This window comes from Tachypleus tridentatus, chromosome 9 (assembly GCF_004210375.1).
Source record: "Tachypleus tridentatus isolate NWPU-2018 chromosome 9, ASM421037v1, whole genome shotgun sequence".
Taxonomy (NCBI): domain Eukaryota; kingdom Metazoa; phylum Arthropoda; class Merostomata; order Xiphosura; family Limulidae; genus Tachypleus; species Tachypleus tridentatus.
The window spans coordinates 85,032,570-85,176,748 of NC_134833.1; the positions used below are offsets into that span (position 1 = coordinate 85,032,570).

Genomic DNA, 144,179 nt, shown 5'->3' on the forward strand with positions numbered 1-144,179 from the left:
ATTTGTCTTGCTTAATAATATTAAAATACTTTATTATTTGACTGTTGCTTCACCATTTTTTATGCCTACTGCTTCAAATAAGTTTTGGGCAAGGTGTAGCTATTATGTTTGTTATTTGTAAATATTTACATGCCACTGAGTATAGTTATATGTTTCTGTCATTGCTTCGAGAGGAGCGTAATTTAATCTTAAAGAATTCTTTTCTAGAGGACGCTTAACGATAATATCGACTGTCAACTTTCTATAGTGTGTATGTGTGTATTTTCACCCATAATTGTCAAAGTAGTGGATTAAGAAGTTTCGTTCTACGAAGAAAAGTCTTTATATATCTGTATTAATGAGGACTGTATTGTTCTAATCCCGTGGCCTGTAACGTTAAGTAGAATTTCCTATTTAATTGTTTGAGTTCAGATTTCTTGATACTAAAATCTTACTTCGTTTCATCGTGGGTAGTGTATCCAGTTACAAAATTTATCTTGATGTTGACGTGAGGCAGAATTGTATGAATGAAGTATCGCGAAGAGTCTAGTGTGTTATCCACTCTAAACTAACACTGTTTCCTGAATGGTTTAGTTTCGTGTTAGTTGGAGTTTGTTTTAGATAGATTTTTCTGTGTATTGGATGTTCGATAGTGATATTGTAATAGTAAACGGATGAAGTAGTTTACTGCTACTGTTGGTTAGAAATATTTATATAACGTATTTACATAATTGTACTAAGAAAGCTTATGGATAAATATATACTCGTGATAAGTCTTGGATTATGAGTAATTGGGTGTGATCGTATAATCAGTGAATATTTTAAAGTCTGAAATTCATGTCATAGTCCATGTAAATATAAAAGTTATCTTTGTTTTTCAGATAATTTCTGAGCAACTGACTGCATAATGAGGAATGAAAAACTGCATTTACTTTGACATTGACCAGATATTTATGTTACATATGACTGACTGATAAAATGTCTGTTGAAAGTTCTAGCATAATATATGAAAATGTTTTGCCCATGAAATTAGATGTGAAATCCATTAGCAGTTATGATGGATATGATTTTTCAGTTGAGCAGCCAGTGTATTTAATAAGGTAATGATAAGCTAATTATAGATTATATTCTAAAATGATTTGAATAAATAAGAACAAAGTGAAAACAAAAGAAAAAGATAATGGCTAGTGACATTCGAAGTGAATCAAGTGGAAGTGATTCTGGTTCCACTCCAGAAGAAGAACGAATACGACGTTTGTTTCAGACATGTGATGGAAATGGAGATGGTTTTATTGACAGGTAATGTTTGAAAAGTTTGAAGCTAACCTGTTTATATTTTATTTCTTGGCTTATGGAACAGAGATCTTCAAGATAATTTGAGTCAGCAAAAGAAATTAGAGGTAAAAATAAGTTAAACAAAACAACTTTTTCAAATTAATTATTTTCATTGTATGGAAATGTGACTTAAAAAAAAGATGTATTGTTAATTATCATCTATTGTACTCCTCATCATGAATAATAACATGAGTTTCTTAGCTGGTTTTTTTGCTTGTTCATAACTGAAAAACATTGTGAAGACATTTGTACATTTAAAAATTGTATTCTTTGTAGATATTCTAATGAATTTGAGGTTCGTTGCGTAGTTAACAAAGCCTCTGGCTCAGAAAATTTGTATTAGTCAGTGGAGTTCTCTGCTGCATCAATAAGTCTATACTTGTGCACTGTAACACATCATATCTAAATGTCCATGACTTATGATCAAAATAAGTTTTTGAGAATAGAGTAGATGTATGTACAGAATGTGCCTATTTTTTTCCAGGCAGAAAATGTATACTACTTACTTCACATGTTAAGGTAAAAGGAATAAATATTGAAAAGTTTATTTGCAAATAAAATTTTTCAATTTTCATATGACCATAAGCCAAAAACTTAGAAAATGAAACTTGTAATACTAAAATTGGAGGATTAGATATCAGTAGTATAAGATAAAAATTTAAAAGTAATGTTTTTATGGACAGATTATGTCATTGTTAAGTGTAAGGAAATAGTTTTGTCTCTGTAATTTGTTGGACATGTAAGAAATCTGAGATTACTTAATTTTGCCTAAACAAACAAAGGAATGTGTGAAGTACTGTTCTTTGGAAAATTTAAGAAGGAATCACATTTTGAATTAACAGAACATGGCTAATGTATGAAATAGTAATAATGATATCTGTATTACATCCGAAATATAAAAAGGCAGATTTTTAATGTTGCACATGTAGGAAACCTTGATACTGCCTCTTTTGTAATTCGTAATTTTAGCCTTTACTACTGTGGTTTTTTGTGTAAAAGGATACAATTTAAAAGTTTCATACTGTCAAGCATCTATAGGCTGCTTAACTTTTCTCATTTCTGCAGAGAATTTTCCATTCTTTTATTCCACCCATTTGCCAAACTTCATAAGACTTTTTACTTGGTGCTCAAGTCAGATAATTTTGCTTTTGCTTTTAACTTCACATAAATAAATTGTGACTGAATCAGACTTGTAGTTCTTGTTCCATTGATGGAACTTACTTCTCGAATGTTTCTGTGGATGAATATTCTTTGTGTAAATATGTTGTGAAGCTAACGTAGGAATGAATGTGTTGACTCTGATACTGGTTCATCTCTTTTGATTGAAATGTCCATTTTTATAGTTGTAAGTTATGAGCCATTGCAAGTTGGTGGCTGCTTTTATATTCTCACAATGAATCATTCACTCAGTTATACTGTGTGAATGTGCAAAAACACATTTTTCTTATGGTTCCTTATTATCAGATTAACATTTTTGTGATCAGTAGTGAGTCATGCAAACTTTTTTTGGGGGTGGTGACAAGGGTGTGTTAGAAAGTTCCCTGTGTGTCACACATATTTGGAATGTTTCTTTCCACACAACCATATTAGTTTTCATTTATGATCTGTTTAATCATTACTTTAATTGATAAGCCACATACCTCCTTGTTTTTGTTTTTTATGTGTGAATTGTAACTGTATTTAACTATAGTAGAAATAATATTAAAATATTTATATGCAAAAACGGCTCGTTTGGGCTGAGAAAACACTTTTACATAGAAGAGCGAACAACGTTTCGACCTTCTTTGGTCATCGTCAGGTTCACAAAGAAAGAGGTAACTGACCGGAAGCTGACCACATGTTTGAAAGGGGTTGTGTAACTGTGTGTTGAAATGTAGAGGGCGGTATTAGATGTTTGAATATATAATTCAACATTTCGACACACAGTTACAGTGAGGACGGGCGTTGTCATGTTGAAAACGTCATTGACGTTGACTATGATGGGTTGCACATGGGGCCTAAGAATCTCGTAGACGGTTGCGTATGGTCTGATTGGAAATCCTACACAGCCCTGGTATGGTTGAGGCAGTAGACATCGCAGTGGTGGTCCTATCCCAAAGGTGACTTAACTGGATGTAGCGATCTCGTGCAGGCGTGGTTACACGAGGTCTGCCAGATCGTGGACGGTCATAAGTTGATCCATGTTGTTGGTGACGATTCCATAGCGTTGTGATGGTGCTTGGGTGGACATTCACAGCTCTGGCAACATCTGATCGAGATTCGCTTGCTTTCAAGCAACCAATGGCATTGTGCTTCAGTCAGTCTTGGCGTAACTGTATTGCGTGTCGGTGGCTTAACACTGAGCTATGGAAACTGAGAATTCGTCACTTTTATAGGGATTTTGCACATGTTGCACTTGCAGAACATGTAGATCTCTCAAACAAATTTATTGGACACGAATGCGTTTTGGCGAAAAATCCATTGTTTTCCTCCGTTTTCGAAGTGCACAACTTTTATTGTCATTTTGGTCTGACAATCAATGCCCTAACACGTGTAACATCACATACTCTGAGCTTGTAACGTTATTACATATATTTCTTTTTAAAATAAAAAAATATCCCTTTTGCATTTCTTGTTTTGAAGAGTATATATTTTAGAATCAAACTGTATTTATTATCTACGTACATCAACATTATTAGGCAAATCATTCCAAAAATGTTTTACTAACATAGAAATAACTTTACCAAAAACAAGTCCAGATTGTCATTTGCACTTTGAAAGATTCTACTTGTTACTTTAATTTTTTAGTTTGCATTTCATTCCAACTCTGCCATTTCATTTTTCAAATGGAGCACCATTAGAAAGATTGCTGTATATTCTTAACAGTAAAAGAAGAGTGTCTGAACTTGTTTATCTTGCCATAGTAAAGAAACCTGCTCTCTTTTTTATTTACTGTTCTGAATTAATTTCGTTTTAATAGAATTCTTGTATGCTTATTTGAACAGTTTCTATATATGTATATATTAGAAAACAATAAACACAGTGATAAGACAAAGTTTTGTATAACTCATATGAAATTAGCTACAAAATACATGAACTTGTATGCTAAGTGCTACTGTGTAATGCTTTGATATCAGGTGCACATGCATGTGCATACTTTTTTTGTTTTTTTCATTCTGAGTCTCTTATTCACTGAGCATTGATGATTTTAATTTGGCATTCAGGTAATGTTACAGGATATCTAGTAAATAAAGACAGAATTATTTTTAAGTTGTAAATTTGTTACACAAGCTGTACATTCATTTATATGAGTACAGTATCAGTTCTCAAGATATTTGGATAAATCTTGTCAAATTTTGTCAAACTGTAGTAAAGGTGTGTGTTTAACATGTTTATTTTGAAGCTGTATACACACACACACATACAATGAATTACTGTAAGTTATTTAAGTATTTATGGAGAACACATGTGAAAAAGTGTTTGATCTATATTCTGTATTAAATTTATGCTATTATTTACTACAAGATTAGAATTAAGCTAAATGTAGATTTTTTTCATGTAGTATATACAGTCATTACATATGATGCTGTAATTAAATTAGACATTTTTTCACTGTTGTTCTCTGTTGGATGTTATCTGCAGTGAAATCTCTAATCTTCAAGTTGTTTAATTTCTACATGTATTTAATTATTTTGTTTCTTAACTTTTAGCTTGTTTCTGCTTATGCTTTTCAATAAATTCAACAGTATTACTGAAAGAAGTATTTGTTCATCTGAAAAAAATATAGGTGTCTCAGTGATTATTTGAATAATAATAAAACAAATAGGATCATAGAATTATATTTTACATGAAACTAAGCCTGAAAAAGTACACTGCAGTTGTTTTTTCATGGAAACCTTAGCTTCATGAACAAGAACACCCAAAATCCAGTAAAAATACCTTCTCAAAATGAGTATGCCGTATTATTGTATACTTACTATAAGTTATTTGCTTTGGAATTGAGAAAGCTATGAATATGAACTTTGTAACTCTCAAGTATGTGATACTGGTATGCAGGTACAAGTAGTGGTTGAATTTACATATAGAGTAAGACTACAAATTCCAGTCTTTTTATTAATCTTTCAGTGCCAGTTGTATTTATATATATACATGTATATATTAGATTGAACTATCAGGACAGTGCATTTGGCACTTGTGCTTGTCCCATTACTGCAAAGAAAAACAACAAATTGTGATCTCAACTATGGTGCCATGGGTCATTATAAAACTAGGTGTTAAAGACTTAGTATTCAATTCTAATAGCTCCTGAAGTGGCAAGGGGTGATTATTTACATTCCTTATAGTATGTCACTTCAAAATTAGGGTCAGCTAGTTCAGTTATCATCAAGTAGCATTGTGCAAATTTTGAGAAGAACAATTGAATGTTTATAAAAAAAAAAGAAAGAAAAACTAAGAGGTCTGTGGTTTTATTAATTTATTGCACATCCATGACCACAGATTTTTGATCAATACTGTTTCTGTAACCAGTGTTATAAACATGTCTGAGAATGTGCTATAAACAAAGTTTCTTAGTTTTAATGAGAAAGCATGCTTTGCTGAAAATGTTGTTTTTAATACATGTAGAAAATAATAATACGATTGTACACTGGTATAACCTGCCTAGGATCCTTTGAAAGGTATGGTTTTCTGTATCATTCTTTATATAGGATGAATACGATCATGTTCTGTAGTTATTGATTATTAAATTTTTAATGATCTTATTTAGGAGGAAGTTGAGAAAGCCCTTGAAGCACAGAAATAGAGGTATAAGAAAATAACAGTTAGCGATAAGAAACAAGATGATGTGACAATATCACTAAAGCAATTATAAATCATCTTTAACGTTTTGTCATTTGGTAATTTATCAATATGCATCATCCATCAGAATTTCAGTCACAAAGGTGTAGGTAGTAAAAAGTGAAACATGTTAAACCAAAAATTACCAAATTTGCTCTTAACAAACAATGGATATCAATATATCCTTTTGATCCACATACATGGGGTTGTGGTACAGAAAATCAAAGCCAGTCATCCAGTGGAGTAGTCAAAAATGATTTGTCCTCCCCCATAAAAAGTAACTGGGTTCCTTACATTTAATCCTCTTGTCAGCATTTCTTATGATTAATTATCAAGCCCTTTTTGGCTCTGGCATCACTGCAATTGTAGGAGCATTCTTTGACCATTATTATCATTGTACCTTTGAAAGGCTCAAAAGGTTAAACATTGTAAATGTAAAAATCTCCATACAAGTTAGTATGCAGGTATTGGCTTCAGCTGATTCCAGATCATTTAAATAATGGTGTGGTATTGAGATGAGGAAAGTGTTCAACGTGATCCTACTGTATAGAAAGTGTCACCAAAATGCTGTAACTGCTGCCAGATTATATACTGTAACGTTGCATGGTGAATTTCATCCTTCACACTAGAGGATATGAAATGTGTGCTAACTCATTTACTCATAAAAGCTGTGCAAGAAAACCATGAATGCTAACTAGTTGTTATTGTTTACATTTATGTTATTGACATATTTGTATTGTGTGGTGCATATTAATGAAAATTTCCAAGGACATGATCTGAGTATTTTGTTACAAGTAGGCTCACAACACCATACTTCATATCACTAACAGTTATTTTTTTATACCTGTCAGTGTCTTAAGCATTTGACTATTAATGAACTTTTAAATCATTTCAGGGATTGAACTTTTTTATTATTTTGATTGTAAAAACAGTCAGTCATGTATTTCATGTACATTTACAAGGTTGTAAATAAACAATATGATTTTACACTGTTATAACCTAATTAGGATTCTTTGAAAGTGAGGTTTTCTGCATTGTTTCTAAATTGGAGGAACACAAGCATGTCCTGTAGTTGATGATTACTTCAATTTAAATGATCTTATATTTACTTCTATGCAGAAGGTGGCTCAAAAAGTTCTTTGAAAGGTAAAAATATTAATAATCAAAATAACTGATGAGAACATATCATCATCATTATCATATGTAAGTGGACAAAACTCATCATCATCTATAAAACGATGAAGTGAAAATATCTCAAATATAATCCAAAACCACACAAAGATAAAACAGACTGAACAAAGTGTCAAAAGACCTATTTAGTTATGAATGGTGTGTAACTGCATATGAGCATTTTAATAATATTTAATGTACTTTACATCTTCAGTTATATGCTAACACAGGTAAGAATCTACTGTACAACAACATATGAATACATCTGAAATTATGAGAGGACATGATTTGGGTGCTTGAACATATCCTGAACTAAACAACACATTTACTGATTGCAGTCAATTGTGGGAGGTAACTATTCATTAATAAAATCTAATAAGGAACAAAAACCCAACTACAGTAAACTTAATCAGAAAACTGACTAAAAATATACTGAGTTACAGAGCTTCAATACTGTAACTTGTAACACTGTACATCATTTTATTTTAAGTGTTTTTTTTATCACCCGTTGAATCGTGTCTAACTGATATTCTCTCCATGCAAGTTGCAAATCACTAGGCAAATGCACAGCCCATTACCCCATCTAATTACATAATGCAGAAGCTGCTTGTGAGTAAACCTCATGAAGAATTTTTATTATTTTTCATTATCCTACCTAATATAATCTAATAAGTTTATGTGTTCATATTTTAGCTACTTTTATAACAATAAATAAAGAACACATATAAAAAAACAAGAATTATAATGCTCAGCTACTAAAAATTTCCCCAGGCACTGTATAAGAACAGAAGTTTAAAAACTTTTGTATGCAAATACCACATACCTTGCTCTTCTGTGGTATATGTTTCGTATTTATTAACTAATTTATCGTATTCCAAAATTCTAATTTGGAACATACTGAATCATTAGGTGCAAGTCAGTTCAGTTGCAACTCTTACTTCTTGTAGCAGTGATAATTTTAGAATCTTATAATGCTAAAATTAGGGTTTGATTCACTACAGTAGATAAAGTGCTTAAATCATTACATATATGCCTAATTAAGACTAAATACTCACTCTTTGATTGCAGATCAAGCAATTTTAGCAGATGCCTATTCAATGTTAACTTTCCTGAAAGTGGTGATGAATAAATATAAGATATGCAGCTAATCCAGTTTTTTGGATTGGAGTGTATATGCAATAACCATATTTTGTTCTTCCACTTATTCTATTAAGGGAATTTGCCTTACATTTATTTTTAGGCAGAAAAGACTGAATACAATAAATTGTTGACAGAAATGTTTGGTTTTCAATGCAACAAGTGTATCTGTGGCTAGATTAAAAATTCTCCTGAGACCTGTGCATTGACAAGAATGCAGAATCAATGTTGCATATTGTATACCTTTTCCATATGGTTTGAAAGTAAATAGCACATTACATTTAATTTCAAATTTTAACTGAGGCCTGAACCTTGGTCACTACATATCTAACTGCAGTCATAGGTGCAACCATCACATTAGAACACTCAGATTTGTTAAAGAGCCACTTGATGTTTTTATGCTGGTTACCACCATTCTTTATTTTACTGAGTACATGAAAAGACTGTTATTGAAGCAAGAACTTCTCGACAGTTGTCATTTCTGTAAGAAGTGTCAAAAGGAAGATGTACAGTTCAGATAAATATATTCAACATGGTACAATAAAATCATGTCTGTAAATATTACTGACATGAGAAAAAATATACATGCAGATATATAAACTGAAAAACAAGAAATGTAGACTCAAATAAGTTCCTTTCTCTATTCAATTTTTTCCATGTTCATGTCGTCAAAATATTTTTCAATCAGTTGATAGAGTGGGTTTCATTTTCTTTTTCTTAAATTCCCTTGCAAAAAGAAACTTTTGTTATTAAATGAGGAATGAATATGAAATTTTAGGAACTGCAAAAAATAATTTTCCTGCAATTCCCCTTTCGGAAAGAATATGTGTTTGTAATGTTTTCAACGAATAATTGTTTATGACACATAGAGTGTGAATGGCTGACAAACATTTGACTATTATGTGTTTAGATAACAACTGCTTCATGGAATACTCACATTGTACTATGAGGATGTTGCTCTGCATTTTCACATGCAGTAAAGATGCTTCTGATTATTTATGATCCACTTTTGGGATTGAAAACAAGTAAAAGTAACCCATCTCCAGTGACAGGAAAGTTTAATGGTTTTTCAAACGAGACCCGAAATTCGAGAGTAAGAAGAGGTAGCTAACCTTCAGTAAACCTGTGTCTGTAAGTTGAATATAAATTCTGGTCAAGGAAAAGTTCAAGTTAATCTAGTAAAAGTACCTGACCCCAGTGACAGGAAAGTTTAACTTAATCTATTTATTTTAATTTTTTCATGGACTTTAAAAAGGATAATTGTGTTACAATTTTGGTTTCACTGATAACCATAGCTCTAAGCAACTTATATCTCCCATGGTGAAAAGTAATAGTTGAGTATTTCAGTCATTCTAAGAGCTTTTCAACAATAACATATATTTTCATTCTTTAAATTACGTTATATTTTGAAATGTGAATAATAGTGTGATTAATATCTAGCAATTTAGTGTAGAATATCATGCTTGCAACATATAATTGGACATCAACATTATTCGTGTTTGTTCTACAGTCATTTCAAAAGAGAATGTTGAGAACTGCCTGCGTGTGCACCTTTTCAAATGGTAGACAGACAAACGTTCAAACAGACACCACGGTTCGCAGTAGAAGCAATGGAATGTAGAGCAGTTTGCGCATTTTAAGCCAGGTTCATTTCTGAGATTGAAAAAACCCTTTATCCGGTCTTGTCACCCATCACCTGCTGTTGGGCTACTTTTTTGCCAACGAATAGTGAGATTGACCGAACCTTATAATGCCCCCATGACTGAAAGGGCGAACATGTGTGATGTGACGGTGATCTTTTTGTAGTAGTTTATTATTAGTGAGGTAATATCATTCTGAAACTTTGTTGCAATTTAGTGGTTTCAAAAAACAGGATACAGAAATTTGATGTATGCAAAGATAGTGTAGTAGGTTTTTGATTTGCATGCAAGTTTATTTATTGTTAATAGTTTATCATACGGAAGTTGAACATCGATCGATTTATGCTGTACTGAATAATATTAAGTGGAGAAAATAACAAAAAAAACCGCCATTACTTTCTGTGCAATATATAAGGTCTCCGCTAATTATGTATGGTTAGCTCTTTGATTTTATTCCATGTATTGTTACAGTAGATTTTCTGCACGAGACTATTAAACACTGATGAAAAGTTACGGGAATCGATAGCGAGAGCACGTCATTTAAAAGTTGCCCCTCACTAGTATTACGCAAGGGAAGCCATGTGTGGACAACGCAATTAACACTAAAATATCGATTGAATGCCGTCTACTGTCGAAGTGGAGAAAGAAGCGGGTATTGTGTTTTGGCATGCACATATAACATTTTGTATATTGTAATTAGGTGGTGACGGTCGCCTCCTTGAGGCATCTGTTGATGGCATATTAAAAGTTTGAAGTCAACAGACCATACAACCCAGTTAATATATTTAATTAGATGCAATTCAGTAATAAAAAAATTATTGTATGCATGTTTTGTAGACAAAAGTAATCAAAATAATTTTATAAACTTGTCATGAAATAACATCACATGATTATAAATTTAATTATTTGTGAATGCTTGTGGTTCTCAAACGTCTTTATTCAATTGTTCACGTAACAGTTTAGAACTTTAAAGTAAACCTTAATTTTTTTTTTGAATAACGTAACTGATTAAATGTAACAATAACGTTATTAGCTGTGCATTAAACTGTTGCGTCAAGTTAGTCCAGCGTCTTGGCTTCCCAAGGATGGAAGTTAATTGCGGAATGATATAATTTGATAGTAAAGGACAAATCTCAAACGCTTGTGTTACATTTAGTGCATTGCCCGTATGGCCAGGTGGTTAGGGCACTCAACCCGTATTCTGAGCGTCGTGGGATCGAAAACTCGTCACGCTAAACATGGTCGACATTTCAGCCGTCGGGGCATTATAATGTTACGGTCAATCCCATTATTATTTGGCAAAAGTGTAGCCCAAGATTTGTTGGTGGGTGGTGATGACTAGCTGTCTCCCCTCTAGTCTTACACTTCTAAATTCGGGATGACCAGTGCAAATAGCCCTCGTGTAGCATTGCGTGAACTTTAAAAACAATCTCCAATGAAAACATAATATGTGATGAACGTTTACATGGACAGTCGATTTAAAAAAAAAACAACAGCTTTATACTGTCTTTCTGTCTCTCTCTCATAAAGTTAGCCTCTGAAAACTTACTGTGAAACATTTTTTTTCATATTCTCTGGTATATGTTTTTTTAAAAATAAATTGAAGATGAAGGCAATAAAAGATGAGCCTGTTCAGTAGAAGAAAAAACATTTCTGTTTACATCACAAAAGATACACTTAGACTAAACATATAACTATAAATATTGCATTTTATACTTTGTTAAAAGACATAATTTCAAAATAATATTGTTCTGAGAGTGTGGATTGTTCAGTTTAACTGATATTGAGCAAAAATTTAGTTCTGAGTTATAAATATTATTTTTTTTGGAAGATATAAATAGAAAGCATTCATTTTATTGTTTTCACCTATGGTAGAGTTATCAAATGGTACTGAACTCACCACAACAAATCTCTCTGTTGGACAAAAGTCAGTTATCTTAATTATAATAGAGCTTGTGGTGAATACATCTAAAACTTGATTCTCATGGATTTACCACACCAGTCATAAGTGAGTAATATTTTTGTAGCTGAGCAATAAATAAAACTTTTGGAATTTCCACAAAAATTATATGTTTTAGACTTAACCAATAAGAATAACAAACAAAAAGGAGTACTTTTCAAATATAAAAACAACAAAAAACAAATTAAAAAAAATTGTTTTTCTGTAGTGAAAGTCTCATGAGTGTTGCAACAGAAAAGCAGTGCATTTTCATTGATAACTGCATCCACAAAGAAATACTTCAAAAAAATTTACTTTGTGATGATAGCTCAATTTCAAACAAAATTTCAATAAAATCTTTTTTCCATAGTTGATGAACATATTGGAATGTGAAGTATGAGTACATTGTTGTAGAGCTGTCAGGCATTTTCAGAAAAGGCCAAAGGCCTAATAGCCTTCAACAGGAACTAGCATTTATACCTGCTGGAGTTTTATTTTTTTTTGTTAAATGTCATGTGACAGACAAATACCATTAATGTGAATATTCCTTTTATTTGCCACTTAGAAAACAGTTAACAAAGATTAGTGGCAATGAGACTTTTGAGTGTTGGATAGTGATGAAAAATAATACTTGTATGTTGCCAAAGTATGATTGTTATTTTTTTTCCAGCAGTTACATTTTCAGCATATCACAGTAATCTAGCAGTTTTCAACCTAAGGTGCACAAAGACCTTTCTGAGGGTGGGGGGATATACAAGTACCTTTGCAAAGCATTAAAATTAAAATGAATTTTACACTTCAGAACTGGAGGGCAGTTTTAGTGAGTTTCCAGTGTACTGCTCATGACACTACTCAACATTCAAATTATGTGTGGAAGGATTATGCTGCTAGCTTAAGGCCTAGCTGGAATACATTGCATTAAAACCTATGCATTAATCTTTAAGCTAACTTATCTAATATTTAGTGTTGTTTTTTTCTTTACAGTAGTTTCAGTATGCATCATATTAAGAAGCCTCAGCTAAACACATGCTGGGGTAATGACTTGTCACTATTACATAGTGAATCTGAATTATAGTCCAATTATTTATTTTAAAAAAATATAGTAATTACAATTATTAGCAGTGAAGTTTAAAGCTTCAATAATTCTTTTTTACCTTAGAAGGATTAGTGTTGTTGTGGATAAGTGAAAAAGGTTAATTGAAATAATTGCACATTCAGATTTTGTACAAATATAACTTATACATTTAAATACACTTAAAAATTGATAACTCAAACACATTTCATGTTACTATAAATGCATGTAAGTATAGCTTACACAGAAAAAAAATCAAAGGAAAAGGTAAGGGAGTGGGTGAAATCATAACAATTTTAATTAGACATGTAGGATTATGGCTGTTTAAACTCTCTAGCTCTAATATGTTATTTTAAATGGCAGAAACTGAATAAAATTCATTGTTGTAATGTGGTAAATATGCAATAAATTATTTGTCAAAGATAGTAGATTAAGATAACTCCAACCTTGAATGTGCATATTGATACATGTGGAGGTTGCTGATTGATGGAGGAAGCCTTTTGTGAACTGTGTGTTATTTTATGATGATGCCACAAGTTACTACATGAAGGAAAGTAAATAATTTGGTATATTATATTTTCAGTGTTTACTTCATGCATTTTTTAAAATCTTTTTTAATAATTTCTAGTGAGACTGTTATGTTTTAATGTTTTAACATTTTGCATTTATTTTTACTGACATTTTTTACTTTTTAATTTTTCACTAGCCAAGATCTTCTAGCTGTATGCCAACAGTTAAACCTGGAACATTGTGTTGAAGAGATTATGGAACAGCTAGGAGCTGATGAACATGGTAGAATCTCTTACAGTGAATTTCTTCGTAGACGAATGCAGTTAATGAATGAAATAAATGCCTTGACCTTACAGGAGCAAGAACATGAACATGTTGCTCATGTTGGTGATGTGAATCTACGTCGTCGGCCAAGTTCCCAACAAGTCTCTCCAGCCCCAGGTAGCAGTAGTACAGGCAACTGGCCTACGAGTAGTGATACCAGTCAGGGTAATTGGTTTTATCGTTTCATTCACTGATTCATTTAATTTTTTATTATGCTGTTGTTTATGTATACTTAGCATTTCTCATCAAACATAATTTAGTTTAACATATTCAGTCTGTCAGGGTGGTAAAAAATAACTCACTAATGATTGGTTATTTAATTTTTTTTTTCATAAGGAGCAGCCTCTGGAAAACATGACAGTTGGGAATTTGATTCTGGAGCACGTGACTTGAGTCCTGAGCCAAACACTCTTCAGAAACTGATTGTGGAATCAAGTGGTTCAGTGCCTGGGAACAGTAGTGACTTGTTGGAACTGGCAAACAAGGTTGATTAACTCTTTGTGAATAAATAATAATAAGATTGGTTTCTGGTATTTGTTAGGGAGAACTTGTTTTATTAGATATTCACAGCATTTATGATTTGTATGTTCCAAATAAGTTCAGTTCTTCCAAAATATTTGCATTCATGTAGTTTCTTCTTGAAGGTAAACTGTAAAACTTAATTTAGGTTTGACTTATAAATAGTTTACTCTGAGCGCAAATAAATATCAGTGTAGTAAGATACGTACTGTACAAAATATGTTTATTCAAAAAACTTAATGTTAAATGCACTATTATGGTAAATTCTAACTGTGTTTAAATCTGTGATGACTTAAGTACTGGGTTATGTTAAGGTTTATTGATGGCTTAGAGATTTATTAGAAAACTAGAACTTGATAAGTTATTTCAGATATAAAAATACTTAAATTGTAATGACTTGCTTCATGCAGGCTTCGTGTACCAAGAGAAATATTCTCTGAAATTTCACGTAACATCTTGAAGTAACCATGATTCCAACAACATCTCTTTTAATTCTTATTCATATATGTAATTTAATGGAGATAAAATTGATCTTTTAGTATTTTTGACTTAGTGACTCATGTTCATGCATTCTTGACTTATAGATTATGCTTAATATTTCTATCAACATTTTAAGAATACTTTTAATACACACAGTTATATGCTAGCTATTCTTGGAATTCTACAACATTCTCAATCAAGCTAGAATTATCTTTGCTTTCATGAAAAATCATAACTTAAGCAAATACTTGTGACCTTAAATAACTACAAGGATACATATCAGCTATACTTGAACACAAGTATAAAACTAAGATATTCATTTTATTTATGTCTATCTCTCTATCTACATATATATATATATAAGGCTCAAAAATCTGTGTGTATATCTGTTTGTTTATTATCTAACTACTACTAGGTCACTTGGCCAATCTTAATCAAACTTTGTGATATGATAGCTTGAACAAGGGGCATGTTAATAGAGGTTTACCTTCACCTCATAATATTTCTGTTATTGAGCATTTATTATCTTTGATATAAGTTAGCATTAACTACATTCACAAATGGTACTATGTCCTCACACAAAGAACAAAATAACTTTATTAAATTTTCTATAAAACAGTACACACACAGTGAGAGGAAGAGCACACAAATGTCTTGTATTTCTTAGAGAGTGCACTAATGCTACCTTTGGGAATGCGGGAAAGAGTGGTTGCTGCTATTGCAATATTAAATAAACTCGTGTGAAATTTCTATTCCAACAGCCACCATAAGGCTGTTATGAAGAATTATTTCTTGAGTTATACCTACTTCTTACTTTGACCCATGACCTTTCAACTTTGGTCCTTAAGACACTTGTGCATCTAATGATTTTCAATTAATTAATAAGGACATTAAGAGCTGGAAGTTGAAAATGGGTAACAAAAATCACCCATAATGCTATTACTTTGGCTGCTACCTTTTCCTATAAAGTCATCCTGAACATTGTACAGTGTAAAACATGTTTCAAATACATACGTATTGCCTTATTAAAGTTTATGCAAAACATTTTGGGAGGTATTAATGAATTCTATAATAATATGTTATGTTATAAATAAAGTGTTTGAAAGTTAGGATTTTTCTGTTATTTATCAGAGCAGCCACACCCTCATGCTTTTTTTGAAGTTCATAACCTGGACAAAGGACAGGTTTGTCAGCTTGTTAAACACAAAACTAAGTTACAGAATTATAACACCATTTTACTGTAGAATACTGCCCTTCCCTCAAATAGCTTTTTTTTTTGTGAAAGAAACAAACTTGTAAGATAATTTTATTTTGAATTGTCTGTAATAATTTGATGCAGAGCCTTTTTATTGTTTAGAGTAATTTCATATACTGTCAGAGGTCTTTCTAAGGGTTTCAGTGGGTTTTCTATGTGAACCTTTCTCTTTGTTTGCTTGTCATTGTGCCTGTGTTTAATACATAAAGTCAGTAGATATTCAGCAGACAGTTCCAAACCTGCCAACCTTTAACGGAACTTTGCTTCACTTTGACATACTCATCATCATTATCAATTACCATTATTCTCTCAAACATTTGCAGATGCAAGGTTCAGAGATGCTCAGTTTGCAACCTGTGCAGCTGCTATGAATGTGATCACAATGAACTTTATGGCATCCCTTGTTGAGGTATTGTCTCAAACACTTGCAGATGCAAGGTTCAGATATGCTCAGTTTGCAACCTGTGCAGCTGCTATGAATGTGATCACAATGGACTTTATGGCATCCCTTATTAAGGTATTCTCTCAATCACTTGCAGGTGCAAGGTTCAGAGATGCTCAGTTTGCATCCTGTGCAGCTGCTATGAATGTGATCACAATGAACTTTATGGCATCCCTTGTTGAGGTATTGTCTCAAACACTTGCAGATGCAAGGTTCAGATATGCTCAGTTTGCAACCTGTGCAATTGCTATGAATGTGATCACAATGGACTTTATGTCATCCCTTGTTGAGGTATTCTCTCAATCACTTGCAGGTGCAAGGTTCAGAGATGCTCAGTTTGCAACCTGTGCAGCTGCTATGAATGTGATCACAATGGACTTTATGGCATCCCTTATTAAGGTATTCTCTCAATCACTTGCAGGTGCAAGGTTCAGAGATGCTCAGTTTGCATCCTGTGCAGCTGCTATGAATGTGATCACAATGGACTTTATGGCATCCCTTGTTGAGGTATTGTGTCAAACACTTGCAGATGCAAGATTCAGAGATGTTCAATTTGCAACCTGTGCAGCTGCTATGAATGTGATCACAACGGACTTTATGGCATCCCTTGTTAAGGCAAATTCATGTACTCAGCCAAAAGATGCTTTTGTGGTATTCAAAAATAGGTTTGGCAGTGACATTAAGAGTGGTGATTGTATGGTAGTAGTAGTAGTAGTAGTAGGTTTTTCACCAGACCAGAAGGTCAAGAAAGAGGTCATTAATTTCAAAGAGACAATGAAAATAAAAGATTGGATAAATTTATTTGAGATTGTAAAAGAGATAATCAGTTTCTACGTGTGAAGCAGCTGGTGTTGCCATTCCAAAACCATGTGTCTGTTTAACTGTTCATAACTGTCAACTGAAATATTCTACCATTATATGGATTTCTTATTTCGATGTAGGAGATAGTTTTCAAATATGTATTCCAAGTAACAGTTACTGGGTTTTCTTGTTTAATGTTCTGCCACCTCAAACCACTACTTATATTCAAAACATCTTTACCATTGACAGATTTTACTATTAAGGTCTTTTTTTACTGAAATATGGAGCTAAAAGTCTAGTGGAACTGTTTTTGATATCTTAAAAGTTTATTTTATTTCAAGAGATGACAGTTAAATGTTAGATAATGGTTTGAAAACATTTACTAGGATGAATGTGTTGTAACAGTTATTAGTGTACTTACAAGTATTTTTTAGTGAAATATGCTGTGCCATGCTACCAAAAGCGACACAATAAATAAGTGCATGTTGTGCAACTTCTAACACCTCAACAGCTTTACAGGAACGTTATTTGTGTTATATGTGATGTTTGTCACTTGAAAGGTATTGTTAATGAACTACATCTGTCTAGAAAGCTTTGGATGTGTTTGGAGCTACTATTGCATATCTTAAACAAATGATCTATTTGTATTAACAGATTGGAACGTTTTCCCAAACATTTTAGAGAGATGCAGTTCATTAACAATGCCTTTTGGCCCGGCATGGCCAGGAAGTTAAGGCACTTGACTCGTAATCTGACGGTTGCTGGTTTGAATCCCCGTCATACCAAACATGCTTGCCCTTTCAGCCGTGGTGGCATTATAATGTCACAGTCAATCCCACTATTCATTGGTAAAAGAGTAGCCCAAGAGTTGGCGGTGGGTGGTTATGGCTAGGTACCTTCCCTCTAGTCTTGCACTGCTAAATTAGGGACAGCTAGCGTTCAGATATCCCTCGTGTAGCTTTGCGCAAAATTAAAAAACAAACAAACAACGCCTTTCAACTATGCAGCATCCTGTCTGAATCTTATCTGAAGTAAGAATTGATGTTTATTGATGGATTAATGAACCAAAGAAGACGTTATTAAAAATACTCACTTTCCTGGAGTACATGATGTGTTGATATTACAATTAAAATATTCGTTTCAAATGGCGTTATGTAATGTTCATTTAAACAATACGCCTAAGATTTGGCCGTTTGGGCGGTGAGTGATTATAACTAGCTGTCTTCCGTCTGGTTTATAATTTCATAGTTAAGGACGACTGTGCATATATATAACTACATTGTTTAACAATATTTTAGAAACTATTTTTAACATTTAGCTACAAATTATTCGTGGTCGCACAGCAGTGTCGAGTGATTGGGAATTCGCCATTTAACCGTAAATTTATAACATCCAAATTTCTTTCTTTTACACCTTTCATTCTCAGAAACTTCGTGATATACTGGGATATGCAAATTATTTATAGGCTGCAATTAACTCTATACGTGTTTCAATTTCTAACCCAATAATGTAGAAGAAATGTGTAATGATTTTCTTTAGCATATCGTTTTAAATTTTTTTAAAAATATTATTCTGATTATACTTAATTACAACATCTACATGTCGGGGCTCGGCATAGCCAGGTAGGTTAAGGCGTTCGACTTGTAATCTGAGGGTCGCGGTTTCGAATCCCCGTCGTACCAAACATGCTCGCTTTTTCAGCCGTAGGGGCGTTATAATTCCCAAAAGTTGGCCGTGGGTGGTGATGACTGACTACTTTCCACCTAATCTTACACTGCAAAATGAGGGGAGGTGCAGATAGCCCTCGTGTAGCTTTGCGCGAAATTGAAAAAACAAACCACGTCGGTAATAACGTTACGTATGAAAGCTAAATCTAACGTATTGTTTAACAATCCCTAGTGCGTCCGTATGTATTGTGGATATTATATGAATGCTTCGCAGAAATTATTATTTTATGATAGGAACTTGTATTCTGTATAAAAGCGTTTTAAATTTTCTCATTTAGTAATTTGGAAGAAAACACGTTTATGATTATTTTAAGATAGTATTACGGTAATCTGATTGACTCTTGGATGAAGAAAACGGGATATTTTTGATATTGTAAAAAATTATAAAAACACTTGCAGATGAAAGAAAGGATCATTAAACTGAACCAAAATATTATGCCGAGTATGGCTCAGTGGCTAGCTTACAGGACTGTGGATCTGACGATTCCTGGTTCGCGTCCCCATACCGCAAAAAGCGTTTCACCCTTTGTATAGTAAGAATGACCATTGAATTTCACTATTAGGTTAGAATAGCCTAAGAGTTGGCGGTGTGTTGTGTTTAAATTAGGAATACTTAGCGAAGGTAGCCTTCAGACGAATAAATCCAACATATTGTCTGCTCTGATTGAAAAAAAAAAAAAACAACGAAGTAACAACACTGTTAGATTGCAGCACACTGGCGATCGGTCATGTGAGCTGAATGTGGCAGCGCCCATTATATCCCTAGGGGAAGAAGCTTTGACAATAAGTCACATCCTGTGTTGATTCTTCCCAGCTTTACTATGATATCGGAATGTCTGTATACTCTGCTATCGATAAGTGGATGTTATTGAAAACGCAGGATTTAGGTTTGTCATTGTTAGAGAGGTACTGAGTGCAAGAGTGCATTTTTTCAAACAAGAAAAATGACAACAGTTAAAGTAGAAAATGTTTTGAGGTGTTTAGCGATGTTACTTTTGAACAGAAGCATACCGGAGGGTTAACTGTAAATACAATGTTCTACAACATTAATGACAATTTCAGCTAATGAGTCTGTGTAATCGAATCGTTTAATTATTGCTTCTCTTTAAATTGTTAAATAGTTTTAATTAGTAAATTACATAATCCATCGACAATTAAAATTGTTACCAGTACAGACTAATAACCGTCAAAATAACAATAGCTTCACGTCTTACAATAGTATTATTCGATGTTGTCAATATAATATCCAGTTATTTATTCTTAGTGTTACCCTATCTTTTTCTCACAGTTTTACATCAAGCCTGAGTACGTATATACAGTTACGACAGAAAGTGTTCGTACCTCTGCGTCCCGAGTAGCTTTTTGCTCATAACTTAAGTACCACGATTAGGCTAATAGAAGTATGGTATATTGTAAAAAAAATTATAACACACATCTACATAATTTTTTATGTAAATTAAGCGACAAATAAACTGTTTATAAACAAATAACCAAAAAATAGGAGGAGCAGAAAGTGTTCGTACAGTTCAGAACGTGCGAAAAAACATATTCCCGTAAAAATTCTGTTTAATTTGGCGAATAAACTACATTATACCATTCCAGAACTAGACACTGGGTGCATAATTATTGGAATTTAGCCAGCAAAATATGTACTTTCGGCATTTTAGCGCCGTCTCCGTCATTATCTGCTTGGTCATCATGCCGAACAGGAAACAACTGTCCAGTGATTTAAAAAAACGAATTATTGTAAAATACAAGTCTCGTGTGTCTCTTTCCTGTATTGCTACACAACTTAATCTGTCGAAATCTACTGTTCAAAGCATAATTGCCAAGTTTAAGCTTACATGATCGACTGCTAACCTCCCTCGCTCCGGACGCACCACCAAAATTCCAAAGAGAACCAAGAGGAAGGTTCTCAGAGAAGTTAGTAGGAACCCTCGTTTAACACGTAATGACATAGAGAAACTGGTATAAGCGAAACTGGGGTTGAAGTAAGTACCTCTACAGTTACGAACATGTTTCGCTCTTCAGGGTTCAAAGCATGCCGTCCTCGTAGAACTCCGTATTTAAAACTGTTCATTTAGAAGCACGATTGAGGTATGCAAGAAAGCATGTAGATAAACCCTTTACCTATTGGAAGAGTATTCTTTGGTCAGACGAGACTAAAATCGAGCTTTTTGGCCACAATGATGTTCGCAATATTTTCCGTAAGAAGGGGAATGAAATCTTCCAAAGAACACCGTCCCTACAGTTAAACACGGAGGTGGCTCGATCATGCTATGGGGTTCCTTCAGCTCTTCTTTTTTCATGATTCCGTTGATATATTAGGCACTTATATCAAGAATGATGCTCGGAACTTGCGGCTTGAGCGTCGATGGATCTTCCAGCACGACAATGACCCTAATCACACATCGAAATATGTGCAATTCTGGTTGCAGAGGAACCATATATGCGTTTTGAAATGGCCATCGCAGTTACCCGATCTCAACCAAATTGAAAATGTTTGGGATGAGTTGAAGACCAGGGTTCATCAGCGTCATCCGAAAAAGTTGCAAGAGTTGGAGGCCTTCTGTAAAGAAGAATGGAAGAAAATACCAGTCGAGTACTGTCAAACGATCATGGAGGGCTATGCGGAAAGATTTCGCCAAGTAATTCACCTGAAAGGCTACACAATTGACCATTAAAGTAGACGCATGAACACATTCTGCCCCTTCTATGTTTGGTTTTTCCAAAACCTACTTAGTTATGTACACGTCCTGGTTACTCTCATTTTGTACGAAGGTTTTATCATTGGCTATTTGTGATTGTTTTCTCAGTTTTGCGAGAGTTTTCTTATGTTTGTTTAAAAATACGTTGTACAATCCGTTAGAGGATTTAGACGGAATCATCAGAGAAACTTAAAGTACAGATAACTAATTTTGAATTATTCAAGTTTGTAGTGAAAAGATTATGGACACTATTTAAAACAGTCGTTTTTCGTACTAGAAAGCCTGAATTAAGTTTTAGGATGTTAACTTTACGTTATGTTATGAGGACCCAACATGGTTGTTATAATTCGTTCACTGCTTATTGATTCTTCGTGGTCACTATCAACATCTAAACAGTAATTAACACACCTCATGAGTTCGGCCTAAGTCTTTCAGTCCTCCAGTTGACCACAAAACCCATTTTGACTTTGTGAGATTACTAGAATTAGCAGCAATACTCTTCACTGTGAACGGCTTCATTATTTAGGAAATAATCGGGCATGGCATGGCATGGTGGTTAGAGCGTTCGAGTCGAAATCTGCGGGTCGCTGGTTTGAATCCCCGTCACCAAATATGCTCGCCCTTTTAGTCGTTTGGGCGTTACAACGTAATGGTTAATCCCATTATTCGTTAGCAAACAAGCAACACAACAGTTGGTGGTGGGTGGAGTTAACTAGCTGCCTTCCCTTTAAGCTATCACTGCTAAACCAAGGACAGTTAGCGCACATACAGCCTTCGTGAAGCTTCACCCTAAATTCACACCAAACCAGACCAAAGAATAGGGGAAGTTAAACGTGTGTGGTATGTTTAGAACACCATTGTGTAATATCTAGTGCCTGTTTTTGGTTAACCTGTGTGATAATGAGGCATCACTGTGAATGTACGCAGAAGGGTTATTGGGTCCGGCATGGCCAAGCGCGTAAGGCGTGCGACTCGTAATCTGAGGGTCGCGGGTTCGAATCCCCGTCGCGCCAAACATGCTCGCCCTCCCAGCCGTGGGGGCGTTATAATGTGACGGTCAATCCCACTTTTCGTTGGTAAAAGAGTAGCCCAAGAGTTGGCGGTGGGTGGTGATGACTAGCTGCCTTCCCTCTAGTCTTACGCTGCTAAATTATGGACGGCTAGCACAGATAGCCCTCGAGTAGCTTTGTGCGAAATTCCAAAACAAACAGAAGGGTTATTGTGCTTTCAAGACTCATACTTGTTAATTGTTAATATACTGACTTGGTATTACATTCTGCATGAAGATGTAAGAGCTGTCGCGAGTGCAATGGGACTATCCTATGTCCTGATGCAGGATAATGCCTCCCCGTAATGCAAGTTATTTAATTTACCGTATTTTTTTTAAACAAAATTTAGGGATTAGTTAGCAAGAAGCCTTGACATGATTTCCAAAGGAATCCTTTGCACATTAATTTGTTTTAACAAATGCACCATGCAAATAGACTTCAGAGAACTCGATGAAAATTTTGGATAATAAGGAAGAATATTTGAGTAGTAAATTATTAACTAGAATTTTACATTTTTAAATTAGTTAGTGTTTAAATGATTGTCAGTTTTAAGCCTGAACTCACAGATACGTTTGCCTTGTTCAACTAATATCAAAGTTTGATGAAACTAACAGTTACTGTTTTATTACATTTCACGTAAAGAAGCTAAAAGAAAAAAAAACAACGTAATGCACATCGAAGCTTCCATTTAAAAGATTTGTTCAAATCAAATGTACAGACAAACATGAATGCCCTTTAACGTTATAATGTCACAGTCAATCTAACTCTTGATGACGTGAAACGCTCTTGAAATAAAAATGTATCTCAGAACAGCTGGTATAGGTATTAACACTTTTACTGAGAAGCAGAGAACAACGTTTCGACTTTCCTAGGTCATCTTCAGGGTAACAAAAAGAGTTTGCAACTGACTGTTACCCGACACGTGTCTTAGGGACGAGAATACAAACGGCTACGGGACTGTAGGGGCGTTGCAGTTAGATGTTAGGTTATTAATTAGTACAGGTATAAAGGTGTTCATTTATATTAGTTTAATTTTGGTTTTAATAGCTGTATAATTAGGGCATTTTAATATTTCGTTTCTTTATATTTGTTTCCCGACTTAGTATCTGGGTGTGTTATATGGTTGTGGTGTGTTTATTTTATTTGCAGTATTTAAAACGTGTGAAGGTGTTTTTTTTTTTGTTCTTTGAATCCGGTTTCCATTTTTCTGTTGGTTTCTCCAATATAGAAGTCGTGGCAGTTGTTTCATTGTATTTTATAAATTATGTTCATATTGCGTTTGTCAGTGTAGTTTTTACATAGTATGGGCTTCAGTTTTGTACCTGGTTTTTGAATAAAGTTGGTGTTTACTGGAATGTTGTGTTTTGTTACGAGTTTTTTCCAGATCTTGGTTATTTTTTCGCTGATGTCTGGAACATGTGATATGCACCAGTATAAGATTTTGTAGTTTGTTGTATCTTGGGATTTGGTCTAGGTGTGTGCGTATACTTTTTCTACGGTTTTTTTGAGGAAATTTGTTAATGTTGATGAAGTGTTGTTTTATTTTGTTGATTTCATTGTTAATTTTATAGGGTGAACATAGTTTTGTGGCTGTGGTTATCTAGTTTCTTAATATGTTGAGTTTTTTTTTTTGTTTCATGTGCTGAGTCTCAGGGAATGTATAGTCCAGTATGGATTATTTTTCTGTGGACTTTTGTTTTGAATTGTGTATCAGTTCTTGTGATTTTGAGGTTAAGATATGGTTAGTTTTTTTCTGTTCACAGGCGAACTTAATGTTGGGGTGTATGAGTTAACGTGACTGAAAAAAACTAAGTGTGTGTTCTGTAGCTGTGCAAACAGCAATTGTATCATCAACATACTTGTACCAGCATAGTGGTGTGTGTAAGGCTGAATTGATCGCTTGAGATTCAATTTGTGCCATAAAAATGTTGGCTAGAACTGGTGATACGGGATTCCTCATACTTGGGCCATTTATTTGTAGGTAGTTTTGGTTATTGTACATAAAGTTAGTTTTGGTGGTGGTGAATTCTATAAGGGTTGGTAATTGGTTGCTGGGGATGTGTATCAGTGGGTTGGGGTCTTGGATATATAGTTCTAAAGCTATCTTGCAGGCTTCAGTGGTTGGGACTTCTGTGAAAAGGGAGATTACATCAAAACTGGCCATTAAGGCTATATGATTTAGTTGATCAAGAATATATATAAAGTTAAAATAGTCTTTGAAAAAGGAGCCGGCTGATGTCACATATTTAGAAAATGGCCACGCTATATACTTACTGCCCCCTGCAACCCCGTACCTGTTTATACTTTCGTTACTAACACGTGGCCGGCAACGGTCAGTTGCAAACTCTCTCTGTTAACCTAAAAATGACCTAGGAAGATCCAAACGTTGTTCTCTACTTATCAATAAATTTGTTAATACCCACACTAGCCGTTCTGAGACACAGTCAGTCGAACTATTCGTTGGTAAAAGTACAGCGCAAGAGTTGGCGGTGGGTGGTAATGACTAACTGCTACCTGTCTTATCTTCCACTACTATGGTCCGGCATGGCCAGATGGTTTGTGCGCTTGACTCGCAATTTGAAGTTCATGGGTCCAAATCGCTTGTCACACTATTCATTAGTAGCCCAAAAGATGGCAGTGGGTGGTGTTGGCTGATTGTTTTCCCTCTAGTCTTTCACTGCTAAATTACGGACGGCTAGAGCAGATAGCCCTTGTGAAAAGACGCATTCAAACTCTTACCGATTATAACAAATATGTACTTGGATAAATTGTAACTTCTGTGCAGTTTTTATAAATTTTTTTTTTTAATTGAACATCTTGTATAGCTTGCTTTTAACCACTTATTGCGCCCTCTACTTCATTAAAAGAAAATCATTAAAATAGCATTTTAATCAGTTTCAGTCATGAAATGATATCTACATATTATACATATTATTTACTGTGAGTCAAATATTCTGTTTATTTTACATATCTGTTGTACTCTCTATTCCATAAAATTTCCGTAAATGCACTGAACGTAATGGTATATCTAAACTATATGGTTGCTACATCTCATTCGCTCTATCTGTCTCCATCTTACTGTGAAAGTACGTAACCGGTACATTGATTGGTAACTCTATTGAGACTCTAATAAAACTGAAACAGAAACCCTTATAACTTGAGCACTTTCGAAAGGTGGACCTTTCTTCTATAAGGGATATCTGGGAATTTGGGTTCTCAGATTGCCTCTGAAGAAGAAAGGTCCACCTTTCGAAAGCGCTCGAGTTGTAAGGGTTTCTGTTTCAGTTTTATCGATACTTCTTGGATTTACGTGTTTTTTAGCACATCATGAAGAGACTCCAAACAACAACTTGTTCAGTTATAACTCATTCGTTAAAAGACTGCGTATGTTATGTAAATGGTTCACAAATATTAGCAGGGGATCAAAGTGGCACATTTAATTTTAAATTTATTCTAAAATCAAGTTTAATCAAATAGACATCCGATAACACAAGCAGTTATCATCCTACCTGAACCGATTACGGACAATATGAGCCCAGGTACTTGTTTTATTATTCCTTTGGGCGAGTCATTGTTCAGGGCGAAAACAGAGTATTCTGTGGAGGGCTCAGGTACATTCTGAGTATTATTCATCCTTTAAAAGAACCAAAGAATACAGCCCCTACAGTGTGAATTATCCCCATGCCGTTACTTTAGCAGATTCCAGTATCGCAATAACACAAAGAGGGTTCAGTCCGTCTTGCGATGTCCTGACTCTTTTTTACTGTACCCTCAGCACCAAAAAGAGTGAAATGATAAAACTCATCATATTGCATTACCAGTTCGCTTCTATGTATTCATTCACCCTTCATTTAGCTGTATACTAAGCCATTCTTTTCTTTTTGTATTCGATATAGGTCATTCCTGGACTATTTTTTCGTCTCTATGTTATTGTTTTTGCAGTTTTTCAAATGGTACAATTAAAGGTTGTTTAATACTGATCGTTTTGGAAGGATTGGTAGAAACTTGTTTAATAACCCTTTACCCCGTAAATTCTTTAACAAATATATTTTAATGTAACATATAACAAACGTATTTTCTTTGTAGGCCTAGCATGACCAGGTAGTTTGAGCTCTAAACTTGTAATCTAAGAGTCGTGGGTTCGAATCCCCGTTACACCAAACATGCCCACCCTTTTAGCTCTGGGGACGCTATAATGTTTCGATCAATTCCACTGTCATTGGTAAAAGAGCAGTCCAAGAGTTGGCGGTGGGTGGTGATGACTAGCTGCCTTCCCTGTAGTCTTACGCTGCTACACTAGAGACAGCTAGCGCAGATAGCCCTCGTGCAGCTGTGCGCGAAATTATAAACATACGAACAAACATTCTCTGATGTCATTATTGTTAGACTGATGTTACGTCCCTTTGAAAATTTGAGAGACCTGTATTCTTATCTTCCCTGTTTTTTTTTGGTTTTTTTCCAAACTAAGCATAGCATAGTAACATTTCCGTATTTATGATCAAACATGTGATACCTCACCTTAGTCATTTTCCATACAGGAAAATAAATGTTGTGTCCGTTAGTTTTGTCTCAGTTAGATGGTTTGGCAATTTTTAATGCAGTATCTTTTTTTATAAAATTGCATAAATATTTTTTAAATGTATGCTAATATATATGTGTATATGTAAATGGCTATCGTCCAGTTCATTATATATACGTGGTATGATTCTGAATGTGGCGTCATAAAAGACTACAAGCGTATTGTGACAGACAGTACAAATACGACTGCATCTGTAGCTGAAATTTATAGAACATCGCTTTTATCATGGGATTCTGTGTGGAAACACAATATAAATTTTGTTTAGTGCAGCACCGACAGCTTGAAACCATGCATATTTCCATATTTCATGACTCATTTCACTGGAGAGATCTCCAGTGAAGGGGGAGTGTAAGCCAATCCAGAAGACTTTTTTTGCTAAAACAAATTTCATTTTACTTTATACAAATATTATTTTTTATCCTCCGTTTGAAAAATATTTCATATTGCGTGCTTCACTATTCAGTATGTCTTAGTATAATGCTACCAGTGCCTGTGATATAAGTGGGGTCGTTTAAAATCCAGACATACACAATAATAAATGGTAGACAGTATACACTAGAAATACGCAGGAATGTTATAACACATGGTTCGTTTTTATGGAAAGAGTGGACTAAATTTAATAAATTGCAGGGTTATTTTGCTAATATACACTGTATGGCAGAGCGGTTGTACAAGATCTTTACAATAACAAACAAAAAGGGGGGACACGTTTTCATTATAATAAAGTAAGGACTTTTTTCAAGTCATCATGATGTGGCTTATTTAGCTAGAAAGGAATCATGGACCAGAATCTCAGAATAATAATAATAAAGAAAAGGAACCCAAAGTTCCTGTCTGCACATTTCTTTTTCTAGAACATTCCAAAAAAAGAACAACTTACTGAAGAAAATCTGACAAGAAATCTTCTGAATGTTGATGGATAAAGTTTGTAAATGATATTCGTATGTACGTAGGATCAACAGAAACAACAAAAACCTTTCAGAAAGGGATAAATGAAGGTGAAAAACTTCTGTGCAAGTCGATGTTGAGTAACCTTACACTGAAATAATTTAATTTTATATAGTAGTATATACCGATTTGATATTGTAACTGTAAAGCCTTTTGCATGCAAATGTGATATATTTTTATAGACCTAATTTGTACAGTAAAGTTATTTATCTGAAAATTAGTAGTTTTACAACAATGAAATTTTAATATACCAAGATAAGTAGTTCTCCTGTCATTGGCTAAGCGATAAGCTTGATGGCTTATAACGCTAAAATTGCAGTGGGCACACACCAGTTTTGTTATACCAACTATACAAACGTGCAGCGGAAACAGAGCATTTTCTTCATAGACGTAACTGAATTTCACAAGTTTAATTTATTTCTCTATAGCTAATATGTTTTCATAAATTATCTTTTCTCAGCAGTAAGCCTAATACTGGGCAGAACACGGACTGCCCATTCTGTAGTTTGGCACATGTCAAAAGCAATTCACCGCTGGGACAGTGGTAACTCTTCAGAGCTATAACGTTAAAATCAGGGTTTCGATTCCTCTCGGTAGACACTGCAGATATCCCGTTGTGGCTTTGTTATGAGAAAACACTTATCAAAAACAAACAAACGTATATTTATCTCTCGGGTTTTTGGGTTCCATTTTTTGACGATAAAAATTGTTATAACCTAGGCGAAGTTTGAATACACTAATTTTAATGCAGTAGAGTTCAAAGAATTTGCTACTGTTATTTTTAGTGGGAAAATAAGTTTAAAAAATTGTACTGATGAGAACAAACTTCACGGTTTGCAATCTTACTGCCCCTCGCTCGTACAGCGGTAATTCTACGGATTTACAACGCTAAAATTAGGGGTACGATTCTCCTCGGTGGACACAGCAAATAGCCCGATGTTGCTTTACTGTAAGAAAAACGCACACACGCGCAATCTTACTGTTTAATGGGTAAAGTGTTGCACTCTCTTTATTCTTACGCTGCTGAATTAGGGACGGCTAACACAGATACCCCTTGTGTAGCTTTGCGCGAAATTCCAAACCAACAGACCATAATCTTGGAAATAAGTATGCGCCATTATTAGTTTTTAGCTTTGTAGAGTTTACGAGTTTCGAAATTAACATTTCTCTGTGCCTTTTAAATGGCAAGTTTACTTGGGAAACATGTAAATTTCCTGCGAAAAATGTAGGGGAAACCACTATTATGCAAATACAAACAACAACCAAAAAGTGTTTCAACGACAATGTATACGTTTTTGTCATATATTAATTAAATCGACACAGCCAACCTTAAGATTCTCATATCAGCTTAATCTCTCATTATTGGTCCAATTATGAACATTTTGAAAACCTGAACAGTAATACGTGATTTGAATTTTAGTTGTTGTTTTTGGATATTCACGCCCAGCTTATTATAAGCTGTCTGTCTTAGTCTTTCATGATTTTGAAGCGATAGAGGGAAGGTACCTAGCCCACAGCAACAACTTTAAACCCTTGAACTACTACTCTCTGACCAACTATAATGTGGTTTGTTTTGAATTTCGCACAAAGCAATACGAGGGCTAGCTGCCTTCCCTCTGATCTTGCACGGCTAAATTAGGAATGGCTATCGCAGATAACGCTCGTGTAGCTTTGTGCGAAATTAAAAAACAAACAAAACAATCATTGAATCACGAGTCTTGAGCAACTCTTACTTGCCCATACCAATTTTCACGTGAGTCAGTGGATCATTTTCTGTATTTGAACATTTTAAAAAATAAATCTGCTCCATTGCCGCAGAAACTCGCATTACATATTAAGATCATGGTGCGCTATAAGAGTCACAGTCCATTCTCATTAAATTTGTGGCAAGAGTTGGCGATGGGTCACGTAAGCTAACTGCTTTCCTTCTATTCTGTAAGATTGAAAGTTAGAAACGACATGTAGTATATGAAGATAACGTATTTTGCTTTGAAACAGTAACTTAACATTTAAAGTATGTATTATATAATTACAAATTAAATCCATACCATAATCGACCTTTTAAATACTTTTCCAGAATTCTGTGTGCTCAAGACGTTTTCGATTCCATATCCCTAATAACACGATCCATTCAAAAACACAAAACAAAAAACAAAAACATAGGTAATGCAAAACGGCTCGTTTTGGGTTGAGAAAATATTTTAAGGTTCTAACGGTCATCGTCAATGTTGCAGTTAAGAGCACAAATTACCGCTTTTTTCCTTATGTATTTTGCACATAGCAAGTCACTGATTTTGTCAAACTATTGTGGCCACTTGTTTAGACTGGATGTTGCACTAAACAAAAAAACGTAACTTTCTCTATACGGTAAAGTATATGAACAAGTTCGTAAGTTGAAAGTAGCTCGTATCTTATTATCCATTGTGGTGGTGTCTTAATCCAAATGCTTATTATTGAAACTTAATGCTCATGAGTGAATTAATTCAAAATAACTTTTGTAACAAATTTACATTATAAATTTGAGAGACGTGTTTGTAAGATACTGGGAACACTTATTTTGCCTCACGTATTTCTTATAAATCCAGTAAGTGCACAGAATTAAAGTGTTATAAAAAACATTATATAGATATGATTGGGCATGATAAAGGGAGCCCTCTCTCGAGTTTGTTATGACGATGATTGCTATTTTATCTTCGATTATCCATTTTTCCGACATACTTTGAAGAATAGGAAGTACATTGTTACTAAATGCAAAACGTGTCAATTTTATAGGATTTTCTAAAACTACGAACCATTACTTGCATACCGTAGTTCCATTTTTGTTTTCGTTGACTTCTCGGTTGTATTGTAGATTATAAGTGTTTTATAAGTACTAGTCAGAGTAAAAATTCATTTGTAACATAGAATAGAACATTGTGTTTCTGTTTTTATTTTCAAAACATAATTAACACTAAAAGTACAATAAAAATGCATAAAAGTACCAATATTGAAAATAAAGACTACCCGCTTTTAAGAATTATATCAGTATGAAACTTGATGTGGGTCAAACTACCTTCACGACCTTCCCCATGCCATCCTATATGACTGTGTCAAGTTTGGTGCTGATGTATCTAAGTATTTAAATTTATTGGTATAGATTAAACGCTGAACATAGTTGGCTAGTGATACAGCCGTGGTTTTTTGTGTGAGCTCAAGTGGTCCATTCGTTGAGGGATGTGTGTGAAACACAAGCTATATGCTGTCAAGACATGAGAAGGAAAACTTGGATAAAGTATAATATAGAATAAGTTGATACGTCTGACTTAAAACGTTACCTAGTTTTATTATATAGCAGATGACCTACATTTGGCAGTAACATTATAACACGTCTGCTTGAAATATTGCACAAAATAAAACTGGATAAAATTTTAATTTAGGCGTGTCAGTTTATTGTTCAAGTGACAAAACTGCTCCAGTAGTTTAGAAAGTGGGGGGAGGACCTCACATTTCCATTTATCTCATTAAAAAAAATTAAAATGAGTAAAATTACTACCGAGAAAAGCAAGGGAATGCAAAAAGCTTAATCCAAAACTTAAGAGCTTCTAGGGTTCTGGGGCGACATTCAAATCCTGGTCTTAATGGGTATACCTGTAGCGTAAATTTTCTACTTTGCTCTGTGAAATTAACCTTGGGGGTCAGGTCTCCACACACATTTTTAATTTACATCTTGCATTTCTGTATTCGATGTTTATCTCGTCTTGAAGAGTTTGATTCATAATAATAAGATAAAGAAAGTGGCGAAACAAAGTTCTGGTTCTAATTGTGGACTGTCGATCGAAAAACTTTTTATCTTCCACATGAAGTTAAAGTATATCTCTCGTTATTCTAAAACTGACAGTATTTTACTTCTTCGCAATTCCATTCTTCTGATAATTCATCACGTCCCCTTTGGGATTTCACTGTCATACATAGTCTGGTATACACGATTATCTCCTCTGAGAGCTTGAAATGGCCGTGTTTAAGTATTTTGTTCTCTTCATGTAAATAAGAAATTATCAATAACGTAAATTCCTTGCGGTAATTTTTATAAAGACATATTTAATTTAAATAATATACTATGTCTCGCACCATATACATCTGGCTACAGTCAACCGTGTACTCACTTAAGACAAAGTGTAATACGAGTATTGACATTTATTCTATGAATAACGTTCACTTTTATTTTTATTTTTTTATTTTTTTGCTAAATAAAGCACGCAAATGACTACGAGGTTTCAGGGGTAAATAAACTGAAGTTATCGTTTCATTTTACAGCTTATTAAAAGTTACCATTTCATTTTATGACATGGTAATATGTACAGGGTGCTCCAATAAAACTGTAAAGCGAAACAGTAGACAACGTTAAAATTTAAAAATTTATCCTTAAATCAGATGGACGTATTTATATTGTTCATTATGTCATCAATAATCTACTTTACAACACGTGAATTAGTTTTGCTTTTGTTCTGTTTTCTTCGAAAGTTGAGCCACAATCATAGACGTATAGGCTTAATTCGCATAATCGTATAGAGCGTGTATATTTGTTTTAGTTAACCATGTATTACAGTATTATGTTATGTGGTTAATATTACTCGAAAACCAGTGCTAGTTCATTACAAAAGAAAAAATCGTCAGTAATGGTTCGTAAGTGTCACAATTTTTCATGTCTTTGTCTCAAACCCATTTCTGTAAAGGTATAGTAATAAACTTACAGACATTGAACCTACAACGTCTTAATTGTTTATTCTACATTGGCAGTATGATAAACGCCTTCTCGAATGCATGATTGAACGGAAATATATACTTGTAATCAGTCACGTGTAATTGTTACGTCTCTCTTTCTTTTGTTTAAATTTTGTGACTCTTTCGCTACAGTAGCACACGTGATCAGAACAACTGACGTAGCTATTAGTATGTAACTACTGCAAAGGTGCAGAAATCCATATACGACAGTTTAATGTTGTCTTATTCGTTAGCCGTGAAATTGTCATCAAGAACATCTGGTTTTTCTCTAGTTACGATGTAACAAAATACCATGCATGAAGATTTAAATCTTATAGCGTTACAGAACTCTAAAGGAGACCTACTTTAGGAAGCTACCTTAACCTTTAATTGTGGATGTTTATACTTTGTGGAATGTAATGATAAAACACAATTGAAATTGGTTGTGTCCCCATAAGGTAAGATGGTGTCCGATTATTTAGCAAACGTAATAATTATTCCTCGTAAACTATTATTTCAAGAGTTTGGAGTTGAAAATGATCTATTTGGATTTTACAAGGTGATCTTAAAACAGTATGAATTATAGCTAGTGTATTTTATCTGACAGACAGTCTTTGTACCAAGTCTACTCTCCCAAAGTAGGACAGCGGTACGTTTACGGACTTCAAACTCTAAATTTTGTTGTTTGATTTTCCTCAGTGGAAACAGCAGATAGCCTAGTGTGCCTATGTTCTGAAACAAAAACAAAACACGAATATCATTCGATATCTGTGAATATTATACCTATAAGTTTAAACAATCATTTAATTTCGTAAAAGGTGTTGTGTGTAATCCAGAACGTCCTTGTACAAGTTAAGTAGAGTTGGTTTAAATATAACGTTTATATGATTTGGTCTCCCCAGAATAGAAATTTGTAAATATCTTTTGTAAATTTCTTTAATAATTTATGAATAATTATTGTTTATCTGTTTTTATGATTACATGCCAGGTACTTGTTATCAGTTAAACAATATGTACTGCAGGCATGAAAACGTATGAAGTGTAAAAGCCTGGCATGACCAAATGGTTAAGGTGCTCTACTCGCAATCTGAGGGTCGCGGACTCGAATCCCCCTCCCACCAAACATGCTAGCCTTTTCAGCCGTGAGAACATTATAATGTAACGTTTAATCCCACTATTCGTTGGTAAGAGTAGCCCAAGATTTGGTGGTAGATGGTGATGACTAGTTGCCTTCCCCTTAAGTCTTACACTGCGAAATTAGAGACGGTTAGTGCAGATAGTCCTCGTGTAATTTTGCGCGAAATTCAAAACAAAAATTAAATGTAAATGACAGCATAATTAACATTCTACATATTTATGGTTTATTTTGTGATATGCTGCAAATTTTTGCGTTATTGCTGGGCATGTACATTATATATTTCAAAATGAATTTAATACACACAATTGTTAAGAATCCTGTTATTACGAATAAAATGATGAGTAATAACATACTTGATTTTTTGTCTATTTGAAAATAGGTTATATTAATACTTCGTGTACATTTTGTATTTAAAGACAGAATTGTAACACTGCTGCATTCGTCTGTTTTCATCCATTAATATATAATTATTAAATACTTTCATCATGTGCCATACATATTATTGTAATCTCTATTTTCAAAGTTATAATTTAGTTGTTTGCTAGAGGGAGCTGATAATCACAATGACGTAATAATCAAAGTTAAGTTAGGGTTCTATTGTTTATGAATACTTGTTATCAGATCGTGAAGTTAATGATTATTCAGTGAATTTATGAATTCAGTCTAAGAAAAGTTGAACACAGTCCAGTGTTAAAAGTGAGATTAATCGTGTCTGTTCAATTACTCGGACGATTAGCAAGAAATTTCCGTAAGTTTATTTGTGAGTTAGATGTTCTTACTTATTAGTCTTGGAATGTATTAAAATGCTGTTATGTTTACCAGCTAATCCGAAAGAACTCTCCCAACGAAGGAACATGTTGCAACTGTATATTTATATATGTAACATATGTGCAACTAGGAAAAAAAATATTGAAGTAGTATATTTAAGAATCTGAAGTATATTGATTCATGAGATATAGTCGACAATCGTGCATTCTCGTCATATGCATGCGTTGTTAGGCCTGGCATGGCCAGGTGGGTTAAGGCGTTCGACTCGTAATATGAAGGTCGCGGGTTCGAATCCCGGTCGCACTAAACATGCTCGCCCTTTCAGCCGTGGGAGCGTTATAATGTGACGGTCAGTCCCACTATTCGTTGGTAAAACAGTAGCCCAAGAGTTGGCGGTATGTGGTGATTACTAGCTGCATTCCCTCTAGTCTTACACTGCTAAATTAGGGACGGCTAACGCAGATAGCCCTCGTGCAGCTTTGCGCGAAAATAAAAAACAAACAAACAAGCGTTGTAATTTTGCTATTCATTTACTTCCGTTCGTTTATACGTGCTATGAGCAAGGGCTTTTAATACTGAGAGCGTAAAAGGTAAAATGTTCTTTCTTAAATCTGAATATTGCTGTTTTGCTAATCATGTAGAACAACTAATGTATAATAAAGTTTATTCTTCGCCAGTATTTTGTTTGTAGGAATAAGTTGTCTTTTATCATTTGTTTGAATTATATACATATTTCGTTCAGTTGTTGTCAAATTTTGCACTTATTGTCAGTAACTTGAAAAAAAAACTAACATGTTTAAGGAAAACATTAGCTTCAAATGATGTTTTGTAGTTAGTGAAAGAATGTCACATTTATTCATTTTTTTCTGCGGCTTGTTCTTTTCTGATTGGCATCCTTATGTTGAAACTGTCAGAAGAGAATTATAGTAAGTATTTATTTAACTGAAAGGAACCTAATAGCTCCATCACAATTTGTGCCACTGTTTAATATATAATTCATCTCGATGCCTGTTACGAGTTTTTTATCTATGTTACTTTATCCATACAAATACAATTATTAAGAAAATTAAGTGTTTTAATCTCTGTTATGCTTATAAACTTGAACTTTTAGTTGACTGTGTGAAAGTTGAAAAGTTTATCAGTCGTCTTTATTCAATGACTTATTCTGTGCATATACATCTAGTATTTTTCCTATCGTGACCATTCATGACCATATAATTCCAATTAAAAATCGTTAGAAACGGGATTTTAATACTCGTGATGTGCACAGCACAGATAGCCCATTGTATAACTTTGTGTTTAAATACAAACAAACGTTAGCACAGTTATTAGAAATCTCTTGGTTGAATGGTACGGACTTACAACGCTAAAATTCGGGATTCAGTTTTCCACGGTGGACACAGGAGATATTCTATTGTAGCTTTGCTCCACCAAAACCAACAATGATAACATTGAAAATAACGTAAAATTGATTCATAAATTACTTAATTGAATCCGGATTGAGATTGATTATTAGCAAACTTTTATAGACTCAAAGTTAACGATTGTGAAATTGTTTAAGAAATTCCAACGCTATGAAATAACATTTTAAGACTAATGCGGAATAAACGCAATTTTTATACCTGCATTCTAACGTATCCACGAGCCTATCTCTTGTGTGTAACCAAGAAATGTTTTCAAACAAGATATATATTTCTTTGATGTAAACATGTGGACAAAACTTTGTGACGTACGTCACAAAACAATGGAGAAAATAAATATAACATTTTCCTGCTCTTTGTATATACATTGTGCTTTGGTGGTGGGTTATGGCGCAAAGCAACTAGGCTATTTGCGTTATACATTGTGTCCAAGCAAAATGTTATTATATACCTATATATAGCCCCCCTCCTCCTCAGTGGGACAGTACTGTGTCTGCGGAAATCGCTAGAAATAGGATTTCGATACCTTTGGTGGGCAGAGCACAGAGAGTCCATTGTGTAGTGCTTAAATGCAAACAAAGAAACAAAAGCTGTATATATACTTAAGACTTTAATTCATCTCTAGTAAAGATATATCTATGTAATTAAAAGAGAATTCGTGTGTATATTGGAAGCTTTTTAAATTTCTTTAAACAATGCAAAAAATTAAATTACGAGAAGGGAAATAACCACAACGTTACCATATCCGTAAGGTAGGGGAAGGTGTAGATGGTAATATGTATTGCAAAAGTAAAGGGTATCTGTCGACCCTCAGAGCCTTATCTCAGAAAGCAGTGTTTATGTATTATGTGTGAATTTCTCAATTTGTTTATTGACTTTTAGAGTTTTTTCACTCTAATTTCAATTTCAATAGTTGTCCCGCATACCCAGGATTAGGTGTTTCTTACTTTATAGGTCGATCAGTTTAATTTTTTATATTTTTTTAAGCATACCATTCGGATTAAAGTTTCTTTTGTACTAGATGTGTTTGGTGGTTTCACATGTTGTAGCTTTTACCGACTCTATATTTAACTTCGCAGCCATCATTTTGTCCTACACAGCTATTGGATTCTTTCAGAACTCTACGTACTTAATATTTTAACTGAGTAGTATTGGCATTTAACTGTTTTAATTACTACCTTTACATTTTATAAACATTGTGCATTCAGATATAAAACATCACAACCAAGGAAAATTTCGTACTCAAAGCACGAATTTGCTATTCATCGTGTATACATTCATACAGCATGGTTGAACCATTTTCATTGATATCTGGAAGAACAACTCGTATAAGCCCTCTTACCCGCCTCAAAGATCTAGTTCAAATGGATAAGTAGACAAAGAGGTTGGTAGCAAAATACATGAAGCCGGCTGGAAAAGAAAGTAAAGTTTAAAGCTATTTGGAGTTTAAAAAAATTCCGGACGAATGTTCGTGTGCTACGTTTCAAAATAGTTTATTTGTTTGTTTTTGAATTTCTCGCAAAGCTACACGAGGGCTATCTGTGCTAGCCGTCCATAATTTAGCAGTGTAAGAGAGCTAGAGGAAAGGCAGCTAGTCATCATCACCCATCGCCAACTTTTGGTATACTCTTTTACCAACGAATAGTGGAATTGGCCGTTACTTATAACGCCCTCATGGTTGAAAGGGCGAGCACGTTTGGTGCGATGGGGATTGGAACCCGCGACCCTCAGATTACGAGTCGAGCGTTTTTATCACCTGGTCATGCTGGGCCGCCAAGATAGTTGACGAGGTCAGCTGACGCCCTTCATTTATAGTAGTACTTTCAAAGCTCATAATTGCCGGGCACATTTGCTATTACCATGCATAGACACCTAACTAACTAAGTGATGGATGTATTGGTATGTTGTTTCGCTGTAATTAAATATTTTGCTTTAGTGGTAGTAGGCACCTTTCAGTCTTATAAGACAATAGCTATTTGCTTCTGTAAAAAGAGTTTCATACGTGTTCACTTCTAGTTGTGACTGAATGATCCAGTTCGAGAAGAACATGTTCGTTGACATCTTTTACATGTACAGCTTGTGTGTTTTAAAGTTAATCGCTCAGTTTTTAAATGTTTTCGATGCTTTCTCTTCTGCTTCTTCCTACATCCTCTTCTCTTTCTTCTGAGGCCCAGCTTATCTGCTTGCTTCCAGTTACTCCTATTTTAAGTATTGTTTTTCCACGTGTCTGAATCGATGACATTAGACTTTGTGTCTTTGTTGCAGGCTTTTATGGAATGTTCTATTGGTCATTATCTTGTAGTAATCTCACCTTATAAAAGATATTTGGGAATACGTCCATTGTTCATCCTTTGTACGTGATAAAGTCACCTGAGTCTGTGATGACTGAGAAGGAGATACGTGCTGGGGATAACCTGTGTTTGTTACTTTATCCTGCCACATGATGAAGATATGACAGAGGCATCTCATATCGCAATTGTTCAGGTTTCAATCTTGAGAGGTGTACGTTGTCCATGCTTCTCTTCCATACAGTATAATACTGACCACTCAAGCTTGATATACCATAATATTCGTTCTAGTTATCAATTTTTGTTTTCTCAAACAAGTTTTGTCAAGCTTTGTTGTGGTATTTGCTGCTTTTCTAATTCTAATGTTGAGCTCAGCATCTAATGATAAGTTTTTACTAGTAGTGGATCCCAAGTATTTGAACGAATTGACTACTTTTAGCTCTTCTCCAATTCTGATGTGTGATGATGGGCCTACGTCCTTTACAAAGACCTTATTATCTTCTTAATGCTGATTGTAAGAGCAACCTCTGTACATGCTCGAGAGATGCGACTGATGAGATTTATGTAACAGCTGCGTCATGAGTAAAGAGTACCTTCAGTATGAGAACTTAATGTCTTTGCCACAGGACACGAGAGGTTGTAAAGCTTGCCATCGGATCGGATGTGCATGTACACTTCTTCAAGGGATCAGTCAAAAGCAAACCCTAGAAGGAGGGAAAAAATGTTCCAAATTAACCTCCCGGGCATAAAAAAACCAGAGTTTTGTTGTAGAAGTACTTGGTTATTCCTGGGCCAATAATTCTCTTTCAGCTTAACTGTTTTACTCTAATAAAATGAAATGTCCAATACGTTTGCAACTAGGCTAGACGCAGGAGCAACTGGAATATATCCATCTGCCCACCTGCCAGTGTTCCTCTGTTATGGCCCGGCATGGCCAAGCGTGTTAAGGCGTGCGACTCGTAATCTGAGGGTCGCGGGTTTGCATCCCCGTCGCGCTAAACATGCTTGCCCTTTCAGCCGTGGGGGCGTTATAATGTTACGGTCAATCCCACTATTCGTTGGTAAAAGAGTAGCCCAAGAGTTGGCGGTGGGTGGTGATGACTAGCTGTTTTCCCTCTAGGCTTACACTGCTAAATTAGGGACGGCTAGCACAGATAGCCGTCGAGTAGCTTTGTGCAAAATTCAAAAAACAAACAAACATACTATTTGAAGATCGCCATAGGTAAGACTGGCGGGCATATGTCAAGACTTGATGGCGTTGACTAACTTCTTTCCTCCCAGCCTACAGGCCCGGGCATTTTTAAATGGTTAAGGCACGCGACTCGTAATCCGAGGGTCGCGGGTTCGAACCCCCGTCGCACCAAACATGCTCGCTCTTTCAGCCGTGGGGGCGTTATAATGTTACCGTCAATCCCACTATTCGTTGGTAAGACAGTAGCTCAAGAGTTGGCGGTGGGTGGTGATTACTAGCTGCATTCCCTCTAGTCTTACAGTGCTAAATTAGGGACGGCTAGCGCATATAGTTCTCGTGCAGCTTTGCACGAAATTCAAAACAAACAAACAAACCCAGCCTGTAAATCTAAAATTAGGGTTGGCTGTGATTTTTGAACCTTTTGATTTGCGCAAAAGTTTATAAACATAAATGCGAACTATCATTCGACAGGTAATGTTTGAAAATTTTATATTTATCTAGATTTAATATTTCTGTCATTTATTTTAAGATTTAAGATCCCGAGACCTTGATTAATCCTGGTGTTAAAGAAGTACAGCAGATCTTGAACACTTACACATTACTGTATGTGGTAGCTTAATTAATACACATATAAAACGTCATTAGTGTTTTTTCTTGCTCAGTTAATGTATGGGTCTTGTATGTCGTGATGGCTAAGGTGTTCGACTAGCAATCTGAAGATCTCGAATTCGAATCCCCGTCACCAAAAATGTTCGTCCCATATTGTTTGCTGACTGAGCAAGTCACTCGGGTGTCAAATGGATATTGGTTTACAGTATTTAACTTTATTTGTTTGGAATTCCAAAGCTACAAATTTGGCTGCCTGTGCTTTGCCTACCACGAGTATCGAAATCCGATTTCTAGCGGTTTAAATCCGCAGACATACTGCTGTGTTACTGGGGGGGGGACAGTAGTTAACGTTCAACATGTTATTTGTTTGGACTAAGGTCGAAATAAATAAATACATTAATGAATGTTATGTTTATTAAGTACATTTTAAAGAAAACAAATGCTCAATAGTGTCTGATCAAAGCAAACTGCGTACATGAATCAAATTAAAAAATAATCCAGTAACAGATATGACTAATTTAATGTACTCTACCTACACGTAGCAGTAAATATTTATTGATTTAGCGTTTTGTGTTTTATTACACGTTATACTGCGTGCGTGCACTTTTAAGGCAATATAAACAAGAAAGATTAACTAAGTTTGTTCTGTAGACTCCTCTAATTGATGCACCGCTTGAGAGCTGCGTAACGAACTATTCTAATTATTTGATTTTAAATGCCGAGTGTGGGATTATTATGTCTTGATTGGCTTTGATGAAAACGTCTCCCCCCACGTAGATCGAAGTCACTGATATATATTTATCATTTGTTATTAATTTAGTAAATCAGACTCAACGTATTAAACGATATCATTAGATGAAATTAATAATTTCGATAATAAAAGAAACGATTAATCATTTTTTTTTAAATCTATAGTAGTGTCTGTTGTATGTCCCTCTAACTACTTTGCAGAGTGTGGATGGATCTTTACCAAACTTTGTATGGAAGTTCCTTTGGTCCATAGGGAGATGCATACAAATTTTCAGTTTTGCATTTTGCGGGTTTTTTATTGGCGTTTTTGCATTTTTTTTATTATTACCTCATCTTTGGATGGATCTTCACCAAATTGCGCGTGGAGGCTTGTTAGATCCTTGCGGATAAACTTGTCAACTTACGGTTTTGCATTTTGTGTCTTGCAGGTTTTTTTTATGTATTCCAGCTATTAATTGTATAATTTCATAACTAATTGTAAATAATAATTTGGAGCATTGAAGCAATCGCTAAAGGTTTGCAGTGTATATATAGCTATTGTTTGTTTTTGTTTAATTTGTGTCAGGAATATTATTTATAAAAGTAGATTTAAGGTTAACGAGTTTTCAATGTGCTGTTAGTTTTTAAAAACAAAACTAAATTACAATGTAACGGTTAGAGACAGATAAGGCGATGTATCGTTTAACGCACCATACGGTTTTTAGATTAAAACACTCGATGTCGAACATATAAACTTAGTAGAAATATATTTAATCTATTTTCTTATGTACTGTATATTTATATTTTTGGGGGCATTTTCATATAACTTCAGGTTGGGTGTTTCTGCATATACTTATTACAGTAATTGGTACTTAGTTTAAAACAAATGAAAATACTGCGTTGTTTATCAGGTGAAGCATTGAAAGAAAATTCATTGCCACATGTGTATTTAAAACTGTTAATAACAGGAAGGAAATAACTACTAGTTCGAGGGTTAGAAAAACATGATTGTAAGTCACGTTTGCTTATTTTGGGGTTTTAACAAAATGGTTTTAGGAGATATATTTTGTGTTTTTATCGGCGCTAAGTTTTACGTCAAGTGTACAAGTTAGTGAAAGTGCAAGAAAAAGAAATCGATATTTCTAGGTTTTGTAAGGCCATCATTTAAATATGTATAATGACTGTTATAGTTTACACACACAGTGTCTTTTTGGTTATTGTATCTTGTACATCGCTTCCATTGTTAGTTGAGTTTAGTGTGATTATAAGTGGAAGGTCAGGATTTAGAGGGCGCTAGTGATGCATAAGAGCTAGTAATGTAGAGGAAGTGAGAAGCATACGATAGTGATGCGGCAGCGAGGCCACCAGACGAATTAATTCGCAACAAGACTTCATGGTTCGTATATACTAACAAACATTTTGTTATAGTCAGTAGACACGTGATTCAGCTTGATGGACTAACGTTACGTACTCGGTTTGTGATGGACACTGATGTCGAAGAGTGACGGCATGTATTCACTGTCAGTGAAAGTAATTTGTAGTCGGACGCGATTCGATTTTTTAGTTTATTTCTGATGTGACTGTTAAGTAATAAACAAACTAATTTTAAATTTCAACTTTAAGAAATAGTAAGTTATGATAACCGATTCTCGTTAACGTTAAAAATGCACGTTCGTTATTAATATGTAGCTCTCGTGCTTCGAGCCAACCTCACTATATTATAGCATTTTTATGAGGGCTTTGAGCCTTTATGTGCGATTGCTATGGAAAACGCACGTGATGATGATGATGTCTCTGATGGTCGGGGTTTTGCCCTTTACCATGTGAACGCGGAAATGGCTTCTGGTGAAACGCGAAGACAACGTGACCGGTCCAAGGATAGTTCAGAGGTGATGTAAATAACCGTTATTGAATATTTTCCAAAGTGAGGTTTTCATAGAATAAAACTGGTGATTTTGATATTTTTTTACCCAAACCTATTTGCAGCTTTGTAAACCAAATAGCTGTGCATTTAATTATGAACCTGTAGTACAATTGTTTATTAAGATCCGAATATAAAATTCACACCATAGACCTTTATAACAGGTGCTAATATTTTCTTTATTTTTTTTGTAAGTCTGTGGATTTGCAACTCTAAAATCAGAGTTTCGACTCCCCGTGGTGGACACATCAGATAGCCCGATGTGGCTTTGCTGTAATAAAAACACGCAGATACACTTTTTGTAAACTCTGTCAATTGACACTACACCTCGTGGCTCAGTGATAAGTCTGAAGACTTATAAAACCCGAAAATCGGGTTTCAATTTTCGCGGTTGGCAGAACACATAGCCCATTGTATAGCTGTATAAAATATATATATAAAATATATATATATATATTTAGGTTCCTATTGAATCTGAAGTTTGCTCTTTCGACTATATAAACCGAAATAACCAAGAATTACATCAGCATTTATGTTTTAATGGTTTGTAATGGCATTTCTCAAGCATGAAATAATGTTTCCATTAACTGTCAGTGTACTTTATAAAAGATGGTTGAATGAATAATGCAAAATGAAACGATATAATACGAAAAAATTGAAAAAAAAATCTAATTACACCCGGCTCCTTTTTCTGTTTGAGATTTTAAAATATTATGAAAATAATTAATGAATTAAAATGTGGTTATAAACATCAGTTGAGAAATATCTGTACATATATAAATAGGCGTGGTTAACATTAAACAGATCAAAATAAATAAATAAAAAAAATCAACCTAAATCGTACTTTACAGCGTGACCAAACATCATATTTCCTCCGATTTTGTTGAATTACCAACTTTTAACCACAGCTATTTAATTAATATTCGCATGGTTGATAACAGTTTTAGAAACTGTTACTTTCTGTGCTATAATGGTTCGACCCTTTAGAAGTTTAAGCAAGTCGTTGATGAAGTGTGGTGTTGTGGATTCGGGAGCTATAACAGTTTGAGGGTTAAGGCATTACAGAACAAATATGTGTATTAAAACACCTCTTGCAAGTTTAAACCAGTAGTGCTATTTTATGATGAAATCATTTTCTAGGAATGTCAGAAATTGTTATTTACTGGGATTTTATAATGTGTTTTTCTTAGTACTGTAAGTAACAATATATGTATTGTTTTGTTCTTTTTTGCCACGCTATTTTTAGTTTGTGCAAAGTGATTTTGATATAAATTGATGCCCTTAGCAACATCTATATCAGGGATTCTCAAATTGTGATTCGCTTGTTACTGGTGGTACGTCGAACTAATGTCAGGGTACACAACACGGTTAACGTACAAAAAAACAACAACCACAAAATTTACAACAAGGCCCATCTGATCTTCCCACCTACATGTACATACTACTATCTTCACTTATAAACCCACCCTCTATCTGCACAGAATTGCCAGTAATTTCTTATAAAATTGGCAAAAGCGGTGCCACATATTCTTCAGTAGTTCCAGGCAAACATCACATCCTTCGCATAAATGCTTAAATGTTAAAAGTATGAATTTGTTATTACGAAGTTTACATTTATATTTAAATTAGGCCTGGTTTTGTAATTTAAATAAAGTGAACAAAAAGTGGTACGTGAGCTCGAAACGTTTGATAATCACTGATTTATATATATTTAAATATATATAACTACAAGATCGATGGTTGGAGACACACGAAATCAAATTCCAAGACTGAGGCTATTTTGAAATCATTGTGGTTGCATCCGGGGGTTCAAAGTTTTTTATTGTCTTAGACAGTTTGCCAATGATGTGTGGGGAAAGTAACCTAATAATTATATTACAAATACGTAATAGTGTGCATGAAGTCTTTCTAACGTTTATTTGGCATTGTGAAAAAAGGCTTTGAATATCACATTTTTCACGTTATTAAACACTTATAAAAATGTTAGAGGATCAGAATCTTTTTTTTTTTTTCTGTGCGAATATTTGTGTTGATAGGAAATAATTTGTACCATTTAACTAATGTTAACATCTCCAGCTTACTTTTTCAGCGATATGTTATCCACGGAAATTCCATGTGATTAACCACCGACTTGAAATAAATATAATTAAAGCTTGATATAAACCAGGCAAACTCGACTTCTCAAGTTGAGCACTGACCAGAAATGTGGAGTAATTTGATCCTTACATTCCAGCATGGTGATACAAAACGGGATCATGTTGGTTGCCGTGTCTCCCATCCACAAATGTAAGAGAGAGCTAGCTGTAAGCTTTGTTACTCAACCCTCTTTACGACCACTGTGGCACTGAAAATATTAAGTATATAATTAATAGTGTACGCACACACACACACACACCCGTGTATATATATATATATATATATTGGAGAATTAATAAAGTGTTGAACTTGAAATATCTGTTGTGGACCATTTATCTAGTTCCATTTAGATGACGTTCACGCTATTTGCTTCGAAACGTCGTCATCTCAACAAAAATTCAGACGGGATGCGATCCATAAAAAAGTGTATCATAACAAACATACAAAAAATCACCCTCTTTTTATTTGTTCGTTACAGAAAGTTAGAAAAAACATGATTAGAAAGACACAGTACACACTATTATGATTTTTTGTTTTATCTCTTTTATCCTGTTTATTCTCTTATTTTTCTTTAGAGAACATGAAAGCGCTCACGGTTTAATTCTTTTGAGATTGGGTATATACAGTTTGGTAATTGATACGACGCTGATTTCGTGACGGTAGGAGTTTGTTACATGTGTTTTAATAATCAATAAAAACCTTAACCTGAAATTCTATGAAATGTGAGGTTTGTACATGTATAGATGGTGTGTAGGCAGCAGATACAAACAGTGTATCGCAGTTTCAAATCAACACCTAGGCACTTAGAAGCAATGCAAGTTTTTGTAAAATGCTATCAAAAAAGATACGGTCACTTGGCATCATACAGCCATGCGCCATTTCTAATATTATTTTTATGTTTTTTTTGTTTTGTTTTTTTCGAATTTCTTACTCTGAACAGTTTCTCCAAAAGTTTAATATTTATCGGATATTTCTACGTGTGTCATACGTAAGCCTAACTGTAGTTTTAATATCATATTTGGAGACGTGTGCTGTGCTTTAATTAAATATTTTGTCAATACTGCAGTAAGGTAAGATCAATAAAACTGCTGAGTTAGAGGTTTTTCTTCTTTTGGGGCGATCAACCAAATTGTTTACTCTTTATATTGAGTCGCACTGGAGATTACAGGAAAAGCAGTGAAAGTGCTGCTTTTGTTTGTTTTATTTTTTGTTACGTATCTTGTAAAGTGTAATTCAGTAGAATTACTTTAAGTCCGTCTGTGGATGTCTATGATGGAAAGAGTACAGATAGATCATTGTGTTGCACTGTGCTTAACTACAAATGAACAAACAAAACTGTAAATCTTATATTTCTTTGCAAGTTAAACAAAAATAAAATTTTGGAAGAAGAAACACATTCACACACACAGTTTTAATAAATATGTGTTTATATTTTTTAAGAAGTGATAGCATGTATGGTATAGCATCACTGGAGTATGAAATAATGTCCACACTGCTAGAATAATTATTTACATTTATCTATAATTTGTTGTTAGGAAACAAAATGTAGTTTAAATACATGGAATTGTTTTGTGCAATAATTTCACTATGGGATTCTTTAGAAATAAAAGCACTAGCAGTACTTTTCAAAGTTCATACTTAGTATTATTTTGTGAATGAGAAAGACTGATTTTTGAGTGTTATTAAGGCTGTGTTATTGAGCATAACTTTTTGTATCTATATTTTTAGTAATTTAACTTAATGTTTATTTGATAGAGAGAGCAACTTGTAAATGTCTGGAACTTTCATGAAAGTTAGGGTTTATTTGGAATCTAAGCATTTTATTTAGTATGTAGAAATAAGAGTACAATGTAAATACCAGACTTGGTGAATTATTGAGTTAATGAGCAATAAATAAGTGAATCAGTGCAGTGCCAGTCAATGGGGTATCAGTTTTGTGATTCACTTAACAAGTTAAATAGTAAGTTAATTAGCATATTTTTTATCGGTTGATTAGCAAAGAAATTCTGCAAGTAATCTAGTTAGTTAATTAGTGAGTTCAGGCATGCATTAGTTTTGAAGCTTCTGTTGAAGTATTTGTGGAATTACTACAAGTGAACTTAGCCTGTAGCAAATGTTATTATGTGGGCTGCACTTTCCATTATTGCTGCCAAATAAAAAAAACAAATTGCACAGTGATAGAATATATTACAACACTAATACATCCTTAAATAACTAAGAACACTGTGTTGAATTTGCATTATTGTTGTGTGAACTGTTATATTCTTAAAAACTATTAATTTACTTATTTCTCATAATGAAATAAGACACACAAACAATGTGGGGAAAGTATTTTAATGTATAATAATTATCTCCAGATTTTTATGCTTTGTTAAACTTTCTGACTGTTGTGGTTATTTATATGGAGCTATGACTATCTAATGATTAACAAGAAAAAAAAACACCTCAAGAAGTTAAAAATCATATAGTAAAAAAGTTAAATCTGTTGATAGTATAAACATAGACCAAGAAATACCATATTCTCAGATGAACAATAAAACACTGCCTTGTCAAATGTACTGGGACACCTCTCAAACTTGTGGTATATGGCTCGTCTAGTAAGCTCTAAAAGATAACTCAGTAATTATAATATACAATGGTAGATTATAATTCCAAAGAGTGTTTAAATTAACAAGATGTTACAAATTATTTGCATTTTAAAGGCAAAATATTATAGGTTTCTGTAAGTGTAGATGATTGATGTACAAATAAAACAAAGTGCTTGGTCATTTTATCAAATTACTGTGCATTGTATCATTGAAGTTAATATATAAATTTGATTAGGTAAACCAAAAGTCCTTTTGGATTGTAAACAAGCACTTTCTTGCAAAGATTGTCAAAAAAAAAAGCAAAGAATTACTATTTCAAAGAATTGTTTGTGAATTTACACCTTTTAATGTTGCTACATGTGAAGAACACCATTCATGAGGTCTTTTCAACATGCTTTCTTTGAAGAGATGAGGAATTGGAACTGTATACTACATATGAGAATGTTCATTAGAGTTTCACTTGATGTAAAGCCCCTAAGAACTGAAATATTGATGATAGTTCTAAAATTTTTGAAACAACTGAGAAGGACATTGTCAGTCATGATTATCCTGTGCTAATTGTGAAGGACTGTGTTAAGGTGTGGGCTGTATTTTGTAGTTAGGGTAATGTTATTACTGTGAAGTGTCTGCAAATGTAATTGTATGTGGATCTCATATAGATCTTAAATTAATATGTTTGGAAAAGCCATGATAGAGAATTCTACTAATCTTCTCAAGTGTACTTTTCCACAAGGTTACTGCTACTTGCCACAAATTATAAATGATTCATGAGTAGTTTTAAAGTAAAAAAAAAAAAAAGCTCATTTGAATGGTTTATTTTAAGCCCAGATATAAATCCTATACAAGATCTTTGTGACAATCTGAAAAAAAGTGAGGAAAATTATATCACAGCCTTCTGGCCATCATCTCATCAGCTAGTCCAGCTTTTGAAACAACAGTGGAAAAAAGTTGCACCAAACAGTACTTATGCCTTTTGGATTCATGTTAAAATGTCCCACATGGTAACAGCAGCTGATTAAGAAAGCAGTCACTAGGATCTTGTTTGCAACTATATGTGGACATTTGTGTGTGCATGTGGTTAGGCTTAGTTTGAAACAGTCATGTAAAGTATGGTGTGATGTGTGTATGATATTGTTGGATTTTTATTTTTAGCTTCTATGTTTATGGAATTTAATTTATCTTGTTATTGATAATCAGAATTGAATATTGGTGTTCTTGAAAAAGGACTACTTTTTATCTAACAGTTAAGTCCTTCTATAGATGTTTGAAAAAATAGACTGTTATAGTGTAACTTTAATATCTTGTCAAAAACAAAACAATAAAGAGTAGTCAGTCACACCTATAGTTTTAGCAATGAACCAGGTAAAGGTTACCTATATGTAATTTGTTGATGGTTCCATAAGTTAATAAATAATTACGCTGTGGTCATATCCAATGGTAGGATTTTAAAATTAATTCTAAAAACTGATAAGTGAAAGGAAGGGAAATTATAATATGCAAGTAATGGGACTTGAAAACAAAGTATTTTTTTATATTATTATTAATTTTATGAGGTTGAGGGGTACATTTTATGCTTGCAATCTAATTGGTATAAGAACTGTAACATTATACAAGGAATCAAATATTGAAAATTATCAAATATGCTCTGCAAGAGTTGTATTTGTGTTCTCTATTCCTTCTTACCCTTCTCATTTTTAAATATGAAAAAAGATGATTATCAGTGTTATCAAATCTCTTAATATGAGATCCTCTTTAATTCCTTCTTTTCATTCAAAAGAAAACCTGTTTTTGTATGACAAGTTTTTCATTTCAGGTGTCTGTTCTCTTAGCTCTCTTTTTAACACCTTCCAATAGATTTATGTTTTTGATCACTATTCATCTATTGCTTAAAAATCCAAGTTTGTATTAAACATATCTATACTTGTTTTAAGTAACTTTGGTTGGTTGGGAGAGATGTAGAAGATGTAGTTAATTAGTTATAGTACTAGATTCTAAAGGATTAAACTGGTTGCTATAGCAACATTATAAATGTTCTAAATTCTGATTGAAGGGCAGGCAATTTGTTTCTACTGTAAAAATGCCCAGCTCTTAAGTAGAGGAGAAGCTATCCTTGTGTTTTTGATAGGTTAACTTGAGTAATTATAACATATATTAAGCAGTTTTATTAATATAGCTATTAAAAACATTTGTGTATGAGAACGTTCAAGTATTGCAGGTAATATTTTTCAGTTATATAGAAGTGTTTATTAGCACTAGTATGACTGTGTATAAAGATATTTGTTTACAATTTTGTTTTAATACATGATAAAATTTAATTTATTTTGTAAAGTAGCATATGTTTCTGTTGTTTTGTTTTGTGAATTTCTTTTACCTGATGTTAATTTTTATTTAAGCTGAACATTTGTGTTTTGGATATGTAAAGTAAGAAAAGCATGTTCGTGTAGAATGTGTGAGAAAAGTAGAAAATTCAATAACATGTTATTAACATATGAGAGCATATAGTGTATATAAAAATGTTATTATCTAGCTTGATTCATTTGAGGTATGTAAACGTTTTATAATTTATATTTGTAACGTACTGTTCTTTCTTGAGCAAGTACAATATTCAGTCACTGTGGTAGCACTTTTTGAAGGATGCAGGAGTCTTTAGTAGAGAGTTGAAAAAGTTATTCCATTCAAGTAACAAGGCAGAAACAGGCTATTACAGATTTAAATCCAACAATGTTTGCACTGTATGAAATATCAATGAAACAGAAAATTTGTTACATAATGTATGCATATTTCAATTAACGTTTGGAACATAATTTAGTTCACAAAATTATTTTACTGCATCTAACAAATCAAGCATGTATAATTCTTTATTTAAAAAAAATATAAAATACTCCTCATTAATTTGGTGAGGTATGGTATACAAATTGATGTTCTTTTAGTGTATGTCAAGAATATCCACATTCTAAGAGAAATAATTATTCACACTATGAATTGTGGAGTAAAAATATATTTTTAAGATTACACCTTAAATTTTTTTATATTTTCTGCAATAATAGAAAATATGGGAAAATTAATTTAATGAATAACAAATAAATATTGTGTGTAAATATTTGACTTTTGTATGAATTGACTATTTTTGAAAGTTAATGACAGTTCCAGAAAAAATGAATTTTTGAGTTGATAAATAGATAAAATTAATGTAGTATTTTCATCATTCACAAAAAAACCTTTCATTAGACTGAATCTTTCTTTCTTTAGTGTGAACTGTTTCCATTAGTCTGAGGTATCAAAATAAACTTTTATTATGTGTTTAATCACACAGCTCCACTTAGCAGCTTTGGCTTCATTGAAAAGAGAGATTTTGGATCTAAATCAGAGAGTTCAGCATGTTAGTCAGGAAAGAGATATGTTAGAAAGACAAGTCAACAGAGCTCAGGTATAATGTTGAATGTTTATGTTGTGGTAGTTTAAAAATATATATATATATTTTACATTATTAAGGAGAATCTTTAATTAAATCTGTATTTTTTACCAACATAGAAAGTCAAAGTTTATTGTTTAATAGTAATGCCCTATTTGTAAAGAACAAAATATTTTAAAATTTATTCCATATTAGTGAGAAAACACATTAACAAATATTATCTTTATATAACATGTTAAGAAGGAAAAGCAGGACAAATGTTTTTTTAGTAGAAATATATTAAGAGAATCTTTTATGTCATTTTTATAGCAAAGGAAAAATATTAACAGAATTTTTGCTGAATAACTCATGTTAATGGCAGTAACTAAGTTATGGTTTAAAGAGAAGAAAAATATTACAACACATTCTTTAAAGAAAGTTAGAGAAAGACATCAAATGAAAGTACTTTGAATTAGTAAATACAAAAAGTAAATGAATTTTTGAGATTTATAAAAATTTAAAACATTTGTTCTGTAAATTAAGGAAATACAATACAGAATTTACTTGTTTATGCTGTTATTAAGGAAAGATGCTAAACATTCATATTCTATTAGGAAAAAAAAAGATAAATGTTTACATGTGATATATTACCAGTACATGTATTTAACACAGAGGAAGAACTAGGTCTACTAATTGGAGGTGTGACAGGTATCATGTAACAGAATATGTTCATTAGTCTGTGAACTTCATTTTAAAGAAAAAGTTTAGAGCCAAAACTGTAAAACTACAGTCTTTAATAGCAAAGAACAGACAAATATAAACACAATACACTAAATAAGAGAAGGACAAGTTTGTTTGTAATGATTTCATGGGATTGATGAAAAACAGAGATGAAGTGAAATGTTAGTGACCTGTCTTCCACCAGTCTGTTGGAACAGTCTTGTAAGGTAAAGTAAAAGAAAGTGAAACTCCAGATTGAAAACAAACCTAAAGTTTAACCAGTATGACAAATTCACACTTTGAAAGTTGAAATGAAAACCTAAAACAGAAGCAAATCTGAAGTTATAATAAAATCTACAAAGTCTAGATATTTCAACAGAATCTCTATGGATTTATAGTGCTAAAATCAGGGGTTTGATTCCTTTTGGTGGACTCAGCAGGTAGCCTAATGTGGCTTTGCTATAAGAAAAAAAACACACACACACACACACACACACACACACACACACACACACCTTCAACAGAATCTGCTTAACAGGGTAGAATCTGGTTTTACCTGCTGACATTAATTTTATGCAGCCATGTTACTTACCAGTTGCTTCTTATATACATGACCTTCATTCACTGCTATTTAAAGGTAGGGCAGCCCTTAGGTATTAAATGATTTACTCATAAGAGCTGAATGCTTGTTCACAATCAGTAGTTCAATAAAACTTCATATTTTTTTGCAATTACTTTGTGCAGAAGAGAAGTTAGGTCAGAGAACCATTTTAAAGAATGACAATAGTAACAGTATTGTCAAAAAATCCTGTTACATCACACAATATCTGTGATATTGACCAGTTTCAAACATATTTAATCTTATATGGGGCTATAAATAATCTCTATCCACTGAATATGTTACCAGGAACTCAGCTGCTTACTGAACAGTTTATACTTTATATTCAGTGTCAGCTTCTCTTTCCTTAGCCCTGTCACAAGCATCATTAAAACTCTTATGTGAGATTATGTCATATAAATGGATGATAGTGATGTTTCAGGGTATTTGAGAGTGAAAACACTCCATCAGTTATTGAAATGGAGCATACAAACAACTGCTACAATGTAATTCTTGCAATAAAGATTATATTTTCTACACTTCCTTCTGATGACTTAGGCTTGTCAGTACCCACTTTTCAGATCTAAAGTTGAAAACCATTTTGATACAGATGAGTATCAATAGAGTTCTTTTTCAGCAATGGCATTTTTTGTAATTCCATTTTTTTTCTTCACAAGTACAATAGGTGATGCCAGAGTACTAGTATACCTCATTCTATTACTCCTCGTTGTGTTGTGGCTTTTATCTTTTAAAGAGCATCAGACTGTTTTGTAACTGGGATTTGTCTGACTAAGTGATGTGTTGGATGTATTAACTTTAAGAAATATTTTATCTGTCTATTCTAGATCTTCAAAAAAAAAAAGAACTAAATACTTTCATTTGTTTTCTCTCATATCTATAACACAGCTCAAAACTGGCTGCCAATACACCAATAATTGATCAATAATACAGTAACAGAATCACCAACTGACTAACTAACTAACTCACTGCCTGACTCACTTCACTAACTGGCTTGTCACATATATGTATATAAACACAAACATAAACGTGTGTTACTTAGATGTATTTAATTCAATAATATTTTCCCACCAAACTTTCCAAAAATTTGAGATCTCACACCAGTTTTAAACATTCAGGAAAATTTGTAGATGCCATCATTATGTCATGTTAAATCTTTGTCTTACAAACAGAATATCTAATTTCAAATATTGAAATCATAGATTACAACACATACAAATGTTATAGTGCCTTTATTGTTTAGCTTATTTTTTCTTATTCTCTCTCAGCCAGAAACGTTTACACCACCTTTCTCACAAGTAACAATAGTATAACTGAAATCATCAGCATAATGTACAAATTATTTCATATTTTTCATTTAACTCCTTTATTCAACTTGTTCATTTTAGTTTGCTCATGATGTCATTTGACATGTACATGCACATACACTTCTGGCCAAAATCTTAAGGCCAATGAACATAAAGAAAAAAATATGCATTTTGCATTGTTAAATTCTACTACTTATTTGAGTACAGCTTCAAAAGATGAAAGTAAGAAAAGGGAAGATAAAAATAAAAAACCTTTTAGCATTTAATTAGGGAAAATGTGAACACTATGAAATTAGCCTAAATACTAGCTGGTAAAAAGTTTAAGACCATACCAAAAAGAAGTCCTAAACAGAGTAGCAAATGCCCAACAAAAGGTCTCAGTAGTGAGTTGCATGACTGTCATTGCAAATAACTTCAAACATTTGCTTTTGCATGGTTGATATAAGCATTTGCAGAAGGCTGGCTGGAATGGTATTCCAAGTGGTGAAGATGGCTTCATGAAGATCATGCACTGTTTGGAATTGACATCCATTTCTATAGACTTCCCTTGCCATCCATCCCCAAACATTTTCAATGGGGTTCAGTTAGGGAGAACACGCTGGATGGTCTAAAAGAATCACATTATTTGCCATGAAAAAGTCCTTTGTCCTGTGAGCATTGTGGATTGCAGGATTGTCCAGCTTAAAAATCCAGTCATTTCCACATAAGCGAGGGTCTTCAGTCAATAAGGATGCTCTCTCCAACATGCCAATGTAGCCAGCTGCTGTTTGATGCCCTTGTATAACGTGAAGCTCCATTGTTCCATGGTAGGAGAAAGCACCCCAGATCATGATGGAACCTCTTCCACTGTGTCGTGTAGAAAATGTCTCTGGTGGGATATCCTTATTGTGCCAGTAACGTTGGAAGCCATCTGGACCATCCAGGTTAAATTTTTTCTCATCATAGAACAAAACATTTTTCCACTTTTCTACGTCCCATGTTTGGTGCTTCTTAGCAAAGTTTAACCGAGCTGTTTCGTGGTGTGGAAGGAGGCATGGCTTTTGAAGACGTTTATGGTTTTTAAAGCCTTTCTCTCGTAGATGGCATCTTATTGTTCTTGAGCCCATTCTGTATCCGTAAGGGCCTTAATCTGGTTCAACGATCGGCTGGTGTCTTGCCGGACAACCTGTCGAATCCTCCTGCTCAATGCCAGCAAAATTTTTTTGGACCAACCACTTGAAATTCTCATTCCGTATCCCTCATGGTCTTTTAAGAAATTTGCAACAGCAGTTTTACTATGCCCAATATCACCAGCGATGGCAGGTTGAGAGAGACCCTGCTTTTGCAGCTCAACAATTCTGCCATGTTCAAACTCTGTCAACCTTTTAGTTTTTGCCATGTTTTTACCCAATGTAACACAGGAGATGTCAGTGTGAAATGTTGACGACGCTAATGCTTGAACACAAATGACTAAATTTTGTTACGTGTTTACCGATTAATGATTCGTTTCAGTATGGTTTTAAACTTTTGACCAGCTAGTATTTAGGCTACTTTCATAGTGTTCACATTTTCCATATTAAGTGCTAAACAAGTTTTTTATTTTTATTTCCTCTTTTCTTATTTTCATCTTTTAAATCTCTACTCCAATAAGTGGTTGAGTCTAACAATACAAAATGCATATTTTTTCTTTATGTCCATTGGCCTTAACATTTTGGCCAACAGTGTATATGGATAAAATCTCAGAGAGAGAGAGAGAGAGATCTCTGTAGGTCTGTATAATAGTACTTATTTGAATATTTACTCTAAATAAACAAATGGCTTAGCAATTGAGGCAAATTCATATAGAGTAGTAGAAATCATCATTAGGGTTTCTCCCTTCATTTTTTTGTATTGTTTTTCTACTTGCTTTTGCCAAATTTTGAGCTTACTTGCTTTCATAATTCTAAAGAGAAAGCTCTCAGTAGTAGTAAAATATAATTGTTTTCTTTCAATTGCTTAGGTTTGATCAGTATTTTATTAATAGTGCATAAATAAAGGAATCCAGTCAGTGTTGTTAAACTATGTTTTAAACAAAGACCCCTATTTTTGAAATAGTTTTCATTGATTTATCTTTATGAGTTTAACACATTGAATACCGTATGCAGAATTTGTAAAGTTTATGAAACAGGTGGTACTCAAACAGTAAAACATATTTGTGTAGAAAATATGGCAAAAAGCTTTACCTTCCTTTTGCTATTAATGTACATCACTACATTGTATAAGGCTTAATTACTGTTTATTACAGCTTCAAAGATGGGCACACCTACAAGAAATAAACACTAAAAGTGAAAAACATGAGCCATTGAGTGGCTAGTTTCCAGAAGAAGAATCTGAAACAAGTCATATACTAACAAAAACAAGAATTTAAGAAATATGTTTTCTGATATCTTACCTTCTTACGAAAAGCTTTTTGACTAGTGCTGCCCTCTATCAGTGCATATTTTTAGATCATTACTATCCTTGTAACTCTCACTTCTTTCTGCATGTCTATGTGTAAATGATCATGCAGTAATTTTCCACCAATAGGACTGCCATGATACTCCTTTTATAATTAGCACCCTCTGTCGTAATGCACCTGTTGTCACTTCGAGATTAACCAGGACTAAAGTAACTAATACACTGGAAGTAGAGAGAATGAGTGGGAAATATGAGAGGAGGTAAGAATTTATTTAGAAATACATTTTCAGTTCAGGAAAATGTTAACTTCCAAAACAGTATCTTACCTATCCTCACAAAAAGCTAGAATCATGCATTAGAAAGGTGGAGGGAATGAGAAGATGATCCTCTTTTAGAAAGTGCCCAGAAAAAAGACACAAGGCATGCAGAAAGTATTAGAAACATGACACCAGTAGAAGACTACACCACTCCTGAGCCAGATATACAAGTTGCCCTTTAGTAAATTGTTGCCAAAATGAAAGAAAGGTTAACAATAATCAAGTGAGAAAAGCAATTATTTTAGGCAGTAATATAAGAGAAGTGTTATGTGTTAAGAAGGTAATAATAACTTAGTAAGTTGTATAAATAACTATTACATAGAATGTTCTTTATATAAAAAATATTAGGGCATGCACTTTAAAGTGTGAGTTATAATTTCATGATCTTATGAGTCAAAGTGAGGTAGAATACATAACAGTATGCCAACACTTATATTTACTACTGATACAAAATTTTATGCAATACCAGAGCTTTTCAGGTCGGTTGGGATACCACAGATGGAGCAGTGGCTGAAACGCTATTTATATTATCAATTACAAACGTTATGGTGTGGACTAGATTAAGTTGTTGAAGTGTAAATCTTGTCATTTTTATATGAGTCACATATTGGAATTATGGTAAGTATTAATATTGCAGCATTATTCATGATATATATGTACATAATAGGATTGCATAATACCGTGTTTCTCCGAAAATAAGACAGGGCTTATATTAATTTTCACTCCAAAATATGACACTAGGGCTTATTTTCGGGGGATGTCTTATTTTGATATATTAAAAAAATGAAGTTACAAAGTAAAACTATTAAACTAACCATTTAAAATAAACTATTATTAAACTATTAAACTAACTGATTAATACTTAACCAAACTAATTAACTAACTATTAAACTAATTAATAAATTAATTTTTTTATTTCTTTCCTCTTCCTGCCACTCTTAACTAGGGCTTATTTTAAGGGTAGGGCTTATATTAAAACTATCCCCAAAAATCACACTAGGTCTTATTTTATGGGTAGGTCTTATTTTATGGGTAGGTCTTATTATCGGAGAAACACAGTATAAACATAACCATATTCTTGAATATTGAAAATTAGTTGAAATATACCAACAAAACAAAAAATATGTAATTATACAATATCAAATCTTTAATTTTGAAAATTGACCATTAACTAAATTGGTAATTAAGGAAAAGCTGAAGAAAAGCTTTAAGCTTACTGGTTGATAGTTAATTTAGGTGCAAGATTTGGCCCAAAGTATAAATGAAAAATGTTTTAAATGAACCATTGCTAAGGTGTGGAATTACCTGATAGAACATGATATTTAGTAGCGATATATGTGTGATACAGTATGATAGTGAGGCTGATTAATTCACATTATGTATAGGTTTACAGTAAGAAAAGTGTGTAATTATATACTAACTGTATTTGTTGTATACTTTTGCCAATGAGTCCTGTTTCTCAATACAAGAGCTCTTCATAGCAATATAAAATCATGTGATTTGAATTGTTATTAGATTTATTTTGATATTATAACACAGATGTAATTGCTGAACCACTTGACATATTAGTTAATTGGTAATCAAAAGTTGTTGTCATTAGTAATTTAAAATTAACTAGTTTTAAGTTTCATTTCTGAATGATAATTGAACACTGCTGTGGTAGCTGTTATGGAAACAGCTCATGGAGACTTGGTGAGCTGGAAAAATAAACTATTATTCACATTTGGACATTTAAATTAGCTACACATGTTACATTTTAGGAAGTTGGTGTAGTTCCTGACGTTTGTTTTTCAGCTTGACAGAATGAGGCTGGCTAGGGACCATGAAGAACGGCTTGATCAGCAAGCTCAGAGATACGAGGAACGGTTAACAGAGCTTCACAGCATCATTGCTGAACTCTCTAAAAAGTTGGATATCCAACGAGCTACTGTCATTAAGTTAGTGGAAGATGAGTATATTATAGTTAGAAGATTAATATGCTATGTGAATTTGAGAGAAACTAAGTTTTCTTTTCATTTTCAACTGTATTACATCTGTCAGTTTCCCTTTAAATAATTGTAATACTAATTTAGTAATAATTTAGGTAAACAGAAGTATTATTCTTAAATGTTAGGAAAAGAAAAGGGCAGGTTTTGGCAGGATTATAGTAAATTAACCTATTAGACCTTTTTTTTTTTCTTCTTTTCATTAGCTATATTTTTGTGTTCCAGTGATATCAGGTTTGAGGTGCATGTGTACTCAGTCTGATGTTATCAGTCATCAGGAGCTCTGTTTTCCTACTCTGAAACTGAAGTTCCTTTAAGCACGATTAAAGTGAATGAGTGTGGTCAGTTACGACTGTTGAAAGGGTTTGATCTTTTGAGTCCAAAACTATAATTAGATCTCAAATCAATCAAGAGGTGATGGAACTATGAGCTAAAACATTGTACTTAGAATGGCTCTGATGTTTTTTGGTTTTTTTTATGAGCCAACTGTGCTACAGCTAATAACACAGAAGTATATTGTATAAAGTAACTGTTCGATTTAAGGTTACATTGTTAGGAAAATAAAAAAGTATTGTTGTTATTTTTGTAAGAAGCAGTACACAGAAGAATTCAAAATTAATATTTATTGATAAGACTCAATTAATTGATTTATCTAGACAAGAAGTGTTAATCTAGTTCATGGGGTAAATTGTTCAATCAGAAAACCAGTGGCATGTTCTGCATAACATACACACAATATTAATTTGCTTGGCATTGTTATCTTTGTGAATTTTGTACATCATGAGTGTCATTTTTGGTTTTAAAGTTTGAGTTTTTTTATTATGAAATTAAGTCATATATATTAATTAATAGGTAGCAACCACTTGTAATTTTCTTGCATGTACTGCAGGGGTGGTTTCAGCCGGTCCAGACCTCCTTTTTTTGGGAGAACTTTTTCCAAAAGTTCAGAAATTTTAATAAAATATGGCAAAGCCCACTTGTATTCCTTTTCTAACCAGATAACTTTTTTTTCCTAAAAATCCTGTATTTCTGCCTGCATTGCACTATTCGTGTAAAAAAAGTAAAATGAATTTACATAAAGTGTAATAATCAGCAGTTCTTTGGTATGATTGTTTTAGAATCAGGAAAATAATTTAGTGTAAATTCATGAATATTAAGAAAGAATAATCTTGAATTGTATTTACCTGTAATTTGGCTTCTGTGATTGGAATTTAAATTTAATGTGATAGTTTTTGAAACAAGGCAATTCACCCAATCTAAAGTTGCAAGAAGGACTTTTTAAGTGTGAATACTGGCTTTACCCATGATGTTTAGTGATGTTCAATAGTGGTATATGGTAGTAATATACAATTAGCAGAAAAACTCAAGCTAAATTCTACAGAACCAGAAATTAAAATTTACATCAAGATTGGGATGATTTTTATTCATCTTACTCACCCTGAGGCTGTCTTGGGATAAACACTTTATTTTTATATTTTCTTGAATTTATTGAAAATTTTATTATTCTAAAGTGTTTATTTTCGATTAACTTAACATCTTCATATTTTTACATTTCAAGCTCAAAATTCCGTATACCAATTGGTACTGTATGCACTTTTTTTATTTTTTAATAGCTAAAGAGCAAAACGTTGATTGAAATATTTATTAACCCCAAAAATTGGAAGCTTTTTGTTGAAATAGGTAATGTTTTGTTTCTCACTATATACTTTTAAATGATAAAAACCACTAAAATTTCCTTTTAATGATAATTTAGTATTTGAACTTTGAATAATACAAGTTTTGTGCTCACCAGTTCACCTCACACAGAAAAAATTCATTTGAAAGTCGTATTATCTCAAGGAAGTATAAGGTTGAAATGTGAAGAACAAAATACACATAACAACTGGAAATATCCAAAAGTGCTTTAGAAAAGGTTGCTAAACACAAAAAAAGAGAAAGATGAGGAAGTATGATAGGGCAGGAGACAATTCTGGCAAGTTGCTTGATTAAGTGCTTGACTTTGACAGTATTTAGCTTTTCACTTATATAGCCTTCAACTCTTCATACAGCAACAGAATGCTTGGCATATTGCACTGCACCCCATTCTTGTTACTTATGTTTTTCTGGATTTGGGGGAACTACCAAAACTTTCTTTGGTTAAGTTGGAGGTTGCTTATTACAAATAATAACAATAAAAAGGATTTTGTCATAAAATTCCAAATATTTTTCAGCTTCAACCAGCTTATGGATATAACAATAAAAAAATATATATAAATGTGTGTGTGATAATATTGTAATTTTTGTCTAGAAATGTTTATATCAAGTTTTCCAAGAAAGATGGAACACTGTACTAATGAATTTTATAGTGTTGAAAGGCTGGGAATGTTTTTCCAACTTTAGAAAAAATGGAGAAATAAATTTTTTTTTTTTGTTATAAAAGTATATCTAACAACCAGATGAATATTTACATTCTTAATGTTTCAAATCATATTGCTCTTTTATGAAATAAATTTAATAAACTGTATTATAGAAAAATCATAGATGACCATGTTACATTTATTCCAAAACTAATCGAAGACCAAATTTGTATGTGTGTAATGCTGTTTTAGGGAGGAAGATGAACTCAGTCAGCAATCAGAAGATGAATCTAAACACAGTGAAACACAAAGCCAAAGTACAAGTAATGCAGAAGTGTATAGTGAGAAAGGTGATTGTTTAAATTATAATTATTAAATTTTATAAAATATGTGAAACACTGTAACATTGAACATGTGAGCTAAATTTGTTTGGAGAACAGGTGATGATTATAATTATGTAAAGAATTAGTTGCATATTGTAAATGTTTGTATTGATAAGTATTTAGTGTGTAGCAAGTAAATACTAAAAATAATTAACAATGAAAAACGAATTATAATTTGAAATATGTAGCTGTAGTATTGATTATCATGCAACTAGAAAGAGCTTTATGCCTTTGAAGTAAATTTTTTATTAAATTTTTTTACATTACAGAAAATGAATCAAGTGCTGAACAGATGAGGTTTCCTGAAGAAGAAGATTCTGTTAAGGTCAACAAAGTTCATTATCATGCAAAAGGAGAAGCCGTTGGTGGACTGGTAGACAATGAACACTTTGAAGATAAAACATTCCAAGTAAATGTTTCATTCTTACAATAACAATTGACAGTAAAATATGTAATCTTCTAAATACATATATATATATATATATATATACATATACATATGTTTGTGTGTGTGTGTACACATACGAAGTACAAAAAGGTGTGTCTGTCTGATCATTATTTAACTACTCTTAGGTTACTGGACCAATATAAACCAAACTTTCTGTGATGATAGTTTGGTACAAGGGGCATGTTACTGTGGGGATTCACAATCCACTTTGTCCCCCATTATTCCTGTTATTAAGCATTTATTATCTTTGACGTAAGTTAACATTAACTACATTTATAGATGGTACTATATCCTTACACAAGAAAAAAGAACTTTATTAAATTTTTATAACACAATGCACACAGTGTGGGGAGGATGCAGAAAAATGTTTCACATATTTCATAGTGTGCTATCACTCTCTATGGAGCAATTTAATGAAAAAAATGGCTGCCCCTGTTGCAGTAATGCATGAACTCAGCTAAGGTTTCTACTCCAACAACTGCAGTAAAGCTGAAATAAAGAGCCATTTTTGAGCTGTATACCCAGCTCCTATTCTAATCAGTGACCTTTGAATTTCAGCTTGTAAGACACTTTTGCAGCCAATCATAAATTAATTAATCATGTAATATACTTTGGAAGGATATTATGCTACTTCATCATACAAAATTATCCTGCCCTCATACAGTGTATACCATGTTTTAAATATAGACACATTGCATCTTAAAACTTATACAGAACCTTTGGTGAGGTAATAATGAATACTGTAATGATATTTTAGCTAATATTTTTTGTTTGGTTTTGTTTTTTGAATTTCAAGCAAAGCTACTCGAGGGCTATCTGCGCTAGCTGTCCCTAATTTATCAGTGTAAGACTAAAGGGAAGGCAGCTAGTCATCACCACCCATTGCCAACTCTTGGGCTACTCTTTTACCAACAAATAGTGGGATTGACAGTCACATTATAATGCCCCCACAGCTGAAAGGGCAGGCATGTTTGGTGTGACCGGGATTTGAACCCGTAACCCTCGGATTACAAGTCAAACGTCTTAACACATTTGGCCATGCCGGGCCGAAGTAAATAGTTAGGACACAGGAATATATACAAAAGTTGTAATATTTTTAGATGAGACGCAAAACTTGAGCACTTTCAAATAGTTGACTATTTTTCTTCAGGAGGATAAAGGGTTATTTTTAATGAGTGTAATGAAATGTATAGGCACATATGTTGATGTCATGTAAACAAGATGTTTAATATGATTTGGCCTTGAGAACTAATTGCTTAAAAGTCTATATATTTATATGGTTTTGTATATTTTGTGTCATATTATTATTTTCCCTATTTCTTGCTACCTTTTGCCATAATTTGTTTTTACTATTCATTTTACCTTTATAGGAATTAGTTAACTATTCTAATAACTATCCTGTTTAAGTCCTTTGGCACAAAATAAACTTGATACAAACAACTTTAGATTATGATTGGCTAGTTCTCAAGGTCAAATTATATTAAACATCTGGTTTATGAGATGTCGACATCAGTCCTTGCATATTCTATTACACATATTAAAAATAACACTTTATTATCATGATGAACAATAGTCAACTATTTCAGTTTTGGTCTTGTTTGTAAACAATACTGTGATAATATGTTTTAAAAAATTTGTGAAAGTCAAAATTTTTATGTTACTTATCATAGCACCTACCTACCCTCACATGTTTTTAGTTCATAAAAGAATTTTGGGGAGTATATGTACATTTAACAAAAAGTATAACTTTTCATAAAAGTATTAAGTGTTTCCTTGAAATATGTGGGTGGGCATGATTTTTGCTGGTTATTGTGTGTATACTGAGGGTTAATAATTTGATTTTGCCCCTAGTGGCACAATGCTATGTCTGCAGACTTACAATGCTAGAAACTGGGTTTTAATACCCATGGTAGGCAGAGAACAGATAGCCCATTATGTAACTTTGTGTTTAACTTCAAAAAAACAATAATTGGATTTCCTTTGCCACAGAAATGTATTTTATGCAATGGGACTGTGGGTGTTCTAAAAGATGATGGACAAACTCCATTTTGAAATGAACAAATTATTATATTAACTTCAAGTCTCAATGTAGTGTTTAAATATTAATGAATGCAAATGTTTTATCAGAAATTCTGTGTAGATAATATACTGTATTTGCAAACAAAACTTGAAACAGTAGTTGAATTTTTCTTACCAATTGCAACATTTAATATGCTTTGAAAATTTGACAATACCTATGAATCATTTAGATTGCTCTTTTGATAACTGTATCATTTATCTTTGTCGTTCAAGCTTCTTTACTTCTTATAAGAACATGTCTATCATTTTGTGTTATTTCTGGGATCTTTGTTATGTGTAATTGTGATTAGCAAATTAAACAACTGTAATGTGTCTGTCAAAAACTACACATTAAAAGTGACAACATTCTTGTGTAAAACTGTAATAGCTAAAATTAAAAGCTTGTGATCTTAATTTAACTAACATTGTTATTTTTTAAAACTGATTTTTCTCTAAGGTAGCCATTTCACATTTCTAGCAGAGGAAGTTTGGATTAAAAAGTAAATGGATGCTAGAATTATTAACCATCAACAAAATAGCCGTAAATTTATGATGGGTATTTTTCAAAACCTGCAGCCTGTGATATTGTAACTGATTATCTAGTCTGCTATGGATCATTTGTATATTTTAAGGAGAATGTTCTTTTGTCAGCATTCTCTCTGTATTTTTCTAAGGTTTATGGAGATGTTACAAGACTAACAGAAACTAGAGCCACCTCATGTCACAGTCTTCAGATTTCACAGCTACAAGAGGAAGTGGTAGGACTTCGAGCAGAAAATAAAGCTCTACAGGAACAGCTAGAAAGACAAGAGGCTGAACTGAATAGGACACGCACTGCTTACATAAACTGCCGAGAAGACAAGGACCGTCTTCATCGAAAAGTAAGGAAAATACAGTGATAAATGTTATTAACACCAAAAGAGTAATTATTACAAAATGGCTGTGGCAGAAAGACATCTTTCTTTTTTTTTCCTTTGTTAAGAAAAACAGTCTTCTGTGGGCTTAGATTTGTGATTGAACTCTCAGAGTAAAGAAGTGATAAATAAAGTGGAGAACATTACAACTGTTCAATTTGTTATGAGTTTAAAAGTGATATATTGTGTTGTTGGGAAAAATCTTTTTTTCTTTTTATACAGTTTCGAGACATGCAGATTAAACTAGTTTGCTTACAGTCACAGAGTTCTCAGGGTTCTCAAACAGGATCCCCAACACAAAGCAAATCCCCCCACATCAATCCAACAACAGGAGAAAGAACTCCTACTTCCAGAGAGGAGGTCCCTATTGCTAAAATGGCAGAAAGAGTAAGACTTAAAAAAATGGAATATAGTGACAGGCAAATATTTGGGTCTGAAATATCTTCATTTGGAGTAAGTGGGTTTTTATCTCTCAGACCAGTTTAATGTGTGTTTTTTTTTAATATTATCTTTCTGGTTTAAATGCTCAATAATAACTTAGCTTTCAGAAATCAAGTATTGTTTTTGTAGATTTGCAGTGTTATAAATCAGTATCCTAAAATATATTAAACTGTGTGAATTGTTGATGTGCTTTCACATCATAAGTAGTTAATATTTCCCACCTAAAAATCACCTATTGTTACCCAAAAAATCTACAGATACAGTGCATCTAACATCTGTGATAAAAATTGTGTAAAAGTAAGATGTTGGACATTGACTTTTAGATAGATCTGGAATGCTATTTTTCTATATCTGTGATTTTCAATTCAAAGTGGAGAAATTAAAAGTAATATGTAAAAAGAATACAAAAGAAGAAATGTAATTTATGTTGTATCTTGTGTTTCAATGCCTTTAGACACTTACCATAATTCAATGAGAACATTTCTCTAAAACATTAATTTACTGGAGCTTTATGCTATATCCTGTCATTGATATCCATTCATAATATGTAGAAGCAATCTTTTAATTCAATTAGTTAGTTTAAAAGTGAATAAATTAAAAATCAAATAGCTCAATTATTCAGTAATTTACACATTACATAAGTCACTTGTAGTCTTTTCATGTAAGTTTTTTATGGGGAAATAAAATTGAAATCCCATAATTTCAGATGTATTTTTGGTGAATATTATATTGTTTTCAGGTTTCTACAACTAAAGTAGCAGAACATTTGGTACACAACCTACATGAGGGCTCTCACACTCAGGAAATTTTCCAGTCGGTCTTCTCTTCAGGTTCTGCCATCTCTGAGTGTAAGGTCCGTGAGTTTGAAGTGGAACTGGAGAGGTTAAACAGTAAGATTGAGCACCTTAAGTCTCAGAATGATTTGTTAACCATCACACTGGAGGAGAATCGAAGCCAGTGTGATCGTTTAAGTGTCTTGTTGGGAAAATATGAGTCAAATAACACAGCTCTTCAACTGGCTCTCTCCTACAGTGATCAAGCTATCTCAGCCTTTGAAGTTTTGCTTGCTCTGATGGAAACTGAACAAGGTCTCCTACTTGCCAACTGTCGAGCTGCAGGTCTGGGTGCTCTTGGTGGGTTGACACGTATTTGGATTTTTAATCTTGTTCCATAATTTTTTATCTCTTAATGGCATACCATTTATCTTTTTTGAATTATTTTGTTATCATTGTTTATGATTAGGCACTCTTGGATATACAGTGTAGAATGTAGTAAAATAATTTGGAATTCTTTAGTTATACTAGGCTCAACTTAAATTTTTCTACATCTACTTAAATTGTGACATTGAAAAGCATAAAAACATTAAAAGTTGATGGCATATCTTCGTTTTTCTAAGGCTTTTTTTTTATAATGGCCCACCATTTCTTGTAAGCCTTAGAGCTTAAAACACTAAAAATTAGGTTTCTGTATCTATGGTAGACAGAGCACAGGCAGTTTATTGTGTAGGTTTGTGCTTAATAGTAGATACATGAACTGATATATGTATTTATCTATAATAAAAATTAACTTTAATTCTTTAATTAATACAACATTAAAAAAAAGAAAAATGTCTAAAGTTTAATATTTGAATTAATCACTAAATCTACTCACTAACAGAAAGGTTTTAGTTTAATCAAAATTTAAGTTCATGGCATATAACAATACTGAAAAAATTATTTTTTCAAGACAGTGTATTTAATTTGTTTTGTTAAGACTCAGTTATCATTACATGGTAAACAGAAAAAATGTATGTTGATATTATATAGAACTTTTTATCATAGACTGTGAGCCACATATGCATGTTTAGTGTTTTTTTTGGGGAGTAGGGTGGGAAAATTGAAGTTTGAAACATATTTTTCATCAGTTGTTGAGCTTTAGATGTTTGTTTCTTTTTTACTTCAGTAATGTAACAATTATTAGGTATTCATAGCAGAATGGAGTTATAAGATAATATTTTATGTAATAAAGTATGCATTTGACATGATGTAGTACAATGTCCATAAGTCATTATTTCCAAATTATAATATAATATAATTTATTTTTGCATTGTTAGTACCGTGTTTCTCCGAAAATAAGACAGGGCTTATATTAATTTTCACTCCAAAATATGACACTAGGGCTTATTTTCGGGGGATGTCTTATTTTGATATATTAAAAAAATGAAGTTACAAAGTAAAACTATTAAACTAACCATTTAAAATAAACTATTATTAAACTATTAAACTAACTGATTAATACTTAACCAAACTAATTAACTAACTATTAAACTAATTAATAAATTAATTTTTTTTTATTTCTTTCCTCTTCCTGCCACTCTTAACTAGGGCTTATTTTAAGGGTAGGGCTTATATTAAAACTATCCCCAAAAATCACACTAGGTCTTATTTTATGGGTAGGTCTTATTATCTGAGAAACACGGTAGTTTGTAATATGTGTGGTATGTTTTGAAAAGTGTGCATAGAGTAAACTTGTGCATTTGTTTTTGAATGTGAAATTGTTTTCTTATCCTGAATGATGTTAGACCACTGTGATACAAATGCTTTCTTTCATTCTTTCTATGGCAAAACTTATTTTTAACAAAGTAATAATGTTTGTAAATATCTTCAGAAGAGCACTGTCCACAGTAAAATAATGGTAGAGCTGGTTAGTAAAGCATTGTGTGGATGGACCAGTCAGGGTTGAGTGTATGTTATTTGGCTTATTTATTACATTGTACACTGTATGTACTTAATGTCTTATGAACAGTCTGGATTGATATATTAGATGAAACTTATAGTTTGGATGGACATGGATGAAAAACTATTTAATAATTAGAACCAGTTGAAATTATAAAATCACTCCATTATCTCTAAATAAATAACTTGTATTTACAAGCATTGTGGTTTTAAGGTTAAGTAATGATAGTAATGCATTGTTTTCTTCTTCTTTTTATCTGAAAGATTTTGTCTTATATTCAGTTTTGAAATTAAAAAATAATTCTGATGTCATTAATATTATTAGACTTGAATATTTCTTTCACTCAATTTGACTGTGCTAATATTAATGGTATTTGAAAATCTAAACAGTAGATGGCAGTTTTTTCTCAAGTGAAGCTTGAGAGGAACTTATGTGCTGATTGCTGCTGGTACTCATGGGTAATCAGAACTTTAAGGTAATAGAGATTTTGATGCGTCATTAATGTAACATTTCTTTCCAGTCAAAACAGGTATGATGGCAGAAGCAATTCCCATACTCAAATAATTCTCCAGCTTTTCTGTTTGATCCATATTTACAGTGTATTATTTGTCAGTGATTATTGACAGGAAGTACAATTTTTCCATACATGTTCTAGAGTTGTGTTAATTTTGGGCAGCTCTTTGTATTAAAGTAATAATTAAACAGTAATATACACAATAACACAAACTAATGTTTACTTACAGTAATAATGATTGTGATAAAATGTTAGTAATGCATTAGACATTACTATTTCCTGTATGAATGACTTTTTAGGAAAGTGTGTGAAATAAGAATTTATAAGCACTATTTCTAGTATATCTATGAGACTGTAACTACTGTGGCTGAATGGAATATAAACATGAGTTTTGTGTAGTAATATTTACTTGTGCCATCTAATAGGTATGAGAATGATAATTTGTTAATTAGCTGTTCATTGCTTCTAAGTTTTCAAAAATGGGTAGTTTTTAAAGTTAACCAGTTTATATTTATAAGGAAATATCCAAATAGAACATACAAAAAAAATGTCTAAATTTTTTTATATTTTTTCCATGATTTGCTTTGAAGCATTGTGGGAGAGATAAATGGTTTTACTTAATGCCTCAGCAAAAATTGTATTTTGAAAAAATAAGTAAATAATAAGTGGTTTAGAAGACATTTGTGAAAAATGCATAAGTCTCTTTTTGATTTTGCATGTAATTATGTACATATCTGAAACAAACAGCTAGTACGTGGTGTATCCTAGTATTTCATCATGTTCTTTGATATGTTTAGGAGTGGTGATATATGAATATGAAAAATACATGTTCATTTACATGGTATCAAAAGTGTTAAGTAAAATATAAAAAAATTAAGTTTTCTTTTTTGTATATAAACAAAACTAGTAAGTAGAAGGTGAAAAAGTTTCATAAAAAAGACTAATTATGAAAGATGTGACCTACATAGAACACTTGGGCATTATCAGAAGCAGGAAAATATTTTATAAAATAAATGTATAACAGATGTGTGTGAATGATAGGGCATTGCATGAAAGATGAAAGTGAACAATACATTTGAAAAGAAATTGTAAACCATGATATCACAGAAAAGTGATATTGTTTTCTTGATTTCTGAGACAACTGTCAGTTTCAATCTCTTTCTGAAAGATTTGTAATAGAGTAAAACCTGTCTAAGGCAGAATCCCATGGGACTGAGTAAAATTTCCAGCTTAGACAGTGGACATGCATTTCCTTAATTATATGTAATTTTTGAGCAGAACATTATACTTGCTTGACTCAAGAGAAGTAAGACGTTTGTGAATAAAGTTATTATACTTTTATGTTACATTTATTAGAATAAGAACAAAACTAGACATTCAAAATATACACAAGTACACAAAATCATAATCAGTTTATTTGAAGAAAGTGTCCAGTTTCAACTGTTTCGTTTTTTTAATGGGCTTTCTCATGTGGTTAAAAGAGAATGCCAATTCTACAACCTTTTCGTGAAGTTAATTTTCCCCTTCATTTTTGCATACAATTTGATAGCATTAATATCGCTTAACACTTGAGGTGAAGTAGGAATTTCTGTTTCCTCACTATCCTATCCATTTTGTTCATCTTCTGAATTTCCCTCACTGTTACCATTTTGCAATTCTATTATAGATTTTAAATCAGTTTATGTTAAAACATTCTTGTCAACATTCACAAAACTTTCCGCATTCACAGAATCATCTGTATCAATCTTCTCAATCAGAGTTTGGATTTCACTAGAATCATCATAACAAACAACTTATCCACAATCTCTGTCATTATTAAGAATAAATCCACAGTTTGAAAAGCACTTTATTACGCATTCATCTTTTATGAATTTGATTGAATGACTTAAAAATGCAATTGCATCTAACATGTCAGTTTTCATGCTCATATTAAATACTGTCTTACAGTCGTCCATGTTTGCAATAATATGCTGAAACATCAATTTTCTGTATTTTATACACTGTATAATTCCATTATCTAGTAGCTGTAGAACTGATTTTGTACGTGGAGGTAGAAAGACTAAATGAACATTTGAAAGCTGAACTGTTGAGTGACAAAATTCCTCAAATATAACACTTGTCATCCACACTTTATTATTTGCTTTCCATTCCACAGGAAGTTGATTCTTCCTTAAGTTTTTGAAACAGCATGCATTTTCACTTTTACCTATTACCCATGGTTTCTCTAGTTTTCCATCAGCAAATGCAACCCAAAGTACAGTCAATCGTTTTTTCGAATAGTAACCTCTGGAATAATGACAGCAGAAAAAAACAGAATATATTTAACCAATACTTACTGTAACAGTTTTTTTACAGTAAATATTGGTTAAATATATTCCAAAAATTTATTAATTATTAAACAAATTATTAATTAAATAAAAAAATATTTAATTAAAAACATTTTTTCTGCCTTACTCAGGTTGTAATCCTACTTGTTGATAGTTGAGGTAGGCGAAAGATAGTTTTCTGTCTGTGTTACTCAGGTTCTGCCATATAGAGGGCCTCTTACAAGAGAAATATTAAGATAATGCTGCAAAATTTTGATATTTTTAGCTTGTACAGGTTTCTGCCCTATGCAGTTTCTTGCTTAGACAGGTTTTACTGTATTATTTGTGCCAAAGAAATATCTGTTAAACTCCATGTTTGTAATATTAAAGAAATGTTATATTTTGTTTGTTGTAAAATACAAATTTGGCAATTATATATATATACATATATATATATTTCTGGTTGTTTGTTCATGATTCAGATTTATGTGTGAAATAGTCTTAACAGTTTTTTGTTTTTCTAGGTGCAATTATCACTGTAGACAAAAAAAAAAGTTTTTCTTATTGAAATAAACTAAACCTTCAAGTTTGTAGTATATTGTGACTGATGAAGAATTATTTTTTATTCATATAGTTTTAATTAGATAAGTTCAAGTGTCAAGTGATTGTGTAGAAGAAAAATTATATAAAAAGGTAATTGTTTGATTAGTCATGCCTTTACCTTGATTTTAAACACTGTAGCTAATCTAGAAATTTCTTTTATATTAGCAAAAGACTCAGGGGAAAATGATGAAAATGAAGTTACAGCACTTCTTAAAAGAGCCAATGATAACAGAAAGTCAGCAGAAAGTGTAGCTCGACATTTTATTCAAAAGATGAATAGGAATTATAGTATTACCTGCTCAGCCCCTGGTTGTAACTTTAACCCATTGGATGAAGTTTCCTCTCATACTCATACTGCTTGGTAAGAGACCTATAAAGAAAAGTTTTTTCTCATTAGTAGATAAGAGAATAGAAAAAACTTCTTGTTATTAGGTAAGATACTCAGAAAGGAGATTTTATTTGCATTCACTTTATTTAGATGTGTATTTTTCCATGTATCTTCATGTTTTGACTTTATACAATGCTATGTATTATACAAATGCTCATAGAAATATAAAATGGTGGATTAATATATTTTTAAGGCCCTAAAAATATATGCCTAAAATGGCCAAGTTTAACTGGGAAGAGTAATCAAAATGGCTGTTTTTCATTGCTCAGAATCAATGATTAAGGACACTGACGTGTCAGTTAAAAATAAATTTAATTGGGAAACAATTGCAAAATACATAAAAATGAACACTGTAAGAGATGAAATATAAAATGTTTTTTTTTAAGTATAGCTGAAATGTTGTCTCTAGGAAAGCAGTTTATTCTTTTTGGGCATTAAAATTGGATATGGAACACATGGATATGCCATGCTTTAAGATCCCTTAAAAAGACAGGTAGCTTTCAAGCTAAATTACATCTTACTCAGATTTATTGAAGGAAAGGATAAAAAGAATCAATTCTGATACAGTACTCTCCCTTGGCTCACAATATTACCTTTTTTGTTTTGTGCTGCCTTCTACTTGCAAACTTTTATATCAATGCATGCCACAAACCTTCAGTTCTTCCTCTGTCGTCTCTTATGTAAGTCACTGTGGATCATCTCTCCATCAATATGAGAACACTACAATCACATGATGCATGCAACCCCTCTATGTGTCACCACCCACCAAATTATCACTTCTCAACCCCTCTATGTGTCACCACCCACCAAATTATCACTTCTCAACCCCTCTATGTGTCACCACCCACCAAATTATCACTTCTCAACCCCTCTATGTGTCACCACCCACCAAATTATCACTTCTCAACCTCTATGTGTCACCACCCACCAAATTATCACTTTCAGCCCTCTATGTGTCACCACCCACCAAATTATCACTTCTCAACCCCTCTATGTGTCACCACCCACCAAATTATCACTTCTCAACCCCTCTATGTGTCACCACCCACCAAATTATCACTTCTCAACCCCTCTATGTGTCACCACCCACCAAATTATCACTTCTCATTTGGTAGTACTCGAGTGCAGACATTTTTCTTTAGAACAGTTATTACCCTAAAAATGGTTTAACTTTTTTGAACATTAATTTAGTTGAAATTAACTTTGTTCAGCTTCAGTTTCCTTTGAGAGCATTTGATTTACCTGCATTTGCCATACGTTTTCCACTGGTTTCATATCACACACAAATATTGAAGTTGCTGTTACCACTTTGAGAAAATATCACTCATTTGTTTATTCCTGTACTTTCAACCACAGGCGTAGGTGACCCATAGGAGGTTTTTGCAGCTTTTATGTGCAGGGGGATGAAGCAGTACATAGAATACTCTTTTTTTTTTCTTGTTCATGCCCTTATTCTTTTTTAACTTTTTGAATCTTTCACAGGCTTATGTTGACTATAATTTTATCCTTCACCCTGGAATTGGCCATACTTTCTCACACCTTTACAATAACCCTGTTCAGCCCATATTGGTTTTATGGAGATTATATCTCAAGTATGGGGTTCTTATTTCTTACTCTTGTTTTCCAGTTTCTGTATTCCCATTCATTTGGTTTACACAGTGGTTTTTCCCATCCTGTTTGGTGATTTCGTTGTTATTCCTGTCTCCCATATGCTTCAGGATGATCCACCCTTGTTACTTTTCAAGTGGGCTCCCACATTCTTGACCACCAGTTGTGTGTTCAATTTACTTATTTGGGGGGACAGATCCAAAAGAATTTCCTTTTCATCCTACCTCTACCTCAATTTCCAGCATTGTCTTTCCTCTTCCTATCTGAGATTTTTTGTGGGAAATCTGTGGGGTTTTTAAGGACATTTCCCCTCTTCCTTTCTACTGCCAACTTCCTGTTGTCTCAAGCTATGGCCCTATGCATGTAGCTCAGTACTCTTTAGGTCTTTTAAGGTCTGCAAATTTATATTCTTGTTTCCTGGTTTCGTATATGTGGATCATTCTTATGGTCCTGTTTTAATGACATTTCAGTTTTGATATGATTATTGTGTCCTTGGTATCATGGGTTGCTGTTGTCCAACAGGGCTCTGCATTTTCTTGTGAAAGATCCTATGTTCTTTGGTGGACTCTGACTCCTGTTTCCTGATCTAATTTTTCTAGCCCTTTCTGTTACAATTTTCCTGTTTGCTGTTTCTTGTGCTGATATGTAGCTTTTTCTTCCTCCTCCTTGGAATCCCTAGCCACGTTAGTGTTTATCTGAGGCAGTTCTTGTCCTTCTATCCCAACAATTGTTGTACCTGTTCCATGCAGGTTTCACTGCTGCCAGTTTGCTCATTGTGGAATAGTATATATTTTAGGGTCCTGTTTTTCAGTCTTGTTTCTGTACTATTTGTTTTTGTCAAGTGTTTGCTCCATTGCTTGGCATATTCAAACTCTGGGGAATATGCTTTCATATGTATATGGAAAACTAGTTTCTTCTTCCCTTTCCAAACAGGAGTTGGCCAGTTCTACTGATCAGCTCCTTATTTTCTTCAACACCCATCTTGGTTGGGCTCTACTTTCTTCTTACAGCCTCCATTTTATAGAGCTGGCCATTCAAACTGCTCTTTACTTCTTTCTGGTGAATTTCTGTAGCTTTTGAGATGGTGGTCACCTTTGATACCTGTTGTACCTTTGGCAGGGCTCATATGCATTTGCTTCAGTAGACTTTTTGTGACAAGTGGAGCCTACACAGGATCCTTTGTATTCTCCTTTTGTCTTCCTTCTCCCATGCTTTTCAGTCTTCGTTTTTGTTGGACAAGGCCCATATATTGGTGGGAGTCCAGTTTCCTCCTCAGTGGTCTGAGTTACATTTATTTATGAATGCTTCCTTTCAGAACTAGGGTACATGGATTGATCCCAATGACATTTCAGGTAGTAAGTCTGTTCATGTGATTTCTTTTCACATCTGTTCTCAAACTCCTGGCTGTTCATAGGACTTTCAGTTATTTGTTTTCTGTAGCCAGCTGTCATCAGGTTATGATTTATTCTAACATTTCTACTAGATGGTTTCTGTCAGTCACACTGGAGGCACAAGGTTTTGTTTTCTGTATTTTTGTACTCTGGATCTTCTTTCTTGAACCCACCCACATCAAGTTCTTTTGATGGCATGTCATGTCACTGGTGCTTTCCCTCTCTTGGTTGACTGTCTTTCCCATCTGAATCTCATTTATCCCAGGTGTGGTCCCTGCATCCTGTTTTTTTTTGGTGGCTCTGGGTGTGCCTTTTAATGATGCTATTGCCACCACCCTTAATCCCAGTTTTCTTGTTTTGGTCCACAGTTTCTCTTCTTCCAGCCTTGGCTGTCAATGGTTGATCTCATCTGTTCTTTTATGCTTACCCTCCTCGCTATTTTCTTTTTTGTGTGGTCTCCTCCATCCTTACTACTCCATGCATGGTCATTCTGGTTGCTCTTTTCTTGCCCAGTCAGTTCCTCCAACTGCAGGTGGTTTCTATCCTTCCCCTCAATGTGGATTCCTGTATGGGGTGAGGGGATGTCCCAGGGAAGGTTCTGTTCTTTCAATTTACCTCCTCTGGGATTTAAACATCTACCCATGTGTTTGCTGTGCATGGTAACCTATGAAGGGGGAAGGGGACCCTAGTGATTGAGTGGTGTAACCCTAACACACCACTTTGGCCTTGAATTCCTACAGATGGGCAGCCTTGGGATGACCCCCTAGGATCATTCATCTGGTCCACTTGGGCTAGGGTCCACTAAGTACCAGTGTTCGATGTTCTCAACAGGTGTTGTGGACATTGGATCTGATACTGGTGTTTGGGTATGTGCTCATGAAACCCTGGCATTGCTGCAGTGTCCTTGTTTGGTATTGTAGTGCATCCTCTTGTAGGTGGGGTCAGTGGGCACCAAAATAGTTTTTTTTATTATGGATCCTCCAAATAAAAACTTAAATAAAATGGTGAAAAACAGTCCATAGGTAAATGACCATGTCTTGAAGATTCTAAGCAACAATCTTCAACATCTGTAACACCTGTACCTCATTTTCTTATATTACGTTCTCTTTCAGACAAATCTTTAGGGCAGATGTCTCCCTTTTTCATTCAGAAGGGACTGGAGGAAGTTGCTGGCTCTCCAAAGTCAGTAAAGAAGCTTTGCTCTAGTGAAGTATTGGTGGAAACATCCATATCTGAACAGCAAACTCTTCTTGCATTTAAAGGTAATCGGGGACATACCTACTGAGATTACACCTCATGCTACTTTGAATTCATCACGAGGAGTTATTGCTGAGAATGATTTGAAGAACATCTCTGAGTTAAAGATTCTTGCTGGTTTCTTCACCCAAGGAGTTTCTGCAATGGGGTGTATCTCCACTCACAAAGATGGAATTATGAAGCCAACCAGTGTTCTCCTTCTGACATTTACATCACCTTGACCACCTGCCACCATCAAGGCAAGTTATCTTAATTGCAAGGTATGGCCATACATTCCAAACCCCCTCAGATGTTTCCAGTGTCAGGGGTTTGGTCACTTGAAGACTTCATGTTGTGGTTTTCCTTGACATTTGCTTGTTGCGATGGCAAGGACCACGATGCCTATGAGTGTGAAATGAACCCTTATTGCATCAATTGCAATGACTCTCACCTGTCCTGCTTTTGTTCTTGCCCTAAATGGTTGGAAGAAAAAGAGGTGCAGCATTCGAAAATGATTCAAAACATTACTTACCCTGAGACTCGAAAGTTGCTGTCCACCACTTCATCTTGGATGTAGGCTGCTGCACTTCATTCTACTACTACACTGGGAGTGCAGAGGGGATATCTCTGTGCCTCTAAAAGATTCGTTCTCAAACTAAATGAAAAGTCTTTTGATCTCGATGGTTAAAAAAGGTGATAAATCAGTGTCAACACCCATCTCTGTACCTAACATACATTCCAACAAACTCCTAGATCCACTTCCTTTGGTTCCGGGTATGGGCATTTATTCAGGCACTGCTTCTCCTGCCTCAAGATGCAAAACGATCATTTGTTTACGTCCTCAGTTGCTGGAATCCTCTTCCACCAACAAAGACCTGCCCAATTGACCCAGGGCAGGATCAATGGACGTCGACAGACCTCCCTCGAATAAAGATCTTGCTTTTTGATGGCCAGAAAGTAACTGATACCTGTAGCATCGCCGATACTCTAGGTGAAAGCTTTTGCCAGGTATCTGGCACTTCTGCTTCATCCTTCACCTTCTTAGTCATCAAGACTCAGGCAGAGCGATCACCTCTTTCCTTTTGAGCTGATTGTCTCTATGACTATAATTGTTCCTTTTAAACTTTTAAACTGGTGGAACTCAAACTGGCTTTTCATCAGTCTGGCAGTACATTGATCGGACCTGATAATGCACACTATGAAATGCTGTACCATCTCTCTCCTTCTTCTATTGCTATTCTTCTGTTTGTTTTTAACCATATCTGGCAGGAAAATGTTTTTCCTGATGCCTGGTGCCAGACTATTGTCCTACCTTTCTCTAAGCCTGGGAAGGATCCCAAGATTCCTTCAATTTACTGTCTAATTGCTTTGACGAGCTGTTTCTCTAAGACCTTGGAGAGGATGGTTAATGCTTGTCTTGTTTGGTTCGTCGAACCAAACAACCTCCTCTTTCCCACCCAGTGTGGATTGCAACAACAGTGCTCCACCATAAACCACCTGATTCAACTTGAAGCGTCAATCAGAGAAGCCTTTCTCAAATGACAACATCTTGTACGAATATTCTTTGACATTGCGAAGGCTGATGACCCAACATGGAGGTATGGCATTTTGTAAGACCTCCATATATATGGGTTACGTGGCCATTTACCCATTTTTATTAAAAAGTTTTTAATGGACAGGCGATTTCTAGTTTTTAGTATTCAACATTTTCCTGTTCTTTTTTTACAAGAACTTGGAGTTCCTCAGGGCTGTGTTTTGAGTGTCACACTTTTCAGTATAAAGATTAATGTCACTACTGAACAACTTCTTGCTTTTGCAAACAGGCTCTGTGTCAATGACTTTCACATCTGATGTCAGTCATTGAATATGAGGTATATTGAGTGGCAGCTACAGACTGCCCTCAATCATTTACTGAAGTGGACCACAGCAAACAGCTTTACTTCTCCTCTCTAAAACCGTTTGTATACATTTCTGCTGCCAATGAGGTATTCACCCTGATTCTGAACTTCATATCAGTGAAATTGTGCTGCCTTTTTTCCCTGAGACAAAATTCTTGGGGCTTATCTTAGACCATAAGCTGACCTATATACCACACGTCAAGCAGCTACAGGTCAAATGTACAAGAGCACTGAATATCTTCCATGTCCTCTCTTTAACCACTTGCTTATTTGCTTTGTGCCATAAAACATGAAACCAACCATCCAACCATATCCTTCCTCTTTCCTTCTGTCCAAATCTACTCCATTAATCTAGCCACTGGCACTCTGTCTTCCCACCTAGCTTTTGTCAGGTTCTTGGGTATGTTTTCTGGTTTCTTTCTTTGAGTAGCTTTACATTTAGTTTGTTCCATTTACCCTTCTTTGACCATCTAACTTTGCAAGTGGGGCATTTGTTGCTCCTAGGCATTGACTTAGGGTTTCTGGGCTTCTCATTCAATAGTTGTCAGTATCTCCAAGTGTCTCTGTGAGAGGTATCCTTCAGTATGATGTGGCATTATCCCACACCTTCTGTTATTCCCATTTCCACATAGTCCTTGCTTTTATCCTTTTTATGTTGATCTATTTCTTCTAGCTTCACCACCCATCAAGACATCCACTGCCCCTTTTCTTCATCTGGATTGTGCTTTCCTTTCTACAACTTCTGTTGCTTGTGATATTCAGGTTTCCTTTCTTCAGTCTGCCTGTCCTCAGTTTTGTATTTCTGCTCTCATCCTGATCCAGATGGATTCCTCTGTTCTGTCTATGCTCTTCATTGTTATATTGCTTGCTTGGCTTCCTTCTAAGGATCTCATTTCTACCTGTTTATTGTTTTGCAAATTTTCTCTTTTTGTGATCTAATTTTGATTAATATAACCACTTGGATGTTTAATCTAGGTGGTTTATTCCTCCTTCCTGGCATGATTTTTTTTCCCATTACTTCACTTCAGTTACATTACCTTCCCTTCTCCCTTGTCTGTCATCTTCATTGGCCATTGAAGGAGATTCTACTATAGGGCCTGTGGAGGACTTTGCACATCTTTATTTTTCACTATTTCATTATATTGTTTTTTATGCTTTCTCAGGGTATCATCTACCACTTTTGGCTCTTCTCCTGACTTCAGCATGACTATAAAATAAGATAAGTCTTTACTAATACTTTCCTTTCTTTCAGGGGCTCATGCTTCAGCTTCACTTTGGATTCCACCGTGTGTTGAGTTGTGTCTGACCAGGTATTCTGTCTGTGCTCTAAACGAGTTTCACTTAGATTGATATAACCATTTACAGACACACTTTCATCAAGTTGCACTGTTGGTCATGTTGTTTCCAATATCTACAAAGCTATATATGTTCACCTTTGAGATGGGATTTTTCACAAGATCACTCAAGTGTAAATTCCTCTTTATATTTGTTTCATGATATGCTTGTTACAGACTGCTTCACCCATGGATGGCATGGGTGAAGTAGTAGGGGATTGCTGCCATCTCTGCCATGCATTAAATGAATAAATGTGTGTAGTCAGCTTTCAAAAATAGGGTTTTGTGATCATCCATTGCACGATTGGGTGTTGCAGTCCCTCTGGATTGCTCAGTGCACCCCCTCTAGAGCTGATATTCCCAAATGCATTTCACCCATCTGATTGGTTTCCTTTCTTCTACTCTTGCATGGATGTTAGTACCCAGTGAATATGGTTTTGGAGATCAAATGAACCAATAATGTAAGTTCTCACAAAGGTTGTCCATCTTCCTCTCTCAATTGCAGGTCTTCATGGCATGGTTCCACTTATATCCTGAGTTTTTCTTTGTTATGAGGTTGTTTATGAGCTGGGTCATTTGAGGCTTGTTTTTGGTCATGAGGATAGAGTGCATGTGATTGACTTCCTTTGGATTGGATAACAGGAGACACATCCCTGGGACCCTGGCATTAGGACACACTGTGTTCATGAAGTCTTCTGATAGGTTTCCCTGGACAATAGGATCTGAGGTGAAGACAATATAGGTCATCATCCTATCCTCACAAGGATGTTGGTACCCAGTGAGTGGAGTTTTGGATGTAGTTGGCTTGCCAAATGCAGTCTGTTGTGCTTTAGCCATTCTACACTTTAGGACACATCATCTCTTACTCATCTTCCATTGTGGGATTGAGTAATTCTACTTCATTTATGCCTCTTTATTGCACCATCAATTCTCATGCAGACGTGCTATCTTCTTGTTCCACCATGTCTGGTCCTTCTGACCTTATCACTTTTCATGATGAAGAGATAGATACCTGGATCATGTGGAGTGCCCCTTCTCAAATCTTCTAATCTACTCCTCTCAGTTAAGGAGTATCCTATGGATGCCTCTGGGGAATATGTCTGTGCTTTTGTCTAACAGGTCTCTCCTCCAATTCAGTGTGGGATTCAAACTAACATGTTGTACAGAGGGAGAGTACCATATTGGAAGTTATAATTTTTCTAAAAGGAAATGTATTTCCAATTGGTACTCCCCTCCTCTCAACTTCCCACCTTTCTTCCCCATTATCTTCCAGTGCTCGTGTCTTCTGCTAAACTTTGAAGTAATAGTTTGGTGATGGCACATAGAGAGAGTCACATGTGTTATATGATAGTAGTGTTATCCTGTTGATGGAAACATGATGGATAGTGACTGTTGGTACTTTGTATTCCAACAGGAGGGTTGAAGGCTTGTGGAATGCATTCAAAAAGTTTGCAAATAGAGGACAGTGCAAAATGGGAAAAGCTAATCTTGTGAAAAGAAGGAACTACCTATCTGACACACATTTTCACTTAGGAAAATTATAACACCTATGGACTTGAAAAATTTTAAAGCTCTGTTTGGCATTTAAAGTCAATGCTGAGTTGTGAATTCATACTTTGCACAGTTTAAAAGTGATTTGAAACAAAGAATCATTGTTGTCATGCCAGAGTTTACATTTTAGAACTAATTAATTGTATACCTTAAAAATTCTTGGATAGATAAATGTTGGGTCATTTCATTTGATATTCAACTCACATTACTAGGTAAAAGACACCTCCCCATTGCTAAGCAAAATCCCTATAATTGAGTTTCTTTTCTTATTCATCTCATATTATTAGGTAAGGTTCCAATACAAAGAAGTTTATTCTCATATTCAACTCACATTACTGGGTAACAACCACTCTTATTACTTGATAAAAAGACTCATAAAAAAATGATTCATACAAATAACTCTTATTATTTAAGAGATCAATATAAAAAAGTTCTTTATATATTCAACTAGTATTACTCAATAAGATATCCAAAGATAGAAGTTTCTTTCCATATTCAACTCAAATTACTAGTTAAGAAACCCATGGAAAGAAGTTTTTTTTGTTTTTTTTCTGATATTCAAACTTACATTACTAGGTAAGAGACTTGGAGAACAGCATTTCCTATTACAGTGACTGTACTAGATAAGAAAATGGTAGAATGAAATTCTATTGTGTCTAAATCCCATAGAAGATCACTTTATCCTATTTATACTATCTGTTATTTCTAAGGATTAAATTTAATTTCATTGTTAGTCAGCTCATAGAAAACTAAAGACCAATATTTTCTTTTTCTGCCATTCATGCTATCACTTAAGAAACTCATAGAATAATATACGTTTTTATCCATAGTTGTACTAATGGTTAGAAATTCATGGAAATAAATCTGTCTTAAGTATACAGAGTAAAAACTGTGTGAAGAAGTTTCTTGTTGTAGACATACTGGTTGCTGAGGAAACCATGAGAAGTCATTTTTGGCCATAGTCATACCACCTGTTAAAACATTTGCAAAAGGACATTTGTCTTTACTATTGTGAAACACAAATACAGGTTTTACTGAAAATGTCGGTGAGAAATACACAATCTGTTGTTTCCTCACATGATAATTGTACTGATGTGGTCACAGTACCAGGTAGAAATACCCATCAAAGACATAAATTATTCATGAACAGATAATAATGTATATTTGTGCAATCTACTTGGTGAAATATTTTAGTGTGTACTTAAGAAACAGGTTAAATTTCAGTAATATTATTTAGCTTCTTAACATTTTGTGTATGGGCTCATTCATTTAGGTTGACTTTAAAATCACTGTATAACCATAACATTATACATACTTTAACTGAGACTGTACTAAGTGTATATGAATGAATGTTGACAAGGTTTTAGTTAATATTACAGCCTGTTGTACACAAAAAATCAGATTTTTATATAAAGTAATATACTTTTACTGAAGATTTGTCTGTAGAATTAGGAAGTCTTTACTGAGTCAGTTTGAGTAAAAGTTCATTTTAGTGTTAAGAATAAAAATATTTTTCATTATACAGTTTTCATAATTGATTTGAAAATCCCCTAAAATATCTTCTGCATGAATATTGTTATTTTTCATTAAAATTTTATATCTCATCTCTTGGTTTTACTTTTCCTCCTAATTTTTCTACACTGACACAATTGTAGCAAAAACAGAGAAATGAAATTTTGAATTTTTTTTTTCTAGAATGGCTGCAGGTCATAACAAATGATCACAATTTCCATTTAAAATTTTTTAAACTTATCTCATCTGCTTACTTTTGAATTTGTTACTTTGTAATGCCCTTCAGCCCCCTGTCTAATGGCATGATCGGTTATTGACCACAATTGGAAGATAATGTCAGTCACATTTGTATTGTGTAATGGCATGGGATGGAAGTGATTTTTTTTAATTTTTTTTATTTAGTTAATGAAAAATATAGGCATGGTTTGAAAAACAGAGACAAATAAGACAGTATGTTATGTAGGTATGATAGAAATAATATCTGAGTAAAGCACAAAGATTGGAAGTTCAGATTTTATGTGTTGTGTTGGAAATACCTATAGTGTGTGCATAATTTATTGGATGAAGTGAAATGCATATAATGGTATAAAAAACTGAAAGATGGAAATCAGAGTCAAATACATCACATAACAAAGTTTAAGACTGAGGATATAAATAAATATTTTCGTAAGAAAGTTAGATCTTATATAACATAAACATTTGAACTATGTGTTATCATGCCCAGCTTACTGACGTACATTAATAATAAAGTAATTTAATTAAATGACATGTACTTTAACCCACCTGTGTACAGTAAGTTAAAAAGAATGTTACCTTGTAATTTAACCTATGTTTTATCAGTTTGAAACTTTAAATTAGTGTTATTTTATTAGCACCTCAACATCCAGTAGTAATGATGGAGAGTTTACCAAAGTTGATGAACAAAGATTGAGAGATTACATTCACCAAATGAGGACTGAGCGGATAGCAGTGAAGACAACTGTTGTGGAACTGGAAAGTGTCCATATTGATTCTAGTTGTCGTGAACCTTCAATGTCATTGGATTCACAGAAACTGGATTTGGAAAATGCTGTTTTGATGCAAGAACTCATGGCAATCAAGGTATAACTTTAATTATTCTTTTCCAGACAATTTCATAATGCAGTGGTAATAAATGTAGTCCGAGGTATAATATTTGTTCCTAAAATCTCAAAGGACTAAGATGAAATAATTGAACTTGCATAAGGCTGGAAAGTACTTTAAACTAGTGTTCATAGCTCATGAAAGAAGTTTTCTCTGGTATTAAACTCACATTATTGGGTTATTCAACATCTGGTTCATTGTCCTTATACGAGATAAAACAAGTGTGAACAGAGAGTTCATTTTTAATAGTGTTGCTTAGAAGCTGATGAAATGAGTAACCTGTTCAGTAAATGCCATATGCTAACTATCCCTTTCAAACAACAGTACCAAATTTCAGTGAAAAACAAAGTTTGAAGGCAGTTTGAATTGGTGAAAGAAACATTATTACAAACATGTTGTACATCTGATGATGATTGAAGCTTGTGAAAACATTGTACATTTGTAACAAAATTTCTTTTATCACACATTCAAACTATTTTCATACCTTGTTTTGTAAAATGTGGTTTCTTCATCATTGAATTCTTGGTACATTTTTCTTATGAAAAGAAAATAGTACAGAAAAAACTATTACACAGTTGCTCTGAATGCAAGGAAACCAGCACATGTACATAAGTGGAAGAATTACCCAAACAGTAAACAGTATTTAAATTAAAGTGTGAGTGGCTGTGATGTTTTAACATCATATCGCTAGCTAACTCTTGAGCTGTAGTTAATCACTTCTATTTAACAGTCTTTTAGTACATCTCTATGTGGTTGTTTATCTTTTGTCAACTATTTTATAACATTATATAGAAATATTTCAACAGTTGATAGTTTCTTTAAAGCTAGTTTTGTTTCATTTGCTTTGTTTCATAACTCTTTTACTTTTCTTAAAACAAATATATAAAATATGCTTAGTGTTAGAAATAGATGGTTTTAGGCCATCTGACTGGTTACATTTCATTTAATTTTGTGATTACTTCTGGATCGATAATGGTAATAACACATTAGGGTTTCAAATTATAAGATTGATACCTTTAATTAGTTTATTTTTACTTGGGTTTACAGTAAGAATAGTACAGAAATAATTGAACAGAAACATGTTTGCTATATGATGATACCAGTGAGTTCTTTTGCTCAATACCAGAGTTGATCAGGTCATCTGTCTTTCAAAACATTAGTTTAAAATATATGTGACTGTTATTTACAAAACTTCATACCTTCTAATGTGGCAAAACTTAATCACTCTCAGGGTAAGTTGTGATTTCTTAATCAACTTACTGTTTTTTTCAGTTAAGACTGTATCAAATATCAACTGATCTAATGAATTTTGGTGTTGAACAAAAAAGCTTCATAGCAGGGGAAACCTAGAGGGGCACTCAACAGAGTGCATACCTTCAACACATAACATTGTTCATGTTTAACTCTCAAAAAATACAAAATTTGTCTATATATCCATTATTATCAATGACCATGGACCATTTTTGGCATGGTAATGAGGGATAATATTCTACATATGGCCACCAAGTTACTCCAAAATCCAATTATTTTTAAAGGAATTGTAAAACAAAAACAGTGTGAAAAATCTGTCTCTGTGTTAACACACAGGGATTTATGTTATTTTTGTGGCCTTAAACGTTGACCTTGGTCCTCCAGAAACTAATTGCTTCTAAGTTGGATCATAGTCCAAGTATATACCAACTTTCTCAAAATCCATCAAGTTACTTTTGAGAAATTATTCTAACAAATACACGCACAAGGTTGAAAATATAACCTCCATCTACCTTCGAAGGTGGAGGCAAGTAGCTGAGATATTGTTATAATTTAGATTGGAACAATTAAGAATGGTCTGATTCAAATGTTAAAAAAAATACATCTCTGAAATACTGCTTTAACAGGTATTTTACAAAGAATCATTCTTTATGACATGTTGCTGTGTTGTTTTAAAAAATTATCCTTTATGACATGTTGCTGTGGTGTTTTAAAAAATCATTCTTTATGACGTTGCTATGGTGTTTTAAAAAATTATCCTTTATGACATGTTGCTGTGGTGTTTTAAAAATCATCCTTTATGACATGTTGCTGTGGTGTTTTAAAAAATCATCCTTTATAACATGTTGCTGTGGTGTTTTAAAAAATCATCCTTTATGACATGTTGCTGTGGTGTTTTAAAAAAATCATCCTTTATGACATGTTGCTGTGGTGTTTTAAAAAAATCATCCTTTATGACATGTTGCTGTGGTGTTTTAAAAAAATCATTCTTTATGACATGTTGCTGTGGTGTTTTAAAAAAATCATCCTTTATGACATGTTGCTGTGGTGTTTTAAAAAATCATTCTTTAATGAGGTTTTAGTAGGTGTTTTACAAAGAATCATTGTTTAAAGACACATTAATAGGTGTTTTACAAAGAATCATCCTTTAAAGACACATTAATAGGTATTTTACAAAGAATCATTCTTTAAAGACACATTATGAGGTGTTTTACAAAGAATAATTCTTACATTATTTAGGTATTTTAGTAGATGTTTTGCAAAGAATCTTTCTGATGTTGCTGAGACATTTTCCATAGAATAATTACTATGTTGGTTAGATATTTTACAAAAACAAACTTGAGGTCTAAGGTTATTTCACCATCAATGATAATATACATTCACCATGATTGCAATGTGGCAAACTATCAATAAAACACTAACTCTTAATTAATCATTGATTCATAATATTACAACACTAGGAATAATTTTAATTTTATAGATTCTCAGAATTTCTTGCAACACTCTTTAAAAAAAATTTTAGTTGACTAAATAAACTTTCAAGTTAAGATTAGTGGTTTACATTACCTTAAAACTTTGTCTAGAATTTCTTAATGTAGTTTTAAAGTATTAAACAAGATGAAATTCTTAATAACTGCAGCACTTGAAATTCTTTTAGGCATGATTAAAGTAAGTTATTCTGGGAGACTCTTTTTATTAGCCTAATTTTTATGCATCATTAATACCAGTCACGGGTTGCACATATATCTAGTTCAGTTTTATTACTCATCAGGATTTCTATCAGTCTACCTTTGAGTCGAAATTCTTTTAAGCAAGATTAGAGTAAATTAATGTGAGACCTTGAGCATGAACAGATACATTAAATGAAAGGGGTTAACATCCTGAGTCCAAAACTGTAATTAGATTTCTAATTGGTCAAGAGATGAAGAAGCTATGAGCTGAAAGTTTTTACTTGAAAAAACAAACAAAAAAAAACTCAGAGCTGTTCTGTGAACTGTTGTGCCAAGGTTAAAAACATCACTAAATGCTTCATGATTCTATGAATAGAATATGTTTATTTGTTGTATTTAGGTTCTGATGAGTTATTAGTATACACATAATTAATTGTTTTTAAAGAATTTCAGTGATGAACAATATTAGTTATTTTATTGTTAGTTATATTTTATCATCCTGTTACAACAGCTTTAAGCTTAAATATATATGTCATATTATAGGAAGAAAAGGCAGAACTTAAGGCTCAGGTTTATCTACTGGAAAAAGGAAAAGGATCACTTGAGTTGAGGCTTTCAAGTCAGGAAGCTCAGGAGCAAGCTTATCTTGTACATATTGAACATCTGAGAACTGAACTCAAAGAACAGGAACAGATTGTTGAGAAGCTGAGAGAAGCTCAGGTTGGTAGACTAAATCTTTAGACCAACTAAATGGTTACTTGATGCTGAAAGTCCAGAGTTGATAATTTCATGTGAGTTTAGTTTTACTGGTAATGTGGTATTATAAATGCACCATGTATTTCTACCTTTTTGTATTAATGTATTATTATTCTGAATTTATCAATTATTTTGAAAATATGTAGTTTTCACAGTCAAGAAAATCATGAAGCTTATATTTTTCTATCTGAATTTGTCCTTGTTACTCTTTTGTGGTTACCAGTTGTTCTGTCCATGATTAGGCTATAATGATGCACATTGTGCAAGAATGCAGACAACAGTGTCCTTCAGTGATAATTCAGATTGTATCTCAGAGCTATAACCAACCTTATGCTTGAGCAAGAATGACCAGTCACACAGATAGAGGTGATTGTTTTGAGTAATTTGGTAATATCTGTGTTCTAACAAATGTTGAATTTTTAGAAACTGGTAGGTTGTATCCTTTGCATAATCAGTCTTAAAAGGAATTTACTTGGAAATACTATCCTATACGTATAAAGTAACAACACACATTGCATTTATGATTAGGAGTTAATACAGGTTGTTCATTTGTATTATTGTGTTCTTTCTCAAACACAGCAAGTCAGTGATTCAGTACTACTTTGTAATGAAGGTATTAATGGACCTCCTGTTATTAAACATACCTATCCAATTACTATTCTAAAGTTAACTCAGTTTCACTTGAGTATCAAGATAAGAAAGTACTTAGCTGAAACAGTCACAGAATTATAAGTGGTAATGAGGTTTATGTGCCTGAAGATCAGGTAATAAGTGACACAGACAATCAAGAACGTTACTGAATTTCAGTGATGCTCCATTTGATGCATAGGTACATTGAACTTCAGACCCACTGAGTACCAGTTGTAATCCAATTGCTACATCCAACCTTAGAATGCTCAGAATAATAGTTTAGTGTAGCTGTGTCATAGCAGTTGATTACTGTTAAATTAATCTTCTTTATTGTGAGGTGACATAATTCAAAGGGTAATGTGTACTGTGGACTGAGACGATGTTGACATTGTAATTGATATGGTCTTATAAACTGGTTGAGGATACATAAAATACATAGTTGTTTTTGTTTTCTTTTAGTTTACATGTAACCTCTTACTCTTACTCTGTGAGCTAGCACCCTTTTGCATAATTTTATACATGTAGCTGTTTTGTTTTTCACTATACATTAGAAGTTCAATAAATTAAACAAATTGGAGTTTCTGATGTGGCTTTAGAAGAACAAACTGAGGTCAGAGGTTAACAAATAGTTGTGAGTATTAGTATTGATATGTTGAAAATGACTGAAATATTATTTTATTATATTTTAAATTCAGAGATGAAAGAATTAACATATTCATAACCTCAAAATATTGCTGATTTAACCTGTCTGAGAATCTAGAATTGAACATATTTTTCCTCGATTAAGTTTTTCTAAGGATGAGCCCCTCCCCCCTTGTATATCTGCAAGTCTGAATGCTTATAATGCTAAAAATGGGTTGCTCTCCTATGAAGGACACAACACAGATAGCCAATTGATTAATTTTGTGCTTAACAATTAAATCTAAGGAGTAGATATTTAAAACTGTTGTTATTGTTGTGGATGAATGCTTTACTAAGTTCAGAAGTTAAAAATAAATTATCTCAAATTATTTAAATTTTCATTACGTTGTGGTTTATAGGTTGCTCATGATTAGGAATAACAAATATAAAGAGTCATAAAGGTTGTAATTGAGTCAAAAGCTAGTAAAGACAGAATTATGAAACAACTTTTGAAACTCAGAAAACATTACTGATGTCGTAGAAATCTGGAGGAGGAATGTCAGGTCGAGAAGAATCTGAAGAGTTGACTGAAGCACTTCAGAGAGAAAAGAAACTAAAAAATAGAATCCAAGAACTTGTGAGTACTATGGAAAAGGTGACAAAAAACTCTGAACTTCGTGTTCAGCAGTCAGTAGAGTTTGTCAATGACCTGAAAAGAGCAAATAGGTCAGTATTTTCTTCTTTGTATAATATAGGATTATTTTTATCGATGATTAAACCTTGAATACTGAAAGCTAATATTTTGAAAAGTAGAAATATAAAATTCACAATACAAAAATTGTTAATTATTTGATTTGAATTTTGTGCTCAGATATCAAACTTAACCTGGCCGGCATGGCCAGTTGGTTAAGACACTCTACTTGTAATCTGTGGGTTACAGGTTTGAATTCCTGTCACAACAAACATCCTTGCCTTTTCAGCCATGGGAGCATTATAGTGTGAAGTTCAATCCCACTATTCGTTGGTATAAGAGTAGCCCTCGTGTAGCTTTGTGCGAAATTCAAAACAAACAAACAATCAAACTTAACCAAACATTGTAGATTAATTTTAAAGTTATTATGAAGTATAGTATGCCATATGTAATTAGAAAATTTGTTATCATTTTATGTGAAAAAAATAATGTAGAGGAACTTATTTGTTTTGATTTTGTTTTACAAAAAATTAACTACAAGAATAAATTGTAACTTATTGATGTTCTTTGTAATTATCATATACTTCAGACTTATTTTATTTCCTTGTTAGCTTTTGATTTGGCATAAAATAAACTGTATTCTGACAGATGTGCAGGAAATACAACAAAATCTCAGATTTCACTTGCTGAGAGTGTTTTAATAAATGTGTCCTGGTTATGTTAGAGATTGCTTATTGATATGGAAGAACAATTAAATATACAAAGATAGAACATATATAAAAATGCATTTGTTATATATCAACAGATTAGACAAAATCTCTGTTGTGGATCAGAATTTATTGTCTTAGTCTTATGAAATATATTAGTATTGTGGTTGATTAAGCCAGATGGAAAATCATTTGTATATATAACAGTAAACATAATGCATAATTTACAATTTTGAGAATGTATTTGATAGTCTTAAAGTGTTTTTATTTAATCATTGGTTTTATGACAGTGCCTTGGTGATGGCTTTTGAAAAAGCAAAAAAAGAAAAATCAAGCACGGATTAAAAGTTAGAACAACAGATGACAGTCCTATCAGAAAGGCATAATGCTCAGGTAGGTACAAGTTTTGTAACAGTATTTCATGTTCTCAAACGTGGTGTTTTTTTTCTTATTAAACATATTTTAATCTTTAAAGTATTTTCTTTAGAAATGTGGGAAGAAACAATTTTTTTTTTAATAAACTGATAAATTCTATGGTGCATATTATTTCAAATTATTCTTGTCTAGTTTTTCTACGTGCCATTCATGGTTGGTCTTCTCCATTCTGTCATAATACACTTTCTGTTATGTTTTGTTTATAATTGACATTACAATCATTCTATTAAATATGTATGGTATACATAGATTTTATATTTTAAGTTTTACTGAAAATATTTTAAAATGTTAAATTTTGGTTTTGGTTGATTTCAGTATTTTCCAAATTAAAACATTAGTATCTGTGAATTACCTGTATTTTTTTTGTTTATCATAATACTGCATTAATAGTCTCCAAGGGGAAGAAAAAAGTCAAAGTAATTTTGAAAAAAATGCCAACAATTTAATCCTAGTTACTTCAGTGCAAATAAAGAATTTTATGATTTTAGCCAATCACAGTTTCCCAGTCTCATTTGTTATGATATAATATAATTACCAATCCTCACTTTTGAGTCATTAATTAGTGTTTTAAATAAATAATAATAGAATATGACTTCCAATTCAAAGTGAACCTGGAGAAGAATTGTGATTAATTTTAGTAATCATAAAATTATCACATATATCAAGTGTAGTCTTCTCATTTTACATTTGTTAAAAAGTTGATTTGCTTATAATTTTGGTAGGTAAAAAAAATTAATGATTGTAAACACAGTGAAATTGAAATAAAAGAAACTTGCAGTTTTATGAAAAAAACTATTAGTAATATATAAAAATCAGTGACTGAAATCACAAAAGAGTTAAGCATACCAATGAAATTTTTCTTGTTCTTCAAAGCTTTGAATTCCTATAACCAAAGTGTCCAACATGGTCTCCACTCACCAAATGTGATGAAACAGCTATTGATCTGTGGCAAATTGGTGCTGTACTTTTACCACCTATTTTGTTTTTAACTATAATTCATTCTATCAGTAAATGAAAACATTATATTGTATTTTTCTGTCCTTCTATACCTGTAAAATGCAGTTAATTTTTTGTCATGTGACAAAAATGTTAATACATTTCCCATAGTTTGGGCAATTATGTAAAATGCTGTTGAACACCACTGTCTCATAAATACCACATTTATAAATAATATTTTTTAGAAGTTGCATAATCTGTAGAGTCCAAGTTTCAGACAATTTAATTAATATTTTTGTTGTTGCAGTAAAACAAACGATATAACATCTTGCACATCAAATTAATGTGTTGAAGAGTTCAAGAGATAATTCCCTATTATATATATTTTTACAATATTCATTGTGAAAACTGTTTATTTATTGTATTTTAGGAAAGTTATGCTAAACAAATATATCTATAAACTATCACTAAGAATCAAAGTGTATTTCAAAATAAGTGAAGTGTACTGTCATGGATAAAAGAACTCCTGAATTGCTTTCAAACTCCTTGAATTACATAAACTCATGTCAAAGTGACATAAATCTCACAAGTGAACTTCAGCTACCATAATGGTTTGAGAACTATGAATTTAAGAAAAGTTTCTTACAAACTCCCAACAAATGGGTGTTTATAACAAATAGCTACGCTGATACGTTTAACCGTGATTGCATAGGTGCTGTTAAAGGAAAAGTAATTTATTATAGACAAGCAGAAGTTATCATAATGAATGTTTTAAGTTACTTAATAATCATAATTATTATCATATTTATTTCATTCAGTTTACTTTCTCTGAGTTCCAGGTGTTCTGAGCTGCATTTAAACTTACTGAATGTTTTATTAGTGAGTTTTACAAAACAAATGGTTGATATGTATTAGAGAAAGTTTTAAACTGTATTTCAATATATCAAGTGCACTTTTCTTCAACTGGAACAATGGTAAGGCTTCAGGTATATTGTTTTAAAATCAGTGGTTCGATTCCCCTCTGTGGAAACAACAGATAGCTTGATGTGACTTTGTTATAGGGAAACACAACTCAACTGGTTTTAAGAATGTTGTGCTTAATAACTAGTAAAAGGGTAGCTACTGTTCTGTCATGGTACAATTATTCTTACATTTTATCCCACCTTGCACATTCTTTTTCAAATGGAAGAAAGTCAGGTTTTTTGTTTATTTATTTGTTTATCAAAAGTAGAACAGTGCACTGTTTCACTTTATCTACTAACCATAAGCCTCTTCATGCTTTTATAATTTTAATTATGAGATTTTGTGTTCTTTATTTTGGCTGATGTACTATTTTATGTCTTTTTTTGCAATGATAATACTGTGGTAACATGAATACCTTTCACAAAATTTCCACTTTTTGGTAAGCTAGTTTCATTTTGATGACTTTGTTACTGCACCCTAATGTTACATTTGTCATTAGTTGCACACGATTTTACATACATTTTTAAACGTCAAAACTTTACACATAACATAGATAAGATCACTTGCTAATTTCAGTTCAGTATATCTTTTTCCTGTTAGAAATATGAAGCTCATTAGAATTAACAAACTTGGTCTGGTATAATGACTTTACGTACAGTACTTTGTGGTATAATTTTTTAAAAACACGTTATGTAAAAAAATTACAAAAAGACAGAAGTTTGAGGATGTTTCATATTCATGTTAATGGCAGAAATATTCTGCAACCAATCTGTGAGTCTTGTTTGTTAGAACAGTCACGTCTATCAGAATGTGTAATATTTTATAATTACCAAATAAAAATCCTAATGCTTAATAAGAATAAAAACAGTCATTATCCTTTCTTGTTATTTGAAAAAGTTATTAAAATTTTTTAATGCTTTCATAATATTGGAATTAAAACTATATACCAGTAATTAATTTTGTGGTATTAATATTTCAGATGAGAATGTTGAAACAACGAATTGCTATGTTAGAGGGAACAGATAGTGGACAGCATTCTCTACCACCATCTGGTAGTGAGACATCTTTATAGTACAAATAGCAGAGCAGTAACTCTACCAACTAGTTTATTGCAATATTAGACAGAAATTCACAGGACAACCTTCTAATGTTCTCATTCTAGAAAACACACATTCATGTGTGAATTTACTATGTTCAATGTTAAATTTATGATGCATTTATTGTTTAATAATGGGAGCAACAGAAAAGCACATTAGAACAAAGATCATTAGTGTTATTTTAATCTTTCCTCTGTTACGTGTTTGTAAATATATATACATATATTGTTGTGTTATTTGAAAAATTAGCAGAATAATAAAATTTATGATAACAGCAGAGATAGGCTCAAACACTTTTGTATAATTTTGATTTAAAATTTCATTAAAAGTGGTGTGTGTACAATGAGTGAGCCAAATAACCTATAACCATTATTTATGAATAAGTATCAAAATCAGTAACTTTCCGTTAGTGGTTGTAATTTTAAATTTTACCATTACAGTAAATTATATTTTAATTCTGACAACTAAATATTAAATTATTAATCTTAATTTACGTATAAGAACGTGATGATGCTTTGGTCATATAAAGTTTTAGGCTTTTGAAAAATAAAAGAAACTAAGCCTGGCTTGTTTTTATTTTATCAAAAAAGATTCTAAAATGTAAATTTAACTAATGAGATTTAGATGTATTTAAAGTGGAATTATTAAAAAAAAGTTTACTTACAAACAACTGATTGATACTCAGTGAGTAATCTACTAAACTGAAGGATTAATTCAGAAGTATAAGAACAGCAATTTTGACAGTAAACAAGTTTTGATTTTAGTGATTACAAAATGCTGTAATTATTAAAATAATAATTTGCTGACTGTCAAAGTTGCTGTTATTGTGTCAGTGAATTAATACAGGACTCTTTCCTTTTTGACCTTTCATCGTAAAGAAACATTCACGCTGTATTTCAAGTTGAAGGAATTAATTTACTTGGTAGCATTAGGGAATTTTTTTTACATGTTTTAACACTGTGGTGAAGAAATCATGATGTTGGTTTGTATGTGCAATGTTTCATTATAAATTGTTTATACACTGTGTTCTTATGAATTAAAGTATTCAGTTAACACAGTACTTAATTTAATGTGATTTCTTTTCCCACACCAGCAACAAAATGACAGGATATAAAACATCCTGAAGTGAATACATAAATATATTTGTGCTAAGAACAGACAATAATAGGTACCAAAGTCTTATCTCATTTTTGTCTCATGTTATAAGAAATGAGGGAATTACTGTGCCAAGAAGTGCTAATTGTGTTTGCTGATTTTTAACAAGTTTGTATTCATGTATGTGAAAACACAATTTTTATTCAGCAAATATTTTAGTTATTAGCTTTCATTTATTTCTCAAATGGAATTGAAAACTCTTAAAGATTTCTCTTTACTTATGCTATATGTGTGTACACTCTTGTCTAGTCTCCCAGTTGTTCAAATATTAAAATGTTCCTGTAAAAAAGTATTGTTTTTATTATGTATTTTACTGCTTTGTGTAGTGCAAACGCATTGAACATTTACTGTTCTAAGCTATGTATTATCAAGTTTACTCAATGTATAGTTTTGATAGCTACTAGATGTTTTGTACAGCTATTTAAAAAATTCCTGGTCATTTCAGTTCTTATTTATGGAAAGAAATAAAAGTCCAAGGATTTTCATGTAAATGGTTTGTGTTATGTCTGTAAATAAAGTGTGGTTCTCTTAGTGTTTGTTAACTGGATGTGTTTTTTTCCCCAACACATTTAAGTGTGAATTTTTTAAATTCACAGAAATTACACTAATTATTTTACTCCTTTAATATTGTAATAAATATTTTTGCATTTGATTTTTAAAAAAATTGCAAGGATTGATGCAATTTAATTAATATAAGTTTAAAATTTTAGTACCTATTTAGAGTAAATACAATGATAAATTAATATCAAACAACAGATTGATATTAATGGTTATTTTTCCACCAAACATATATGAAATTGTCTCTTCACATACATTTGCTGTTGTTGTACATGTACCATGGAAATATAATTGTCATAAAAACCAAAAAGATTCACCAAGGTGTTTGAAGTAAAAATTTTAATCATCACATCAGAATCTTTGTTTTTATTATTTCTTATTTTATTATTTATAAATAGACCAAAAATTCATTTTTCCATCTGAATTTTGAAAAGGTAAATTTTGATATTGCATCTTAAATTTATTAGATGTAGATAAAAAGGTTAGATTGTCTGTATATTGATCTTATTTTGACAGAAAATATGAAATTGGAATAAAAAGATTTCATTAAAATTCTTTGATGCTTTTTAGTGGCAATAATTTAAACCTTTCAATTTAAGTATGTTATAAAATTGTTATTTCTCCCATAATGTTAAAAACAAATTATCCATGGTATTTTTAGCCCCTTTTGGAGTTTTCGTTCTGGTAGATTTTATTTTGTTAACACTAAAATTGTATAATGCAACAGAAAAACCAAAGGTTTGCATTAATGTTTTAAACTTCAAAAGCTAGATTAGTTTGAAGAATGCTTTATCTCTTTCATAAGTAAAAATCAAAATATTTATCTTGGTGCTTGTATCTTTCACCGTATATTTACTGCATTCTTAAGTTACATTCCTTCTGCCATAAAGATCACTTTAAAAATCGTTGTCAATAATAATATAAGGGCCTGGCATGACCAGGTGGTTAAGGCGCTCGACTCGTAATCTGAGGGTCACAGGTTCGAATCCCCGTCATATCAAACATGCTCAGCCGTTGGTAAATGAGTTGGTAAATGAGTAGCTCAAGAGTTGATAGTGGGTGGTGATGACTGTCTTGCCTCCAGTCTTACACTGCTAAATTAGGGACGACTAGTGCAGATAGCCCTTGAGTAGCTTTGCGCGAAGTTAAAAAAAATATAAGATATATTTTCATTTGTTGGAAAATATTTACCAAGTACAGATTTTTTCACTTTTATATGAATAGTTGTTTTTTGATGGATGAATAAACGTTTATTATTTTTTCTTCTGTAATCTAAAGGGTTGAGACAAAGTACGGTCGTAAAGTTTCAAAATTTAATGACGTTATTAAAATAGTGGAGTCTTGCGTTTTTGGTAAACTTTAATTTAATGAAATTAATAGTTGACTATTTTGTTATTACGGAATGAGACCGGGCATGGCCAGGTGGGTTCAGACATTCGATTCGTAACCTAATGGTCGCGGGTTCGAATCCCTGTCGCTTCAAGCATGCTCGCCCTCCCAGCCGTGAGGGCGTTATAATGTTACAGTCAGTCCCACTATTTATTTGTAAAAGAGTAGCCCAAGAGTTGGCGGTGGGTAGTGATGACTAGCTGCCTTCCCTCTAGTCTTACACTGTTAAATTAGGGACGGCTAGCACAGATAGCCCTCGAGTAGCTTTGTGCGAAATTCAAAAACAAACAATATTACAGAATGATTAATTCGTTCAGTTATATAAATTTGATTATATTGTTAATAGGTAAAGATATAAGAATATTTTTTTTTGTTAGGCTCCAAGTGTCTTAGTTGTAAGCTTGAGGGCTTAAAGCTAGAAAGAGGGGTTTGATAACACGTATCTTTTGTGTAGCTGTATTTAGTTGTATGAAATCCAACAGTCTTTATTCGTCAGTAATGCTAACTTTGTTGTAATGTATAAAAATTCAATATGAAGAAGAATACAAACAGTTTTAAAAGCATTAAGCCTTGATATTTGTATATGAATAGTTTTTGTCATTAGGAGTAGCCTTTCTTTTACAGTTCCAAGTTAAAATCATGAAAGGTTAGGTTTTAATTTGCTAAATTTTTATGCTAGTTTACAACTGTCGTTTTTGGCATACTGAATAATTTTTATGTTTTATAAAATTCCATAATTCATTGATGAAAAGGGATAACATACAAAAAACTTAATTTTGTTAAAAAATTATCTCGTTCAAGTGACGTAAGAACCCCCACTGCTTCTGTAATGGCCGAGTGCGTTGTATGTCCGAACTGTTAACCCTTGGATTCTTGGTTCTCGACCCGTTGAAAAAATTATCTTCTTACTTTGAAGCAGTTATTATAATAACTGGTTGTTTGGTTGATTTAGTGTTTTATGGCACAAAGCAGCTAAGCTATCTGCGCCAAACATCCGGTAAATGTTAAGAGTAAATTAAGTAAAATTCATAAAAGGAAATTAAGGTAGAACAAAACAAAGTTTGAAAAAATAACAGAGCATAAAACTAATGTTTACATCTAGTCTACAACGTTAAGAGAAAAACTACAGTAATTCAAGTTGTAAAGGACTTTCTGTAGCAAAACTGTAATTATCATAACCCGCCAGGAAGACTAACAGGTAAGTACAAAAATCACTGTTAGTCACCTGAAGTTGGCCTTTTCAGTCCTGGTTCCGAGTTATTTGACGTTATGGCCGTTTTCAAAAAGGAAAGTAATAAAAAGGTTTTATAAGACGTGTAGCAAAATTATAATAATAACTCGCCAGGATGACTTGTGGGTAGTTCAAACAGCAGCGTTAGTCACCTGAAGTTGCCCTTTCCAGTCCTGGTTTCGAGTTATTTAATGTTACGGCCAGTTTATAATTTCAAATCGAACTAGATGAACTGTGATTTTTAAAAGGGAGCCACATTAGAAAAGTGTAATGTAAAATTAAAAACTTAAATGCTATTAAAAGATTAATTACCTTTAAAAACTAAATATTACTATTACCATAACCAAGATGGACACAGTGTCACCATCACCAATAACACTGTCTAACGTTATGGACAAACCTTGGGACAGAACATGTTTAAAATGGTGCCGTCGTTGAAAGTCGTAACAACGACAAGAAAGTTTATTGTGATCTGAGTGTTACACAAACTACACACTGGTGCATCAGTTCCAGATAAAAGAAAACGATGAGATAAAAAAACTGTGACCCATGCGTAATCTAGTTAGAACAACTTCCTCCTTACGGAAGCAAGACGGCCAAAGTCTAAAGAGGGTTTTATTTGAAAAGCTTGTTTTCGCGTTGCTCACTCCAAGTCGACTGTCAGCTGGCACGGAGCCAAGCCTTGAATACAGGACTATAGTCCATGTATGGGACAGGCACAGCGGTGATAGTGCCAGTGCAGCAAGACTTAGCTGTGGTGTCGGCGAGCTCGTTCCCGCGAATACCAACGTGGCCCAGTGTCCAGAAAACTGGATAGAAGTAGATATTAATGAGAAATGAGCCAGTCAATTTTGAGTATCGGCGAGAACAGGGTGTGAACTAACGTGAAGCGATTCCAGGGCCAGTAGAGAACTAAGCGAGTCAGTGTAAATAGTGAAGTTTGAGTACTGCTTAGCTTCTACGAGGGCTGTTCAATTGCGCGGCTTCAGTTGGTTCCAGGGAAATCCGCTTGGTGTCGCTAGGTTCGCAGAGATCAGCTGATTACGACGCCATTTCCCGATTGCAGATATCTTCATTTGTGTATTAGCTACGCGGTTTTAAGTGAAGTGCGATTTTTTCGTTTGGCGGATTTCAGAATGAATGACCTGAAGGAGCAACGACTCACTGTGAAATTTTGTGTTAAACTTGGAAACTCTGCGACTGAAACTTTTGCTATGCTTAACACGACTTACGGTGATGTTGCTATGAAGCGTACGGCATGTTTCAAGTGGCATGAACGTTTTAAGGATGGTCGATAGTCCATTGAAGATGATGAGCGTCCTGGACGTCCTTCCACGTCAACTGACGACCCACACGTCGACAAAATCAACACCCTGGTGCAAGCAAATCGACGTCTGACTGTCAGGGAGCTTGCTGAAGAGTGTGGGATATCAGTTGGATCTTGTTACGAGATTTTGACCGAAAAATTGAAGATGCACCGCGTTGCTGCGAAATTTGTGCCTCAGAACTCGTGAGTTTTTGGCCAAACACTCGATCACTGTTCTTCCCCACCCCCTACTCACCTGACCTTGCTCCTTGCGAGTTTTCTTGTTCCCCAAACTCAAATGTGCCTTGAAAGGAAGAAGATTTGAGACGATTCCCGAGATTAAGGCAAATGCGACAAAGGAGCTGGAGGATATTACAAAAAAAGCGTACCAGGACTGTTTCAACAAGTGGAAACACCGTTGTGATAAATGTGTGCGTTGGGAGGAGAGTACTTTGAAGGGGTCCCAGACCTGTAACTTCTAAATAAAGTACATTTTGTTTCATGACGTCAGTCCGCGTATTTTTTGAACAGCCCTCGTATGTGATCCAGGACAAGAGAAATGGCGTACAGTTCAGCAGTGAACACAGAAGCTGTAGTGGGGATCCTGTGCGTAACCACCGAACCACAACAAATCATGGCAGAGCCCAAAGAGTCACCTGATTTCGAACCATCCGTATAAATAGGAATGGAAGGATGGTTCAAAAGATGTTCAGCAAATAACAAACAGTATTTCCAATCAGGAGTGTCTACTTTTCACAGATGACTTAAAGATAGGTCACATTTAGGGACTGTAATAAGCCATGGTGGGATGAGTTGACTAGTGGTTACAGTAATGTTATCCAAGAACAAATCCAATTCATTCAATTGCGCATAACGTGATGGTCAAAATCTGCTACTTGTATAGACGAGTTGAGTGAGCTACCTTCATTTTATTCGTTCAAAATTAGGGTAATTTGTGGGTACTTTTTGTGCAACTCTGTAAGAAAATTATATAAAGAGAATAAAAAAAAATCCAGTATTTGTATTTCTTTCCAATATTCCATTTAGTTTGGCCACTGGAGTTAAAACGAAAAAGCATATAAAAAGAATTAAATACTAAGTTTGGATGAGACACAGAAATAAATGTACTCGTATTTTTTTATAGAAACTTTAATCATATTCAGTATTACTTTTGGGTTATTGGATAAAAAAAGTTAACACTACTTTTACCACATTAATTTGCTCAATTATTAAAAACAAACAACTTTCTTTTGGCATTCTCTATATCCATTGTTTCGCTAGACACTCAGAAGGGCTTTTATGTTTTAACCGAAAATTTTTTTTATGTTTCTTCTGGTAACGGGGATTATTAACTTGTATTTTTTGTTATTATTACCTGTTTAAACGTCCAGAGAGTTAAGTCTCGGAAATGTAAGTTAGTCCTCCCAGTGGGCCAGTGGTATGTTTATAGACTTAAATTCGAGGTTCTTTTGTTCGTAATAGATGGAGCGGTGATATTCCATTAAGTTAAATAACATAATTTTTTGACAAAATAATTATTTAATTTGTACTGTATAAAAATTTATTACCACGTTGATATAAATAAAGTACGTTTCATATATATAGTGAAAAGTATAAATTCTTAAAAATGTTCATGGTAGCAAAACCGTACAGTTAGAAAGATTGGGGAGAAACGCTTTAACAAATAGCTAATGCTATAATCCTATGGGCCAAGTGGTTAGGGAACTTGACTATACCTTAGGGTCATGGGTTTGGATCCCCGTCACACTAAACATACTCGCCCATTCATCCCTTTTGGCGTTATAAGTGACGGTCAATCACACTATTCGTTGGTAAAGAGTACCCAAGAGTTGGTGGTGGGTGGTGATGACTAGCTGCATTCCTTCTAGTCTTACATTACTAAATTAGGAACGGCTATCGTAGATAGCTCTCGTTTAACTTTGTGCCGGTAAACTCTCTCTCTTAGGGGAAAATGCTTTTGGTTCTTCTTGTACTTCCAGAGTGTTTAATTTCGTAATGACATTTTAAAATATCAAATGTCGCACTGACAATACATAGGGTTAAACTTTTGCGTATCTTGAGACAAAACTTTTTAGTTTTTTACGCCTTTAACATTTTTTTCGTTATAAAATGGATAAGTTATTACATTATTATCATAAATGTTTATCATATTCAAAATTTCTCTCTTCTTTTGACCAGTTTATTTTGTAGTATTAGTTGAATAAAGAATAATAAATAAAAAAATCAAAAAGAGGCTGTACGTTTAATATATGAATTAAAATTGTAATTATGTCTCATTCTGGTGTTTTCTACCAAAATGATTATTTATTATGTATAAATATCTAACAGATAAAGTCGTTTGTCTAACTGCGACAATACAAAAGTATCTGCTTACTCATTAGTGAAAACATATACAGTGGCGTTTTCACTTATCGATTCCTTTAAAACGTAAATTAGGAAGTTCCGTTATATAAGACCCGGCATGGCCAGGTGGTTAAGGCACTCGACTCGTAATCTCAGGGTCGGAGGGTCGAATCCCCGTCACACCAAACATGCTCGCCCTTTCAGCCGTGGGGGCATTATAATGTGACGATCAATCCCACTATTCGTCAGTAAAAAGTAGCCCAAAAGTTGGTGGTGAGTGATGATGACTAGCTGCCTTTCCTCTAGTTTTACACTGCTAAAATCGGGACAGCTAGCTCTAGTAGATTTGCGCGAAATTCAAAACATACCCGGTATATAAAGGGACGTTCTACGTAATATTTTACAAAATAATTCTAATATCCGTTAAAATTAGCCGAGTATGTGCTGAGAAATAAATAGACTATATACAAGATGTAAAATACAATTAAATATTCTTTGTACAAAACAAATTGACAGTGTGTGTACTTTGGCCGGTCTAACTAGAGTTGTGAATCAATGTTTGTGTTTTTCGTACAGCAAAGCCACAAAGGACTATCTGCTCAGCCCACCGAGGGGAATCGAACCGCTGATTTTAGTGTTGTAAATCCCGAGATAAACCGCTGTATAAGCAGGGGGAAAATTCATACGTCTCCCGAACAGGGACTCGAACCTTGGACAGTTAGGTTAAAGCCTCACGCTTTACCGACTGAGCTATTCGGGCCCGTTGTGAATCAATCAGGCTTGTTGTATTCCCTAGATATTTGTTTCTAAGCTGACTCGAGATGGTTTTCCACATATTTTTATTCTGGTACCCGTAATTATGATTGCTGAATTTTATGACTTTATCAGTACCCATAGTCTTTTAGATTGTAGGACAGCGCTTTTTAATGCTTGTAGTTATTAAGTTTGTAGGATAGTGCTTTAGTAATATCCATAATTATTAAGTTTATAGGATAGTGCTTCATTAATTACCTGTATTAATTATGTTTGTAGAATAGTATTTACTAATAACTGTGTTTATTAAGTTTGTAGGATAATGATTTAAAAATATCCGTATTTACTAGGTTTGTAAAACTGTTGTTTTACTAGAAATCCTTTGATTACTTCTTGTCTTCTTTTCTTCTTTGTTCTTGTCATGTTATACAATTGTGCAATATTCATATATGTGAACATTTTCTTACCATTTCTCAAACATTTTATCATCAAATATATAACTATAGTTGTGCTCATTGCAGATACTGAAGCTCTACTTTAACGATATAAGCTTTCAGACTTGTCGCTGAGACACTGGAGGACACTTTGCTGTTGGTTGTTTTTGAATTTCGCGCAAAGTTACACGAAGAGTATCTGCGCTAGCCGTTTCTAATTTAGTAGTTCAAAACTGGAGGGAAGGCAGCTAGTCATTACCACCCACCGCCAACTCTTGGACTACGTTTTTACCAAAGAATAGTGGAATTAACCATCATATTATAACACCTCACGGCAGGGCGCTTTACTAAGAATAGACAATTTCAGAATATTTAAACTTTACTCATTCAGTAAATTATAAGTTATTTCCATTTCACTTGGGTTTCCTGTTACACAGCTAATCATCTTGTTCCTAATTAGACAAATTTTAGAATGAACACAGTATTTTACTTTTCGGAATTACAGTAAAATAAAGTAACCCAACATGAAATGAAGAAAGCACATTAAGGGTACAAACAGTATTATTCATCTATACATCCATTTTTATTCAGATTATTATTTAGCAAGGATAATATGGTGTTTTCAGGGTTAATTTAATGGTGTAAAGTATAAATCTAACAAAAATGAGCTGAGTGTGATGTTGAACGTGTCAAGTTGTAGGTCGATAGATAAGGAGTTTGTTAAACACATTCCACACTTTTAGCTTTGGTCGCGCTAAAATTATTTACGTTATTCGGTTTAAAAATAAGAAATAAAATTCTTATGAAAGCAGAAGATAATGGCTAGCAGCTCTCCAGCTGGTCAGTGGCTCAAAATTAGGGTATTTTGCTCCAAATACTTTTATGTTAAATACTCTTATTCTGATTCTAACAAGGACCGGCCCAGCATGGCTAGGTTAAGGCATTCGAATCGACTCGGGGGTTCGAATCCCCTCCACACCAGCATGCTCGCCCTTTCAGCCGTGGGGTCGGTTCCACTATTCGTTGGTAAAAGAGTAACCCAAGAGTTGGCGGTGGGTGGTGATGACTAGTTGCCTTCCCTCTAGTTTTACACTGCTAAATTAGGGACGGCTAGCGCAGATAGCCCTTGAGTAGCTTTGGGCAAAATTCAAATAAAACCCAAACCAAACCTAACAAGAACAAATAAGAAAATTCTTAGATTTCCACTGTTATCTTTCTGCTATTTTATCATGAGTGAATTTCCCATTAGAAAAATAGGTTTGGTCAAATTATAACAATTTTTAAGGGTTCTTCCTTGTAAGGCAGAGATCAATGAGGTTATATTTCATGAAAATTAAATAATGGTTATATTGTACAAAGTTGTCAAGATGTGGCATCGATATTTGCTTTATGAGAACAAGGAACTGCTGTAAAAATTCACATTTTGTGCAGTCAAAAACAAACAAACAAACAAAAAATACTTTCTAGTAAACTAAACCTTGCATTTAGACCGTAAAGTATAAAAAGACCTTAACAAGCCTTTGTAGTTAATCGAACGTAATGTTCATCGTTCATTGCAACTGAATTATAAATAAGCGTTTCATTATGGAATGACGAAATAAGGGTTTAGATATTTTTCCTTGGAAAAAGAAAGATCAAATTTGTTAATCACAATGTTAGAAAAAAGCAGTTATTCATCAGCAAAGGGACCATCCCATGATTTTTTTTCTATAACATCAAGGCTATTGAATAGCAACGATTCTATGTTGTAAATAATATCCGGCACGAAATATTTTATTTTAAATTGCCTCCAAGGTAATTGTATTACAATGGGATTGGTATAAAAACAAGGTTGACAATGTAGGCCTAAGTGAAAAGGAAATGAATCAAAATAAACACTCTTAATACATTATCCAAGTTTGGTTATAGAATGTTATTTCATTACTTTTAGTTGGTGATTGTTTTCTCATTGTATATTTAGGTAATTTATAAAGTTTCTTCGTGTTTCTCTCTTTTTTAATACTATAATTAAATATTTATGAACTAATTTATCTGTATCAAAACAGAAGTAGTATAGTTTACCTTCATTAAAAACTTGTATTATAATGACACTAAATATAACCTACTATTGCTTTCCGCACACACTCTAATAATAAAATACATAATATATTGTTTATAATATTAAGTCTGTAGTAAATTATATAACAACAAATAAACTAAATTATATAAATATTTCTTAAAGTTCACAAGGGTAAATTTGTTTGTTTTAAATCGTAGATAGTCAGCTGTTTTCATCGGTACCTCTTCGTTTTCTACTAAATTCTTCAAGACAACTGTGATGAATTTTTATTGGCTGTGCAGGTAAGTTTCTAACACGACTGCATTGTGTACAAAGATGGGTATAGTATGATATATTACAGATGCTTAACGTATTGCAAATTAAAGTTACGATTCCTGAAGATGTAGTTTGTTGTCGTAACTATATCATATATTTCTTACATTGAGGAAACTACAAATATTTGATTTCATTTCTCCACTTTTTAAAGCTACAAATTTCACAGTACGAAGTAAAGTTCTTATTTCACCTTTATGAGTGTTAACATTATCAAAATAACTCCTTACAAAAGCTATGCTAAACCATTCAAGTTGTCCCATGCCTTTTATTGTGTTTGTTTTTGATAAAGAAAGAGTATCGGTGAACTGTAACCAGAACAGTCATTGTTGGACAAATAATGTTAACAGTTAACCCACTGTTAACTTATGGTAGCAAATTTACCATAAGGTTCTGAAACTTTTGTTCATACTATTCGATCATCAAGCGGACGAAGATTCTAAAATTACTTTTTCAAGTAGAATTATAAAAACACACATTATGTGATTGGTTTTGCCTGTACTGGTGTTATGTGGTCTGTACAAATATGATAAATTAAATTGTATATTCCATCTCGAAATGACGTTTTTTTCGTAAATCATATGGTGAAATCATTGTTGCTTTCAATATAAGTATGTATTGCACTTTAATGATACTTCGAAGCTGTGAGGTGTTTTAAGGTGTCCCTTTTTGCTCCCTAGTAACTGAGTAAGAATAGCAAAGTAACATTAAATTAGAGTAAAAAATGCTTTGCCGGATCAAACTGTATTTTTCAGTATCGGCTGAGGCTGGACACACTGTGAAACACTGAAAACAATTTGTACTCAACACGAAATAATCAAAATTAATCAGTGTGTTAATGAAAGACAGTGTCACTACTGGAGGTTCGAAGCTAGTGAATATATCAAAAGGCTGTTAATATCATTCCTTTTTAAGACATGTTCACTTCCCACATCATGGTTGGTCAATCTAACAGAAAAATAATGAATAGTTTCTTCTCAAAGTATCAGATGACTCATCAGTGGGACAAATTACTGCCAACTGTCATATTGTGCATTTCACTGTACAATAATCTTTCCCAGAAGAAAGTAAACGTGATATCATAGGGGGAAAGAGTCAGAACAATAGGTAACTAAGACGAAAGGAATTGAGCCACTTTTTTGATTAATGTTCTATTTTAAACCTACGTATTATGTACGAAAAAATTTAAGCTGAATTTAAAGAGTTCACTTTACTAAATAAATAATGAAAACAGAAAACGCCTGATTGTTTGCATATTACATAATATTTCTTTCTTTTTTGCTTAGTCCGTTCTCGGCCATCTCAATTTTAGAAGTTAAAATCTAATCGAAATAATTTGCGCATAACAGTTAGTTATCACCATCAACCGCCAACTCTTGGGTTACTCTTTTACCAACGAATAGTGGGACTGACCGTAACTTTATAACGCCCACATGACCGAAAGTGTGAGCATTTTTGGTGTGACGGGGATTCAAACCCACGAATCTCAGATTACGAGTCGAACGCCACAACCAGCTGGCAATGTCAGACCCAGGAAATTGAGATATCAATGCTTTAAACTTTACGCTTCTAAAGCAAACTCAGAACAATATAAAATATCAGTTGCCTAAAAACAGGAGGAAGAGTTTTAGACTAATCAAAGGTTGAATGAACGAGAAAATGTATGCTTACATCAATGGTGGAAAATTAATCAGTTTGTAATAGATAGGTTATTGAAACACATCTTATACATGTAACTTTGCTAATGCAGCATACTTTGTTTATTTATTTGTCTGGTGAAAATCACATAAAGCTAGTCAAGGGCTAACCGTCCTAACTGTCTTTAATTATCAAGGAATAGATTATAGGGAAGACAGTTAGTTAACACCATCTATCGCCAACTCTTGAAGTTATCTTTTACCAACTAATAGTAGGGTTGATTGTCATATTACAATGACCCCACAGCTGATAGGGCGAGCTCATTTGATGAGGGAATTCAAACCTGCCATTCGCAAATTGTGACCTCGGTTTAAACTGGTTACGTAGGAATACCGAAACTGTTGCGATCTCGGTTTCAGGCAGATTACGTATAGAATGTCAAAACGTGTTGCAAACTCTGTCTTTGTTAACCTGAAGATGACCTAAGAAGGTCGAAACGTTGTTTTATACTTTATTTTAATAAAAGTGTTAATACCCATACCAGCCATCTTGAGATACATTTTTACTTCAAGTGGGTTTCTCGTCATCAAGAATGTCGAAACGGTCACCACTACACATACAGCATAATCTCTGAGTAATGTTATTGTTTGGAAAGAATAATTAAAGGAAACCATTTAAAAAAAGTGCAAAACTTTACTTGGAACTTTAAAAATACGAAACCATCTTGACTAAGAATATCTCAACAATCTTGACAGTGTTGATTCTTTAAAATTACGTATTGGCTTAAGAATGCATAAAATACACCATATAATATGAACACATGAGGCAAAAGGACACAATATTTCGAAGAAGCATTTTTAACGTCATTCATGCACAACGAACGATGTGTCCTTTTAAGATACTAACTGTATCCATCTTAAGCTAATAAGGACCAGTACATTTATTCATAAAGTGAAGGATGATCCAAAGGACATTGTGGTGAGGCGGGACACATTTCTGGAAAATGTTAACAGAGTAATAAACAATCATATGAAGTTTAATAACAAGCCGAACGTTCAGAAGAATCCAGCTACTTCTCAACATCAACTGCTGTTTTGAAAAGAAACATGGTCAAAGAAAGTAGAATCGTAACAAACTCGTTTTAATACATAAGATGGCTAAAGAAACTGGAACCTTAACAATCTTGTTGAATCACATAAGATGTCCAATTTAACCAGAATCTTAACAATCTTGTTGGATTACATAAGATGGCCAAAGAAAATGAAATTGCAGCAACTTGTGCATGTGACGTCGCATATACCAGTCAGTCCTTTCCTCCTCTGTCATAGATGTAATGAGCTTTCTTGTCTTAGATCTGATTGAACTTACGCGTGATAGTGGTAATACTAAAGGGATATAGGATAACACACGTACATTACTGTTTTCCAAAGAATTTATGGAAACATCAATACAGGGTTTAGTAAATTATCTGTTCAAAAATAAGAAGAGAGTTCATTTATGACAGATTTCCAAACAGAGTGGAATGCTATTCAACATGCAAAGAAATTGTTTTCATTATCACACAGCTTAGGGGACTTCTTCATATAATATCACTTAATATAACATAATAGCAATGAGTACAATAATTAAACTTCGTAATTTAAAAAGCTCCTACTTCCAGACATCATCTGTACAAAGCATGATTTCTACATCCAATACCAATCTGTGTGTGTAAAGAGAGTAGATAAAAAATCTATAGTTTTGTTTATAAAACAAGATATTTTCGGTCAAATATTGTAATATTCTTGGTCGAAAATTGGTTGGTGAATAAAAAATAGATGAAACGTCTGACAACTACGACCTTTGAAGGAAATCTTTTGCAATAAACTAAGCTCGAGAAAGCTTTTTGTTTTCACTGTAGCTCATAACGATCAATGACCCATAACACATTTATTTATTGTGTACATGTTATGCTACTGTCTGGAGCACTATTCATAGACTATCATTGTTTGGAGCATTGTTCATGGGCTGTTCCTGTCTAGGGCATTGTTCATGGATTGTCACTGCCTGGAGTGCTCTTCATGGATTGCTACTATCTGTTGTTTCTTTTTTATGTGTGTGTATGACAATAAACTTTCGATATCAAAAATGTTTTGCAACAAGAGATAAACAATTCGTTATTACAAGAATTCAGCATTCCGTGCGTAACATTTGTGACGTTACATAGTAAGTATACATATATATATATAATCCTAGCTCCAGTGTTTGAAATTTCAGCTGAGACTAAATGTTATCCAAAAGTGTTTTGATCGAAGGACAGAATCTCGTTCTACAACAAATCGTACGTATGAGAAAGATATATTCAGATTTTATACAGTAATTACAGCACGTAACTTCCTGATCAATATGACATAGTAAAGTTCTAAAACGAAGACGAATTATTTCTTTTACAACAAAGGAAAACTGACGCGTGAGTGTATCATTAATTTTATACTATCAGCGAAAGATAATCATGTTGCACAGTTTCGTGAACTTCAAGCATATCCTGATAAGATACTAACGTGAAGATGACACAACACTTAGAGACGAACAAAGCAAACACTACTTATTCACACTAATTGAGGGTACTCGTTAAACTGTATACATAATGATGAGCCCGACATGGCCAGGGGTTGAGGCATTTGACTCGTAATCTGAGGGTCGCGGGTTCGAATCCCCGTCGCACCAAACATGTTCGCCCTTTCAGCCGTAGAGGCGTTATAATGTAACGATCAATCCAACTATTCGTTGGTAAAAGAGTAGCCCAAGAGTTGGCGGTGGGTGGTGATGACTAGCTGCCTTCCCTCTAGTCTTACACTGCTAAATTAGGGACGGTTAGCGCAGATAGCCCTCGAGTAGCTTTGCGCAAAATTTAAAAACAAACACAAAAACATAATGATGTTAGATAACGTTCCCTTCTGTTCTCTCTTTTGTTATTAAATCTCTAATGACGTAGTTAGAAGTTAAATACATCGTCCGCTTTGTGGAAGGTAATAATTAGCTCTTTAACTTATTTCTTTTGTCTTTAAAGTAAAAGAGAAAATACTATAAAAGAGCGGAAATGTGTCCTACTCCAGAGTTCTTTTTTTATCTCTGGCAAAAAAAACAACAACAACAAAACTACCCTTGCAATAACACCGGAACGTTGAATGATCTTGACAGGGGAATAACGGTCATTCAGGTATTGATTTATCGGAGCAGATGTAACTGGTGCGAACACGTCATTGAGTTGCAAATTTTTTTTTTCTCATACATTGTTGTTATCTTTAGTATTAAAATACTTTAATGTCAGAGAGCGATTCTCTGGCTCGAAACAAAGAGCAATAAAAATGAACGAAGCGCCAATATACACTGTCAGAAAATTACAAGTTATCGTACTAAACATAACAGCAATCAAGTAGCCCACTCTAGATGATGGATTTCAACACACATATAATGGATGATTTTAGCTACAAAATCCCAACAAACACTGCGCTCTCGTCTTATAGGATACAAGAACACACGTGATCGATGACTTGTCTAGTCAGACAAATTTACTTTATTCAGCTTCAAGCTTCATGTGTTCGTGCCACCATTTAGTTTTGATCATTCATGAAACTTGGTTAATAAATTAACACTAGTGGCTGTTGCTTTGAAATCACCTAGTTGAGAATACAAGCTAGATTTCCTTCTTCTAATGCTTGTATTTTGTATTAAAGGGCTTATTAAAGTGTAGGAAGGGGGGAGGTGACGTGTTGGATTCATGGTTCTCGACACACATTGCAGAAAAAAAAACGAGCTCTGCAGTTTGGGTCCGTGAATGTGACAGAGGATTCTGAGTACTGACTGGGTCAGATAAGAGTAGACCAAGTGCTGGCAGTGTTCTGAGTACTGACTGAGTCAGATAAGAGTAGACCAAGTGCTGGCAGGATTCTGAGTACTGACTGAGTCAGATAAGAGTAGACCAAGTGCTGGCAGTGTTCTGAGTACTGACTGAGTCAGATAAGAGTAGACCAAGTGCTGGCAGTGTTCTGAGTACTGACTGAGTCAGATAAGAGTAGACCAAGTGCTGGCAGTGTTCTGAGTACTGACTGGGTCAGATAAGAGTAGACCAAGTGCTGGCAGTGTTCTGAGTACTGACTGGGTCAGATAAGAGTAGACCAAGTGCTGGCAGTGTTCTGAGTACTGACTGGGTCAGATAAGAGTAGACCAAGTGCTGGCAGTGTTCTGAGTACTGACTGAGTCAGATAAGAGTAGACCAAGTGCTGGCAGTGTTCTGAGTACTGACTGGGTCAGATAAGAGTAGACCAAGTGCTGGCAGTGTTCTGAGTACTGACTGGGTCAGATAAGAGTAGACCAAGTGCTGGCAGTGTTCTGAGTACTGACTGAGTCAGATAAGAGTAGACCAAGTGCTGGCAGTGTTCTGAGTACTGACTGGGTCAGATAAGAGTAGACCCGTGCTGGCAGTGTTCTGAGTACTGACTGAGTCAGATAAGAGTAGACCAAGTGCTGGCAGTGTTCTGAGTACTGACTGAGTCAGATAAGAGTAGACCGCGCTGGCAGTGTTCTGAGTACTGACTGGGTCAGATAAGAGTAGACCAAGCGCTGGCAGTGTTCTGAGTACTGACTGGGTCAGATAAGAGTAGACCAAGTGCTGGCAGTGTTCTGAGTACTGACTGAGTCAGATAAGAGTAGACCAAGCGCTGGCAGTGTTCTGAGTACTGACTGAGTCAGATAAGAGTAGACCAAGTGCTGGCAGTGTTCTGAGTACTGACTGGGTCAGATAAGAGTAGACCGCGCTGGCAGTGTTCTGAGTACTGACTGGGTCAGATAAGAGTAGACCAAGTGCTGGCAGTGTTCTGAGTACTGACTGAGTCAGATAAGAGTAGACCAAGTGCTGGCAGTGTTCTGAGTACTGACTGGGTCAGATAAGAGTAGACCAAGTGCTGGCAGTGTTCTGAGTACTGACTGGGTCAGATAAGAGTAGACCAAGTGCTGGCAGTGTTCTGAGTACTGACTGAGTCAGATAAGAGTAGACCAAGTGCTGGCAGTGTTCTGAGTACTGACTGGGTCAGATAAGAGTAGACCAAGTGCTGGCAGTGTTCTGAGTACTGACTGAGTCAGATAAGAGTAGACCAAGTGCTGGCAGTGTTCTGAGTACTGACTGGGTCAGATAAGAGTAGACCAAGTGCTGGCAGTGTTCTGAGTACTGACTGGGTCAGATAAGAGTAGACCAAGTGCTGGCAGTGTTCTGAGTACTGACTGGGTCAGATAAGAGTAGACCAAGTGCTGGCAGTGTTCTGAGTACCGACTGGGTCAGATAAGAGTAGACCAAGTGCTGGCAGTGTTCTGAGTACTGACTGGGTCAGATAAGAGTAGACCAAGTGCTGGCAGTGTTCTGAGTACTGACTGGGTCAGATAAGAGTAGACCAAGTGCTGGCAGTGTTCTGAGTACTGACTGGGTCAGATAAGAGTAGACCAAGTGCTGGCAGTGTTCTGAGTACTGACTGGGTCAGATAAGAGTAGACCAAGTGCTGGCAGTGTTCTGAGTACCTGACTGAGTCAGATAAGAGTAGACCAAGTGCTGGCAGTGTTCTGAGTACTGACTGGGTCAGATAAGAGCAGACCGCGCTGGCAGTGTTCTGAGTACTGACTGAGTCAGATAAGAGTAGACCAAGTGCTGGCAGTGTTCTGAGTACTGACTGAGTCAGATAAGAGTAGACCAAGTGCTGGCAGTGTTCTGAGTACCGACTGGGTCAGATAAGAGTAGACCAAGTGCTGGCAGTGTTCTGAGTACTGACTGGGTCAGATAAGAGTAGACCGCGCTGGCAGTGTTCTGAGTACTGACTGAGTCAGATAAGAGTAGACCAAGTGCTGGCAGTGTTCTGAGTACTGACTGAGTCAGATAAGAGTAGACCAAGCGCTGGCAGTGTTCTGAGTACTGACTGGGTCAGATAAGAGTAGACCAAGTGCTGGCAGTGTTCTGAGTACTGACTGGGTCAGATAAGAGTAGACCAAGTGCTGGCAGTGTTCTGAGTACTGACTGGGTCAGATAAGAGTAGACCGTGCTGGCAGTGTTCTGAGTACTGACTGAGTCAGATAAGAGTAGACCAAGTGCTGGCAGTGTTCTGAGTACTGACTGAGTCAGATAAGAGTAGACCAAGTGCTGGCAGTGTTCTGAGTACTGACTGGGTCAGATAAGAGTAGACCAAGTGCTGGCAGTGTTCTGAGTACCGACTGGGTCAGATAAGAGTAGACCAAGTGCTGGCAGTGTTCTGAGTACTGACTGGGTCAGATAAGAGTAGACCAAGTGCTGGCAGTGTTCTGAGTACTGACTGAGTCAGATAAGAGTAGACCAAGTGCTGGCAGTGTTCTGAGTACTGACTGAGTCAGATAAGAGTAGACCAAGTGCTGGCAGTGTTCTGAGTACTGACTGGGTCAGATAAGAGTAGACCAAGTGCTGGCAGTGTTCTGAGTACTGACTGAGTCAGATAAGAGTAGACCGCGTGCTGGCAGTGTTCTGAGTACTGACTGGGTCAGATAAGAGTAGACCAAGTGCTGGCAGTGTTCTGAGTACTGACTGGGTCAGATAAGAGTAGACCAAGTGCTGGCAGTGTTCTGAGTACTGACTGAGTCAGATAAGAGTAGACCAAGTGCTGGCAGTGTTCTGAGTACTGACTGAGTCAGATAAGAGTAGACCAAGTGCTGGCAGTGTTCTGAGTACTGACTGGGTCAGATAAGAGTAGACCAAGTGCTGGCAGTGTTCTGAGTACTGACTGGGTCAGATAAGAGTAGACCAAGTGCTGGCAGTGTTCTGAGTACTGACTGAGTCAGATAAGAGTAGACCAAGTGCTGGCAGTGTTCTGAGTACTGACTGGGTCAGATAAGAGTAGACCAAGTGCTGGCAGTGTTCTGAGTACTGACTGGGTCAGATAAGAGTAGACCAAGTGCTGGCAGTGTTCTGAGTACTGACTGGGTCAGATAAGAGTAGACCAAGTGCTGGCAGTGTTCTGAGTACTGACTGAGTCAGATAAGAGTAGACCAAGTGCTGGCAGTGTTCTGAGTACTGACTGAGTCAGATAAGAGTAGACCAAGTGCTGGCAGTGTTCTGAGTACCGACTGGGTCAGATAAGAGCAGACCAAGTGCTGGCAGTGTTCTGAGTACTGACTGAGTCAGATAAGAGTAGACCAAGTGCTGGCAGTGTTCTGAGTACTGACTGGGTCAGATAAGAGTAGACCAAGTGCTGGCAGTGTTCTGAGTACCTGACTGGGTCAGATAAGAGTAGACCAAGTGCTGGCAGTGTTCTGAGTACTGACTGAGTCAGATAAGAGTAGACCAAGTGCTGGCAGTGTTCTGAGTACCGACTGAGTCAGATAAGAGTAGACCAAGTGCTGGCAGTGTTCTGAGTACCGACTGGGTCAGATAAGAGTAGACCAAGTGCTGGCAGTGTTCTGAGTACTGACTGGGTCAGATAAGAGTAGACCAAGTGCTGGCAGTGTTCTGAGTACTGACTGAGTCAGATAAGAGTAGACCAAGCGCTGGCAGTGTTCTGAGTACTGACTGGGTCAGATAAGAGTAGACCAAGCGCTGGCAGTGTTCTGAGTACTGACTGGGTCAGATAAGAGTAGACCAAGTGCTGGCAGTGTTCTGAGTACTGACTGGGTCAGATAAGAGTAGACCAAGTGCTGGCAGTGTTCTGAGTACTGACTGGGTCAGATAAGAGTAGACCAAGCGCTGGCAGTGTTCTGAGTACTGACTGAGTCAGATAAGAGTAGACCGCGCTGGCAGTGTTCTGAGTACTGACTGAGTCAGATAAGAGTAGACCGTGCTGGCAGTGTTCTGAGTACTGACTGAGTCAGATAAGAGTAGACCAAGTGCTGGCAGTGTTCTGAGTACTGACTGAGTCAGATAAGAGTAGACCAAGTGCTGGCAGTGTTCTGAGTACTGACTGAGTCAGATAAGAGTAGACCAAGTGCTGGCAGTGTTCTGAGTACTGACTGGGTCAGATAAGAGTAGACCAAGTGCTGGCAGTGTTCTGAGTACTGACTGGGTCAGATAAGAGTAGACCAAGTGCTGGCAGTGTTCTGAGTACTGACTGAGTCAGATAAGAGTAGACCAAGTGCTGGCAGTGTTCTGAGTACTGACTGAGTCAGATAAGAGTAGACCAAGTGCTGGCAGTGTTCTGAGTACTGACTGAGTCAGATAAGAGTAGACCAAGCGCTGGCAGTGTTCTGAGTACTGACTGAGTCAGATAAGAGTAGACCAAGTGCTGGCAGTGTTCTGAGTACTGACTGAGTCAGATAAGAGTAGACCAAGTGCTGGCAGTGTTCTGAGTACTGACTGAGTCAGATAAGAGTAGACCGCGCTGGCAGTGTTCTGAGTACTGACTGAGTCAGATAAGAGTAGACCGCGCTGGCAGTGTTCTGAGTACTGACTGAGTCAGATAAGAGTAGACCAAGCGCTGGCAGTGTTCTGAGTACCGACTGGGTCAGATAAGAGTAGACCAAGTGCTGGCAGTGTTCTGAGTACCGACTGGGTCAGATAAGAGTAGACCAAGTGCTGGCAGTGTTCTGAGTACTGACTGAGTCAGATAAGAGTAGACCAAGTGCTGGCAGTGTTCTGAGTACTGACTGAGTCAGATAAGAGTAGACCAAGCGCTGGCAGTGTTCTGAGTACTGACTGGGTCAGATAAGAGTAGACCAAGTGCTGGCAGTGTTCTGAGTACTGACTGGGTCAGATAAGAGTAGACCAAGTGCTGGCAGTGTTCTGAGTACTGACTGGGTCAGATAAGAGTAGACCAAGTGCTGGCAGTGTTCTGAGTACCGACTGGGTCAGATAAGAGTAGACCGCGCTGGCAGTGTTCTGAGTACCGACTGGGTCAGATAAGAGTAGACCAAGTGCTGGCAGTGTTCTGAGTACCGACTGGGTCAGATAAGAGTAGACCAAGCGCTGGCAGTGTTCTGAGTACTGACTGGGTCAGATAAGAGTAGACCAAGTGCTGGCAGTGTTCTGAGTACCGACTGGGTCAGATAAGAGTAGACCAAGCGCTGGCAGTGTTCTGAGTACCTGACTGGGTCAGATAAGAGTAGACCAAGTGCTGGCAGTGTTCTGAGTACTGACTGGGTCAGATAAGAGTAGACCAAGTGCTGGCAGTGTTCTGAGTACTGACTGAGTCAGATAAGAGTAGACCAAGTGCTGGCAGTGTTCTGAGTACCGACTGGGTCAGATAAGAGTAGACCAAGTGCTGGCAGTGTTCTGAGTACTGACTGAGTCAGATAAGAGTAGACCAAGTGCTGGCAGTGTTCTGAGTACCGACTGGGTCAGATAAGAGGAGACCGCGCTGGCAGTGTTCTGAGTACTGACTGAGTCAGATAAGAGTAGACCAAGTGCTGGCAGTGTTCTGAGTACTGACTGGGTCAGATAAGAGTAGACCAAGTGCTGGCAGTGTTCTGAGTACCGACTGGGTCAGATAAGAGCAGACCGCGCTGGCAGTGTTCTGAGTACCGACTGGGTCAGATAAGAGTAGACCAAGCGCTGGCAGTGTTCTGAGTACTGACTGAGTCAGATAAGAGTAGACCAAATGCTGGCAGTGTTCTGAGTACTGACTGGGTCAGATAAGAGTAGACCAAGTGCTGGCAGTGTTCTGAGTACTGACTGAGTCAGATAAGAGTAGACCAAGTGCTGGCAGTGTTCTGAGTACTGACTGAGTCAGATAAGAGTAGACCAAGTGCTGGCAGTGTTCTGAGTACCGACTGGGTCAGATAAGAGTAGACCAAGTGCTGGCAGTGTTCTGAGTACTGACTGAGTCAGATAAGAGTAGACCAAGTGCTGGCAGTGTTCTGAGTACTGACTGGGTCAGATAAGAGTAGACCGCGCTGGCAGTGTTCTGAGTACTGACTGGGTCAGATAAGAGGAGACCAAGTGCTGGCAGTGTTCTGAGTACTGACTGGGTCAGATAAGAGTAGACCAAGTGCTGGCAGTGTTCTGAGTACTGACTGGGTCAGATAAGAGTAGACCAAGTGCTGGCAGTGTTCTGAGTACTGACTGGGTCAGATAAGAGGAGACCAAGTGCTGGCAGTGTTCTGAGTACTGACTGAGTCAGATAAGAGGAGACCAAGTGCTGGCAGTGTTCTGAGTACTGACTGAGTCAGATAAGAGTAGACCAAGTGCTGGCAGTGTTCTGAGTACTGACTGGGTCAGATAAGAGTAGACCAAGTGCTGGCAGTGTTCTGAGTACTGACTGGGTCAGATAAGAGGAGACCAAGTGCTGGCAGTGCGTTCTTCCTTTAGTTTCTTCACTTCAAAATTATGGACGGACAGTACATATGCATGTTTGTGAAGTTCCTGTTAAGAAGAAAAAAGAAGAATTTTTTTTTTTACAGTCCTGTGCTTGGATCCATAATTTGTCTGACTTTCCATTATTTTTGAAAAGTGGATTTAAAGTCTATCAGTTATAACTATATATGATTTTGTGGTATAAGGAATTTTCTAAAACGAATATCCCTATTTTTAAATAAAGACAATAGATTGCAGTAAAAATTAAAGAATTATACGTAATGTATGATAGAATTTTTATAACTCTTCAATATTTCTCTAGTGTTATATAGATCAAATAACGTATCTAACAACCTTCAAATTACTGTTGCGCGTAAGTAATATTTGCATTATCGAGACATTTACTTTTTGAAAATGTAATTCATAATTTCATCTATCAATATGCTAAGCTTTGTTTTGATTTTTTTTCTTTCTCAACGACACTTTTTCGTGTTTTTTATGCACTTGTATTATTTTGCAGCATATAAACTATTTGTAAATGTTTTTGGCAAATCGCTTAAAACCACAGGAGAACAGGACAGACATAAATTATGTTGATGATAAAGTTTATTTCCCTAGCAGGATAAATTGTTAGTAGTTAATCACCCTATGATTCCCATTTTAAAATGTGACGTAATTTAAAGAATAAAGATGTAGATGTTATTGTTTAGCAGCTCTTAGCATGACTGAAGTGTTCAATAATTACGTATCACTTTGGGCGGCCTAAGAAGCTCAGAGCTTTAGCTCTAAATGAAACCAAACGCGCAACACGAGCAACATTTTTAAAATGCATGAAATAATTTGAATTTATTGATTAACTTTAATTTTTACTGTTACTGGGGACGGGTACTTTTGCTTGTGTGAAACACATTGCATGTAAGTATCTGGTCTTGTTCATCTTCCAATCGAACAAAATCAGACACGAAAACAAAGTTAGGAAAGTATAAATTAAAATACTATTTTTAATACATAGGACCTGACATGTTTCAATAGCACCTGGTTGCCTTCTTCCTGGTATTAACAGATTAACAATGTGAAAAACTGGAGCATTTCTTCCCATACGGAACGACAATGTAACAGCTCTGAAACAGTTTAAATGACAATAACTTAGATTTATAATTTAAATTATGTAACGTTTATTATTTCGCGTATTATAACCAAAGACAACTAGAATTTGTTAAAACGTATTTAGTTTTAAAATAATAAAAAAGTAATAATTATTAAATAAATGAAAACAAAAATTTGTTTCTTTGTTTCCTCTTTCTCTTTAACCATCAATTCCTAATTCCCGTGACTGCCCAATAACAGACCAGTTTAAGAAAACGTAACAGAATGGGAGGGAGCACTGTACTGTTCTGTGTTTCTCAGATAATTCTTCACGGAAATATAAAAGAGCAGTGTGTATAATGACAGCCTAGAAATTACAGTCACATTGAAATACAAAGAGAGTGATTTAATTTATCGTTTTCGATCGAAGAAATAAGGCTAAAATCTGTGAAGACGTGTAATCTTACTTCCATCAAATCAACTCTGATCCTTTTTATTAAAAGAAATGCTCCAGTTCACAGTAATGAGTATCGATCCACACCACACCTGTGACAATTAATAACGGATTTGTGACACCACTACTCCCTTAATTAAAGAAAGTAGAACGTGATAAAGTGTGTCCCCCAGTGGCTCAGCGGTATGTCTGCGAACTTACAACGCTAAAAACCGGGTTTCGATAACCGTGGTGGGCAGTGCGCAGATAGCCCATTGTGTAGCTTTGTGCTTAATTTAAAACAACAACAATTGTAATAAAGTGAATTGCTAAAATAAAAATCAACCACTAAAAATTAAGATTCTGAGAGGTATGTCGGTTGAATCAAAATACTGAAGCGATAAAAGGACGTTTCGCTAACGTCGCTCTAAAGCTCGTATGGTCAAGTTATTAGAGCGATCAACTCGTCATCTGAAGGTCGCGGGTTCGAATACCCCTACACCAAATATGCTCAACCTTTCAGCCGTTGGGGCGTTATAATGTGACGGCGAATCCCGCTACTCGTTGGTAAAAAATAGCCTAAGAGTTGTCAGTGGGTGGTGATGACTAGATGTCTTTCCTCTAGTCTTACACTGCTATATTATGACAGCTATCATAGATAGCCCTCGTGCAGTTTTGCGTGAAATTCAAACAACAAACATACGTCTCTCTAAAACATAATAATTATGTTAAAATTTCATACACATATGTTGACAGTCCGTTCGTGTTATCATGTAGTTGTAACTTAGTAATTTTGGAATTTATAGATAAACCAAAATTTTGTGAGCAATTAAAACAGCCCCAAAATTTAAGAGGAAAGTCAGAGTGTTCAAATAGTATAAATTCACTCGTTTTAACTTCGCGATTTAATAGAACAAAGTGTTAAAGTTTCGCTTTTTCTAGAACTTGAAACAAGTAGTTCACCTCAAGATAATCACAGTTGAAAAACAATATTAACTTTCCGTGTTATAGACTTCGAGTATGAGCGTCCATGATTCGCACCATTTTGTCGAAATGTTGTGCTTGCACTTCTAGACCCAGTGTGTCATAAGAGTAACAATCAAATATCATTGTTTGATAAAAGTAACCGAGGAACTGGTAATGGGTGCTGTTGACTAACCCATTAAACTTATCAGTTTAAAGTAAGAAACTGCTATTTGCAGATAGTGCTTGCGTGTTATTTCGCGAAACAAATATAGTGTTCGCGTTAACGAGTGTTATTCTGGTTGATGTAACGTAAACTTTAAACTTTGCAGTATTACTTGAATGATACAATAGTGTTGTACGAAGTACTTATTTCCCGTTAAATTCATATTAATCAACGTAAATTTTGTATATTTTATTTATCATGACTTGGGTTCTGTTATATTATTTAAAACTTTCTTGAATTTAACATCATTCTCAAACCTGATAGCATAAGATTTAATTTTAAAAAAATACTGATTTAATATGTTTAATCTAAACGACTGAGTTGTCAGACAAATTATGACAAATGGTACACAACGAAACAATGTAACTGCCCAGATTTATTCAGTACACTACAGTTAGATGCGAGCCGTGTACGTATTTGATGAGTGACTGGTTCCAGATTTGACTTAAATTTCACGAAGTAAAGACAGGCAAGTGGCGAAGATAATACACTGATCTTGGCAGAGATTATTGTTGGTAACCACATCGATTTTTACGTGCTATAATATGGCATTATAAATGTTGTATGAAGACGCAGCTAATCAGAATTTTGTTTTAACGAATGACGTCACCCGAGTTCAAGCGGTTAACAAAGTCTTCAAAGAATAAAGTGGACTGGTCACTATATTCACCGGACTTCAGTCCAGTTGAAGATGTATAGAACTATCTGAGAAGGCACGTGATAACATGTTCAGAGATGCCAAACTATTTCAAATGACTGAGTGTAATGATTGTAGACAGCCCTTTCACAGTTTTAGTCCTTTTAGATTTGCCAGAAACAAGACAATCTGGAGAACGAGGCCTCTTTTCCATCTTGTGAACGATCGCATTGGTGTTTCTGTGCCGCTTAGAAAACGAGAAATACCCATTTACGCGAGCGCTGATTGGCTGACAAGCACTGATGATATAACTATGGATTCCCCCACGTACCCTGTATGGAGAAGCACTGCACTCAAACTATTGGTAGACGTCGGAGATACAAATATTTTTTTTTATTACTTCAAGCACAAACATGATTATCGCAAGTAGCCATTTTGACTATGTCTTTTATTTATTATCAAAATTTAGTTGTAGCTCACTAGAAATTTTATTTTTACCCCTATCAAAGCCCTGGGGGAACAATTTATCACTTTACTGTACAGGCCTATATAACATATAATAATTTGGAAGTTGCAAAAAGTCGTAATATTTGTCTGTATGAGCGTATAGTCATTCTGTATACACCAAAATCGTAATGATTACGCTCAAATCGTAATGGTTGGCATCTCTGCATGTGGTTCGCCTCCAAGCAGTGTTGATGAGCTAGAAATAGAACCAATGGATTGCTTGTTTTAGAATTTTCGTACAAAGTTACACCAGAGCTATCCGTGTATACTTTGGGATGACAAAGTACATGGAAGACACCTAGTTAACAGCACTATCTCCAATATCTTAAGATATTCGTGGCTGACCAAATAATGGTATTTGATTGTCACTTTTATTGTGTACTAATAGCCCCAAAGTGTGAAGTGCGATTTTGAGGCAACAAAATGCGAACCGTAAATCTGCATATTCACAGTTTGGTCACACTAGAACTATTACGTCTGACAGTATTGTTTATTTGCTGAATTTTGCGTAAAGCTACCCGAATACTAATTGCACTAACCATTTCTCATTTAGAAATAATAGGCTAAAAGGAAGACAGATAGTCAAGACCACCCGCCGCCAACTCTTGTGGTTCTCTTTATCAACGGAAAGTGAGAATAGTTGTCACATTTTAGCTCTTTCATAAATATATTCGGTGACAGGACTGAACCCACTACTCACATATTACGAGTCGAGTGCTTCTGTCCGGCCCAGTGAGACCACAGGCTAATCCTGAGTTTTAAATCATAAATCCGTAAGTTGAATGACTTGAATTTAATAGAAGACTGAGATGTAGAAGTAAAACAATAATGAGCGCTTATCTCATGCCTCCCTGTAGTAATGTAGCAAGTCTATTAACGCAAAAAACCCGGGTTTTGATACTACCTACAATGGGAACAGGTTTGTACTTGTATGCAGATTAACTTATCTAATTTCTGGACGATTCTTGATAAAAAACAAACATACAAAAGAACAACTTTAACGTTAAGTATGTTTAAAAAGATGTATAGAGAGCTTAAGCAAGTTATTTTAATTCGTCAAAGCAACACTAAACACTGATTATGTGTTTAGTGTTATAAAAATTGGCATTCTTGAGTTAACTTTTATGTAAAACAAATAATATCAAGTAAGCAGTTATACGATATGATATACAAATATTTACTATTGAAGATCGTGCCCGTGCCATTCAGGTCTTGTTTGTCTCTCAGATAGTTCACCAGCTCAACGTTAGTAACAGTTATGAGTAGACAGCCTTCTTGTTGCTCTGCGCGAAAATTCTAAATAGCAGACACAGACACACTAAATCAAAATATTAAATACGATCAAAGATTTTTTTGTACAAAAGAAAGGTGTATAAAGTTAAGATATATTAAAAGTTAATAATAAATAACGAAGGATATTTTGAGCCTTACACCAATGATCCCAAAGAAAATCATACATCTGACGAACTAAGGACTATTTTGACGTGTGTTCCCCCCTCTCCTAATTTCGAACAACGTCCAACGCTAAGGTTGAATACTGAGAAAATAATGGGATTTTATTACTTTCCCTGGAAACTTATTTACGGTCTTAAAGTCTGGAACACAATATTTTACAGTAACTGGACTCGAATATCGGAACCATAAATCCATTACACTAGATGCCAACCTGGCCCGGTATGGCCAAGCGTGTTAAGACGTTCGACTCGTAATCCGAGGGTCCCGGGTTTGAATCCCGGTCGCAACAAACATGCTCGCCCTTTCAGCCGTGGGGCGTTATAATGTTCGGTCAATCCCACTATTCGTTGGTAAAAGAGTAGCCCAAGAGTTGGCGGTGGGTGGTGATGACTAGCTGCCTTCCCTCTAGTCTTACACTGCTAAATTAGGGACGGCTAGCGCAGATAGCCCTCGAGTAGCTTTACGCGAAATGCAAAAACATGCCAACCATTTCCCTCCACTCAGTTCTACTAAGATTAACTACGTTTTTTGTACGTGTTTCGTAAGACGTCGGATTTAGTTTATGCCCAGTAAAACGCTAAACCCTGAAAAAAGCAAATCAAATACAACTGTATTCTGCACCTTAATTGAAACCTTTCGTGTACCACGTCTGGTGGGGAACATTATTTGTATAATGAATCACAAACAGTAAAGTTTTGTTTATATCGCTGTAAATAAATTATAATCCTAGAAACAAGCGCCAGTTATGTCATAATGACAAGATTCAACTTACCCTTCATACTGTTTGACGAGACGTTCTTTCTAAGATTTCGTAAATGAAGAGCTCTGTATCGATTTCTTTCGAAACGCGTAAAACAATTATAAGAAGTAACGTAACATCAGAACTACATTTAATCAGGCTACTCAGCAGCAACAAGTATTGGGAAGGTGTAACGTTATTGAACTTAACCATACGTTCCTTTCAGAAATTCGTGTTCAGGGCTCGATCAGAATAATTTAGTATAAATTTGTCTTTAATGAATCATTAAATTTTAGCGATCGTAACAGTTCTGTATTGTGGAAAATACTTCTGTTTTCCAAATTATCATTCTTTTACCTAAGTATTACGATTTTAATTTTAGATAGAATTTTGCGTTCAAGTCGTGATCTAAGTTAATTTGTCACTAAAAATATTGTTTTTAAGGCTTTTCCCTTTTAGGAAAGACTGAAAATAAAACGAAAGATGGCAAATGGTACTACCGAAATAAATACACTTGATCCGGTTAATTCGGACGACGCTACCTGGATCTTAACAGCCTCTTTCGTTATCTTTACCATGCAGACAGGTAAGCTAGGTTTTACCTTTGTTTACTTTAATTTTATCTTCCTCATAAGTGTAAATATAGAAATAACACGAGGAATAAGATGTGAATGGGTTTACAACAGATACGAAAGCAACTGTAAATAACTTATACTGAAGACAAAGTAACATCTAAATTAAAACGTATGTTCTTTTATTTTACATTAAATTATTAATTTCAAGTAACTGATAATCTTTGAATATAATTTTTGTTTGGCTAAATTATTGTTCTAGATTTTTTAAATATTTTAATCATAACCACGTATACAAACATTTTGCAATTTCTTCGTAACTAACTTATTAGGGGTTAAAAGTCCATAAGACTTAAAATATCAATGGGAAACTAGAGTTGTGAATTTGAGGATTAATTAGTCGCATAGTATTCTTTTAAAAATGTTCTCGCACTTTGTGGCCTTCCACGCTTTATGAGGATAATAACCTGATTACGTTATTCAATTAGCCCCACAGTTAGCAGTTGGTGCTGATGAATGTCTGCCTTCACCGAAGTCTATCAGTTTAAAACTGGTAGATGGTGTATAGCTTTGTGAAAATATCTGAAATAAATATTTGAAAGCTGTTAAAGTTGGCATAATATATTTTAAAGCAACAAAATAAGACATCGCAGCTTAAAATCAGATATGGTTAACATCTGTTAACTTCAAAACTAGATTCCGTTCAAAATTGAGGTAAGTCTGATCGTACACTCAAAGCTGTACAAAATAAGCTTCAAATCTTAGCTTAAAATAAGAAAATAAAATACCATTCGCAACCACAAAAAACGTCGAAAGTCAGTTTAAAGCACGAATATCTTTCCTAACTAAATAACTAATAATTTTGTATTTATATTAAACACTAAAATAATGTTTTTGTAATCAGTTTTAGTTCTTTAAGCACTAAAATATTGTTTTCGTAACCAAACTAATCCCAGCTTTAGTTCAACTTATACAGTTTGTCATCATTGTATTTCGTATCAAATTGAAAAGAAAAACACGTTTTTGAGTTTTGTAATTCTTACAAAGATGTTTTTGGGATCTTGTTTGATTTAATTAATTTTTTTTGCATGTTCACTTACGAATAACATAATAAACATTTTTTTTTTAATTTCGCGCAAAGCTATACGAGAGTTATCTGCGTTAGCCGTCCATAATTTAGCAGTGTAAGACTAGAAGGAAGGCAGCTAGTCATAACCATCCACCGCAAATATTTGGGCTACTGTTTTACCAGCGAATAGTGGGATTGATTGTGACATTATTCGCCTTCACGGCTGAAAGGGCGAACATGTTTGGTATGACGAGGATTCGAACCTGCGACCCTCGGAACATACTAGGCTAATATTTATTTACATCTCCTGGAATGAACTTTTATCGTGTTAACAAACATTTAAGGTCCGACATGGCCAAGTGGTTAAGGCAGTCGATTCGTCATCTGACAAAGACCGTTTATTTAAGTACCCCGATGGGACAGCAGTAAGTCTTCGTTAAATCAGGGGTTCAACGCTCCTCGGTGGACACAGCTGATAGCCCGATGCAGCTTTGCTATAAGAAACACACACACAACTTGATATAATACAAAAGTGGATAAATAAGGTATGTGCGTATTATAGTGTTTCACGTGACAACATTTTGCTGTTGATACTTTAGTAGCATTTTTGTTAATTAATATTTCGTTGTAACGTTCTAGTGATCTCCCATGGTTTTTGTACTACATATAGTACAACACTTCTGCCCAGACGTTGCTTTTTTCTGTCACATATCAGTGTACTTGATGTTCTGGCCTCTCTCTAGTACAGCGCTTAGTCTACGGATTTACAACGCTAAAAGGCCCCGCATGGTCAAGTGTGTTAAGGCGTTCGACTCGCAATCCGCGGGTCGCGGGTTCGAATCACGTTCGCACCGTACATGCTTGCCCTTTCAGCCGTGGGGGCGTTATAATGTGACGGGCAAACCCACTATTCGTTGGTAAAAGAGTAGCCCAAGAGTTGACGGTGAGTGGTGATGACTAGCTGCCTTCCCTCTAGTCTTACACTGCTAAATTAGGGACGGCTAGCGCAGATAGCCCTTGAGTAGCTTTGCGCGAAATTCAAAAAAACAAACAAACAAACATACAACGCTAGAATCAGTGGTTTGATTCCCCTCGGTGGGCTCAACAGATAGCTCGATGTAACTTTGCTATAAGAAAAACACACACTAGATGTTTTCAACATAAATCCCAGTGACCAGTCGGTTAACATAAGACTATTCATTGTTATAAATAATTATCTTCTATTAATTATTTTCTATAGTTTTACTGTTTCCCTCCTTTGTTGTTCGTTCGACGTCAATGTAGTAGTAGATTTGGAATTTCGCGCAAAGCTACACGAGGGATATCTGCGCTAGCCCTCCCTAATTTTGCAGTGGAAAACTAGAGGAAGGCAGCTAATCATCACCACCCGCTGCCAACTTTTGGGCTACTTTTTTTAACTAATAGTGGGAATTATCGTCACATTATAATGCCCCACGATTGAAAGTGCGAGCACGTGTGACGAGGATTCGATTCCGCAGATTACGAATCGAGTGCTTGACCACCTGGTCATGCTGGGTCGTCTTAATAAATAAACAACCATTGCACAAAACTTGGACAAATGCATTGTGAATTTTGAGTTTTTTATTTTGTCAAGTCATCTTGGTTTTTGGTCAATTTGCTTTGAACGTTTGTGCAAAGCTATGCAAGGACTATTTGCGCTAGCTGTCTCAAATTTTGAACTGATTCTTCAGAAGAAAAGTATCTGGTCAATGGCACCCATTGTCATTTATTTGGCTAATTTAATCGAATAGTGGTATTTCATTATCCTTCTTTTAACGGACTCACGAACCTGAAGTGCGGAGTGTATTTCTGCAGAACAGTGCGCGAAACTTGAACCATTCCATTCACTATTCAGCAGGCTGGCCACTTGACTACGTCCGCCTCTTTAATTTAGATATTATGAATCATTAACTCGGAAAATAAAACATTTATCATAAGTTTCTTGTTCTTAAAACAATTTGTTTTCGTATAATTTTTATAAAAAACGGCATTGTTTTCGAACAATAAGTCGCTAATATTTTTCACTAGTTGCCAGTACTGTTCGTCTGAGTGTAGATCACAGAGTGGTACTAAAGCTACCCCTAGGATTCTATATTCGAGTCATCGTACGTATTCCTGTGTTGCTATTTGTTATAGCGCAGTCATTTAAGTCACGAGGGCTATCTGCACTAGCCGTCCCTAATTTAGCAGTCTAATACTAGAGGGAAGACAGCTAGTCATCACCACATGTCTCCAACTCTTAGGCTACTCTTTTACTAATGAATAGTGGGATCGGCCATAATATAATAACGCCCACACGGCTGAAAGGGCGAGCATGTATGGTGTGACGGGAATTCGAACCAGCGGTCCTTAGATTACGAGTCGAGCGACCTAAACACCTTGCTACATATGAAGAACCTCGGCCACGTGAAGCCACATTCATTAAAAAACAACAACGTTATAACTGTTTTAATTAAGATGATTTTTTAAAATTCCTCGTATTTTTTAATTATTTAGGAAAATTTTTTGTTCACTTAGAAAGAAACAACCGTATAGAATAAATTAAAGTGAAATACATATTTAGTACGGAAACAATAGCAGTAGGAAATCAAAAACGACTTAAGATACAGAGATAGAAATTACTCACTTTTAGGTGAATAAATAAGTTCCAGGAATTATTTAGAATTCTAAGATATATTGGCTTTAATCACAACAAATTAACTTCTAGAATAATTTTTGTATTCTAAAAACGCTTTGGATCTTCCTTGGTAAATATTCACTAACTGTGTTTAATTAGTTTTTTGTTATTTTGAAATTGAATATGTAAAAAACTTAAAACAACAACAAAAATATGGTTAAAAAGTGTGCATTATTAATATATAACTTATTTGTTTTACATGTTTAAAATAACATGGTATAGTTAATTTAGTTATATTAAAGGTTTGTATTCTATAATTTTTTTCAATCACGTAATGATAATTTACATACAGCTTCGTCATTGTACTGCTTATAGAACCTTTAGTGCCTTTGAAATGCTACATTGAAAGATGAAGCAACATAAATATTATTTGTTCCCAGGATTTGGACTCCTGGAATCTGGAGCAGTAACCAAGAAAAACGAAGTTAACATAATGATGAAGAATGCTGTAGATGTTATATTTGGAGGACTGACGTACTGGATGTACGGCTATGGGCTACAATATGGAACTGGTCCCTGGACAAATCCATTTTGTGGAGTTGGTTCTTTCTTTCTAGATGCAGAACCGGAAGATATGGGGATTGTCTTTGCTACTTTTATTTTTCATCTTTCCTTTGCCACAACAGCGACCACCATTGTGTCTGGAGCCATGGCTGAGAGAACTAGTTTTAATGCTTATTGTGTATTTTCACTTCTCAATACAGTTACTTACTGTATTCCAGCGGGATGGTTGTGGGGAAGTCATGGGTTTTTAAAGAAAATGGGAGTAATCGACTTCGCAGGCTCTGCTGGAGTTCATCTTCTTGGAGGTGTTTCGGCCTTAACTTCAGCTATTATGTTGAAACCAAGGCTTCGTAGATATGACCATGGAGTGGTTCCTCTCCCAATGGGAAATCCCATCAATGCCATCGTGGGAGCTTTCACACTTTGGTACAAATAATAGAGAAATATTAAACTAATAGTGACTTGTTTAAGCTTAATGGATAATTTGTTCCTTAAAATAACTGTCAGTCTCAGTAAATAATTTTTCTTGATAAACAATTTATGGTTTTATTTAGTGTGTAAATTGCTTTTTCTCGAATGAAATTATACTAACTGAAAGACTACACAAGATTTAATCTAAAAACAAGTGTTAAAATCTTATTTCATTTAATAACGAAGCAACAAGTGATCTGTTTGTGATTGTAAAAAAATAAGATAAAACAAAAGAGGAAAATATCAAATCCTATTAATATAATCACGTATAAAATATTTTTAAACGAGTTGTTTTGATTATTGGTCGGCTCGAAAAAATGTTATATAAATAAACTATAAATATCACCCATAGGTGGGGCTGGTTGGTGTTCAACTGCGGAAGCACATTTGGAATCTCTAATCATAAGTGGCATTATGCTGCAAGGTATGTGAACTACTGTACACACACACACACACCCTTTAGTTGATTCTCGTGTTTCTTATATGAACTGTTAATTAAATATAGCTTACTTAAAACTCAAACAAAAAACACAAACAATATTTTATTGTGAATTTTTACAATACCATTTTCATAAAATAGGCCAGAACAGACCTCTCACGGTTTTGTTAGGCTAAGAGCTTTCAAAGCGTGACATACAAAGACAAATAAGGAATGTTAGTCACCGAATATATCTTTGTGGACATTACAATGACATGGTCTTATTTTACAATGAACACAAACTTCAAACAGTAATCTTAGTAGTATATTTTCGGTACGCAATTTATTAAAACAATGAACACTGTACTGTTTGAACATTTGGAAGTTGTATTATATGCATAATAAAATTTTCAAGAAAAAAATTAAAAATCATACCGTAGTTAAAAACTATGGTATGACTTTACAAGTTAATAGGAGTTAGTTAAAAAATAAAAAATCGATAAGCTAAAATCTTCTTTGTAAAATAGAGGCATGTGACGATTTATTTCCATGTTTATTTACTTGACAGACTGATTGTAATTGAGCACAAAACTACACAATGGGATAACTTACCACTTTGTAAGTCTGCAGACATGTCGCTATACAATAGAGGGTCTCCTGTTTACTCTTGCTGAAAAAATAATGATGAAATGTATAAAAGATTTGTGGTTTAGCACAAAGGTACATCATGGTGTAGCTGTGCTTTCCCTTATTTTCTCTTTTATACATTTCATATGCAAAGGCACCATGCCCTTACAAGTGCGAAGGGTTGTGTTCATGAAAACTTCTCAAACCAAAATTAAGATTATAGCCATATACAAGACAAACTGTTGCAAAAACAATTCTCAAAGGTAAAAAAATAGCGTTAGCCCTCTTTCTTGAAGGCTCAGAACTCTTGACTTGTTTATTTTCTGCCACGTTTCTGATATTACTATTTATAATCACCATTCATACTATCAGTATGGCGTTTACAGGTTAACCTACAAGGAAAATTAAAAGAGACCAACAGATTAGAGAGAAAATCATAATATTTGTTTGCTTAAGAGTTGTATTAGATATACGTTAACAACCTATAAAATACTAGAGCTCTAGTGTGCTACGAAGAAATTAAAAATATTTGCTTTTCACACCGAGGTTGTTCACTCACTGTTCAGCTCCTGCCTAATGTTTTGTTTGGCTTCTGGAGCTTCATGACAATGCGTCTTCACACTACAAAGACAGAAAGGATTGTCTCAGTGTCAGTAGATTGCGTTAGAAATAGTGAAGACTTTCACAATGAATTTGTAATTGTTTATTGTTTGTAGTAATACAGGTTACCAGATTGAAACATATTACAACACAACAACTTTATTGGAAGGATTGAAAAAATGTAGCATTTACAAAGTATACTGGATTTATTTTTTTCGCAAGATAATACATGTTCTTTTCTGGATACAAATAGCCAAGGCACATCCGATCGATGTGTATTCATGCTATTACATCCGTAAGCGTTTTTAACTGGATGAGAAAAGAGTGGCACTTTGTATTTATTCCCTTTGTTAAATTAGAAAGATTAACCCTTTTCTTATTATCCCATAATATGTATTTTACGACAATCGATTTCTCAATCCAAGGTTAAAACTTAACGCACCTCTGCCTCTAAACTATTTTTTAAATACTTAAGAACCAAGAGATAAATAATCACATTATACTTTATTTTCACGTGACTGATACAATTTGCATCTAATGACATATTAGATATCACTCATATTATACCGACCAGGGCATGTTTAACAACTAGAATCTTCTTAAGAATTACAGTTTAAATGTACTGTTTCCGTGGTGACTCGGCAAAATAAACAAATAAATACACTGTTATTTAAATGTACTGTTTCCGTGGTGACTCGGCAAAATAAACAAATAAATACACTGTTATTTAAATGTACTGTTTCCGTGGTGACTCGGCAAAATAAACAAATAAATACACTGTTAATTAGAATTAAACTCATAAAAGATAGCACATTTTCTTCTCAAGTACTACTACCACAACCTCAATAGTAGAATTTGCTATTGTTATACCTTGTGTTAACATGATATATTCACTATGGATAATATAAATTAGTTTGCTTGCATAATCAATTTTGCGATTATTTCTTAACCATGGAAGCACACGTTAAAACATTTATTTAACCATTGTATGATTACAACAAAGATGGAGTCATTAATACTTTTGCATTGCGAAGTTAGTCCAATAACAGAGTACTTGCTACTAATATTTTTCCCCTTTTTAATTATTATTTTACTTGATAATTAGGATAATTATAAATAATGCTTCTATTTTGAAAAAAAAATATTATTACGTAGTTGGCGTAACCATTGCTTATATGTACTTTTATCGACATTTTTTACTATAAAAAAATGAACATCTTCTATTTTTCAGGGCAGCAGTAACCACTGTTAATGCTTCACTTGCCGGAGGACTCGTTGGATTGATCTCCACGTAAGTCCAATTTTATTCCATCAATGTACGTACGTACAGTTTTACCGTTTTAACATACACCAGTTCACTTTTATTGTGTAAATATATGTAAGTACACTTTCACTGTTTCAACATATATCAGTTCACTGTTATTGTGCCAATATATGTAAGTACACTTTCACTGTTTCAACATACATCAGTTCACTGTTATTGTGCCAATATATGTAAGTACACTTTCACTGTTTCAACATACATCAGTTCACTGTTATTGTGCCAATATATGTAAGTACACTTTCACTCTTTCAACATGCATCAGTTCACTGTTATTGTGCCAATATATGTAAGCACACTTTTACTGTTTCAACATACACCAGTTCACTTTTATTGTGTAAATATATGTAAGTACACTTTCACCGTTTCAACATACATCAGTTCAATGTTATTGTGCCAATATATGTAAGTACACTTTCACTCTTTCAACATACATCAGTTCACTGTTATTGTGCCAATATATGTAAGTACACTTTCACTGTTTCAACATACATCAGTTCACTGTTATTGTGCCAATATATATAAGTACACTTTCACTGTTTCAACATACATCAGTTCACTGTTATTGTGCCAACAAACGTAAGTACACTTTCATGATATCAACTTTACGTTGATTTATACAAATGAATATTTACAGTGTTAGATATATTGATAAAATATTCTCATGATGTTTCAGTTGTTCTGTTACTGTAATGTTTTACCTTACATACATATATAAACTGATTTTTAAACATTTCCTTAACATGTAATTATGAGTATTTTAGCATGTTTCAAGAGACTTACAAAGCTCGTGGTATTCATGCCACTTACTTTTACTGATGTTTTTGTAAGCATTGTTATTTAGCACTACTGAAGTACACAAGGTTCTACAGACACATTTCCTGTTTATAGTAGTTTTACTTACGTTTTCTCTCTCTTCTCTGTTTTTCAGGTACGTAAAGAATCGAAAGTGTTTAGTTGGTGACATTATAAATTCAATCCTAGGGGCTCTTGTGAGCGTAACAGGTAAAGAAGTGTTTTATGAAAGGATTTTCACGTGTACAGAGTTGTAAATTGTTGTAATTCATTGTCCTGAAATATGCTAGGTAAGCAGAAAAAAATTATTTGGTTTTATATCTTAGTGGTATTTCTTTGACAAAGATATTACATGTGGGATCCTTAAATTCTAGAAAAGTTATTCAATATGAATTGGTAGTTCAAACCTTACTTAGGGTTGCTCTATTAATGATAAATACTATAATATCCAATTTATGAGTCTAAGCTGAAGTTTTGCTATATTTTCTATTCACTCTGATAAAACATATATGTTAAGTTTTTAATAAGGTGTGGTTTCAATCAGAATTCTTGAGTTTGGTTTGAGTATATTGTGATTCACTGCACGTGGAACCATATTTGAACTGGTTACATTCTCTATCCCGCTTATCCAGAGAACAGTTAACTTCTAATATTTTTAGAACAACTGAGAGAGAAAACGTGTCTCATACGAAAAAAAAAAACCTACCTACTTAACGCAAGAGTATTAATATTTGACTAAAAGTAATCTTCCAGTTTTAATTTTATGAAAATGAAATATTAGTGTGACATCTCTTTAAGAAAGACATCAAATTATCACCTGAAATTTCAATAGAAGAACTTTTAGGTATGTTTGTAAACAGTAATGTTCGCACTAATGAATCCAAAGGAGGCCACCTGACGCAGAGTGAAGGGAAGAGGGAGTGGAAAAGTGGTGATGTCATCAAAGATGAAGACTTCATAAGTCCAAAACATAAGAACCGTCCAAAATATTAGATAGAAGACATTTGTTACGTGCTTAAATGATTACACTCTCAAGAAGTTAAGGTTATATATCTAACTTTGTTTGTTATATCTAAACGACAAATACGCAAGTTCTAGATTGAAACTTTATGTAATGGACGTAATAGCTTATTTAGATCGTAGCAGGATTTATAAAACGTGAAAGGAGAGTACGTATTATCTGTTATTATTTTGTATTTTTTGAATTTCGCGCAAAGCTACTCAAGGGCTATCTGCGCTAGCCGTCCCTAATTTAGCAGTGTAAGACTAGAGGGAAGGCAGCTGGTCATCACTACCCACCGCCAACTCTTGTACTAACGAATAGTGGGATTAACCGCACATTATAACGCCCCCACGGCTGAAAGGATGAGCATGTTTGGTGCGACCGGGATTCGAACCCGCGCCCCTCGGATTACGAGTCGAACGTCTTAACCCACCTGGCCATGCCGAGCCTATTATCATAAGAGACTTGAAAGAAACTGAAATAAAGTTTCTAGGTTGTTCGCTCTTTTTATATAAACAATCGAAATACTTATTGTTTTTGCTGAATTCCCTAGCTATAAGTGCGTTGTTGTTGTTTTGAATTAATCACAAAGCTATACAATGGGCTATCTGTGCTCTGCCGACAACGGGTATCGAAACCCGGTTTTTAGCGTTGTAAGTCCGCAGACATGCCGCTGAGCCACTGGGGGACTGTAAGTGGGTCTAATTGGTTTGTTTTATTTACGCAGTTATATGAGAGAACATTTAAACATTACCTACTGTTTCAGAATATGTTGAATTTTACAAGTCTCGGATTCATGTATTGTGGGTTAGTTTTCAACTGTGAGTATAGTGCACAGCTGATTCAGTTTTCAAATGTTTTGTGTGATTTCTAAAATAAAGAAAACTTTGATTACTTGTGTAAATGGAATATTAAATGCAGTTTCTAATTATAGTAACGATTACTCGTGTAAATGAATATTAATTATAGTTTATTATAAAACTGTCATAGTAACTGAAGCTTTTTTTGTTACAAATGTTGAATCCTTATCAAAACTTTAATCACTTGGTTTTTGGACTAACTACGTAATATTGCGAAATATATTTGTTCATTCTGGACATACGATTTTCTCCATGACTTGTATTCTCATTTAAAAAAAAATTATGGCCTGGTGGTTAAGGCACTCGACTCGTAATCTGAGGGTCGCGGGTTCGAATCCCCGTTTCACCAAACATGCTTGCCCTTCCAGCCATGGGGGCGTTATAATGTGATGGTCAATCTCACTATTCGTTGGTAAAAGAGTAGCCCATGAGTTGGCAGTGAGTGGTGATGACTAGTTGTCTTCCCTCCAGCCATACATTTCTAAATTAGAGACGGCTAGCGCAGATAACCATCGTGTAGCTTTGGACGAAATTCAAAACAAACAAAAAGTTACATTAAATAAGGTTTTCCAACAATTTATTATATTCGTGTTACTGAAAATCTTTAAATACTTGGCTGATATTTAAAAGAGTAAGTTTAATTAAGACATCGTCCTTTTAAGACATTAAATGGAAAGGAAATTTAATTAACTTATAAATTAGCGCTAATCGTCCTTTTTAAGAGGAATAAATTAACTTAATTAGTCTTAAGCGTTTTCTTTTATGACATTTTAACTATAAATGATTTAATTAACCATCAAATTAGTGATTAATTATACTCTTCTTCAGACATGTATTGTATGAGTCATGGCTGCCATGAAACATGCTCTCCACTTTGTGGTTGAATGATTTAATATTGATTAATTTACAAGCAGGTTAAAAAAATCAGTGATATTAACATTTACCTCAACCAGGTTTCGTAAATAAGAAATTTCGTTTCTTTTGAATAAGAAACATGCAAAAGTAATTTCTTATTAAAGAGGTATGACTTAAAATATTTAATTGCAGTTTTAAGCCCCCTCAGTTGCTTAGCAGTAAGTCTGTAGGCTTAGGGCGCTAAATACTCGGTTTAGCTATCTGCGAAGCAGATCACAGATTGGTCTTTGTGTAGCTTTGTTCTCAACAAATTTCACTTGATATGATATAATTGTAATAATTAATACCGAATCAAACGTATTTAATCATTTGTTTTTAGTGAATCCCTTATGATGATAGCCAAAATACTCTAAAATAGTTCCAGGCATCATTATAAATTAACTGTTTTAGCTTTGCTGTAAGGAATTTGACTTCACCGACATTGTGAAAAAAAATTAAACCCTTTGTACATTGCAGTTGCGGTTTTGAATATCTGATTCAGCCTCGAACCAGATATCCTACAAGAATCCACACATAGTTAAGAAAGACTGTTACAGCAAATTATATTTATTTGTCATTTGTCTTTAATTTCTTTAAGGCTTACAAAGAAATGTAGTTTATTTTAACTGTAGCCAAGATTTATGCAAATTTTCAGCACTGCTCGAATTCCATAATGGCTGCTATATTCTTACTAACGTTTGACATCGTGTTTTAATGTGCTAGTTCAAATAGATACGGAAAGTCTCTATCTTGTTATAAAGTAACGAAATCGAGTAATACAGGTCACACGATGAAAGATTTAATTCCTCAAAGTTGTATACTAATTTGTGATATTTACTACCTATACGTTTTACTCTTTGATATAAAACATCGATACAATTAAGTTCTAAGTTTATTATTGTATAATATCTTTTAATAGCTGGTTCAGCATTCTATCATCCGTGGGAGGCCATTATTGTTGGAGCTGTTGGTGCTTTTCTCGTCATACGTTTTCAACCTTTATTGGACAGGGTTAAAGTGGACGATCCAGTAGGAGCAGTAGCTGTCCATGGTGTCGGAGGTCTTTGGGGCATGATAGCTGTGGGTCTCTTCGTAAATGATGACCCCTTGTTACATTTAACAAAGGGTTTGAAAGGACTCTTTAAAGGAGGAGGATTCTACATCTTAGGAGTACAAATGCTATCGTGTGTAACTATTGGTCTCTGGAGTGCTTCAGCCACTTTCATTCTGCTTAAGGTAAACTTGTTTACCTTTGCAACAATTTTGGTAACGCGCACATAAGCCTTTTAATGGTCTTTTAAGTCTGTTGTCCTATTAGTCTATATTTATTTTCAATGATAAATGCAGTTTTTAACATTTATATGGCCTCTCACAGATCATTACCTGCAACAATTTTCATCACGTTTTCTTTTCTACTTTTTTATACACTGTAATCTACTCTATCTCTATGGTTTTTGTAGCAATCAGACAACACTAACGTTGATTATTTGGACATAGTTTGCCATTAATGGTTATTTCAATAACACACATAAATCCAAACCAGGTGGATAAGGTAATGTAGGTTAGAAACGCATGTAAGCTAATGACAAATACCACAAACAGTACACGTGATGCTGGATAATACAAATAATATTTGTATAAAAAGAAACAAAACAAGTATATATATATAGCGTAAGAGCGCAATATAATTCATTTCATATTTAAATTATAATGCTTATACTTTTCTTTTTGTTTAATAGGTTATAGATAAGTTTATCTCAATTCGAATGCTGCAAGCAGAGGAGACTTTAGGTGCTGACTTTACGGAACACAGTATTCGCCACGACGGTTACAATTATGAAACCATTATCGAAAACTTATTGCAACAAGGACTTAAAACACACACCGATCGGCCTCATCCATTGCCCCGCACCGAATGGGACACCTACTTAATTCAAAAATACATAGTAGGGACTTTTACTAATGACAAGTCTCCAGGAAATTGGAAGAAATCTGTGGAAGATCAAAACACATTTCTATCGGAATTGTCCTAAAATACTTATCATGATAAATATGTAACAATATGATACTTAGAGCGTTTTTGCCACTTACTAAATGCCTGTCTTTAACCATGATGACAGATTCGTCATTTACAAATATATTTGTTGTATTTAGCAGCTTCTCATAGTTCTTAGGTGAATTATCTATAACATTTTCACAGTATAAGCGAAAACATGATTTTATTTCATGTTATAATTTAATATATTATTTTACTTACAGAGGGTTGAGTTATGGAAGAGACAAAATATTCTTGCACCAAGTCCTTTTCTTACAGGTTTACGACGCCACTCACTTCAAGTGATGCGAATTAACTTTTATCTATGCCCAAGCGTCTCTGTTTCATTGAATATTATTTTGTACGAGAAGCGTTAAAATGTTTCTTCTGAATATCATTTAAAATAAATTGCAAAAGGTCTACGGAAACAAAGCATTTTATTTAAACTAAAAAATTATTTGAATTACTTGTTATTCCTAAGAGCCCAGCAGACCAGGTAGTTAAGGTGCTCGACTCGTAATCTGAGGGTCATGGATTTGATTCCCTGTCACAACAAACATGCTCGCCCTTTCATCTGTGGGGGTGTTATAATGTGACGGTCAATCCCGCTATTCGTTGGTAAAAGAGTAGCCCAAGAGTTGACAGTGGGTGGTGATGACTAGGTACCTTTTCTCTAGACTTACATTACGCAGATAGCCCTCTTGTAGCTTTGCGCGAAATTAAAACAAATATTTTCTCATACGTTTTCCTGTTACGTTCGGAAATTGAGTCATCCTTCAATGATATTCTAAATAATAAACCATGGTGTCTATATAGTAGTTTTATGTCTATGTTTAGAACTGCGTCAGTAATGTTTGACAAAATTACTTCCAAGCGTGTGTGTAAACCAAGAAAAATATTTATTTGAAGGACCTAAAAATAGGAGATGAAGGACGTTTTTGGGGCTCTGGGGTTTCAATGAATTGACTTATTTGAAAATTATTATTAAGATATGAAGAACTGTTTAAAACAATAATATAAATTCAGAATTTGAAACTTTTCCCATTTTTATCCTCCCTTGAGGGATCAAAAATGTTTTAACTTTTCCCAGGACTGGATCCATTGATTTACAAAAAATAAAAATAAAAAAATGGGAAAGCTAGTGGTCGTTCAAATATTTATTTAGAAATATTTATATTTCTAAAATTTTCATACTGGGTCCTTCTAACAAGGAATCGAAAGATATGGGGGGGGAACTCTCAGGACTGGTTACATGGACTTAATTTAAAATTAACAAAAGTATATAAATAGTCATTTAAAATGAGATGTGCAAAAGTTCGTGTACAGTTGCTGTTTATCGAAGCAGAAAGCAATATATTCCCGAGTAATAAAATACAAAATATTATTAAAATATTTTGTTATAATGTAAGCTATTCAAAATTAAAGAGGTGTGACTGACCTCAAAACAATCTGGTCTTGCCAAAACAAAGAAGGTTTTTATAGTTATTCAACTTGTTCACAGAATATTTATAACAGAAATAATTTCTTTTCATATGTAGTTCACATATGGTATATAACAAAAGTTCGAAACTTGCCGTAGAATTTATTATGCTTTTGATATTTTCTGGGCTTCTTCGTGGTTATCACCTTCCGCTAGTACAGCGGTAAGTCTACGGATTTAGAATGTTAAAATCAGGGGTTCGATTCCTCTCGATGGGCTCAGCAAATAGCCCGATGTCACTTTACAAAAAGAAAACACACACGCTTTGTGGTTATTATTTTACGTCTCAAGTTTGTTATAAGAAACGACATATTGTGTTCTTGTTTTCCTCGTATACGGATACAATTATTGGAAATAACTATGGAAACGGTTAGGGGAAAAAGGCTATAAAAGGCAAATGCAAAGGGGACACCACCTCTTTATTGTAGGAAAAGAAACTGTGCAAAATATAATCACGCGATGTTAAATTACTCTGTGATTGGATATCATTCCAATCAGAGAATACCGTAACAGTGTAAAGCTATAAAAAGTACAGACAGTCATACTGTGGTCCAAAATAGATATGTAGTTTAGAGGGCTGAAGTAATACTGGACAAACATATAGAAATCTAAGTTTTTGCTGGTCAAGAATGCTTCACGCAAAAACTTCTGGAACAACTGTGAAAAAGAGACGTGAAACTAGTGTTGTGTTTTGTTAAAAGTGGTCAAGGTGAAAAGAACAACAACAACAAATAAATAAAACCGGAATTGTCAAAGAAATCCTAATTATCTTATGGTACGTTCTTTGGGCGATAGGTGACGGTCTAATACAGATCTTGCCAACAAGTCTGCTGGAAATAAAGGTGTAGATTTAACCTAGAAAATAATAAGATGCATGTTAGCTCAAAGTGGTCTCAATAAACATGTATCTTCTCCAAACCTAATGCTAAGAAGAGATAACCATAGAGAGATGTATGAGAAAAGCTTTACTGATGAATTCGAGTTCGAATTGTTTGCCAACGGAGAGATGGAGTATTGCTCAACATCTGTAGTGAAGCATAGTGGCAAAACGATACAAGTTTATAGGTGCATATTAACTAATGGTGTAGGTAATCTTCAAACAATCAATAGTACCATGACCGTTGTTCAAAATGACCACAGGCTCGTACTGACCTATCATACAATTATTTCAGGGTTACGACTAATAGGATGAAAAACTGACCTTAAAGCAGAGTAATAATCACTAACATAAAGGAAATATGGTGAAACTATACAATGACGTTAAAGAGGCAGATTGAATCTTACAACCATGGTTTGGCCTGCGCAAAGCCCCCACACTAACATTCTTGTAAATGTACGAGATCATTTAAGATCTGAGAAGGTCAAAAGACGAACAAAAACTAGGATGAATTACATGGAGTAATATAGAATGTTTAGGGTTGTTTCTGGCATTTGTTGAGCACAAAACTACATAATGGGATAACTGTGCCCACCACGGGTATTGGAACTCGATTTTTAACATAGTAAGCCTCCTAATTTTTAGGGGGGTATAAAACATTTGGTTTGTTTTTGAAGAAAGCAGCACTGGATAATGTGTTGTGTCCATGGTGGGAATTTATTTCTGGATTTTACTGTAGTAAGTCGATGAACTTATCGCTGCCTCATCGGAGTACAGAACATTTAGAGTAACTATTATATAATCGTACATTGATAATTGTAATGTAGTAAGAAAACACAATGTAATACCTTGTTAAAAAGTAATAGCTTTACACACAAAACACTTGTACCACTAATTCTCTTTTCTTTTTGTGCCATTAATAAACTCACCATCTAGATAAATTACTTGGTGTTGACGACTCCTGTGTTTCAGTGTATCACTTGTATGTTTCTATAGTTATAAAAAAATTAGGAATGGTTTTGCCTAAATTAATGGAGTCTATCACAGCTGATTTTTACATAGATATTTGATTACCTCTTGTTTTGTTAGAACTCGGAATACAAAATACTATATTGTTACATGTTGACTTGTTGACTAATACTTTTTTTGAGCTTGGTCCTGTGGTTAGAACGTTATATTCGTAATGGGCAAGTAGGGGGTTCGAATTCTGTCACTGAATATATTCCTCCCCATTTTAGATGTGAGCCATCCCTATTTTAGCAGTGTAAGACTACCGGGAAGGCTGCTAGTTATCACCGCTCACCGCCAACTCTTGGGCTACTATTTTACCAACGAATAGTGGAATTGACCGTGACATTATAACGCCCAAACGGCTGAAAGTGCGAGCATATTCGGTGCCATGGGGATTTGAACACGCGGCCCTCATATTACGAGTCAAGCGTCTTAATCACCTGACTATGCTGGACCCAAGCACTTAAAGTAAGGACAGGATGATAAAGTGTTAATCGTTTTCATGGTGAATAACGGCCACTTAAGTGTACTTATCAATTATCAATGATTTAACATTGGAAACTAATCTTTACCTTTTTATCCAAAAATACAAATAATAATCAGATAAACATGGTTTTGGAGATTACTAACCATAACCACCATTTTGAACTTTATTTTAAAATAATTAGTAGCCCCCCAGTGGCTCACCCGCATGTCTGCGTACTTACAACTCTTCAAACCAGGTTTCGATACCCGTGGTGGGCAGAGCACAGATAGCCCATTGTGTAGCTTTGTGCTTAATTCAAAACAACGAACAACAATAATTAGTAAAAGTTTTATTTAACCGAATTTATAAAGAATCTTATTTGTGTATTATCATTTGATTATAATTCATGTGATCAGAAATAATTACTTATACACTTATTTTTTGTTTATTTCACATACAAAATTAATAGCATTGAAATAATTATTATTTGTGTAAGTTGTCATGTATAATGTATAGTACCATATCTTACCTTTTCCATGTTAATGGTACTGTTTTATGTTCTAATGTTTGAATATTTGAAGTTATCCAGTAATTTGTTTCTGATTAGTATTGGCTAAAGTGTGAAATAAGTTAGTGCACGTGTGTTAACTATGAGCTTTGAAATTGATGAAATATGTACGTGTCATATTTTTCAATTATTCTTTGAAATTGATGAAATATGTACGTGTCATATTTTTCAATTATTCTTTGAAATTGGTGAAATGTGTGCGTGTCATATTTTCCAATTATGTTTTTTACATAATTGCAGTTTATTTGTGCTTGACCATTTTTTATACACTCAATTCAATTGAATCCAGTTTATGTTTATTCACCTACTAAATAATACAAGGTGGTGTAAATAATTAATAATTTTAGCCATAATGAATCCAGTACATGAACAGGAGATCCACATACATAAAATAGAATTCTTAGACACGGTACATTTCCACTAACAGTTAAGGTATGTTAGAAATTAAACTAGATGTATATATACACATATTTATAAACAAAAAAGGAAGATCTACATGAATATAAACATGAGAGTTAAAAGTTTAAAGTGTTATATATATAAACCACACAGAATATTATTATGGAATTATTGAAATAAACGTACTAGTCAGACAGTAATTCAAATATATAATTATTTTTTCAATGCTATAAATAACGAAAAAGATAAAACACACAAATGGGGATAGATTTCTCTCGGACAATACATATTGCTTCCATAAATATGCTAGATAAACTCCTTAACGTCTGTTTTATTTACCGTAGAACAAACCAAAACACTTTCTAAATATCTGACAGATACGGCTTCTTCCATTGGATGTCTGATAAGGTTCCTTCACATACGCTCCAGTATCTTGTGCTTGCTCTACAATAATGACATGTTTTATTTGGTCATGTAGCGTATGTATGGAGCAACTTTATCACAGAATCTGACTTTAGTCGTATATAAATAGCGTATGTATGGAGCAACTTTATCACAGAATCTGACTTAAGTCGTATATAAATATAGAACGAACTTAAAGTGTTGTGTGTGTGTGTGTTTTGGAGCAAAGTAAAACCCGGCTTTCAACTGGGGGACACCTAAAATACAATCCATTATGGACTTTCTTCAGAAAAAATTAAATAATTAAGCACATTTTAAGCAGGAAGGGAATTGTTATGAAACAAACACAAAGTAATCTGTAGCTGCTCCATTTCGCTTCCTACTATCAGAACTTCTCACAAGTAGTCAGAACATTTTTGCAATTAACCACGAAGGACGGTCATAATATCTAGAAATATGACACTATATTCCATTCTTCAGATATGTTCTCCCGGCATGGCTAGGTGGTTAGGGCGCTCCACTTGTAACCTGATGATTGCGAGTTCAAATCCCAGTCATACCAAATATGCTCACCCTTTCAGCAGTGTGGGCGTTATAATGTGACAGTCAATCTCACTATTCACTTTATTTAAACTAAAAGCTTATTTGAATTACTTATTATGCCTAAGAGCCCGGCATGGCCAGGTAGTTAAGGTGCTCGACTAGAAATCTGAGAATCGTAGATTTGATTCCCTGTCACAGCAAATATGCTCGCCCTTTCAGCTGTGAGGGTGTTATAATGTGAGGGTCAATCCAACTATTCGTTGGTAAAAGAGTAGCCCTAGAGTTGGCGGTGGGTGGTGATGACTAGGTACCTTTCCTCTAGTCTTACATTGCTAAATTAGGGACGGTTAGCGCAAATAGCCTTTGTATAGCTTTGTGTGAAATTCAACAAAGAAACAAACTTAAGAGATACCCATAATTCCTGCTCTTTCAAGATGGCCATCTGTAGAGCTACCCAGTCTTATATACAGTATGTGAGAGTATATTCTAGAGATACATTGAAACTCTAACCCAAATTCTTAATTAATCTTGGACACTTCTACCAGAATATTAAGTGAACAGCACATTGATATATTAGAAAAGTTTTAATAACTTGGAATATAATCACTGCATAATTAAAAAAGAGGTTTTGACTGAGTTCATCTTTATCCAATCAGATGTGATTTGTTTTGGTACGGTTAAGTCATGCATCACTTTGATTGGTGTGTTGAACACAGAACAGTTTAAATGACAGAACAATATTCAAGACTAAGAAATCCTTATTGGATATTTATGCCATAGAAGGATTTAATATTTTCAGTTCTTTAATACAAATTTTAAAACTCGTATAGAAGGATTATGTTAAGAGTTTTTCTTGGAAATTCTGTCGTGTTTATGTTTCTATAAACACTATTCACTTCTGTAGCTTAGAAAACATTTTATTTTCCAGGAAGAACATACTTTGTGTTCAGGTTTCGTCACTTCAGAGACAGCTTTACTGTATATCAGATTTCTTTATCCTATTATCGAAAGAACTGGTTGATATTATCCTGAAGCATCACCTCAATACAAGATCAAAGGCATTAATTACATAAACACTCGATTATACTACTATTATCCCAATGATGTCACATCCTTTTCAAACCTTTTCATGAAACTATTTATGTTTTCCAACAGACATGGCGAGTTCTCGAATTGATAAAGTAACATATTTATTCGCATCTTTGTTAATACAGAAAGTAAAAATTGAATACAAGGTAATTAAACGGTAAATAACATTTTATAGAAGTCCATTTTGGATGTTCTAACTTTCCCTAGTGTAACAAATTCTAATTTATTGTAACTGGGATAAGTTTTATAAATATTAACTCTTTCATGTATTTTGTAATCAAAATTTTCTTGGATTTGTTTAGAGTAACTCGTAACAGTGATATTTAAACGAATTTAAATTAAAAATTAACTGTGTAGAACTCACATTGTGACTTGTTTTCGTTGCTTATAATGTAGGTATTTATTAGCAAATATTTATGCACTCATTTTTTAATTAACAGGTACTTCATAATTAGTAGTATATAAATAATTCATACTTATATACCTTTTCATGTGTGAAGTATACTTATTTTTGCATCAAACATCCTTTTCCATTGTATTATTGTAGTTTATTACGTTTATAAAATTGTCACATTGTTTGAATATTTTGACAACTAACTTCTGCTAAATATTATTTGTTTCTGAATTTCGCGGAAAGCTAGCCGTCCCTAATTTAGCAGTGTAAGACTAGAGTCACTAGAGGAAAGACAGCTAGTCATTACTACCCACCGCCAATTCTGAAGCTACTCTTTTAC

At 34.2% G+C, this 144,179-nt stretch overlaps 2 protein-coding genes across 5 annotated transcripts; both read left to right on the forward strand.

Annotated features, from left to right (window-relative positions):
* The first annotated feature begins 211 nt into the window (after positions 1 to 211).
* Positions 212 to 94,916, forward strand: LOC143225660 (colorectal mutant cancer protein-like). 4 transcript variants are annotated; one of them, XM_076455464.1, is made up of 16 exons: positions 212 to 1,278; positions 13,794 to 14,086; positions 14,258 to 14,406; positions 51,273 to 51,386; positions 58,520 to 58,662; positions 61,299 to 61,396; positions 61,699 to 61,838; positions 64,610 to 64,816; positions 65,072 to 65,302; positions 66,030 to 66,423; positions 71,594 to 71,789; positions 83,219 to 83,447; positions 86,933 to 87,109; positions 88,938 to 89,122; positions 90,085 to 90,187; positions 93,108 to 94,916. In XM_076455464.1, the coding sequence occupies exons 1-15, from the start codon at positions 1,160 to 1,162 to the stop codon at positions 90,137 to 90,139; spliced, it is 2,730 nt and encodes a 909-aa protein (XP_076311579.1). In that variant the 5' UTR covers positions 212 to 1,159; the 3' UTR covers positions 90,140 to 90,187; positions 93,108 to 94,916. The 4 variants fall into 4 exon arrangements, with proteins under 4 accessions (XP_076311579.1, XP_076311580.1, XP_076311581.1 ...); XM_076455465.1 differs by lacking the exons at positions 90,085 to 90,187; positions 93,108 to 94,916 and having other exon boundaries at positions 88,917 to 89,039; XM_076455466.1 differs by lacking the exons at positions 88,938 to 89,122; positions 90,085 to 90,187; positions 93,108 to 94,916 and adding an exon at positions 88,816 to 88,931.
* A 28,310-nt stretch (positions 94,917 to 123,226) lies between these two features.
* Positions 123,227 to 136,608, forward strand: LOC143227410 (putative ammonium transporter 3). Its single transcript, XM_076458863.1, has 7 exons — positions 123,227 to 123,329; positions 127,463 to 128,012; positions 128,410 to 128,481; positions 130,934 to 130,993; positions 131,955 to 132,028; positions 135,495 to 135,811; positions 136,315 to 136,608. The coding sequence occupies exons 1-7, from the start codon at positions 123,227 to 123,229 to the stop codon at positions 136,606 to 136,608; spliced, it is 1,470 nt and encodes a 489-aa protein (XP_076314978.1).
* The last annotated feature ends 7,571 nt before the right edge of the window (positions 136,609 to 144,179 follow it).

What these genes read in the sequence shown, in the direction of transcription:
- LOC143225660 (XM_076455464.1), top strand. Translation starts at nt 1,160, where the DNA reads ATGGCTAGTGACATTCGAAGTGAATCAAGTGGAAGTGATTCTGGTTCC. An exon ending in GACAAGTCAACAGAGCTCAG is followed by an intron (nt 51,387 to 58,519) that starts GTATAATGTTGA and finishes TTTGTTTTTCAG; the next exon opens with CTTGACAGAATGAGGCTGGC. An exon ending in TGCAGGTCTGGGTGCTCTTG is followed by an intron (nt 66,424 to 71,593) that starts GTGGGTTGACAC and finishes CTTTTATATTAG; the next exon opens with CAAAAGACTCAGGGGAAAAT.
- LOC143227410 (XM_076458863.1), top strand. Translation starts at nt 123,227, where the DNA reads ATGGCAAATGGTACTACCGAAATAAATACACTTGATCCGGTTAATTCG. An exon ending in GGCTCTTGTGAGCGTAACAG is followed by an intron (nt 132,029 to 135,494) that starts GTAAAGAAGTGT and finishes ATCTTTTAATAG; the next exon opens with CTGGTTCAGCATTCTATCAT. An exon ending in CCACTTTCATTCTGCTTAAG is followed by an intron (nt 135,812 to 136,314) that starts GTAAACTTGTTT and finishes TTTGTTTAATAG; the next exon opens with GTTATAGATAAGTTTATCTC.